The following is a 144,179-nucleotide window of genomic DNA, read 5'->3' as shown; positions in this document are numbered from 1 at the left end:
TAGTAAAATAAATGGTTCTTCTGTATCCAGATGAAAAATGATTTGATTCGTCTTCCACATTCTGAAACCGAGTGTCAATCATCATAATCATAACTTTATTGGGAAACTCCATGGCTTCAATGAAGAGAAATTTCCGTTTTTATTTGGATACAAGTATTAAGGTGCACCATGAAGCCCATTGCAGTCTCTCGTGAGCAGCATCACTACCTATCTCCTCCTACTCAACCTTGGCTGACAGTGCCCTGTTCCCTAAGATACTGGGCAGGAGAGGGTGCACTGGACTTTGTGGAAACTCCCAAAGTGCACCAAAATGCTAATTTGCTTTTAAATAGAAATAATAATGAAGAAACCTGATACCTCACTATCATTGATGACCCCTTAAAACAGGTACCTAACTGTATATGCTGCCCATTACCTTTGTGACCTTCCTCTCCTCCATGCACATATACACCGCTGGGTTACAGTGAATATAGATGGAGGCTGACGAAGTTAAAGGGTCTGTACCACATTTTATTGTTATCCTCTATCCACAAATAGGGGATCACATTCTGATCGTTGGGGGTTCCAGCAGGTGGGCCCCCACCGATCATGAGCAAAGACCCTGGCACTTCCCTTTCTCACTAAATTGGATTGCCGGAAACTGTAGGACATTGCGTCTGGACTCATTCACTTCCGGCACTTCCATAAACATTGAATGGAGCAGAAGGGAACATGCTTAACCTGCTTCTCCATCAATTAGTGAACGATTTTCATTATCGGTGGGGTTCCACCAGTTGACTCCCCCCCCCCCCCATGGTGCCTATCCTATGTGTCGGGGATAACAATGAAACTTGGGAAACTGTATAACTACTAATGGCATATCAATAGGTTTGGACTTACTGCTAGAGTCTATCGCCAAACCCGTGTTCTGCCATTGATATGAGACTTATCTCTACCTTAATTCGAACCTCTCATGGACTGCTCCAGGACTTCTCCCTAGCTGCACCAATCATCTGGAATGCCTTTCTCCAGACTAAGGCTGCATTCACACACACGTGTGCCTGCCATACCGTAGCACGGGGGGCACACCAGATATATACCAAGCTCCATGAGTGTTAGTGATATTTAGTCCAAGATGGTTTAGAGGTTAGTACAGGTTTGTAATAGGTTGTAAAAATGTTTTTTTATAACATCCCTAATGATCGGGGTCGATGGCAAAAATTCCATTTTGGTGGTAAAGGGGTTAACGGTAATAACATGTTAATTATGTTTTTTTTTCAAGAAATCTTGACATGCTGTGAATTTTCTATAAACTACCCCAATCTCTCAAAATCATTGATCTCAGGTTTCATCGATGATCACTCCGGTAATTAAAAAATATTGGATTGTTATTCAAAAATTCGTAAAAAAAAAAAATCTGGTGATGGGCATTGGGCTATTTGCAGTGATAAGAGGTATGTAGTGCTGGTGCATTAATAATAAATCATAGAGGCCTAGCTGGTGCCAATAGAAAATTAGACAAATTAAAATGATATATTACCGTCATAGACGCCAAAAGAACAGTGAAGTCCCAAAGCATCTGCAGCCCGGCATCCAGTTACCTCGCATTGCAGCTGTGTAGTCAGCTCCCTGCAATACCGGCAGCACGAGGAGACATCTGTCCTTCTATAGCGGGTAAATGATCGTACACATGATGTACACATGTCCTCCCTGGATGTTTTATTTATGACAGTAATGAACTGCAGTAATTAAACTTTTTATTAACCCAATCCTCGCCAATGTTACGGCCACTCAAATGATTTTCTTTACTTTTAATTACTGCAGTTCCATTATGTATTATTCTAATTATAAGTCAGGGAAATATTAGCTTCTTCCTTTGCAGTTGATTCCTTCCTGGTGAGCAAAAGGCTACGGAGCAGGATCTCTCTAAACATGGTGCTAGATTATAAGCACTGGGAGCATTGCTATGAAGTAAATAAACCCTAATCGGTGACCAATGTATTGAGGGTGGAGGGTGAAAAAGCTCCGTGATCCGTGTTCCATTGCAAAAAATTTTTTAAAGGCTGTCTATCTTCTGTCCGTTGAGTATGGCTGAGGATGCACTGATATGAACAGTAGTTTATGCTTGCTTAGATTACAAAGTTCTGCTCCAATGATTCCTGTGGCCGGGACTATGACGTCTGCTTGCCTTTAGTTCTTTACTCTTTATAGTCTCCTAGTAAGCTCCTACTACCCTGTTATTTTTGCACACTGTATTCTACTATTAACGGTTTTCAGACTATCCTTCTGCCTTGTGATTTTGTACTACTTTTATCCTTTTGGTTTTGCTTTGGAGTCTATTTCTTTTGTATTTGTATTGTCTAGTCTTTGTCTCCTTGTTTTGCACTTTGGCGCAGGAAGGGAACGTAAACTAGTATTCCCGTATTGCTTAGGGTAAATGAGGCAAGTGGGCAGGGACAGCTGGGAAGAGGATTCAGTCTTCTATCATGTTTCAGTTCATTCACGAAAATCGATCTGTGATGCCCCCTCACTAAGCTGCGCGTGCGCCCTAGGGAGCGGACACGCGGTCTAGCTGGGACGGGAGCATGATCGTGGAGAGGTAAGTACAGGCTGGGGGGCAAGAGGGCCCTGCTGTGGACATCTCATTAAATGGGAGGGGGGGTTGCAGACTTTTTTGTAAATTGGGGCCCTGCTGTAGACATGTAAAGGGGGGGCATTTCTTTAAAAGGGACATCTCCTCCTGTGGATATTTCTTTAAAGGGGGCATCTGCTTTGGACATTTCATTGAAGGGGGGCATCTGCTGTGGACATTTCATTAAATGGGTCATCAGCTGTTGACCTTTCTTTGAAGGGTAGTTCTACTGTGGACATTTCATTAAAGGGGTATTTACAATATATGGGGGAGCTCGGCTGCAGAGCGCACAGAGGCTGGACTAGTCAGGGGTAGCAGTCCACATTTCCTACATTGTCTGGGAGATCTGGTCTGGATGGTAGTCGGGGTGGAGGGTTTCATGCAGTTAGGGAATGTGATTGGCTTTTCTAAATAGATGGGTTATAAGAGCACTTTTAAAGTTCATAATTAAATTACATTTATGAACAGTACAAGATTAAGGATATAGAGTATATAAAGTAGTACTTAAGTCCTAACTTGTTTTTGGAAGCTGGGGAGGCCCTAGTCCTGTGAACAGCCCAGGGTCCATGGGACAGTTAATCCGCCACTGCTGACACACAGACATTACTCCCTCCCCACCTGACAACATTCAAGCTCCCCTGTTAATAATACACTCACTCCCCCTCCCTCACTATCAACACAGTTGCTTTTACTAAATATATACTAAAACTAATTGTTAATTAAAAAAATGTTTGTAATGGTAACATTAGCCGATTACTCTGTGGCAGTTAAACAGTTTCTGCAACAATCTGCATGGAATCTAATGGAAAAGGAGGGGATAGGGTTCCATCCTTGTAGATGTTCAGATGTGTTCCAGATTTATTCCCTTAGTACTTAGTAGGTCAATGTAAAAGGGATGGAATAGTGGAAGGTGTGAATGATATGAGGTTCAAATATAACTCCGGGGGATTGAGTATATTGACCCTGGGACCACAGTACCTGTCCCTAGTGCCGCCCTATCCAGAGTAGACAATAGAAATCTCTGGTAACCTCAACTTGGGGCCGCCATCCTAACTGACTGTCCCCCTGACAGGATCCTGTCCTAGAAGCCAACTAGCCCTTACTGGTGAAGGGTGGTCCCAGTCTGATTGTTATGGTAAATACTTGTGGTATGAGTGACAGTATAGATTCCCAACATGCCATGTTTTGTCCTTGTGAACTTGTCAGGGGAAAAGAAAGTGCACGGCTACCCTGTTCTGGGTGACGTAATGGGGAACCAAACCCACTGGCCACAGAGCAACCTTGACGGCCACCATGCTGTTATATCATTGAACCAGCATTACTGGTTATAGTGTACACAATGAATGTGATGTGATGTGCCTAAATGATGAGAGGGGTGCTGCCAGCACTTCACATCCAACATGTGCCCCCCCCCCCCTCAGCCAGAGCAATGGTGGTGTCCTAGGACAGTGGTGGCGAACCTATGGCACTGGTGCAAGAGGTGGCACTCAGAGCCCTCTCAGTGGGCACTCAGGCTGTTTCACCATGGGAGAGTTCGACAGACAGGGATCCTCCTGCAGTCTCAGGACTTGCCATGTTTAGCAATATTTTAATGTGGAGCATCCTGGTATACCTGCAGGAAGAGACAGGTGGCGTGGACAGGGTCAGGTTATCATTTGAGCCCCTACTGTTTCGGCGGCTGTCAAGGGAAGCTCCAGCGACAACCCAAATTTCCTCTCCTTCTGACAAAGATATTGATGCCCTCAGGCCCATTGAAAACTGTGGTACAGCACGGAGCAAGAAAATTGCAATAAGTTACTGCTTGAATTGCTGTGTTGGCATTTTGCAAAACATATGCAGGTTTTGGGTTGCAGTTTGGGCACTCGACCTCTGAAAGGTTCGCCATCGCTGTCCTAGGAGATCGCCTACCTCTGTCTACCCTTTGCATATGGCCCTGGTTGGGACACTTCAGGGCGCGTTCATAACGCGACGCTAGCGCACAGGGGGCGGAGTTTGGGGCGATCGCATATGCGTTTCCAGAGGAACGCATGCGATCAGGTTATTAATCGCATGCGTTTCCCGGGAAACGCATATTCGATCGGCCCGAGCCCCGTCCCCTGTGCGCTAGCATCGCGTTATGAACGCGACGCTAGCGGAACGTGTGAACGCTCCCTGAAGTCGCGAACCTATGGCACTGGTGCCAGAGGTGGCACTCAGAGCCCTCTCAGTGGGCACTCAGGCTGTTTCACCATGGGAGAGTTCGACAGACAGGGATCCTCCTGCGTTATGAACGGGCCGATAGCGGAACGTGTGAACGTGCCCTCAATGTTGTGTCTGGCGACTAAGTGATCCAAGATCTGTCATTGAAATAAAGTCTGCAGTGTCTTAAAAAGTATCTTAAAATGTCTTCAATATAAGAAACCACCATTGACAGTACAGTTTCTTACATGGTTTCTTACAGTTTTTGTAACCAGGATAACCAGGAGGTGATACGTTCTGATTGCAGAAGGACCCAACACTGCATTCCAAAGGTTGGATTATGCCCTGAGATCTGCAGCAAAAAGTGACAGTGGAAAGACTGATTTTTTCTGCAGTGTGTGTATGGGATTGTCATCAATGTCTTAAACCACTATACTACTATATTACGCTGCAGATGTGGCGCATAGCAATGTGGCGCACATAATAAGTTACGTGTGCCATTATCCTTACTAAACAGATTCACAGTTTTGGAACCTAGTAAATGGGTGACACCCCCTATCGAAGCTGTAATAGTGTCCATATCGGTTGTCACTCAGCTTTCCTAAAAACAGATAAATGACATTAAGGCGTGTTTGAAGTTTAAGAGACTTTTTTTAACCCCTGCCTTGCCACCATGTTGCGGTCAATATATGTTACATTATAGAGAGAAGCAGGAAGAGGGGACAGCTTTGTGTCCTTTCATGGTCTGCTTAGTTTTGAACATGTTCCAACTTGCCCAATGTGTTTGGAGGACAGTGCAGATAGAGCCCTGAGACTGCAGCCAGTGCATTGCAGATAGAGCCCTGAGACTGCAGCCAGTACATTGCAGAGAGAGCCCTGAGCCTCAGCTTACACAGTGCAGAGAGAGCCCTGAGCCTCAGCTTAGTGCAGGGCTGAGCCTAATTTGTGGAGGTACATCCCGAGCTCTCTGCAGCATGGCAGTGCAAGGGTAGCAGGACACAGCAGCAGCCACTCTAGTGCTCCTCTCAAGCTTCTACAGATGTGCAGACAAGTGCCCCCCAGAGTCCAGCAGGGACTGGAAAGAGAGGTAACTAAAGCTGTAATTGTATATTCTATACTGACAGATCTATAGGTAATGCATGCTCCTTACAAGCCTGTAGTCAGCAGTGCTGAAATGTTTCTGTCTAGTATACAGACATATAAGTAACAATGTTACAGTCTTGTTATATTATTATTCTAATATCATTTTGAAGGCACTTGTAACAATATTACAGGATGAGTATGTATTCTGCATGTGTTAGGTAAATAGATGTAGCAGAGGTGAAATCTTTTGCCTAACTCATCATATGTGCGTTGTGAGAACTGTTGCAGAGATACTGCAGTAGGTGAACCTGTGGATCTATGATAAACTAAGAGCCCATAATGATATCCCAGTGAGTTGTGCCAAGCAACAAACTCATCTGTACCCAATACTGCACGTGCATGGAAAAAGTATAGTAGATCCGGGTTCTGTGACCTCAACTGTCTCCAAATATGTATTTCTGTGTATTATGAAATGGTAATAACTAATAAGTGGACCTTAAAGGGACACTGAACATTGATGACTACTGAGAAAACCGAGTGGGAATTTTTATCTTGCACCCCAAACCATGGCAACTTCCAGTTCTTTGCCTATTGGCATGAATAAAGTGAAAATATCATGATGTATTATATCACTTTGCCCAGTGGGAGTTTCATAGCACTCTGTCCATTAGGACGCTTGCAATTCCAATACATCTTGAGTGTTCGATACATAGTTTGCTGAGTAAAGACTTCCGCTTAGAGATAGGGTGATTGCATGCATGGTATGGAAGCTCAGAATTCCCAATTTTATCTGGTAGTATCTGGCAGTATGAGATAACATTCCCAGATTTCCATCACATTGCTATATGATGAGGTCATCTGAAGGAGAACCTACCCCAGCAGACAATGCAATATCTTGGAATGGATATATAGCGCGGGTCAGTGCACACTGCTGGGCTGCACACAAGGGAGAAAGAAGGCTGCAATTTACACTCTGTTCTCATGATGTCTCTGCTCTTCTTTTTCAGCTTATATACAATGCTTTTCTGTATTGGGTCATTTCAGAGCAGAATCGGAGTTGGACTTGAGTGTCTGCCTCCCTAGTGATGTTCGGAGTTGGGGGGGGGGGGGGGAGATACTTGTACAGATTTAAGTGTCGTATTGCGAAATCTTTCTCCTTCAGGAGATCTGCAGAGCAGCAAAACCTGCCTGAGAATGAAGGATGGGGAGAGGGGGCTGGAGTGTCTGTAGCCTGCACACTGCATCCTGACATCCAATGTATGGGATTGTACTAACGTTACGTTATATGATTATACATGGACGCATACTGGGGTAGAAATAGTAAAAGAACATGTCCCAGTAAAAGCTTGATGAGAAACTATATGTGCTGTAGCCTAGGCTTATACAGACACTGAACAATATAATATTGCATCGTAATGGTAATGGTGCATCCACACATTCATCTCTCCAGATGCAGTTTTCGATGTCCATACCAGAAGTGGAGTGAAAAATTATCCACACCGGCTTTTGGCTTAAAAAATTACATACGAAAACCTGAACTTTTGGATGCACCCTACTGGTATTTTTATATTTTTTGGTGAATTGACCCTTTTCTCTCAAAAGCGCTATTGTTAGGGGAATCTGCATCTAGACATGGTTCCAACATTATATACCATCCATTCAAGTAAATGGCCACATATGTGAAATGTGGAATGGCCAGAAAAGCAGTCACTGGGTGCTTATTCATTTGGGTTAGATGGAGACAGTAAAGTGCATCAATATGTTGGAATAACAGATATGGACATATTTCATCTTTAAAGGGGGTTTCGCATCGACAACAAATAAACCCCATCCTGTGTAATATCAAAGGGACTCTGACCTCAAGTTCACCAAATCAACCCCATAGAGACTAGTACCTCGGAGATGTGTGATCTGGAAACCATCAGAGGGTCCCATATTAATCAGTGGTGCACAGGACATACTTGCTCCAAGCAGTGGCCCCCAACCTCTTTTTAAGCAGGGACTTGGAAACAGGGGGTAGGGTTGTGCCCCCCCCTTTACTGGCCCACACACTATATAATGCCATTGCCCTCCCTTAGTGGCGCCATACACAATGCCCCCTTCCTGTGACACCCTACCCTGTGTAATTCCCACTTTTCAGAATTCCCATCCTTATAATGCCCCTTTTTTTGTTTACCCCATTTAAAATGCCCATTTTCTCTAGTACCCGCACTTGTAATGCCCCCCCCCCTCTGTTATAGTCCACTCCTTTATGCCCCCTCTACTCCATTATCTAGAATGCTTATATAACTTTTATAATGCTATCCTTAATTTATGTAGTCCTCATGCTTATAATTCCCATGTTTACTGTCATATCCTAACAACCCGCCCTCCTTCAGATACAGTACTTTTCTTTTCCAGGTTTCCCCACAGAAGTCCTCTTCTCTGCCATGCAGATATGATGTGAAGCAGTGAGAATGTCACTGCACCCGGCGGCCTCTGCCACTTACTGTAGTGGCTCCATGGTGCAGCAGGGAAGTGATGGCACCTTGCTTGACCATTGTATTCAGTTCAAGGGATCAAGTGTGCTAAGTGCCCCATAGTTTGGAGGTTGGAGGACATGCTGCTTTAGAGGACATCAGATCCTTGATATCCTATTCAGACATACTGCCAATCAGTCGTGTCTATCTAGTAAATGTAATCATTTAATACATGTATTGGTATTTTTGGTAATTATTATAAATACACAGTAGGTGACACCACTTCAAATATATTAATACCTTCCCACCTATAATAATAATAATTTCTTTATTTATATAGCTCACACAGATTACGCAGCGCTGCACAGAGCTTGCCAAATCAGTCCCTGTCCCCAATGGGTCTCACAATCTAATCGTACCAGTATGTTTTGGAGTGTGGGAGGAAACCTGAGGACCTGGAGGAAACCCATGCAAACACGGAGAGAACATACAAACTCTTTGCAGATGTTATCTCTGGGACTAAAAGCTAGGTCCCCAGCGCTGCAAGGCCACCTTATAACATTATATTATATCATGGGCTAAAGGGCGTTAATATGAAACCATACTGCTTGACGATAAAGAAGGCTCAGGATAAGTTGCTGGGCTAGTGCCATCAGCAGAGAGTGTTTGCTTTAACATATTGCTGATACTTGCTGCCAAAAGCCACGATTGGTGATGACACAGATTGCAGCAGTTTAGCTCCATAAATGTCATGTTTAATATTGTCTGTGGCAACTCAGCAATTTTCTAGAGTCACATATCCGAATTGATCCATACTATTAAACTAATACATTATCAAGTCTTTTCCCTTTGGGAGAGACTCACTGGTTTGGCTATTATCCCAAGCCATGTCACTAGGCTTCCTTAAAGTCAAACATAGAGGTTTGCACAAGATGCATAGTTTTCCTCTATCCATTATGAAAAACTTATTTGCATATTCCTTAACTTAATAAAATTAAGCCTGCAAAAATCAAGCCCTCGCACAGCTACTTTAAAAGAATATTAAAAAAAATGGGTGAAACAAATACGAATGATATTTTAATGGGCTTTCATTGTGCAAAACTTAAAGGAAATCTACCATCAAAATCCATCATGATAAACCAGGGGCACTTACTCATAGATCCAGGCACTGTTACTGTGGTAATTTTCTTATATTTGCTATACATGGATTCCTTTCTTCTTAAATCAACTTTTAAAATTATGGTAATCAGTCAGAAGGGCTCGGGATGGGGGTTTCTAGAGCCCCTCAGTGCTGTAGCTTCTCAGGCTGTTACACTGCAGGAGCACTACTCCGCTCCCACTCTATGAAATTACTTCAAGCAGATGGAGGTGAGAAGTGTTGAGGTTGCAGGGGCTGAAAGTGTAACAGCCCATGAAGCTGCAACACAACAGACTTTTGATAGTACAAAATGACTAATGACTTGTTCCCTCAACAATCATTTGTAATCAAAAGGGAATTTCCCTGCAGCCCCATCACAACGGGAGGTTAAGCATTAAATCCAGGACAGGACTAGTTCTGCAGGGCACTGTTTTTAGCTATGTTCTGTACTCTGGCCATAAGATGAGGATACATGAAGTAGGATTGAAGTAGGCCTCACTGGTCTTATACAGCTCTGTAGAACCATAGTCACATACATAAATACAGAGCTTTATGTGGACAGACAAGGGGGATTACATCATCACTGTAGGAAGGGGTTCTTTACTGTAAGAGCAGCCAGGATTTAGACTGCTTAACCAGGTAGTAATGGCACAAAATCTTTATTTAGATACAATGGTAATGGGAATTATTAAAGAGGAAAATACACTTTATGCCGATTCAGGGTAATTTTTCCAATTATGTTTTAGAGGAAATCTACTGTCTGGAAATTACTTTTTTTCAGTAGTTCCAGAGGTAGGTAACCCATGTGTGGCTCATCTGTGGGGATCTTTAATAATTTCTTAGTTACAAAGCTTAATGTGTGATTATACAAATTACCTTCAGAGGCTACTTGGGGCGTGGAGTAACCTCTTTGAATTCTGTGGGCTAAGGCTACTCCACGCCCCGAGTAGCCTTTGCAATCCCCCTCCCTGCAAGCCCAATGTCTTCAGCCAGGATTGTGATCCAGAGGAGCTTCTGCGCATGCTCTAGGTCCCTGGCTTCTGCGCATGCTCCAGGTCTCTGGCTTCTGTGTATGCTCCAGGTCTCTGGCTTCTGCGCATGCTCAAGGTCCTGGCTTCTGCGCACGCTCCGGGTCCTGGCTTCTGCGCACGCTCCAGGTCCCTGGCTTCTGCGCATGTTCCATGTCCCTGGCTTCTGTGCATGCTCCAGGTCCCTGGCTTCTGCGCTTGCTCCAGGTCCCTGGCTTCTGGCGTGCTCCAGGTCCCTGGCTTCTGCGCGTGCTCCAGGTCCCTGGCTTCTGCGCATGCTCCAGGTCCCTGGCTTCTGCGCGTGCTCCAGGTCCCTGGCTTCTGTGTATGCTCCAGGTCTCTGGCTTCTGGCGTGCTTCAGGTCCCTGGCTTCTGCGCATGTTCCAGGTCCCTGGCTTCTGTGCATGCTCCAGGTCCCTGGCTTCTGCGCTTGCTCCAGGTCCCTGGCTTCTGGTGTGCTCCAGGTCCCTGGCTTCTGCCCGTGCTCCAGGTCCCTGGCTTCTGCGCGTGCTCCAGGTCCCTGGCTTCTGCGCGTGCTCCAGGTCCCTGGCTTCTGCGCGTGCTCCAGGTCCCTGGCTTCTGCGCACGTTCCATGTCCCTGGCTTCTGTGCATGCTCCATGTCCCTGGCTTCTGTGCATGCTCCAGGTCCCTGGTTTCTGTGCATGCTCCAGGTCCCTGGCTTCTGCGCTTGCTCCAGGTCCCTGGCTTCTGAGCGTGCTCCAGGTCCCTGGCTTCTGCGCTTGCTCCAGGTCCCTGGCTTCTGAGCGTGCTCCAGGTCCCTGGCTTCTGCGCGTGCTCCAGGTCCCTGGCTTCTGCGCGTGCTCCAGGTCCCTGGCCTCTGCGCATGCTCCAGGTTCCTGGCTTCTGTGCATGCTCCTGGTCTGCATTGCAGTGGCTACTTGGGGTTTGGAATAGCCTTAGCCCCAGATTTCAAAGAGGCAACTCCACACCCTGAGTCCCCTCTAAAGGTAATTTGCATAATCACACATTAAACTTTTATAACTTAATAAGCTGGTCTCTAAGAAATTATTAAAGATCCCTAGAGAGGATCCAAACCTGTATTGTCTACCTCTGGAACTACTGAAAAATGTAGTTTCAAGACAGATTTCCTTTAATGTCAAAACTAATATATGCAAAAATACTAGTGTCCAGGGTGGTAACTTTAAAGGGGTTAACCATGGGCTGAAAAACATGGCTTCTTTCAGACAAAAACAGCTCCACACCTGTTCATGGGTAGTACCTGGTATTACAACTAAGCTTCCCTCATTTCAATACAGCTGAGGTGCAATACCGACAAAAACCATGGACAGGAGTGGAGCTGGATTTGGAAGATGCAGCAATGTTTTTCAACCTTTGGACAACCCCTTTAAGCTGACAATGTCATAAGGTCTGAAGGTCTATACATAAGTTTTATTATTTATCTATTTATATTTTATTATTTATCTGTATATCTATATATCTATTTATATTTTATTATTTATCTATTTTTTTATCTATCTTATATCTATCTCTCCAGATTCTATCTATCACTACATCTTTTGACTTTCTGCAGTGCCCTTGGTTAGATTTTACACTACAGTACCTTCCAGCCAGGGATGGAGCTGAGACAGGAGGTTACATGCTGCTTGCTGCAATCTGGTCCTCAAATTTCCCGATATGGGAAACTGGCTGTGATATAGATACATTCAATAGAACAATCTATTAGCATTTGTAACTGTACATAACTATGTCAAAGAAACATCTAATTGCTTGCAGTAATGCAGCATTTTTACACGGGCAGAAAATGAAAGCCATTGGCAGGTTAACTCTTTGTTGTGTGATGGACCTTGGGTAGACATAAAGGATCGGCTGGCCATCGCATGGTGCCAAATACCAAAGGACACCTTCAGATATTTTGTGGAGTCCATGCCACCATTATTCTGAGTTGCTTTAGCTGCAGTCACACAATATTAATAAAAAGATACCTGTTCAGGTTTTCTGGAGTACATCATCATGTCTTGATGGGTTAAAGTACTTTTCAGCTTTGCTAAGGAGACCGTACACACTGCCAGGACAAGTGCTTTTGTATTCATGACTGATCAGTGCACATTCCTCCTGTGCAAGCAGTTGCAATAGTAATTACATTAGGCATGTATATTATATTATATTAGTGATTGTTAATTATGGAATTCTTGTATTACCTGGTCTTTGCCCTATTCTGCCCTTCTCTATGGAAATTACACAGAAGACTCTAGTAGTGCCATGCCTGTAGGGGCTGAGAAACATTCTGTGATTTTAAGATCAAAGTTACATGGTAACACTGTACATGTCATAAAATAAAGTAATAATGTTCCCCCCTGGTGCCGCCTGATATAAGCCTTTATTCTTCACTTTGACACAAAAGGTTACATGGAATGCAGTGTAAATCTCCAAATCTCCAAAGAGCATAGTCTTAAAATCAGCAGATTATTAGTCCCTAAACTAAAGGTCAAAATCTAACAAATCCAAAACTACTGTGTAAGCTCATACAGGGCTCATTGTAATAGATCGATACACACGCCATGAATGACCTGTTTATAATTGGGTGTAATTGAATGTTTATTAATAAACAATTTTGGTTAAAATGATTAATTTTTGCACAACTGATTTTTTTCATATGTATTTTATTTATCTGTATATTTAGGTCTTCAGGGTGATACATATACATTACACACCATGATTTGTGTTAGGCACATTACACACGAACATATTAAGACGGCGGTGTGCTATCCTTACCATTTTCGTACGGGTAGCATATGGCCACATTCAATACAATGGGCAATACGGTCATAGATTTAAATTGCCCACAGTACCGTACCATGCGGTGAGCAAGTAAAAAGTTGTCCTATTTTCTCCTGTATTTCCTTCCCTACAGATAATAGAAGCCCTTGAAATATGTGTTGCATACTTTTATGCACTGTATGCTTCCATATATAAACGTGTGGAATCGAGGGATTTTGGGGTTGAACAAGCTAGTAGTATAATTTGCCAACCTACCGTATTTTATGGATATGGAACATACAGTTAAAAAAAAATCATGGCCAAGTACGGCTCTGAAATATATGACTGCAAAATACAAACATACTTGTGAAGGGGCTTTAGATTAGAACTATTCAGCAATGTTGGGGGCAACAACTGATACGTAACTAAACACTATGGTTGGCATTCACCTACCACAGGTTGGGCATTGTTGGCAACATTACTATTCTGCAGTCTGGCTCTCACTAAAGGTTGCCAACACTTATCAATGCAAATAGTTTGTATGTTCTTTCGGTGTTTGCATGGGTTTCCTCCGGGTCCTCCTGTTTCTTCCTACACTCCAAAACATACTGGTAGGTTGATTTGATTGTGAGCCCCATTGGAGAAAGGAACTGATTTGGAAATCTATGTGTGTGCTATATAAATAAAGGAATTATTATTATTATTAACATTACTCTTATAATTTCCACCTGTCACTTGGTTTAACTGAGCATCCATGCTTTCCACAGAGGAGAAACTTGTTGTCAAAAACCTCTGGTGGAAACTTTTCTATCCGCAATAGATAATACATTCTTCAGTCCAAAACCTCCACTATCTATCTATCTATCTATCTATCTATCTATCTATCTATCTATCTATCTATCTATCTATCTATCTATCTATCTATCTATCTCTATCTTCTCTCTCTTAAAATCGGATAGATTTGAAACTCTAGTCATGTGCCACTGCTCCCTTCTTTGTGCCATTGATAGGTGGTTAGGGGGTTTCATGGCTTGTTAAAAATGAAGAATCTTTCAAGGTAGTTTTCCCCACAAATGGAAATTATCACCTAACCACAAGATATGTGATAAATCCATGATTACTGAGGATGCCATTGTTGAAACCCTAATCGAACAATAAAACTGGGATCCTGGGTTTCTGTTCTCATTTCATGACAATAGTGATTGAGAATTTTAGTGGAACTGCTGTAAACCTTAGAGGGTGAAACCTTTTTACGGCCACTTTTATGGGTTTTTTTGCACTTGCATGGATTAAACCCAGTCCCATAATTTTCCAGTGTGTTATAGTCGGATAGGCACTGGTCAAGTGCTGATGACAATAATAATAGACTTCCCAAGACGCAAACACGGGCAGGAATAGAAGCTGCTCTGTCAGTCGGCTCAGCCTTCTGCATGAGTCCATAGAAGTGAAAAGGGAGGTGTGCTAGCCGCTGAAATAATGGCTAGTACATCTCCAAAATTCACGTATATGAGTTCTAAATCTGCATCCTATGAAACATGGAAGGACCCGGTGTTATGTCCTTGATAAAAGCACAAAAAACACCCATTGTACAGATGTATGTAAGAACCTCTGCTGTAAACCTATGGCGAAGTATAAAACTATTCCAGAATTAAAGTTGAGCAATCACCATCCCATCTAGCCTTTGCATTAGTTTTTCTTTCCTGCACTAGTTTTAGCATATAGGACCCCCTAGTTAAAAAACGTTTCATTCATGGTTAAGCATTGGGTTTTGGATATGGAAAAAATTCTATTTGCTCTATCTTGGAATAGATATTACTGTCAGCTTCACAGATCCATCTCAGATACTTCTGTGACAGAACTGCTCAACAATATAATTACTACTTGTATATACCACGGCTGCTGATGAGACTAATATTATCCCTGGAGTCCAGAATGCAAAAATGTTTTTGTTTTTTTGTAATGTGATACATTTGCCAAAATGAAGTATCTAAAACAGTTTTAAATTAATTAAACTTTCTGCATATTTAGAGGGTCATTTCTGTTCCCCATTTCACCGCTGGCTCTTTAGAATAAGTTTCATTCATCCATGATGATCATTTAGTAATACAATCTTTTTCCACTAGGGGGTTCCACCAACACAAGAGAAGTATCCACATGTTGATAGACTCCGGGGTGAGCTGAGGACAAAGCTTTCTTAACCACAAGTAAGTGTTCCCGATTCTCTAATGTGAGTAATTGCAAATTTGGACCGTGTATCCATAACTTATTTATTGTACATAGTGATATATAGAATTCAGGATCCTTATTGAAAACAGTAAGCATTTATTTAAATGCAGTATTCTGTGGTCACTGCTCGGCAATTTACTTTACAAAACAGTATCCTGTTCTATAATGTCTGTTTCTGCCCTGCAAAAGACACAAGTTGCATACTAATGTATAGACAGAAAATACACATCTAAAAATGGCAGCTTGTATTCTGCTGACATATTATCAGGGTGAAGGCAGGCACTTGGATAATTCTCCATTGCTCTGTCCTATTGAATTGCACTTACTCATAAGAAGCAACATCATATCACATTACTGTATATGCAATTTCAATAATGTGTATGGTTACTGTGGCTAAACCAATACCATAATATATTGGTATGTAATTAATAAAGTAGAACATGAACTAGAAAATGTAAATATCCTAATACATTTCAGTTACACAGTCTTTAAATATGGCATTTATATCACAGTGGCTGATACAGAACAATAAATCTGACATATCTTTAGAATGTTTAATCTACATTTATGCTACCTATTAGATTACACCACTTGAACAAGCAGAAACAATGGGGCAGATTTACTTACCCGGTCCTGTCGCGATCCGGCCGTACGTTGTCCGGCGAGGATTCGGGTCTGTCGCGATTCACTAGGGTCATGCGTCCAATTTCCTGCATGTGTCGCTTCGGTGCTGAGATGGGCCGGAGTTCACCTTCTTCTTCCTGGTGCATGTGAGTGCTGATCTTGCGACACAATTTTGTTTTTAAATTCCAAATCTGTCGGGTTGTCCGACAAACCGCCCCCCCCCCCATTTCTGTCGCGTGCAAGCCGACACCGATGAAACACAATCTAATCGCGTGCGCCAAAAACTCGGGGCAATTCGGCGCAAAACGGAAATATTCGGAAAACCCGACGGAATCGCAGTCCACGGACCCTTAGTAAATGTGCCCCAATATATTTGGTTACATCTACCTCAGTTCTTGTACATTTAGCTTATTAAATTTCTCTCTAGTCTGTGGATGATTCAGATCAATGCAAAGGCAGACTCAGAGGTTACTCTTCAGGGTCATGTACAGTGGGTACGGAAAGTATTCAGGCCCCTTTAAATTTGTCACACTCTTATTTCATTGCAGCCAATTGGTAAGATCAGTTAGTTAGTTTTGTTTGCTCATTAATGTACACTCTGCACTGACAGTTTAAAAGAGAAATGTAAATATTTTTGATCACAAGTATTCGCCCCTTCGCTCAGTGTTGAGTAGAAGCAGCTTTGGAGTCTTCTTGAGAATGCAACAAGTTTTTCACACCTGAATTTGGGGATCAGACACTGCATAACACACTGCGTCGCCAGCACTAGTATGCTGACACAGCGAGGGAAGAGGAGGTCAGTGCACATGAGGGGAACGGGGGAAGGTGAGTACAATGTTATTACAACTGTGTATATATATATATATATATATATATATATAATATATTATATATATATATGTGTGTGTGTTACAGTTTGAGGGCCATACATATATGTGTTATTAGGTTGCGGGGGCTCTATACAGAACTGGATTTTGGTAATTTACTGTACTTTAGCCTTAGGCTACAATAAACAACCATAAGTGTTATCAAATGAAGATTTTTATGTTAATACTGGTTCTTATGACAACCCAACATTTTTAAAAAAACAATAGTCATAGAGACCAAAAAAATTTTGATTGGGGTTACAATTATAAAGAATACAGTTCTGACTTACACACAAATTCAACTTAAGAACAAACCTGCAGACCCTTTCTTGTACGTAACCCAGGGACTGACTGTATATGTGTTACTGGGAAGTGGGGGCACTGTATATATTGGTTACTAGGCGGTGACGGCGTTACTGGGCGGTGGGGGGCGTGTATACATGTGTTACTGGGCGGTGGCGGCCATTTATACATGTGTTACTGGGCGGTGGTACAGGGGGGCTGTATATATTTATTACTAGGGGGCTGAATATATTTATTACAGGGGGACAGTATATAGTTATTACTGGTGGACTGTATATAAATGTGTTACTAGGTGGGCTGTATATAGTTGTTACTAGGGGAGCTGTATAAAGTTATTACTGGGGAGCTGTAAATAAATGTATTACTAAGGGGGTTGTATATAGTTATTACTAGGGGCCTGAATATACTTATTACAGGAGATTGTATATAGTCATTGCTGGGAGGGGCTGTATAAATGTACTATAGGGGGATTGGATATATTTACTATGGGAGGTTGCATATATTTATTACTAGCAAAATATACTTTAAAAAAAAATTGTAGGGAGGGCCTCCACCCAGTCTGAGGTCCAGAGCAGTCTGGCAGAGGTTTTCATCCAGGATATCTTTTTACTTGGCCGTATTGATCTTTCCATCAATTGCAACCAATGGTTGGTGTCCCTGCCCTCATAGCATGATGCTGCCACCACCATGTGTCACTGATGGGATTGTATTTGGCAGGTGATGAGCATTTTCTGGTGTTCTCCACACATGCCGCTTAAAATTATCACCAAAATGTTCAACATTTGTCTCATCAGACCAGAGAATCTTCTTTCTCATAGTCTGGGAGACCTTCATGTGTTTTTTGGGAAACTGTATGCGGCTTTCACATCTCATGCACTGTGGAGAGGCTTCCATCAGCAGACTCTGCCATAAAGCCCCGACTGGTGCAGGCTGCAGTGATAGGTGACTTTGTGGAACTTTCTCCCATCTCCCTACTGCATCTCTGGAGCTCAGTCACAGTGATCTTGGATTCTTCTTTACCTCTCTCACCAAGGGTTCTCTCCCATTATTGCTTAGTTGGCTGCACGGCCAGGTCGAGGAAGAGTTGTCTCAAACTTCTTCCATTTAAGGATTATTGAGGCCACTGTGCTCTTGGGAACCTCAGGTGCTGTATACATGCTTTTGTAAATTGAGCCAGATCTTTGCCTTGCCACAATTCTGTCTCTGAGCTACTTTGGCAACTTATTAGACCTCATGATTCTCATGTGCCCTGACATGCACTGTGAGCTGTTATATAGACAGATGTGTTTCTTTCCTAAACAAGTCCGAACAGTTTAATAAAACTCAGCTGGACTCCATTGAAGGAGTAGAACCATCTCAAGGAGGATTAGAAGGAAATGGACAGCATGTGAGTTAAATATGAGTGTCACAGCAAGGGTCTGAATACTTATAACCATGTGATATTTCAGTTTTTCTTGATTTATAAATTAGCAAGAATATCTACATTTCAGGTTTTTTTTTTGTCACGATGGGGCACAGAGTGTTTATTAATGAGCAAACAAAATTAACTTTTTTGATTTTGATGTTGAACTACAAAATTAACTTTTTTGATTTTATCAATTGGATGCAATGAAACAAGGAGTGAAAAATTTAAAGAGGTCTGAATAATTTCCATACCCACTGTATATTCTGTGCACTGCCCTTCACAGTTGACCCTGCTTAGTGCTTCTAAGAGCAATTTTCATAGGATCCACTTTATTATTTCTGTCCTTTTTTGAAGTGTTTTGCTAATCTTTGTGACTTTTTTGACAATTGTGCATTCATTTTCTGTGTTTTGTGCCATTTTTCAATTTCATTCATTTCAATTTCTGTGCCATTTTGTGGACTTTTTAAGTCTCAAAAGTGCACACTTTACTTTTTCATGTGAACACTTTCAGCAGAACATTTCAAAAAGCTTATATATGGCACAATGTTCCAGTACAGCAGAGCCGGGCATGATGCGGCCGCAGGCCACATCCAACCTGCTGAGTATTTTGTACCAGCCCAAGTGACCACCTGCCAGATCACAGTCGCAACTTCTGTAACCGTAGTCGTGGCAGGCAGTCAACTTTATCTGCATCTGGAGGTAGGTCCCCGGACATACCCACCCACCTTCTCAACAGTGGAGATTGTCCACTGCAAGATTGGCCGTCAGATGCAGGAAAGTTGGGAGGTGTGTCATGGTCCACTGGGCAATAGCAGAAATCATATGACAGGTTTTCTTTACCGCAAATCTAGATAAGGTCTGAGTTATATGATCTATCAGCTAACTCATCTATTTATACTGTTTGTTATTGGTCATCTGATTGCAACTCCTCTGGCAGGTTGTAGAAACTATGTAATGACACATCTGGGACACATCTCTCTCTCCAAGATGTTCTTGGGGGAAGCATCCCAAGGTCTTAGATGCTGTGGTCACAATTGACTGTGCCATCTAAGAGGTTAACAGAACCACAATCAGTTCTGACAGCTCAGTTAATTAAAATCACCTTTACAATGGTCCCTCAAGTTACAACATGGGATAACCTTAGACCTTAAAATTTCATCCAAAAATGAGAAAAAATGATGATGAAAGATAAGTCCTTACATGTAATAGGAGAAGATCCAGGGGTGCACACCTGCATGTCAATGTGCTAGGTTTACAATCCTTCATCCTGGTGATTTAACTTTTTTATGCAACAAAAAGAAGCATTTATTAATACATTTTTTGTACATATTTTCATTAATGGATATTAATACCCTGGTCCAGACTGCAGGTGGCGTCATTGATTTAATAGAAGCTGCAAGCACTATCTGTCAGAGTTAGCACACTGTAGATGAGATCTTCCTTCACGACTTGGTGTATCTAGAAATACAAGAAAATCTTCACAATAAATAAATTATTCTCTTAACAGAATATGTGAACAATTCATTGTTCTAGATACATGCGGATTCTAGTTTCATTGACACCCTTTACAAAGGCCACAACCATCACCTAATCCTTTCGGCGGCTGGATCTACCTGACAGGTCACATAGGAATGTTCTCAAATTCTTTTACTGATTTTGGGCAATGTTCACATCTGCTCTGGAGCCTCTTACACATATCCTGTTGGGGAGGACTATTTTTTGCAGCAAAATAAAGGACACATTATCGGACTCTATTATAGTCACTGGGATGGTCTTAGGCCTCATGCACAGGGCCCAGACGAGGACCCAGCGAGCATCCTCACCTCTCCCCTCTCTATAGAAAGCCAGTGCCATTATATGGAAAAATTAAGGACATATCCTATATTGTTCTGTGCACAGATGGTTCGGTGAGACAACGTGTGCTCACCGCACCGTGACCGGGTGCCGTAGACGTCCATGGTGACAGTCTCCATTACGTTCGGGTGCATAAGGCCTAAGTTGGTGTCTGTTATGTTCCCTCATTTGTTCTTTCCATTGTTTTCTTGGAAAGAAAATGGCTATAAGAAACAGAGAAGTGAACACAGCTATAGAGAGGTTGTCTGAAAGATTACACTTATCCAAATTCCACAAGAGAGATAATAAGTGTCCAATGACTTGAGACTCCCTCTGGACACAACTGAGCACTACCTGTGAATTAAGTGATGCTGTGTATGTGTTACTACTGTGAAGCTATACTACAGAGAATGGATACAGAAGAACAGCTCTATTCTTTGTGTAGTGGTGGAGCAGTGTTATTGCAGGCTATCTCTTGCTTACTTGAAAGAGACCTGCCCTGCAATTAGCCATCCCCCCATAGAGTCCCGTTCTTCTAGCACTCTACTCTGTGATAATTCAGGCATCACAACCATCCAGAATTATCTCAACTGTGGGATCATGAGTACCAGACAGATCTGATATTGATAGCTTATCAGTATACTATATGTGAGTTGGAAAACCTTTGGTTTCACAAAGTAAATAGGAAAATTTTATTGTCATGATTTACTGAGGAAATGAGCTACATAGATGATGGCAAACAATACAAATATTGCTCATTGTGAAACGTAGCAAACATTTAAATTGTATGTATGGGTAATGATTCATGTGGTTGTATGGGTGTACAGATGAGTTTTACCAAAAGAAAAGTATCACTACGCAGCATTTCCTAATTTCCGGCTGCTTTGTGGAAATTTCTAGGAGAATTTTCGCTGTTGCATTGCCTATGGGGGAGTGAATTTATCAAAAGCTGGTATATTGTACCATCTTGATGTGCCCCTCTCCCAGCACTTCACAACAGATATACTAAGAGTGTTCAACCTCTCATAGTATTGCACTGTGACCTGCATCAGGAACTTTATCTGGGGTTCTATAGCCATGGTTCGAGTATCAGATTAAAGACAATTTTTATCATCAAGTTTCTGAGGTAAAATTGTTCTAGTTGCCCATGGAAACCAATCAGAGCTCAGCTATCATTTTGTAAACATCTGTGGAAATATGAAAGCTGAGCTCTGATTGGTTGCCATGGGCAACTAGAACAGTTTTGCTCTAAGAGGCCTATGATAAATCTCCAATGTGTTTCTGTGAGCTACATAATTGGAGAAACAGGCAGTTTAACAAAAAGACAGGAATTTGTTTCCATCTATGTACTTACCTGCCCATATTTCTGGTTCATTGAACGTAAAAAATCTTAAAGGTAATCTACCACCAGAATGAAGGATTGTAAACCAATTATACTTAAATACTGGTGTTTGCCCCCGTGACAGGATCCGTTCTTCTTGTAGCTTCTTGTGCCCCTGTTTTTAAGAGGGAAAAAAAAAATACCAGAACTCAAGATATACTAATCTATATTGACGCTCCCCGCTACACTGACTCGTCTTTGGCAGGACTTCATCTTCTGTTCATTTTCACATGACTTTGGAGGAGATTTTTAATGGGTAAAAGCGCAAGATTTCATATAAAAGAGGAAATTCTAGAAAGGAAACTTTTCCAACCCTAACTGATGGGGCAAGTAATTTAGTGGGGTGAAAGAAGGTGACAGGTTCCTTTTTAAGTTACTTTAAAAACATGTCAGACTTAATGCATGACTTATGCATAAATAGAGTATATACACTGCCCGAGTCACAATGTGACTGGTAGACTAAACCTATTGCAGAGCATGAGGTCCTGTGGACATAATCTATAATTATTACTAGCAGCTGCACCCAGCTGATCTGGGGAGTTCCTTGCTGGGGGTCTCCCTTTCAGAGACAGGGGACAGAATTTATGAATAGGGGTTTCCTATAAAAGACGTCCCTTTTACACCCCCAGGTCTATTTATTTTTGGAGTGTTTTCTTAGCATGTAACAGCTGATCATATAATAACTCCCATGACTCAGTTACTATGGCTAAATATAGAGATAAATATTAGTGGTTGTTACAGGATTTGTCTCCATTAATCATCACAATCTAATATTTATTGGGATTTTAAGCATTGCAAAAAACAAGACCCAATATTGTATTTGATACATTGATTTTGCTGCAGAATGTAGCTGCAGATTTCACTTAATGAGTGACATTTATCATATGTCGGCGCTTCAGGACTTGGAGATTGTTTCAGGACTTTATGCAGAACACTGTTGTATAAACCCTGATAAATCTCCCAAGATGAATGAATCTGTGGTGAAAGTACACTAGTTTCTGCTACAGAAAATCAAGGCCACTAGGAATTTTTGGCTCCCTGACAACATTTTTGCATGTCCCATCTTATACTATTATGCCACATCACATATAAGTGCTTCATAAATTCATTTTCCCATATATAGTTCCCTGGATTGAATTACAGTGAGTATGACAGTATATACTGTATGTAGCCCAGCACATGCCCCCAAGTAGATAGGTAGCCACAGAACATGCCCCCAACTATATGGATAGTCACAGCACATGCCCTCCAGTATATAGATAGTCACAGCACATGCCCCAGGTATATAGATAGTCACATCATATGCCGCTCAGTATATACATAGTCACAGAAAATGCCCCTCAGTATATAGTCACAACACATGCCCCCAGTATATAGATAATCACAGCACATGCCCATCAGTATGTAGATAGTCACAGCTAATGCCCCTCAGTATATAGTCACAACACATGCCCCAGTATATAGATAATCAAAGCACATGCCCTTCAGTATATAGATATTCACAGCACACGTCCCCTGTGTATATATAGATTGTCTTGGCCATGTCTACATGCCTAAATGCACTGAGTTGCCGCCATGTGATTGGCTGATTAGAAATTAAGTGTTAACGAGCAGTTGGACAGGTGTACCTAATAAAGTGGCCGGTGAGTGTATATTGCATATCTTGTGTATTTTTTCTATGAATTGGAGGGTCACTTTAAGTGTAGAGCTGTATATGTCATTTTGTACATTTTGCCAGATTATTTACATATATCTGAGAGCCAAATAATCTAGATAGAGGCTAGTCTAGTAGGGAACAAGTTTCTATTGTGAGTCACTTATATTTCTATTTACTATACACCATGTTAGCTATGTGGTAGTTATGACATTGTGAAACAGGGAATGCTGCAGATCCAGGCCAGCATCAAGAACTGGTTTGAGAAATATTATCTCATAAAACATCCGTGGACACTTGTAAATGGAGTCAGTGATTTAATAACTGTGACACTACGTGACACATGGTGCTGAGAACCGAAGCTAAGGCAAATGACAGCCGCCTATTTCTTAAAGAGAACCCGGCTGTGTATTTACTAAACTTTGCTACAGGGACACACCCCTTTGGACTTGGGGATTGATAATGCTCTGTTGCCAATAAATTCATATATTTCTAGTAGGGTTAACAGAGGATCTGTGCAACACAGTGTAGTAAAAAAAGTTCCAAGAGTTACTGTATGTATTATGGAAAATAAAAGTAATTTGCTAAAATACACATTTCAGGAAAGAGGACGGACCATCTTCAAGAATCACCAAGATAGGCAGCACGGTGGCTCAGTGGTTAGCACTACAGCTTTGCAGCACTGGGGACCTGGGTTCAAGTCCCAGGTCAACATCTGCAAAGAGTTTGTATGTTATCTCCCTGTTTCGTCGGTTTCTTACGTTTTCCTCCCACACTCTAAAACATATTGGTAGGTTGATTAGATTGTGAGCCCCATGGGGACTGGGACCGATTTGTCAAGCTCTGTGCAGCGCTGCGTAATCTGTGTGCGCTATAAAAATAAATTATATATAAATAATTATGGGTGGTATTTCTTGGTTTCTTATATTCCCTCACTACAAGCATCTGATGTGGTAAGACCCATTATTGTCAAGTTAGACCTTTTTTTGGTATAGCCCTGTATTGGATAGTTAATACTGTCCATTCTTCTATCCAGTTTGTTTTGCTGTAGTATTTATTTTTTAACTAAGATATTTAAAGTTAAGTTTTTCCCACCAATTTTGCATTATCTGATAAATTGATATCCATGAGCTGGGCTACTGTGGGGTTCAAGAAGAGAGTCAAAGACTGGTCATTGGCTGATGAGGGTAAGAAGTATAATCTCAACATTTACACAATGAAAAATCTGGGTCGTTGCTTTGAAGACAAATTTGTTGGATAATGTCAAAAGCTTATAATAAAATTTTGTACATATTATTTATCATACAGAATAATGTATTTTGTATAGTATGGAGCAATAAAAAAAACTATTCCATAACTATATGGTAAAGAAAACACTGTGTGTAGGAGCCGAGGGTAAATACAACCTTTGATCTAATGTCGTCACATATTGAAACTGAAAACATGCCGCTCCATCGCCAGGTGACGCCGTGCATTATGGCACATTTCTTAGTCAGTCATGTTTACGCAGTCGTGTTTGTCTTTTACTTTATCATTTTGAGTAATTATCATATTCTTGACTAGTTGATGACGTCAGGATTCTTTATTTTCAGTTTCGGAATTTAACCTTGGGAGGATAGTCTGGCTTTAAGGGGTTGTACCAAATTTGCATGTCATCCCCTTTCCACAGGATAGGGCAGTGATGGCGAACCTTTTAGGGGCAGAGTGCCGAAACTACAAGCAAAAGCCACATATTTTTAACACAGTGCCAAATGTGAATTTAAATTAACTCACAGGTTTCAAACGTATTGGCGTCCTGAGAACGCCAATACAGTAGAAAGAAGGAGAAATTCAGATTATTATTGTAGTTTCCCTCTAAGATCCCCTTAACAGGATGAATCACAGGTCAAGGAGAAGGGGCTACAATGATAATCGAGCACGGTCCTCATCTCCTTGATTCAGGTCTTGAGTCCTGAATGGAGACTTTTGTGCTGGGTGATGGCCTGGGTGCCCACAGAGAGGGCTCTGAGTGCCACTTCTGGCACCCGTCCCATAGGTTCGCCACCACTGGGATAGGGTATAACAATCTCATCTGACTACTAGGACCCCACTGATCATGAATTAATCTCATCAGACTACTAGGACCCCAATGATCATGAAACAATCTCAACAGACTACTAGGACCCCACTGATCATGAAATAATCTCATCAGACTACTAGGACCCCACTGATCATGAAATAATCTCAACAGACTACTAGGACCCCACTGATCATGAAACAATCTCATCTGATTACTAGGACCCCACTGATCATGAAAACAGAGGCCTAGCGTTCGGGAGAACACTGCACTACTGAAACTTAAATGTATTTGCACCTAAATTTTCAACTTTTTGCGACTTTTGACACTTCATAGATCAGTCTACTATTACTGGATTCACATGATAAATCTGAAAGTAGTTGTCCAAAGTGGAATGGGTTGCCAAAAAGTTGCAAATTTGACATAAATCGGCCAATGCAATAATTGTAAGGCGTTGAAGAGAGGAAACTGATGTATCTGTATTACAACACCCCCATTGGATTTGTGGTATGTTAGGGAATCAGCAATCAGATTGACAGATTGTTACAAATAGTGAGAAATGTAAGGACAGCTTTAGATTCAGGTACTAAAATCCAATCTTATTGGCCACTCACCCTTTCTCTCTATAATGGGTGCTATTTTATATTGATATTGGTTGAATCAGGGCTAACAGGTACTAGATACTAGGCTCCCGAGGACCAGTTGTTCAATGGACTACTGTGGAAAACCAATACTGATACCGACAACTATAAAGTTAAAGCAATTTCTAGTGATATGCCATCATTTTAGAGCAAGAGTTGAGCAAATGGCCACCCTAAATTAATGAACTATGAACCCAAGTAAAAACAAAAAAGAAAAAAGATTTTTCTCAGCTCACCCTTTAGCCACAAATTGTAGACGCCGGTGCATGGATATACTGAGCCGGATCAGGAATGGATGCAGCAAGGAGGGAACAATTGAATCCAGCAACCAGGCAGGCAAAGGTTTAGGCATAAGTAGAATAAAACTTCACGTTTATTTCATCTTGATAAAAGTTTAAAAAAGGTACCAAAATGGGAAAAACTGACGCGTTTCGAGCTATAACATGCTATTATTAAGAGCATGTTATAGCTCGAAACGCGTCAGTTTTTCCCATTTTGGTACCTTTTTTAAACTTTTATCAAGATGAAATAAACGTGAAGTTTTATTCTACTTATGCCTAAACCTTTGCCTGCCTGGTTGCTGGATTCAATTGTTCCCTCCTTGCTGTATGAACCCAAGTAGACTGTTCTCCTGAAGGTGGACCATGCACATACAGGCGGTCCCCTACTTAAGGATACCCGACTTACAGAAGACCCCTAGTTAAAGACATGCCCACTGTGACCTCTGGTGAAGCTTTCTGAATGCTTTACTTTAGTCCAAGACTGAAATGATCAGCTGTAAGGTGTCTGTAATGAAGCTTTATTGATAATCCTTGGTTCCATTACAGCAAAAAAATTTTAAACTCCAATTGTCACTGGGGGAAAAAAAAATTTGCCTGGATCTACAATTATAAAATATACAGTTTCGACTTACATACAAATTCAACTTAAGAACAAACCTATGGACCCTATCTTGTACGTAACCCGGGGACTGCCTGTATTATGCTTTATAGCATATCCTGTGAATGATAAAAACACATTTTAAAGTCTACATTTAACCAGTGACTTTACACTTGACACTCTGACATCTAGCACTCTGTTGTCATTATTACCACTATACCTCAAGAAGAACCATTTAGTGTTACAAGCTAGGGTCATGGTGCTGTTGTTTTAAAAAATAAATTGTCTAAATATCTTATTTTACATTCTTCTTGATAGTCCTAAACACAGAGGAAATTCTATTTGTTCTATGTCAGTCTCACATTGGGAAAGGTTGGGTATCCTGGAGATACTGCTCCTTGCCTATCTATTATCACAGCTTTAGTAACAGCAGATTAGGAAAGGTGTCTATTCTGCAATGCCTAACCTATACTTTATTTACTATTTCCGTCTCATTTGTCCTAAGGGGGACAGCTACATGCATATAGCTAGAATTAGGATTTACAGTGGAATTATAGCTGGTGCAATGTTTCAAGTAGAAAATCGAAATGTAATATAATGAATAATAATAATACATCTTTATTTATAAAGATCACAGAAGAACGTTTCCAAACTTAGGGTTCGGCATTCTGCATTCAGCAGCTTTGCCTAAACTGCAAAGGGCTGCAGAGCAGCCAATTGGGCAGTTTTATGCGCCTAGCAATTAGGCTTGGCTGTGACTGGCCAGGTGGTAACCCGCTGTTATATGTGCGGGTTGGGGTAGCTGCCGAATGGAGGGCCCCGAACCTAAAGTTTGGCTCAGCTTATCCTAAACAAAGATACTCTACAGTGATTTATAAATCATGGGGTACATATAGAAATGTAATAAAACATTACAGACTAAAACAATAGGATAGCTTGCAAGAGCTTACCATCTATGAGATGGCATCCAGATGACACAATTCTGTATAACTCCTCAGCATTTTGATGTGTGATTAGAAAATGATCATGTATTTAAATCTGGTTTTATTTATGTGCATGTTTATACTAAAAAGTGTTGGTTTTTGCATGGTAATTAACATTAATCTTGTTTTTCATAAATTCCACCAGGGCACAAAAGACTGATACTACTGCCTTTGCTCAATTGCCAGCTTTGCTGTATAGATTGGGACAATATCAGTAGAGTCATCTCATTACATTAGCCAGGTAGTGATAGGTACAGTATGTTGTACTGCTGCAGGCCTAGACAAGGCAAGATAGACACACATATTAGACTGAGTTGACCCCCTCTACCTATTTTTCTCAGTTGTGCCACAGCTATTGAATGGAGATGACTGTTCTCTCATAGCCAGCAGAAAACAGTAGTCTCTGCTCCCTAATAAATCTCAGTCAGACACCACATAATGGACATAACATTGAAGTTTAAATCAGTGACATAAAAACTTACTATTATCTGCAGCAGCTTCTGTTGATCTGCTTCTCTGCGACACACTTTAAAGGAGTATTCCCACAAAGACAAGTTTCTCTCATCACAACAAAATAACACATTCTCCAATCGCTGTTATTAACAAAAATACAGCATTTCACAGATATAAGTCTAACAGTCCTGGTGTACACAATTTCAGTTGCCCCTAGACACGTCCCTGTAACTTCTGACTTAGGGTCGGGCACCATCTTGGATTCCTGTGTGAGATCGCGCAGATGAGATTTCTGTGTATAATAATTTGATAATGGGGGATGAAAATGCTGGTACCTCTACTGATCACGAGATGGAGGTCATGTTCTAAATAATGAATGGAGCAGGTTGAGTTTATGTACTGCCACTCTATTCAATATTATGGTAAGCGGTATCTCCTGTGCACTCGGTATCTCCTGAACACTCCTACAGAATTGAATGGAGCAGAAGGATGCATGCAGTGCTCCATCAAATAGTGAGAATGAAACTCCATTCTTATGATTGATGGGGGTCTCAGCAGTAGATACCCACAGATCACATAGATCTCAACTATCTTGCAGATAACAATGTTACTTAGGACAATCCTTTTAACAATATATATTTATTTGTAGCAGCCTGTATTCTGTCAATGCTATACTAACACAGTAATAGTCCATACGAACATCCCCATGGCACTTTGCGTTTGACTGGGTGGGGAACTGTTCAGGCAGTGATGTCAGATTTACTATAGCCTCTGCTGGAAAACGGAGGGGGGGGGGGGAGTGACTATAGTGCAGTGATGGCTAACCTATGGCACTGGTGCCAGAGGTGGCACTCGGAGCCCTTTCTGTGGGCACTCAGGCCATCACCAGAGATGACTCCAGGTATCTTCCTGCAGTCCCAGAAAGCCCAGGACTTGCTGTGCGCAGAGCTATTTCTAAGTCACAGCTGTACCTGGGACTATTTTCTGCTTTATTGGTGTGCTCAGTTGCTGGTATCAATGAAAACTGTGGCAGAGAAGGGAGTATTAATCACAAATTACATTTCTGTGCTGGCACTTTGCGATAAATAAGCGGGTCTTTGTTGTAGTTTGGGCACTCGGTCTCTAAAAGGTTCGCCATCACTGCTATAGTGGATATCTCTGCCAGGTTGGCCCTATTTAGGTACACTTCATGAGAAACTTTCTCCAGCGCTATGGTAAAACCATCTTTTTATATTATAAATCCATTAATACTTCGCCCTTGCAAAAGGATACATTCAGCTGATGCGTTTCGGGCAAAACTTGCCCCTCCTCTTAGCTTAGTCTTAACATAGTGCTTGCAATAGGATACATTCAGCTGACTAATTTTGGGTGATACTCGCCCATGGTTGACTAAGGGCAAGTATCGCCTGAAACGCGTCAGCTGAATCCTGTTCCAAGCACAATTTTTTGATGGATTTATAATAACCAAAACATGATTTTACCAACGGGGTAGAGAAAGTTCTTCACATAGTGAACTTCTGCCATTGGGTCTCCTGTTGTCGAAACTGTTTTTTTTTTTCTCCAAGAGCATAATGGAGGCCACAACTGTTGTGTGACCATATAATGCTGTTATGGGTTAGGGGTGAGCTGTTACGTTTTTTCTCCCAATTTGGCATGCTTTGTGCAGCGCTGCGTAATCTGTAGGTGCTATATAAATGAAAAATTATTATTATTATTTTTTTGGACTTGCAGGTTTGACCCTGTTTAGACCAGGTCCGACCTGGTGGAAATTTCAACTATAGTCCACACCGGTTTTCCGCAGCTTCTTACTAGATATAGGACACAAGGGGACATTTTAAGGCTGGCATTTAAAATGTCAGTCTTAATAAATTCTCTCTATTGTTTTTTCTAACACATATGGGAATTTCTGTGAAGGGAGCTAATCTAGGAAAGAAATGACATTACAAAATTGGATATATGCAGATTGTACATTTTACTGTTGGATGATTTTTTACTACAATTGTGAGATCAACATTTTGATAATAGCCTACTCCTCAGCTAACTCCAAGAGTTAAATGCAGCCTGGCAGTATTGTAGGATCACATTCTGCTAGACACATCATTTTGGGAGAGTAAGCCTGGCCATAGATTGCTGGTGGCCTGACAATAGTCTTGATTTAGCGTTCATACATTCTGGTGGTTTACGTCTTTCGGGCTTCGCTCTCTGACTCGGAGCTTCTAGAGATCATTGATCGTTCTTTCAGGATGGAAGGTGCACGCATAGAGACTTTTAGCTGAATGGATGATGAACCATGAACGCATCTCTGCTTTTGGTTTGTCATCAGTTCTGTGAAAAGTCTGTGGAAATGCCCTGGTTGTTTCATATCATCTTAAAAGGGGTTTTCTGAGACCTGAAGATTCTCAATATATGAGTAGGGAAAGTCTGAGTCATGGCAACCGACCAGTCATATAAAGTCACTTTTTATTTATATTTTGGAGAAAAAACAGCAATTTGAATATTTAGGCATTTTTCTTTCCATCACGGCATTCACTGTATGATATAATTATTTAGATATTTTAATCAATTAGCTTTTTACAACACAGGGATGGTTTATGGGGCCAATGAGGTCGGGTTCAGGTTCAACGTAATACAGTGGAAACCCAACATATATGGCTCAGCGGATGAACTCACTCCAAACAAAAAAAGGGAACCTGTCACCAGGTATATCATTTTTAGCTGGTGACAGATTCGTATTGCCTATGCTATGCTGATTTCAAACATGCCCTTGTCAGCATTCTGAGTCATATATATATATATATATATATATATATATATATAAATACAATATTTTGTTTATAATAGTTTATTTTACATTACCTGGCTCCCTGCCAGCAGCATGTGGCAAGTCCCGAGGAGGTGGGGCAGTCGCAGCCTGTGTGTGCCTGTGTCAGTCGATTCTCCTCCACACTCATCCAGCTTCCTTACTCATCCCGACTTTCTGTTATGTGCATGGAGCAGGCAGCGGAGGGCTGGGGATGGAGATACAGGCACACAGGCTGAACAAACCAGAGGAAGTGCAGGGGGAGAGCCTTTGGGCATCATAGCAACAGCACTGCAATCATAATTCCAGTACAGAGTTCTTCCGTGGGGAAGAAGGGTTTCCTTGTCTCATATATTACCATAATGCCCGTCCACACTCATGGACCAACCACAGTTCTGTGTTTTTTAGCCTGAGTGTGCTATCTTAGAGTGCCTTCACACAATGCCATGCTATTAACATTTTTAAGACAATATTGATGACCTGTCCATTCCATAGGATCAAAAGGGTTCAGAGTCTCATGTGTCCTAAATAAGATTTGAGCTACACGCTCTTGTCCCCTATTGTTATTCTTTTGTCCAATTATTGGACATGTGGATGTCGGGAGTAAGGGACGCCTACTAATTTAAAACATCGATAGAAGGTACTTTGACTTAGGGCTTGTACTGATCTACAAACATCCATGCTCTAAGTATTTCTAAATGACCATCAGATAAAAACTAAAACCTTAGGGTCAAGATGACCCTAGATTAAAAATATTTCTTCTTTGAGACCCATCACTTTTATAATAAGCAGTTCCCTATTTGACTAGAATTTTCTTCTTATCAAGTGTAAGTGATTCAGGTGATAAGACAATGGGACTACCTTGGGGTATCTTAGGGTCACACATCCCTGAAATGTGATTCAGCAGCAAAGGGCAGATTGGCCGCATTAGTAGAGACTTGCTAAATAACTTACTTCTAAATAATTTTCCTGGCCTGTAGATAACTCTATCCTGATGCTGCATATTTGCAGGTTTTTCCAATTTTTTTTATACACCATTTATTTTCTCCATTCAAAAGAAAACTATAAAACATAAAAAGAAAAGTTCTAAACACTTGAAATATGATGCAATAGGCACCAATAATTCCACCACATCTCTGAAGCACTCGCTTTTACGTACAAAGTTTTCTTTAAAAATCTAAATTAGCATTAGACCGCGGTCATGTCTAAAAGTTGCTGCAGACCTTCTGTGGCCACAAGCCATTTCTTAATGTAAAATTTTAGCGTATATAGTGAGGTGACGTAAGGAGCAGAATTGTGCCAAATTGATGACGGCACTTGTCACAAGTAACTACATTTGATCCATTTTTCCTTATATCCGCTGAATTATACATGTGCCATATTCACTATGTATCAATATATAGGCGAACATTCTTCCAGTGTGTTACATTATTAGGATTTGTGACTGCAGTACAAGTGACCGGCATCCAAGCAGTTAATGTATCCTCTCTCTTCCCCGTCCTGCTGAGGTGACACATTCATCTTCTCCCTCCTGCATTGCTGCTGCACTGCATTTATCAGCAGAGAATACCGGCTGCAGTTAACCCCTTGGCTACTGCGGGGGACATTACCGGCATAAGCGCAGAGTTCAGTCACACTGTGCAGTTAGCCCCTTGCTAGAAACGGGAATGCAGCAGAATATTTTCTCTCCTCTCGTGCTCATGTTTTGTCATAGTTTTGCATATCTAGGTGATTTTGCCCACATCCTCCCGCTACCCTCCCCATCATTCTCACCCTTTGCCCTTCAACTGCGAAGTAAGATCCAGTACAAAGGCTTGTGCATCCTTCTGTTTCCCCCCTCTCCAACCCTCCCACTGGAGGTTGGCTTCCCCTTTAAAAGTCCCAACACATGCTAGCATGCGGATCTGATGCAGACTCCTGCCTGCGACAAGAGGAGAGGCTGCTGATCTGTGCAGTTTGAGCTGCCAGAGATCCCTTTTAACAATGTCATTCTGCTCTGACAAGGCACTGCAGCACTCAACTTTCACTGCCTGGAAAGGAAGTCACATTCTGTCTGCCTCACTAATGCCCATATCTCCGGCCTGTGCCCACTGACTGCAAGTAAGTGACTCTTCTATATAGACTGATCTCATGCATGTCTCATACCCCTCTATGCATTTCTTCCTAAACCCTTGTACCCCTTTGGGTTGCAGCAGTCCTACTGAACCTCCCTGTGTCATACTGCAGTGGCACTGTACATCCCCTCACATGGGCTTCTGTCTATTCCCAATGTCATACTTATATTCCCTGCTTATTTCTGCTAGTATTCCCTGCTTTTATAACATATTAAGTTCTTTTATTATACGTATCAGCAAAACTTTATTTGCAATTTAATTTATTAAATAACGAAACATATTAACATAAAATGAGTATAATATTTTGTAATATGTGATAATATATTTGTTTTTTTATTTCTTTTATTTTTGCCTTACCATTGCTGACTCCTATCATTCATTTTGATTGATATTTTATCCCTCGGTGCATTTTAAAGTGTTGTAAAAAAAAATTTTCTATGAAGCTTAAGCTTTGATGGTTTTAGTTTAGCACTTAATTGCATGTTAATGAATTTGTCTAGTGTAATAAGTTATCCGGGATGAACGCATGGAACATAATGCAGCAAGGGTATAGGCTATGCATTATATTAAGGAGTGTTATAAAAGTCCAGGGGAACTTAGCAGCTAGTGCCCTATAGAGGCCTGCCCATACCTAGTAACAGGACTGAAGGGTTAAAAGTACTCCGACTATGGAACATAATACAGAAATCATTGATAGGTATCTTAAAGTGGCCCATTGTAATTTATTGGAATAGAATTACAATTTAATTTGAGGTGATTGCGTCAACCATTTAACTAAGTGTTAAATATAAGTTCTAAATATATATATATATATCCGGGGAATGGGAATTTTATTAGCATTATTTTTTCTTTTAAAAAGTCCACCCCTACAATATTGCAGTCACCACCGATGTATTAAACATTGAACATATTATATTGCAATAAAAGTCTATGGAGTGTAATGAAATAGTGATGTAGTAGAGACGAGTAGGTCATGTTACTCTTTGGGCTGCACCACTATCTGCAGTGGTTTTATCTGCAGTCCCATGTAAAACCTTTCATGACACCGTGTACAATCAGGACAAATTGTGCCAAGTTATAACCACAGCGCAGTTACGTATCCTTGAAAATTGTTTGCCAATATATTCAAATATAGCAGTTGAAAACTATAATGTCATTGGCTAAGCACTGGCCAATCATCATTTCTCTTTTTATTGGATTATCTACATCCCTGGCCTGGAGCCAGTATTGGGGTACGGAGGTCACCCATCTCTGCATCATGCAAATAAAACTTTCTCTGCTGGACTATGATTAAATATCTATGATATTTGGTGTAGAATGTCTTCATGTGAAATAGTCTGATAACAGTTCTCATTATTATTTACAGTATATAGCGCCAACATGTTCCGCAGCGCTGTATCGTGTCACTGCTATGCAGTACTTTTTATGGCCTCTAGAAAAAAAAAAAAAGATTAAAAATCCCTCGTTCCTTTTACGTCTCAGGTTTAATTACTGTGTGTGTGACCTCTGCTTTTCTGATACCGGTAGTCACATTGCAGGATGGATGGATCAGTAGCATCTGCAATATCCTTACGAAGTTGCTGTGAGTATACAGCAGCTAGAACAAGGTGACTTTGTGTGCAGGGCAGCAGTCACATCTCTGTCCCATGCCCATGATCATTAGAAACGGGGATTTCCTTGATATGCCTGGGCTAGTCCAGGCTTGCCTAGCCCTGCCTGTCAAGGGGGAAGGGATACATCTGGAGCCCTATCCTTTAGGATTTCCCCCACGCTCACATATACTTCAGCATTGCTGTGGATGACTTGATGAGGAAGCTTTTCCCCTCTCACATTTGCCAATGCACCACAGGCTTGGACTGCAGCATGAAGCATTTGTGCTGCTCCTGCAATGACTCCTCCTCGCACTCATCTGCTGAAATGCAGCATTGATCGGCTCGCTATAGGGCCCTGTTATTTTTACCACTGACCCCTCCTTTAACAGCATCAGCATCAGGTCACTCAATGCACCACAATGCAGCTTTTTCTGCAAGATTGCAATGTGAGCATCTTTCACATGATTTCAAATAGAAACTAGTTGGAAGTTGCACTTTAGAGGAGACACTAGAAGCATAGGGTAAGGGGTGACATTGGGAAACCTTATAGGATGTGTAGTAGCCCTTGTATGACCTCTGCTTGCGCCATGCTGAAATTATAACCTTTTATTGCTCTCTGCAACATTTTCCATCTTGCATTTCACTTCTGCAGCGGTAGATAAAGATAAATCAATCTATATACATAGGTATCAATCCAGCATCTACTAGAAAGTAACTATATGCAATTGCGGATAGATACCAAAGGCTGCCACTAATTGATTTTCTATTTGTACCCCATGGAGTTATCATTAGAGAAGGACTTGAGACAGAGGAACGCAAAGGATCTGCTCAGATTGGGTGATGATATATATATATATATATATATATATATATACCCTATATTAGTATATACGTAGAGAAACAATATAGAGCATAAAAATGGTAAAAATTTTTTTAGTATATATGATATACACGTAGACATAGTATAGGGTATTTAAACTGAAATGTCTGTATACTGTGCAGTCACATGCCTTTATCATGAACCTGCCTGCTCATTATCTTAACTATTCAATTAACCCTTTGTATAAAACATCAGACATCCACCCACTGTACAACTATAAAGTGGAAGTAATTTCCTCAATTTTCTGAGTAGTTTGCTCAATACACCAATAGATTCATTTCAGAAAAATGCCCCAAAAATTCACAAAAACTATTTTTAAAAAATCTATAGTTTGCTTACCTTACAGCTGCATCCCTTTAAGAGCAAAGCAGGTGATATGAATATAGTCTAATGCTGCTTTACTTTGGGTCAGGCAAAATTACCTTCCAGGGTATATAAGAGATGCTACACATGATTTACCAAATACACTGAATGATTGTTGTATATTAACATGATATTAAATGTATGAACAGATTATTACTAAATGAACTACTAATGGTGTCACTAGTGGAGTTCCTCCGACGTCCACCAGGTGGCGTGGCTGCGCTGAAGAGCATCGGAATGCCCTGAAGTTCACCGGCCTATTCCTGGTGAAGGTAAACGCGAGTCCCGCAACACTTTTTCTTTTTTAAATGCGGCGGTTATTCCGAATCCGTCGGGTTTTCGTTCGGCTACGCCTCCGATTTCCGTCGCGTGCATGCCAGCGCCGATGCGCCACAATCTGATCGCGTGCGCCAAAATCCCGGGGCAATTCAGGGAAAATCGTCGCAAATCGGAAATATTCGGGTAACACGTCAGGAAAACGCGAATCAGGCCCTTAGTAAATGACCCCCATTGATTTAATTAAAAGGGTTCAAGGGGTAGTCTGCTTCACAAGGCTTTGCTAAAAAAAAAAAAATAAGGGGAATCTGAAAACATAGAGGGGAGTCATTGGCCCAGATTTATCAAAAGTAGTGCAAACGCTTTAATAAATGTGGGCCACTATCTTTCTTATAGGAGCACATCTATGAAGAGCTTTTTGATTTTAATGATCTATGTAATGCTTTATTTGTCCTTCAGGTGGTGCTATAGGGATCTTGAGCACTTACTGCAAGGTTCTGTCATAAATTTCCGTTTCATCAGTAGTGGATAATGGAAAATTTGAGCTTGGTGTCTAAAGTGTCACTATAGGATTTCAAAAGAGAGCATCAAAATTATAGGGGAACTGGAAACACTTATGACATTGACATTGTACTTAGCATTTCGCATAGTGTAAATTAGGCAATGATGAATTAGGGCTGCTCCAAAAATTGGTTGATCACTAAAGCTGCAGCCTTGTAGTCAGCACTAATCACCTGGGCCACTAATAACTGAACATGTAATACATAGTGGGATCAGGACTTACTAAGCAATGAATAATACTCAGAAAAGCAATGCCCATAGTGGCCTTAAAAGGCATGTCCACCTATATTTAAAGGAGATCTACCACCAGAATGAAGGATTGTAAACTAAGCACACTGATTCGTATGGCCTTGTTTTTTTAAAGAAAAAGGCTTTAAGAATTATGCAAATGAGACTGAGGTGCACTAGGTTTCGTTAACATCTATGGAGCCTGGAGGAATGTAATTTTTAGCTGGTAACAGGTTCCAATAGCCTGTGATAGGCTGGTTTTAAAAATGCCAGCATTCTGAATCATTACAGTAGTTTATATAAGTTTAATTCATATTTCCTGGCTCCATCCCAGACAGCATGTGGTGAGTCTTGGGTGTGGGCAGCTGCAGCCTGTGTGTGCCTATGTCTCCTCATGCATTCTCCTCCACACCAACACGCTCCCTCCCCATACCCCCTTTAATCCGGTTAGGGGCAGGCTTAAGTGAGCCATCAGCTCACTGACGGGAGCCGGCTCCCGTCGTTCGCAAACGACACATAACTAGGATGAGTGTGGAGTAGAGGAGACTGACACAGGCAAACACAGGCAGCGGAGCAGCTGCTTCCTCCCCGTGGACTTGTTGCATGCTGCTGGCAAGGAGCCAATTAATGTGAAATAAAGTTTTATAAAGTACTGAAATGATTAAGAATGCTGACAAAGGCATTTTTAAAATCGGCATATCATAGCTAAAAATGACATACCTGGTGACAGGTTCCCTTTAAAGGAACCTAATTTTCACTAATGACAGGTTGTATAATCCCATTACAGCTGCATTGCAAATATGCCTTTTTGCTTTCTCTAAGCACTTGCATTACAATATAATTGTGTGTTTTAACTTACCTTGCACCCTGACAGAACCCTCTGTTAAGTACCAGGAATTGGCTTTGTCTCAGCCACACCTTTGTGCTCCTGTACAACTTCTCCCTCCTGCTTCTTCACAGAGCTCATGGCCTGGTGAGCTGACATCAGTGGGGGAGGGAGGAGCTGTACAGGAGCACAAAGGTGGGGGCTGAGAGCTGAGCAGTGTGCACCACATACAAGTCATGTGTTGTTTTTTTAAATGCATCCAAACCAAAGTTCAACCCCTAGGACTACACAGAGGATTCTCTTGGGGCACAAGGTAAGTTAAAAACACATTTATATTGTAATTCAAATGCTTAGAAAAGGCAGAAAGACATATATATTTTCAATGCAGCTGTAATGGGCTCCTGCAACCTGTCTTTAGTGAAACACACAGAGACTTCCTGCGACAAAAAGCAGTGGGAAGAGAGTAAATCTACAATCTACAGACAGATAAGGTCTTTATCAATGGTAGGGAGGCACAGCAGAGCTGACAGTGTATGGCATGAGAGAGCAGAGCTGAGAATGTAATTGTGTGTTATATGCACATCATGGATCTTATCTCTCATCTCTGATCTGTTTTCTCTCTCTATATGTCAGATACTAGTGAATGTTCAGAAGCAAAATAAAAGTGTGTATAAACTTTATAGCATCTCATAGCACTAGAGGGATCGTTATGTGTCGGCTTAGAGAGTGCACATGTACAGGCAACTGCTATGTTTATTTTGGGGCTACAATAGACCTCTCGTGATCCAAAGGGGTATTACCACTTGCACCCCCATAATCATAATTCATTGAAAATGGATAGGGGAACACTTTATGTGGTGGGACAGCCCCTTTATAGGAAATCAATCAAATGGTTTTATTGGTTTTAACCCAAGCGCACTTGTGTGGTGTGTGCCCCCTGAAACAGGATCCATTCTTCATTTAGCTGTTAATGGCTTATTTTTTGTGAAAAAGGAATCTAAAAATATACAAATTAGCCACAGGGGCTCCTGTGTACATCACAGAGGCCCCTTCTAGCTCTGCTGGCCTCTAATTATTCACACCTTCCTTCAATGTTTGTCCTTACATCCACCCTTTCCCTGCTAGAAAGCCGGTAACTGCCGATGGAGCAAGAAGGGGCTTCTTTGACGTGCCCGGGAGCCCCTGAGGGCTGAGGGTTAAGATGTAAAAGTCACTTTTCATGAAAAATAAACCAGGAAGGAAGGATCCTATTTCAGGGGGTGCACACCAGAATATAAGTATGCTTGGTTAAAACAACTAAACAACTCAACATGGTTGATTCCCTTTTATTCTAATGTTTTATGCTGCTCCCTTACTTTAGTAAGTTTGTAACTTTTTAAGAAAATCATATTCAATAAATCTGACATACCTCACCTTGCCAGGCCGACTCTCCAACACACATTTCAAAGATTTTGTGGCGATCAGTTGCAAAATTTGTGTGTTTAAAGCTTTACATAAAATACAGTGAGAAAACATTTGCAGTTAATGTTGTGGATGTCATTAAATACAATAGGTAATGTGACCTGAAAAAGCCACAGGACATGATGTTAGCCAAAGGCGTTGTTTACTCTCCATTTTCATAAAAGATATTCATCTCATGTCAGGTGAGCTCCAGTTCACAGTGAGGAAATCCTAAGAGAATCAGAGATGTATCATAGACTGTAACAGGAAGACTACAGATTTAAAAAGTCTGTACTGTACTTTATAGTTTATATACTTCACCATATATAATCAGCTAAAAGCGGTTATAGCAAGAACCAGAGTCGTAACTTGAGGGGGTGCAGAGCGTGCGATTGCAACCGAGCGCTTGAGGTAAAGGGGCCACTTTCGAATATGAGAAGACTAGTACTATAAAACATACATTATAGTCGGGGGCCTGGCACAGACTTTGCACTGGGGCCCTGCAGATTCAAGTTACGCCACTGTCAAGAACCTTTATGTCATATCCATAGAACATGCCATCAGACTTGGACTGGTCCACAGGTGAGGAGGTTGATTCATCGTTGAGCCCCTAAAATAGATGGGTCCAGTCCCAGCATTACTACCGCCGCTGTAAATTATACATATATTTAGCACGCAGAATCTCAACAATGCTATGTATGACTATATGGGTAAAATAAGTAACTATACCTGTAGCTGTACAGTGGTAGTCCCCAAAATAAGATATTACTGGTGGGCCGAAAAAACAGGTGTGATGTTTTCAAAGCAAGGTTAAACCTGCAGGAGACAAAACGGAAAAAAAATGGAGACACAACGGAGACAAAACACAGCGGATGCACAACTGAAGCTGAGCACCAACACCAGTGTGTGTCCCTTACCCAGGTCTTGAGAAAGGAGGGCCCTTGATTATTCTTAGAACACATTCCTCTCAATTTACTGCTTTCCCAAGATGGGTGGTGGGGGCAGGGCCGGCGCCAGCACTGGGCATGCCCAGGCAAGTGTTGGGGCCCAGAGCTACAGGGGGCCCACATAAGGATTTGCATAAGGAATCCATGGGACAATCTCTGGGTCTACAAAACAGAGGTTTTGTAGGATATCTGAATTGTTATATTAGATGTACTGGAGTAAAAAATATATTGTTATGCAAAGGTGGACATGTCCTTCAAAGGGGTTTCCTGTAGGATAGGGGATGGGTGTTTGTTCACTGGGGTTGTGACTGGTGGGAACCCCAGTTCGATTCACTGGTAAAAGCCTATAGAAGTGAATAGAGCAGCGGGCATGTGTGGATGATAAATGTCATATGTGGAAGATAACTTTAAAGGAAATCTACCATCAAAATCAAGCACGATAAACCAGGGGCACTTATCATAGATCCAGGTATATTACTGTGGTAATATATTTGTTATCCATGGCCTCCTTCCTTTTCAAATCAACTTTTATTATTATGCTAATGAGTCTGATAGGCTCCAGGAGGGGTGTCTCCGGAGCCCCTCTGTGCTGTAGCTTCACAGGCCGTTACACTGTGCAGGAACACTTCCCACTCCATCTAGAGAAAAGGGGGAGGAAGTGCTGAGGGAGCAGTGTAACAGCCTGTAAAGCCTGGGAAGCTATAGCACGGAAGGGCATTGGTAAAACGCTTCAGAGCCCTTCCGACTCATTCGAATAATTTTAAATATTGATTTTTAGCTAGCTATGGTTAATAAATATAAGGAGATTACAAAAGTCACGGTGCTTGATTTTGATGGTAGATTTCCTTTAAGGTCATTGCAATCAATACCTTCCTTTCTTTTGTAGGAGTATTTCCTTCTCTGTATGCTATCTTGTACAAAATACCTTGAACCGTCATATCGCAATACTGATTGTCTTGTGTCATTATAAGGTCTTCTAGTCACCTGTTTTTGCAGGCTTAAGCGATTTGGGCTGTACCCTGTTACCTGCCGATGGTATCCACACACCCACGTCATGATAGGTCACTGTAAAACTTCCTCATACCTGTGTGTTTGTGACTCTTCGATGAGCTCAACGGCTGAGAATAGCTACAGGGAGGGGACACCATGTGACATCTGTGGAATCTGACCCTGATTATCCTTCCTTGAAAATAAAATCTGATGTATTTTCTCTTCCTCTCTGGTTTACGCTCCCATGATATACAATCCATTCTATCTGTGCTTGTCTCGCCTCTCTGACATGTATATAACCCTAACGTTACCCCATCTGACCGAATACCGACTCCTTGGCTCCGCGTCCCACCTGAGCTTGGAGCTTGTTATCTGGAGTCACTTATCCTCCTTGCACTGCCTTACAAACTGCAGTAGATATACAGGCAGTCCCCGGTTGACGTACAAGATAGATACTTTAGGTTTGTTTTTGAATTTGTATGTAAGTCAGAACTGTATATTTTATAATTGTAACGCCATAACTTCTAGCGGATAGTGGATATCTGTGGTATAGCATGGCTAAAACAGGAGGTATATGGAGATACAGTGGGGCTCCATAGTCTTCAATGGGAACAAGGATTATCAGTACAACGTTACATTACAGACACCTTACAGCTGACCATTGCAGCCTGGGAATAAAGTAATAGCATCCATAGAGCTTCACCAGAGGTCACAGCTGGTAGAGAGATCCGTGTGTGATTAGGTGTCATCTGTAAGTCGGGTGTCCTTAAATCGGTGACCACCTGTAGTATGAACGTATACAGGCAGGGCCGGCGCCAGCACTGGGCATACCTGGGAATGTGCCAGGGCCCAGAGCTGCAGGGGGGGGGGGCAACTAGAGGTTGCATGTAAGGAATCCATGGGGAAAAGGAGGGCTGTATCTAATGAATCTATAGCAGTGGTGGCGAACCTATGGCACGGGTGCCAGAGTTGGCACTCTGAGCCCTCTCAGTGGGCACTCGGGTTGTTGCCCCAGCACAGAATTCACCAGACAGAACCTCCTGCAGGCCCAGGTATCCCAAGGCGCGACACACTTGGCGTTATTTTAAAGTGGGTCTTCCTGAGACTGCAGGAAGAGAAGGTGTGGAAATGGGCGGATTATCATTGGCGCCATTGAAGCTCCTGCTCTTAGCTCCATAATTCTTCCTGGTCGTAAAGGGAATTCCAATGGCAATCTGAATTTTCCCTGCTTCTGTCAACGATATTGGTGTCCACAAGACCGTTGAAAGCTGCAGCACGGAGCAAGAAGATTTTAATAAGTTAATGCTAGAATTGCTGTGTTGGCACTTTGCAATAAATAAGTGGGTCTGGGTCTGCAGTTTGGGCACTTGGTCTCTAAAAGGTTTGCCATCACTGATCTATAGGATGTGAGGGGGATTATATGAGGGTGCTGTGTATAAAATAGCCATGAGGGGATTGTTTGGGATGATAAACTAAAGAATATTTTGGGGAACAGGGGACTGTTTTAGTTTCTGAATTTTTAATGCTGCCATGTGAGTTCACTGCAAAGCGGCCCACTGAGGGTCTGTCGCCTTCTGAAACCTGCACCCTGCCTACGCGGGTAGAGTAGATGGAGCTCTATGTCCTATCATGGCTTTGTTATCATCTGCTATGCGCGTGAGCCCTGGAGGCCATTTACATGGATTGTTTCTCCCTAAATCAATTAGTGATCGCAATTTTAGAGATATCATTAGGTTCACAATCTTTCTTTACACACTTAATGAGATACCGTACTGCTTCAGGCTATGGGCAGAATCAGATAGTTACGTTAATTGTTACGGTTCCTGCATTTGTACTCTAAGATGTGTCTTACTGCAGTTCAGGTAGATGAATATGGATTATCTTATTGTTATATCATGTAACTGACATCCAATGACTTTTGAGCCACCTGGAATAAGATCACACAATAGATTACATTGCTGAATATATTATCTATACCGGTCTCAGTAAAATGGCAAAGAATTGAAAGGCACTGTAGACAATCCTTTTGGTAGCTATATACACAGTTATATTACGTATTCAGGTATTCCTTATGTTCCCCTTAGACACATGCATGCCCAGCTCCATCAGTAGTGAATGTATTCTCAATAGGTAAATGAGATCATACCACTGTCAGACACCTCTGGTGGAGGTTACCTTCCCATGTGAACACATTTATGGCCATTCACTTGAATTGAATGTTTTTCCCTCCTACGTAACCTGTTTTATGGAAGAGATGGTTGTCTATTCCACCAAAATTAATTTGACATTCATATAATAATAATTCCTTTATTTATATAGTGCACACAGATTATGCAGTGCTGCACAGAGTTTGCCAAATCAGTCCCTGTGCCCAATGGGGCTCACAATCTAATCAACCTACCAGTATGTTTTGGAATGTGGGAGGAAATCGGAGGTTCCAGAGGAAACCCACAAAAACCTGTTTATATACATTTTTATAGACGTCTTTAATATCTCTTAAATACAATACTTCTAGTGGATAGTGGATATCTGTGGCTAGAACAGGAGGTATATGGCACCGGGGTATATAGTCTCCAATGGCTGCCATATTACTCGGAGATTGAACCGAGCCCAGCTCGGCAGCTTGCCCAGTGTTAGAGTATATATAGATAGTTGTCAGTCACTAAAAAGAAAGGACATTGAATAAGCAGAGGATTAAGAGTATAAATGACAAGTAACACTGAGTTTTCTCCAGCAATCTTTGTAATTTATCTATAGATAGAAATCTGCCATATTCTTTCTCTAACCCTTTATGACTTTGCATATAATACTTACATAGGAGAGCAGCCTAATATAAAAAGTATCATGGAAAGTAGGTGAGACGTAAATGAAACAAAGTCTGCGTGATAGTCTTGTCATAGGTCAGGGGTATGCATGTGGCGGTGCCCGCTTGGAGGGACTGGCGTCTCACTAGTTTTATTGAGCATCTATCTCTCTGCACCTGCAGATAAGCAGGTAGTGCTTTCTTTCGGGTTGCGCTGAGTCAGAAGCACAGATGACTTTACTATTCACCAAGGGGTGTCGAGCATTCGCTTAGGTGTGGTCTGCAGCGAGGTGACATGCCTGCCTGGATGTGTACAATTAGGTTATATATAGGTTCTCACTGTCGCCTTGACAAAACATTGTTTGCCCGGACGTGAAAGGTGACACAAGGAGCCGGTATCCCAGCAGGTGCTTCCCATATATGTCACTCCCTATGGTCCAGGTAAGGTTCATACTAATATATGTGATACTTAACATGTTACAAGTACAGGCAGTCCCTGGGTTACATACAAGATAGGTTCTGTAGGTTTGTTCTTAAGTTGAGTTTCTATGTAAGTCGGAACTGTATACTTTATTATTGTAACCCCAGTTAAAAATTTTTTTGGTCTCTGTGACAATTGGATTTTAAAAATGTTGGATTCTCATAAGAACCAGGATTAACAATAAAACTTCATTGCAGACACTATTGATAACTGTTATAGCTGTAGCCTAGGACTAAAGTACAGTAAATTACCAAAATCCAGAGGTCCGTTTGTAACTAGGGGTTGTATGTAAGTCAGCTGTTCTTAAGTAGGGGACCGCCTGTAGTTTTGTAAGACTATGAAGAACTAAATTATGATCGGCTTTGAAGTTATTTTCATAAAGGGGGTCCACCATTCTGGAGCCTCTTCTTTTATGGGGAGACCTGCTACAGAGAATGTATTTGCTTCTTTCCCCCTGTTGAAAACTTTCTATTGTATCACAAGTAATGATAAGATTGATATTAAGTAAAGAGGAAATTCCAAAACTTTCTCTAACTTTCCAATTGTTACAAAACTCTGACTTTTTGCAGAGCAACTTTAGAGAAATTTTATTTACCTGCCAATACAGGTGGCCCCCTACTTAAGAACACCCGACTTACAAACGACCCCTAGTTACAAACGGACCTCTGGATGTTGGTAAATTGCTCTACTAAAGTCCCAGGCTACAATGATCATCTGTAACAGTTATCAATGGTGTCTGCAATTAAGCTTTAGTGTTAATCCTGGTCCTTATGACAACCCAACATTTTTTAAATTACAATTGTCACAAAAAAAATTTGCCTGGGTTTACAATTATAAAGTATACAGTTACTGCCTGTACTTGATCAATTACCTTCAGTAATGGGGTTTTGCCATAATAGACACATATCCGCTATAGAATAGAAGTGTCTGAGCCGGATCACTAGAGGTCCCACCACTTGGAACCACTACAATAGGGAGAATGGTGGACTCAAGTTTCTTAAAGTACCCCAAACAGAATGGAAATGCTAAACTTGCACTTCCTACACTTCTAAGGGCCTTCCAGAATATAGCATGAAGGGAATGGACTGAAGGTCAAGCATGTACAAAACTCAATTCGGGATGGAGTACTTCTAAAAGGAACTTTAGACCTGCAATTTCCTAGTCCATGGGGGCACCAGTGGCCAGACCCACAATTTTCCCCTATATTGGCTCAACTTCTTTAAAGGAAATATACTACCAAGATGAAGGATTCTAAATCAAGCACACTTACATGCAGGTATGAGTCCTGGGAAAATTTTAGTTATTATGTAATATGGAGTAGAAAAAAATTGATGACGTCTATGAGGTTGCAGGCGATTGAAAATAGTATGCAAGCTGTAAAAGGGATAAAGGAAATAAGAAGATGGCTAAGACAATGATATAGTAAGTTTAAGTGGGGGATAAGAATTACCAGGCCTGGACTAAGTACAGTTATATATTCATGGTCCAATAATATCATTGATGCATAAAGCTGTATTACATAGTGACAGTTATGTAGGGTACAGTAACAGCGCCACACTTGTCCATTGGTTGTACTTGGTATTGCAGCTTAGTCCCATTGAAGCAAAGAAGGCTAAGCTTTAACTCCATACACAAACAATCAAAGCATATGCTCCTATTTTTGGACAATACAGTAACATTCACGTATCTAATCCTGGTGATGGCTTTAAAAGTGAGAAAACATCTCCTAGATATACCCATTAGTGGTAACAGTATAGATTATTAAAGGGGTATTCCCACGAAGACAAGTTTCTTATACGTGCTCAGCATAACAAAAGAACACATTCTCTAATTCACTGTTATTAACAAAAATGCAGCATTTCACAGATATAAGTCCAGCCTGTCTCTATCAGTCCTGCTGTACACAATTTCAGTTTCCCTTAGATACGACTCAGTAACTTCTCACTTAAGGTCGGGGGTGGCCATCTTGGATTTTTGTGTGAGATTGTGGAGCTGAGTTTCTGTCTGTCTCTGCTGTGTGGCTGTAGCCACACCCCCTGCACGGAGCTCAGACACTCTCTGATTACTTCCTGTCAGCACATCTTGAGCAGAGAGAGAGGCTGCAAACTACAAGGAGACAAGGCACATATCTGTGAGATGGAGCAGAGCTGTGTGTGCACTAGACATCTCATGCATCTCTGATCTGTCTCATCTCTATGTTTCAGAAACTAGTATAATGTCAGAAACCAGATGAAAGTGCATATAAACCTGTACCCTGATAATGTAACTACATTGTCACCCCACAAAACTAGATGGCTCATAATGGGAAGTGATAGTAGCTGAAACAGCAATAAAAATGAGTAACATTGTAAAGTAAGGGGTTAAAATGATCTTTATTGTGTTAGCATCACTAGGGGAATGAGATTTTCTTTTCAATTTTGGGATTGAATTTTCTTTCATGGGAAAACCCCTTTATGTTCAAAAATTGAACATGTAACACTATTCCTGACAATGAACTACTGAATATATAACTACTGTACTTCCTTCTGGAGCCCTTACCGAAAACAAGAGCCGCCCCCTGCCCATCTACAGGAGTCTGGAATCTGCACCTTGATTCCTGGAAGTCGCCACCTTTTCAGATCCTGTCTCGTCTTGACAGTTCTTGGAGATGATATCAATGTACATGTCAGAAGTACATATTTCAACTTTGAAAAGTAGTAGTCATCCTCCCTCTGACTGACATGAGCTCATGGAAATCTTCCCCTGTTCATGGGATCTCCCTAATTAAATGTTGAGGTTACAGTACAGGCCTGTGCTCTCCTCTCACTGTAACCCATTAGCTCACCAGTCTCCCGCCTGCTCTCTAGACCACTCTGTTGACATAGCATCTTAAGTAGTTTGCTTTAAAGAGTCACCTTTATTCCAAACAACGTTGTAAAGCGATAAGATTACTAGTTTATGTATACTTTCTAGTGTTGAAAGTATTGTGAGAATGGCGCTAACTGGGTATGACTTCTTATCATAAAAGGGCATTCCAGGTTTGGCAGATAGTTTATGCTTGACGTAATCTTCCAGCATGTTAATGATAAGTGGATCTGTATCGTTAGGCTACAGGTTCTTGTACAAAGAAAGTCCTACAAATACTGGAACAGTCTGCTCAACTGTGGGTCTCCAGCTTCTTGAAAAGAGGCCTGCGGAATTTCAATGCTGCAGTTCTACCAGAAGATAAGCCACCACAGAGGTATCTGGTGGTGGCATCTTCCACTCTACCCATTAACAAATGTGCAGTAAGTCCAGTAAGTGGACTCGCATTCTCAAGCAAGATAAGTACAGGTCCCAGAGCATATTCTAGGTGCAAAAAAAGGGCATACACCAAGCGATGAATGGTCAGAATATGCTAAATCAAAGGTTACTTTATTAATAGATAAAACCACATCGTATTTCAAGGTCAAATGTAGGGCCCAATTATCAAGTGGAAATTTTTCTTGCTCCTCGACTCTGTCCTGCTTGTAACCGCGTTTTTTCTTTGGATACAAGCAGGACAGGAGTCGAGAAGCCATAAAAATTTCCAATTGAAAAAGGGGCTCTTTGTTTGACCCTAATTTTACCTGTTTAATAAAATAATCTATGATTTAGCATAATCCGACCATTCATCACTTGGTGTGCGCACCTAGACTATCCACACTCACGGACTAACTGAAACACCTATACTAGAGCTGTACCTTGAGAAGCGTACAACCTTATCTGGTGAGCACCCTACATACATACATATTTTTCCCTGTTCTCAGATTTTTTCTTTCCTCTATGACATATTGTATGGATGTGTCATAAATACTTATCATGAGAATACCCTATTAAAGAGGGTGTCCAGGCTTATGTTTTATGAATAAGAGATGCTTCTGCAGTGAGACAGGATACCCACTAAATGCTGTCCGCTAATTGGAGGGGGGGGTAGATATCAAATCTCCTCTAATCTTCTATAAATGACCAAATTGTAAGTCCAGATACTATTGTTTCTGAAAACCTTTTTCAATGCCATTCTGATTCCCAAAATATGGAATCAGATTTATGACAAAGATTACAAACTGTACAGTATCCCCTGTAATTGCTGAGTTTAACTAAAGGTTGCTAGCAGTAGGAGTAAAAACGAGCTCAGCTTAGTAGAAAACCAAAGTAGGATGGGAAGAGCCAGAAACATGTCTCAAGCGTCATCCTGATAATCAATAGCTCCATAAATAGAATATGAGCGGTTCAGCTAAGTGAATTAAACATGGCTTGATCCTGATAGACTTGTCATTCAACAAAAGGAGACTACTCACAGAGTTTGGTCTGTGTGCACTGTGCTGGGAATATCGTATTTAATTAAATGTTCACTAAAATTGAATCAAAAAGTTGTCTATATTTATCTTACCAGATCAAAATTCTCATTTCTCTCAGATTACTTTGTCTCTTATTCGTTCTCCTTTCTTCCTAATTCGCTTTTTTTACTCTGCCAAATTCCATCTTGCTATAAACAAGACAGAAGCCTAGTGCGGAGTCAGATTACATAGAAGCATATGAAGGAAGGAGATGTGCATAGTCACTGAGCATATAGCAGAATAGATCATTGAAAGAAGCAATTAAGAATGAATGGATTTACTTTTCGAAAATGTTTCTTAAAAAAATATTATTGAATAAGATATAAATATATATCTAGTATACTGTATACCCTTTTTTATTGATACCCTTTTTTATTTTAACACTTACACTTAAAGGATAAGTGTAAACCAAGCACACTGATATACTGTCATGATCTGCTCTTCTTTTAGCTTCTTATAACCTGCTTTTTACTTAAAAAGGCTTTTAAAATTATGCAAATTATATCCATAGGTGTTAAAGGAGCATGGAGCCTCTCAGGCTCATTTGCATAATTTTTAAAGCTTTTTTTTTCTTAAAAACAAGGGCATAGGAAGCTTAAAGAAGAGCAGATCCTGCCAGGGGACACACACCAGTATGTCTGTGTGCTTGATCTACAATCCTTCATCCTGGTGGTAGATTTCCTCTAAGCTAATAGTTCTAAATACACAACAAAAATATCCAGTGATATAATTTGTTCTTTCTAGGAACTTTGAGATATTTATAGGATGTGACCAAAGGCTTCCTTTATAAGCACAGTGTTGTTTTGGGCTGCACACTTTACAAACATTCTTCACCACTCCTCACAGTAGCAGTCAGCCATAAAAATATTAGCTCAGTCTTTTTCATGGTAGATAGTAAGAACTTAATTTTACTGTGCATAGTGGACCCCCAAACTTATTGGGACCTCACCATGATAAATGTCTGATAATGTCTATACTACAAAAGAGGTGAACATGCAATTTTATTCATTCTCCATTGTCAGCCTCCAGAGGTAGTGGATCCTCTGTACCACCGTGGATGTTGACACAAGCTGACACCTGGGACTGGAGGCAAAGTGGTACCCAGTTTTCACCAGAGCCCGCCACAAAGCGGGTTGGATTTGCTGCAATGTGGTACCACCAGGTCATTCCACAGGTGCGACTTTGTCCGCGGGGGCAGCCAGGGCGAGGAGTTGGAAGGCAAGTTTGTGGTTGGGGGCAGGCAGGAGGTCAAGACAGGCAGCAGAGGTTCAGGGTCATAGGCAGAGCAAAAGGTCAGGGCTGGCAGCGGAGGAGCATAAACGGCACACGTGCGCCCTAGGAGACAGGGACTTGCACATGGAGCAGGGAAAGGTAAGAGAATGCCGCAGGGCACTGGGGCACACGGAGGGTCACGGGTGAGCCTGCAACCCGAGACGAGGGTCGCGGGACCACTCGTGACATCCTTTAGAGGATTAGTCGGTACCCAGCTATATGATGCCCCCGGCACACACACAAGCTTGTTTGTTTCTACAGTGGGTATGGAAAGTATTCCGACCCCTTTAAATTTTTCACTCTGTGTTTCATTGCAGCCAATTGCTCATTAATATATACTCTGCACCCCATGTATTGTATATTAGCAATTGTATATTGCTAATTTATTAAAGAAGAAAAAATGAAATGTCACATTGTCATAAGTATCCAGACCTTTTGTTGTGACATATTTAACGTTCATACTTTTCATATCCTTCTGATCCTGCTTGAGATGGTTCTACTCCTTCATTGGAGTCCAGCTGTGTGATTGGACTTGATTAGGAAAGGCACACACCTATATGTATAAGGCTATATTCACACTGCCATAGCCCGCCCGTACCGTACCGTAGCGGGCAACTTCCATAGGAAGTTATGGCGCACGGCGCCGTATTATGGGAAAAGATAGGACAGGTCCTATCTTTTTCCCGGGTACGGAGCGGTACGGTGCCGCACGTGTGCTGCACCGTACCGCACCGTACCGCTCCTGTAGGGCGCCGTGCGCCCATTGCCGTCTATGGAGGATGTATATCGGCCATATATACGTCCTCCATACGGTAGTGTGAATGTAGCCTAAGGCCCCTTCTCCACTGGCGTTTTTCACGCGCGAGTTCTGCGCGTGCATTTGACGCTCAGAACTCGCATTGCACTCTGTCCCATTGTATTCAATGGGTCTTTCTCCATTAGCGTGGTTTTGAACGCGCGTGCTTGCGTTGGTTTGCACGCGCGTCAAAATCGCAGCATGCTCTATTTTTGCGAGTCACGCGCAATTTTCACACCCCATTCAAGTCTATGGAGATGCATCAAGAACGCATTGCACTCGCAATCATTGCAAGTGCAATGCGAGTGCAATGCGTTTTAAACGTAAGGGTTGCTAGGTGACCAGAATAACATTATTTCCCCTGCTCGCGAACGATCATTTAATTAATAAAACACAGTGAAGAACAGTGAAGAATAGAATAAAAACAGTGAACACAGTGAACACAGGATCATTTAAGATAAAAACACAGTGCAGAACACAGTGCAGAATAGATTACAGATGTTCGGCACATCTGCTTACTTGTCGGGAGATACGCGCGGAACGGCGCGAACAAAATAGCATGTGAAGAACAATATATATGTGTGAAGAATACATTGCAGATGTATTTAAACATCTGCAATGTGTTCTTCACACACATATATATTGTTCTTCACATGCTATTTTGTTCGCGGCGTTCCGCGCGTATCTCCCGACAAGTAAGCAGATGTGCCGAACATCTGTAATCTATTCTGCACTGTGTTTTGCACTGTGTTTTTATCTTAAATGATCCTGTGTTCACTGTGTTCACTGTGTACAATGATTTTATTCTATTCTTCACTGTTCTTCACATCTGCTAAATTGTCGGGAGATAATATACGCGCGGAACAGTGAAGAATAGATCGCAGATGTTTGCAAATTATCAGAAGACATTATTTTTCAATTAAATAACACATTTTAATCCCAAACCATGGTCCCTTTGAAAACTGCTCGAGTCTCCCATTGAAACGCGCGTCAAAAATGCGCCGAAAACGCAAAAACAACGCTAACAACACGCGCGTGAAAAACGCAAAAACGCAAATTACTCCAAGGAAAAATGGAACAAAAACGCAGCCAAAACGTCAGTTTTTCACGCATTGCACCCGGACGTGAAACGCAACGCTAGTGTGCAAGAGGCCTAAGACCTCACAGCTCACAGTGCATGTCAGAGCTCTCTTCCTCTTCCTGGACCCCTCTGCCCCCTGTGACCTCTGTTGAAGCGCTCTGGATACTATTAATTTTGCCCCAGGCTGCAGTGATCAGCTGTCAGTTGTTTTTAATGAAGCTTTATTGATAATCTTTGTTCACACGACAGAACAAAATTTTGAAAATCCAATTGTCAGTGGGACAAAAAATTTTTTGTCTGGAGTTGCAATTATAAATTATACCAGTTGTGACTTGCATACAAATTCAACTTAAGTAAAAACCTATAGAACCAATGTTGTACATAACTCGGGGACTGCCGGTATTCATATACTACAAATGTTAGTTATGATAAAACTCCTACAGGTTTCTTCTTTCCATAGCATTGGAACTGTGCCACAAAATTTGTGCATCAAAAAAAAATGGAATAATCTATACCAGTAGTGGATTATAATATGGGTGTTGCAGGGCCTTTAAAGGTCCTCTAAAGATCCTTAAACTGTAGAACTGAAAGTTGACAAATTGGCCTCCCCTTCTTTTTTTAACCAAAGAAATTTTTGGTAAAAAAAATTGGATTTGTGGGGAAACAGAATTTTTATATAGCCCAGGGTTCATGGCCATCTCAATCTGCTCCTGCTCAGCTCTCAGCACTTTGCTTGCAATTTTAACAAGATTGAGGTACTACTTTTTTTGCTTAACTGACTTGTGACAGTAGCTGGGAATACACGATTAAATGTATCATGTCACTAAGACCTGACATGTAGTCATAAGCCGTGGCATTTCGATCCTGAAGAAAGCCACAACTAACGTCATGATAACGGACGGTCAGCTCCTTGGGATTTATCACGCAGTATATTTTACAGGGCAATGTCCTGGTGAAGTTCACAATGTTCCCTGCACCTTGCTGGCATGATAAGTCTCTAATGTGATTTCTAAGCTGACACGTCATTAGATTTTTATTAGTTTGGTTTCACATAGCAGTCACACTGTACCTCGTTTGTTAGTGTTTGTTCAAAATGTCTTTTTCTAGGTTAAATTTATTGTCCATTCTGCCTAAAAAAAGTGATGAATATAAACTATAATGTATTTTAAATAAATTGTTATATACAGTACATATTGGCCCACATTTATCAAAAAAAGTACAATCTGCACTATGTTCAGTTTGCCTGTACAGGGTGCAGTGCCCGATAGATTCATAAATTGAGACAACAGTTTTGCATGAATCTGGCGCTCCCTGCGCTGCTCCGACAAAGTGCACCAACTTTTTGTTTAGTGCGTCTTTAACATAGGGCGTGCGACACCATTCTGTCGGACACTGCTTGATAAATGTGGCACACAGTCCTACTGTGCACAGGAACGCCCCTTTCAGTGCAGAATAGTGCAGACGCGACACTTCTTACATACATGTACAAGCAGTTTGCACTGAAAAGAACGGGCAAAGACAGAAAACTGGTGCAGGATCTTTACTAAATCTGGACCATTAACTTCCTGGCCTGCATTTGCTTCACTAGACCATCGGGGGGCAGTGTTACCACCCACCCTAAATTATGTTGAGGAACAAGAGGAGGTCCAAGGTGCCACAATGTGGGCCTAACGTGGTCTATAGGCGCTGTATTACAGATTCTCAATACAGCAGGTACCCCAGACGTGACTCCAGCATTGCTAGTCCTATATATCCTACAATAACCACACATGATTCATGAATATTAAGCACATAAATAAAGGAAGGGAGGTAAACTCAGCCTAAGTTCTTAGTATAGAAACAATTAAGACTAAGATGCACACCCTGGGCGTGAAGGCTTCTCTTAAAATGTGTCATTGTCCTAGGTATGTTATTGACCCTGCAACATATCTTCCTACGGGTAAACATCCTGGAGCTGTTGTTATAGCATGATGAGGGTTGTGATTCTGATCTCTCGCTGTATCCACAGATCTGCACCGTCCACATCTACTCTTAATGAAGCTCGGAAGTGATGGATGATCAAGTGATCCGTAGAATTCAAACTAGACTTCCTGACAGACCACTCTCTGGTAAGCTTGTGTACATGATATATATAATTAGATATATAATATGAACCTCGTGTATCATCATTACTGATATAGAACATTGTATTCTTAGTATCATTATACTTTATACTTTGTATATTTTATTCTCACTGTCATTATACTTCATTATCAATATCATTACTCCCCCCCCCAATTTATAGGCTTTATCATTATACACTTTACTCTACACACTGTATTATTATATACCATAATCTGTTATCATCATACTATTTGGCATATATTGTTTACTCTATTTTCAGTATGATTATACTCAATACATTATATACAGTCTCCTGTAAATTCTTACATTAGGTAAGTGATAGAGTCAAGGTCCTGCAATATCTAAGGGACCTCTTGAGATATGGAGATATCCTCTAATCTATATGTCCCTCTGAATGAGATCTATAGCTCCATAGACTACTGCCTTATTAAAACTCCTATGAATTACTATTAGTATAAGGAGGTGGGCACATATAGTACAGAAGTAAAAAAAAAATAATCTCTGAACTACCATAAAATGTAAATTGTGAATGGAATGGTTAATTTGCTTAAAGGAAATCTACCATCAAAATCCAGCATGGTAAACCAGGGGCACTTACTCTCATAGATGACTGTGTTAGTCTTCTTATATTTGTAATCCATGGCCTACTTCCTTCTAGAATATGCTAATGAGCCAGAAGGGCTGAGGGACATTACCAGAGCCCCTCCGTGCTGTAGCTTCACAGGCTGTTGCACTGTCTTCCCCTTTCCCCAGCTTTCCCAGCTCTTCCCCTTCCTTTGCCTGATGTAATCTCTTTGCAGCAGAAGAAGTTTCAGAACACAGTGCTCCTGTGCAGTGTAACAGTCTGTGAAGCAACAACACAGAGGGGCTCTGGTAACACACCCAGGATACCTCCTGGCTTATTATCATAATTTAACAGTTTATTTTGGAAGGAAGGAGGCCCTGGATAGCAAATATAAGAAGGTTACCACATTCACAGTGCCTGGATCTATGAGTAAGTATCCCTAGTTTATTATTTTTGATTTTGATGATTTTCTTTAAATTGAGTGACATTGAAAATAAAGTCCCGACTGTAAGAAGGATAAGCATAAAAGAAGATATAGCATAAAAAAATCTGTTAGCTATTTCCTGATATAATTTATTTATAAACCCAATATATACAGTATATTGGATGTAGTTACTCAGATGTGGGAACATTATATTCCTTTATATTATACCCCGTCCATTTAAACATACTTATCTATATACATAACTTTATAAAACTTTATTTGCATTTTTACATTTCATCTCATTCTGGGCTTAGGAGTCCATTGGGTGGTTCTACCAAGTGACTCACAGATTTTGTGTATTTACAACTACTGCCAAATAAAGATTTACATGAATGCAGTTGTATTAGCTATATATCAATCTGATCAGTTTCCCCTGCTCTATAACAAGCTGAGCAAAATAAAGAGGTAGGACTCTGATCAGCTCACCCAAGACAGCCGATTTCCATGTTCACTTGCAGCTTGGATCCACGCGTGATCTATGTGTAACCGCAGAAGAAATAATCAGAAGACGCGATCCAGCTCTGTAAATGCTTCAATACATTTTATTTACTTCTGTAAAATATCCACACATACCGTATTAAGGCTTGTTGAACATGCACAAATTCTATAACAAAATACCTGAAGATCAGACACTGGTTATAGTTTGACCAACACCGCTGCTCTATAACATTCTATCTGCAGTTAGGACTCTAGTTATAATCTGCTCAGTTTTGCTACTCTGTATCATGCTCTCTGTGCCTGAATGTCCCCATATGTATAATCTGCTCAGCTCCCCCTGCTGTATACCATGCTCCCTGCACTTAGGACAATATGTAGAACTGCATGGTTCTCTGTAATGTCTTCACAAAAGGCACATTCATTATATTTTTTCACAATATGAACCATCTACATGTCTGACAATAAGGCAGTAGTCTGGAGCTATTAATTTCATTCAGAGGGACACATAGATTAGAGGATATGGCCATATTTCCAGAGGTCACTTATAGGATATCGCCATAGTATATGGGTGCCATATGGCAGAACAAGGTATTTCATGGAACATATACTCATACAAGCTCTTGAGACCCATTACTACATGTTAAATACTCATACACATAAAAACAAACCAACCCATTTGGTCAAGACTGGTTAATTACATATATAGTGGGTGCTGGTTGTCAGATCAGGTGCATGGATGATTGAGCATGATTAATTTCAACATGGCTGATCCTTTGTCCTCACGGTAGATACTGTAAGGTACTACTAGAGTAGTGAGGCAGTGTGTATGGCCAAACTCATTTATATAACTTTAAAACCCTTCTTGTGTAAATACTAGGGCACAATAAGCTAAAAGACAAGCAGATCCTGCCAGAGTGGGCACACACCAGTATGTCAGTGTGCTGGGTCTACAATACTTCATCCTGGTGGTAGATGTCCTTTAAATGTGTTATAAAGTGTTAAAGGAAACCTACCTCCATGTATCTACCTATTAAGGTAGATCTGCTGGTAGGTGCCTCTAATGTATGTAAGGATAGCCCTTTGAAGGGCTAATCCTTTAGTCCCCTTTATCTTTTTTCATCTTTAATTGTGGTAATATGCTAATTTACCAAAGAGGCTACTGGGGTGTGGAGTAGCCGAAGCTGAGGCTACATGGCACGTAGCCTCCTTGATCCTCCGACCCAGAAGCTGTGCGCCCTTATCTGTGAGGCCGGCGTTCTGCGCATGTCCAGAACACAGGCCACCGGCTGCGTGGTCTCGGGTCTAAAGCTGGAGCTACTGCGCATGCGCAGAACGCCGGCTTCGTGGACTAAGGTACGCAGCATTACGCAGGAGGATCAAGGAGGCTACTGGGGCATGGAGTAGCTGCGCCATGTAGCCTGAACTCCGACTACTCCACACCCCAATAGCCTCTTTGATAAATTAGCACATTACTACAATTAAAGATTAAAAAAGATAAAGGGGACTAAAGGATTAGCCAATAAAAGGGCTATTCTTACATACATTAGTGGCACCTACCACCAGATCTACCTTAATAGGTAGATCCGTGGTGGTAGGTTTCCTTTAAGCAATTGGGACACTTTAACCTCATTGCTGACACTGAATGTACAGAAACAGCAATAACATCCTCCTTTAGGTAACGACAGGGTGAGTATGTGGGTGGAGAGCTAAGCCATGAATAATCTGTAATGACAACTATTAAAAGAAACAACAATATTTCCAGTTACACCAAAACTGCAGGTATAGAAAATCAATCATTGCCATTGTCTCAGGGGAGCTTATAAAGGAATGTCAAAAATAGCGCTAATTGTTATTATTGAAATGACTCCCTTTCAGTACTTTGCCTTCTAGAGCATTAGAATACAAGCTGCAATTCACTGCAGTCTACGTTCCACTTGATGACTTGACACAGGTTGTAAAGCAGTCAATGCAGATCATATGTAACACATGAAGTATTGTTACTTGATTTACAGTGTAACTAAACTTTGGACAAAATTTTATAGATCTACATTTTATAGATCTGGATGATAATAGTACATTTTATAATATACTTTATTAAATAAATGTGTACTTGTGTCCTTCTTTTTCCTCTGCCTCTCCTCCTTATTTAAAGGAAATCTACCATTAAAATCAAACCAGGGACACTTAACTCATAGATCCAGACACTGTAACTGTGGTAATATTCATATATTTGTTGTCCATGGCCTCCTTCCTACTAAAATCAACTTCTAAAATTATGCAAACTGAACTGAAGTGCTCTTCTGGCTTATTAGCATAATTTTAACAGTTGATTTTAGAAGGAAGAAGGTCATGAATAACAAACATATGAAGATGACCACAGTCACAGTGCCTGGATCTATAAGTTAGTGTCACTGGTTTATCATAATGGATTTTATTGATTTCCTTTAATCATTTAGTCTGCTTTTTGTCCTGTATCCACGGACAGCTGAGAGATAAAGAATCCTATAAAGTGTCTAATGATTTGACTCTATACAGACAACCCCTGGATAGCCCAATCTTCTAAGAGAGATGAATCCTTAAGGGAAATAATGTATATGTATAGAAAGACTTAATTATAAGTCTCCTTATGTCTCTGAAGTGATACACTGCTCTCTGCCAGAGAAAGAATCAGAAAAAAGGCACAGAGAAGCTGCTTTACTTAAAGGGGTTTTCCCACAAAGAAAACTTAGGACCTATCAACGGGATAGGGCCTATCTTGCTGATCAGTGGAGGTCTCCCGTGGATAGGGCCTAACTTCTCTTCGTGGGAAAACCCCTTTAATGAATTATATTACAAAGTTTATTATTATCACCTGAACTATTCATTACTGAAATACAAAAAATAGCTTCAAAGGTTTAGTTACTCTTAAAGAGATTTTCTGAAAAAATATATGATAGGTCATCAATGCATGATCAATGTGGGTCTCAATTCTAGCAACGTGTCGTAAATGATGCTCCAAACACATGGAATCAAGCAAAATTCTTTCTGTATCTACTTTATAAACATATAGAACATGTTACAAATGGTACGATCGGTATCATCAGCCTTCCTTCTAACATCAACTTTTAAAATTCTGCTAATGAGCCTGAAGTGCTCTGGGGGTTTTATCAGAGCCCCTCTGACAGCAGGGGTAGAGGAGGACATACTATAGAAGTCCATTGAGTGGTCTAATTATGGACTTGTATGGGCTCTATTGTGTGTTGCATAATACATTGGGGCTGATTTACTTACCCGGTCCATTCGCGATCCAGCGGCGCGTTCTGTGTGGAGGATTCGGGTCTTCCGGCGATTCACTAAGGTAGTTCCCCTAGGTTCACTAGGTGTCGCTGCTGCGCTGAATTCGGTCGGAGTTCACTGAAGTTCACCAAGCCAGGCCGGGTGCAGGTAAGCGCGTGTCAAGTGACACATTTTTTTTTTAAAAATACGGTGGTTTCTCCGAATCCGACGGGGTTTCCGATGGCCACACCCCCGATTTCCGTCACGTGCATGCCGGCGCCGATGCGCCACAATCCGATCGCGTGCGCCAAAATCCCGGGGCAATTCAGGGAAAATCGGCGCAAATCGGTAAAATTCGTTTAACCCGCCGGAAAAACGCAATTCGGGGCCTTAGTAAATGACCCCCAGTATGTTCTAAATATCTACCTGTAAATTAGATAAAGAAAGAATATAGCATGATTCCGTGTGTTGTGGAGCATCATTTACTATGATAACACATAGGATGCTCTATTTATGATATAGTTTTACACTCAACACAGAAGTCAGTCTATCGTATGCTGGTTGTGATATGGTCGCACTTTTAGCACCAGCTGAATGAAGAGACCTTCAGTAATGTGCCATGCACGAGGTTGTGGCCTAGCTTGGTACTGCAGCTGTAATAACCAGATGGGTCATGACTTTCTGGTATTGGACCCCTGTTTTAGAGACGGGCCATCAACGTTATCCAAAAATAAGCCCTTTACTCTTGCTCTCCTGACCAATGTAGATGATGTTTTACATATTATAGTAGTTTTATTTTTCCCTCCAGACCCAAATTGTTGCCATAAGTTCCCAAGTCATTTGATATAACATACTTTCTCCATTATACGTTGTTTTTGTCTTTTTATGGTGCATTTTTTCACAATTATCAATCTTCAATTCTTTCATTGTAAACCGCAATGTGATGTGAATCACTTCTGGTTACTATGTGAAGGTCAAAAGCAATGGGTATTTCATTTTTCTATTTAAGGGTGACTCTGGAAAAGCATCGCAAAGGTTGGCCTACATCCAGATGTTTTTCTACTTTCTGTGAGTGTTTCTTTGGCAGTGTCTTAGCTGGTTGTTGTGACGTTGAATTAGCAATCAGCAAATATACCGCCCTAGAAGTTCTGCACATTTTAGACAGAGAGAAGTTCTGCAGAACCAAGACTTAAAATGTCAGCGGTAAACACAATTTCCATCTTTTTGTAGAGCAATGGATTTGGACCTACAGGTAATATTTAGAAAATGAATGCATATACCGGTATATATTGTCATCACCCATATGGGCAAAATACAAGTATTTGAAATATAACTTTAGTTTATTCGATTATAAGGTAACTTTTTGGGGTCTAAATACACCTGTACACCAGGGATCAATGTCTCTTGTATATTTGTGTGCCATGTTGTCATTACCCCAAATAAATTAACACTGATTTTTACAATGACATCAGTTTATGTAGACAACAATATCTTCCCTTTCCCTGGGTGGTGCTTAAGTCCAGTTTAGTGGATTATTATTGCTGCAACCATCTATTCAGTAGTCTGGGATAAGGTATATAGGGTATTCAGGTATAGCTTTCTATTTGTATTATGCCAAACCTAATATACAGGCAGTCCCCGGGTTACACACAAGGTTCTATAAGTTTGTGCTTAAGTGGAATTTATATGTAAGTTGGAATATATTTGTAATTGTATCTCCAGCCTGCAGCGTCCTCCCATTAAAGTAAATGGAACAGAGCTGTTAGTAATATCATGCTACTATAGTACAGACGACTCTGGGGCAGATTTACCTACCTGGTCCTATCGCGATCCAGTGTCGCGATCTCTGAAGAGGATTCGGGTCCTCCGGCGATACACTAAGGTCGTGCACCCGATGTCCACTAGGTGTCACTGCTGCGCCGAAGTCCGCCAGAGTTCACTTTTTTCTTCTCGATGCATGCGATTGCTTGATTTTGCGGCACACTTCGTTTTTTATATTCCGCTGGTTTTCTGAATCCGTCAGGTTTTCCATCGGCCACGCACCCCGACTTCTGTTGCATGAAAGCCGGCACGATTGTGCTGAAATCCGATCGCGTGCGCCAAAATCCCTGCGGAATTCGGAGCAAAACAGAAAAAGTCGGGAAACCCGACGAAAGTGCGGCCGCGGAGCCCTTAGTAAATGAGCCCCTCTATGTCTGGCAATGAAGAAGTTGTAGTGCTTGATCAATTGCCAACAGGGAACCTATATTTAGGGCTTCACATTTTCACCTAATGACAGGTTACAATTGTCTGTTTAATACTAATTCCCAATCTTCTTTTATAATAAACATTACTGCCTCCACTCACATTTAAAAACAGATAAAAACATACCTGGCTCCCTACAATCAAACTGCATCAAGTTATTGGGCGTCCGTATCCCTGTATAATCATCTCCTCTTCCTCCATCCTTGTGAGTGGAACCAATAATGTAAAATATAAAAGTCAATTGGGAATGAGTATTAAAAAGGCTATGAGAACCTGTCATTAAATGTGAAATCCAGATGACAGGTTCCCTTTAACAATTATAACATCCCAGGAATCTTTTTAAGTCTGCCCCAAGGCATACAGGCATGACATTTCCAAAGGATATGGTATAAGGGACTGCAATAAATTTACCAGAATTTTGTAATGACAAGATTAATTAAAAATGTGATTTATTTGGTAAAAATGGTCTCCAAAGGGTGAAGGCCACTGTGAAAACCTACAATTTTTTATACAGCATGTAGACACAATTTGCTGCTATAGTGTCCACTGCAGTCGATTAGCCAAAGGCAAGACTGTACCGCCAAAGTACAATTTGTGTGAACCTAGCCTTAGGTGAAAAAGTTATGCAACAGATATTCTGGGAAGTTGAAAATAAATTGATCTGTTTAAACTTTTTAAATATGTAAAACTTTCTGTTAAATAATTGATGTTTGCTGCTGCCTCAATAAAGTAATATACTAAAGGACTGACATGTTTGGATCATGTTTTATTGAACTCTTAGATGTAGCATAAACGTAAAATATGAGATAATGGAGTGTAAAATTGAAGAGGGCACTTATACTGTATGAAGGCAATCTAATGCAACACAATAATGGGAGATTTATGTGAAACATAAAGTGACTATATAAAAATACAGTACTGTTTACTCTGAATAGACTACACTACAATATATATATACATATAATACATTTTTGCTAATGTTTGCCCGGGTTTCTGCCTTGTGGATTCCAGTCTTTGATGTACATCACATTGTCACTGAAGTGCTCTTTTATTCATGGACCTACTTGACTTTGTCTTAGGCCTTTGAAAACGGGTCCATGAGATTTGAAAAAATAGAGTATCTTTTATCTTGTCACAGCTCTTGACATTGTTGGTTATATGAATGAGTCCTAAATCAGAGTTATATTTATCAGCCATTTTATAGAAATTGCTACTTTTAGAAGCTGCACCAACTTTTGCTGATCCCTTTCCACTTTTTAGGGGAAAACACTCTGATCAAGGGGGGTCCCAGCAATCCTTGTATAGGGGATAGCAATCGAAGTTGGTACAACCCCTTGAAAAGTTGGAGACACATTTGGTGCATCACTTTACAGACTATAACAGTGATGGCGAACCTTTTAGAGACCGAGTGCCCAAACTGCAACCCAAAACCTAATTACTTATCGCAAAGTGCCAGTACGGCAATTTAACCAGAAAACTGACGGTTTAGTTTAGAATCAATTTACACAGGACTGCCTGAGCTCGGATTCCAGCAGTCCTATACACACTGAAACGCCACATTTACACCATTTTACATCACATAAAAGAGTAATAAAAAGTTATCAAAAGGTCACACAGTCCTCAAAAGGGTAGCAATGAAAACAACGGCTCATGAAGCAAAAAAATCACACCTCCCCAGCTCCGTGCACTAAAGTTATCAGCGTCACAAGATGGCGAAACTATTTTCTTTTTCGTACACGGTTTTAATTATAGAAAAAGCATTAAAACACAATAAAACCTCCAAATCTGGTATCACTGTGAGTTTACCGAACCAAAGAATAAAGGAGACAAATGATTTGGAGCGCACAGCGAAAGTATTAAAATCTACAGCTTCCTAGTACACGACATGGAATAATAAATGAGAAGTAAAATATGTTACGCAAAAAATAAGCCCTCACACAGGTATATATAAATGCACATATAAATATATAATATGCATATACAGTACATAAATACATACATAGAAATACATATGTTACTTACTCTTTGGTTGTCCAAGGTGGCGGCCATGCTGGCGGGCAGAAGTTCAGGTGTTGTTCCCGGGGGGGTCAGTAGGGAAGATGGGCAGAGGGTGGGTGGCCAGAGTTAGGGCTGGGGGGGGGGGGGGGGGTAATGCAGCATCTGGAGTTCGTGGCAATGGGGTTATGAGGCATGAGTTCCAGGGGAGGGGGTGATGCGGGGCAGTGACCGGAGTTGAAGGGGGGGGGGGGTAGTGAGAGCGGCTGGAGTTCGGGCAGGCAAATTGCAGTAGTGGGCGGAGTTTGGGCGGGGGGGGTAGGGGTGCGATAGCGGCTGGGGTTCGGGCGCGGGGGCTTGTGGTAGCGGCGCAGTAAGTTTCGGGCCGGTTGCTTACAGGAGGGGAGGGGCGGGAGCGGGCAGGAAATCAGCCTCCTGCTGATCTATGCCCCGTGGAAGCGCTGAGTTAAAAAAAAAAAAAAACTCACCTCAGACTCGGCGTTCCTCCGGCTGATCACTGCAGCGCACACACAGTAAGGTGCCCAGCGCTGGCAGCGTAATGACATCATTTCGCTGCCAGCGCTGGGACGCTTACCGTCCTGTGCGCTGCTGTGATCGTAGTGACAGAGCAAGAAGTGTCAGCACCCTGCTCTGTCATGGCTGCTAGCAGTATCGGAGCGCAGCTCCGATACTGCTAGCAGCCATGACAACCAGGTGTGGACAGTGGTTGTCCGCACCTGGCAGTGGTTAGGAGGATGGAGCGCGTGCCAGCAGTGAGGGCTCTGCGTGCCCTCTCTGGCACGCGTGCCATAGGTTCGCCATCGCTGGACTATAAGGTTACATATACAACAAAATCAAACATTACACAGTGATAAAAGGGTCAAAGAAATTAATAGGAATGAGGGCCCTGCTACTTTGTGCTGTTTATTTCAGAGCAATATCCGAGAATGGATTAACAAGATAGCCTCCACCATCGGTTTACTCATACCACTAACTAAGGTTCTACGATACCCCTGGCAAGATATTAAAGGAGATCTACCATCAAAATCAAGCATGACAGACCATAGATCCAGGCTTATAGTTATCCATGGCCTCCTTCCTTCTAAAATCAACTTTTATATGTGTTCTGCAACTTCCTCTGCTGCAGTGAGACTACATATGGCAGGCGAGGTGGGGAAGTGATGCGGGAGCAAGGAGGAGCAAGTGCAGGGACTTTGGCAACACCCCCAGGTGCCATTCAGACTCATTAGCATAATTGTCAAAGTTGATGGAAGGAGACCTTGTATAACAAATATAAGGAGATTACGACAATCACAGGGCCTGGATCTATGAGTAAGTGTCCCTTATGACCTGCAAGAATTTATCATACTGCATTAAAAAGTATAATGCTGTCTTTTATATTTTCAAGTTTTTAGAGCATTTCTGGTTCCGGTCCAAAATATACAGCATGCTGCAAGACGTGACTTTTTGGTGGCAAATACATGCCTCGGAGTTGTGAGAGATCCCCTCCCTCCCCCCCCTCTCCAGTGTGTCTCTAGTCATAAAAGGCAGTTTTCAGTGATTTAAAGGGAACCTACCACCACGAATCTACCTATAAAGGTAGAACGGGTGGTAGGTGGATGAATGGGACGTGAGGATAGCCCTTTTTTGGGCTAATCCTCACGTCCCGGCTATCTTTTAGAAAACTTTAATCCGTGGATATGTAAAAAATTTTAAGCGGCTGCTGGGGCATGGAGTAGACGGACATGAGGCTCCACGCCCCAGTAGCCTCTTTTCTCCGCCTACCATTTCATCTTCGGCACGCAGTTCCTCGGAGCTGCGCACCCTCGTCCGAGTCCCCGGCATCTGCAGAGTTCTGCGCATGCGCAGTAGCTCCGGGTACTCGCACGAGGGCGCGCAGCTACGAGGAGCGGCGTGCCGAAGATGAAATGGTAGGCGGAGAAAAGAGGCTACTGGGGCGTGGAGCCTCATGTCCGTCTACTCCATGCCCCAGCAGCCGCTTAAAATTTTTTACATATCCACGGATTAAAGTTTTCTAAAAGATAGCCGGAACGTGAGGATTAGCCCAAAAAAGGGCTATCTTCAGATCCCATTCATCCACCTACCTTACGATCTGCATATTTTTTGTTTGCAATCTTTCATCTATGATTTATCCTTTGAAGAATTTTGGAAGATTTCTTTCCCTATGAATCCTAATTCTCTGAAATTGTTACATCTAGTTTCCGCATGGGCAGATAAAACTGTAACCCAAAAATGCCTTAGTGCATGTCTTACCTTGAACACCTGAATGCTGTTTTATCCCACACATAACAACCTGTCTTTACACACTTTATTCCATTATATGTTTGGAACTGAAATGCGTATGATTATTTTGTTTTTCTCTGTGATTTGTGTCTTGATCTCCCAGCGGTCTGCATTAGATTCTTCTTGCTGCTGAGCCTTATGTCATCTCCTATACATACTACACCATACTTATACCCAGGTTAGAAAGGTTACCCAACACTGTAATCTCCTATACAATGCTGATGGAGTAGTACTTCTAGATGTACATTCCAGAAACCGGACATCCTGAGGTGTGTCACAGAAACTCAGCCACAACCCTTGTTATTTGGAGCCACTAATAACTTGTCACCAACAGTGAAGTGATGGTAAGACAGGGTGACTGGCAGGTAAAATATAGGACCTTCATGTGCTTGGTATGTGCTCAGTTAACTCCCATATAACTGTAAGAGAAGAGAAAGAATACCAAACCTACTGTACTGCTGCTTTTGGTTTGGACATGTTTGGAAGAAAGCCTCCAATCTACCAAATGTGACACAGACTACAATTGTCAGACAGAGGCCCAAAAAGAGCCTCCATCTGGTCAGTATACATTGGAAAACGCTGTCCTATCCCCTGGGCTTCAAAGGTATCTGTTTAATGGAAGTCATAATAACCCACAGGCATTGGATGCCACTGACATTTGCCCCCAGCTTCCTTTGATAGACACCTTAGGGTTCTATGTGGATTTAACTGTATATATTTGGAAAGTTATCTGTGGGGCTTTCTCTTCTTACCCCTCCCTTCTCCACTGAAAGCTGAAATACAGCAAAATTTGGGACATATCTATCTGTGCAGTCGCCCGGCTCAGTCACCGTGACCGGGTGCCATAGATGTATATGGGGGCCGTGATCTGCCCGGGTCACAGTCCCCCTTATGTTCCTCTGTTTGAGGTCTTAAGATAAGACTGCCACTGATGTTTTCCCACATCCACTGGTATTTACTTAGAGAGCAAACTATTGTTCCGCCATAATAGTGGACATGGACTTTCAGTGGGTTACATTACAGCTTTTTATTGTAGATTTTATTGTAGGAATCCATCAGGAATACTTACAAAATAAGGCAAGGACAAATGTGAATAAATCCTTATTCCTGCATTTGAAAAAAATAAATATAATCCAATTCATTTATTATAGTATAAAACTACAATCGTACACCAGATTAGAAATTAGAATACGTCATATAAAAGCAAAAGTCAAATAAAATAAAACTATAATATGAAGCATGCCTACGGGGTGGGTCAGGCTGGCCTGAAGAAGGATTTTCCCTTGGGCTATGTTCAACTGCAGCTACAGGACCATTCCAATCTGAATTAAATTGCAATTGTGATGATTTATCACTAGGGCCATACTCCTGTTTAACCAAAACTTGCTGGAACAGTAATGCACGTCCTATCTTCCTAATAAATGAGATTAATGGGAACTGAAGTAAATGTTGAACAATGTATTACAGTAGACATTGAAAAAATTGGCATAGAAGCCCTGAAATAATCGCAGTGCCTTGCAAACCGTAAGGCATTGTGATTATTATCCCCTTTACACCACCTCTATGCCAAAGAGGATGTGAATAGGGCATGGCTGGCGGTGGTGCGGACCGGTGCAGGGCATTTCTAGTAGGCACTGGTGCTTTGCGGCCACATCAGGGGTCATAAGCTTCTTGTGATGGGGGGACAGGGATTTCATCATGTATGCTGTAAATTAAATTGTAAAGAGTGAAAACTTTAATAAAAATGTAATATGTAACCACCAATCAGATGTTGTTTGATACTACAGATGAAGCTGGAAGCAAACAGAGTTGTCTGCAGTGAGTCGGAGTGCTCCCTACACTACCAGCTCCTGTAGTGTGAACCAAGTGATAGGAGAAAGAAGGAGGTTGGCAGGTGTCACAACCTCAACCATCACCCATAAATGATTATTAATAGATATTGCTGATCATTATTAGATGTTATCCCACCAAAAAAACTAAAAAATCCAAATAAAATTTGATCAATAAGTTTTACAAACCCAAAATACATCCCATAAAAAATACTAATTACCGCACAAAAAGGACAGCCTCATACAGCACATTGATGGAAAATTATAAAAAGTTAATAATTAAAAAACCCTACAAAAAAATCACAGTGATGTTAACCAACAAACTTGCCTTTGACTTGCCAAATTCTACAGCGTCTCTGACTATCAATGTATTAAGGAATATAGCTCTGTGCAGCGCTGCGTAATCTGTGTGCACTATATAAATAAAGGAATTATTATTAATTATACAGTTTCTTCTTGTGTATTGTACGGTGTAAATAAAATAGAAAATACTTCACACTGTAAGTAAAAGTGGACACTATCCTCATATCTTTTTGTGGACATAAACCAACCACCTATGGTCTGCCCAGATTTTTCAGCCTCTAAATATATTCTTAAAAGATGACCGGAAAATGCTGTTCAGGATATATTTAAAAACAAGTCCAGACATGGTTTGGGTTAGGCAGGACTTGTCCAGCAGAAGCATTCATCTGTATATTTCATCACAATCTTATGATGGTTCTCTTGGCAGGAATCATGTAAGGTCCTGTTTAGAGACATGTTCAGACATGCTTTGGATTCAGTGGTTTGTGTCAACCTAAGAAGCATGCATTGCCCATTAAGGGTCTATAGAACTATTTAGGCAGGGGCGGAATAAGACTGTCATGTGCCCTGGGCTGTATGGATTGTAAAGCCCCTATAAGTCCGGAATTCAATTGCTACATATTGTATTATAATCATCTTCTTGGGGAACAGAGAATGTGACTCTTCTGCCTGCTTTCAATCTGCAGTTTCAGGACCTTTGAAGGACCCTCAAACAGGGTCGGCTCCAGGTTTCAGTAGACCCCTGGGCGATGGAGCCTCAGTTGGTCCCTTTGTAGTGAACTCATGTGGCAGCATTAAAAATTCAGAAACTGAAATGGTCTCCTGTTCCCTAAAATATTTTCTAGTTTATCGTACAAAACAGCCCCCTCATGTTTGTTTTATATAATCCTCCTCTAACACCCTATGGATTCATTAGATAAAGCACACTCACCCCCATGGATTCCTTATATACAGCCTTATGTAGCCCCCCAGCAGCTCTGGGCCCTGAAAATGGATCTTGTGTACATGTGTATTGAGAGCAGGAACAGATGTATGAGATGTCAAGATCCCCCTCCGGTCAGTTGATAGGGAATTAATCCTCACAAAGGAAACTCCTTTGCCATAAAATTTCCTGTGATGTTGTATGCTCTTTCCTATAGCTATCATCTGAAAACCGCAGAATAAGCATTGAATACATTCCAGATACATGAACTGGTCTTCCAGTAGATACCACCAACAAAGTCCCTGACATCATTCATCCAAACAGTGTGCGCTTCCAAATATTTCCTGCGTTTAATGAAGACCATCACTTTCTTTGCTGAAGGAATGAGGTGAGGTTTGGTGACTCACTCCACACTGGACATTACTTTCCGGCTTCTGGGGGCTGGAGGGGTGAGGAAGGCCTGAAGTGTTTGGTCATGCTCATATCACTAAGTAGTAGTATTGCAATAAAATACATTCGTTTGCAGCCATATCTTAACAACATGATCAAGAACAGACTTTCTTAGAAAAACAAGCAGAGAACTTACGATTACTCATCTACTAAATTGCTGAAGGCGGAAAAAACTTGTAAAGATACGAGTTATAGTTACATTGTAATTCACATTACTGTCTCACAGTGTTCTGTACTCCAATTCTGTAATATTCTAACTGTGTTGTTAGCCCTGGTTGGTTTTGTCCCTAAAGGGACTCACCAGATTTTACTCCTTTAAACTATCAACCCCCTCAGGTAGGGTATGAAATGTACTTTCTAGAATTCCCTCTTTTAGTTTAAATCTCACCCCCTTTTAAAATATCTCCTCCGAAATCCTATCCAAATAAGTTGAAAAGAATCATATTTAGAGGCTGATTTAGGGCAAGCAGGTTGTTGAGTATTCCCTTTTTTTCTGTGACTACCTATCTACTGGGGGCATTTATGGGGCTGCCTATCTACTGGAGGGGGCATGTGCTGTGGCTACAAATGTACTGGGGGGGGCATGTACCTATCTACTGGGGGCACCTACTGGTGCTACCTATTTACTAGCTGGCATGTGCAGTGGTTACCTATCTACTAGAGGGGAAGTGCTGTGACTACCTATCTACTGGGGATACCTATTTTCTGGGGGGACATGTGCTGTGGCTATCTATATACTGGGGGCCATGTGCTGTGGCTACCTATCTACTGGGGGCATGTACTGGGGCTACCTGTCTACTAGCTGGCATGTGCTATGGCTACCTATCTGCTAAAAGGGAAGTGTTGTGGTTACCTATATGCTGGGGAGCCATGTGCTGTGGCTACCTATCTACTGGGGGACATGTGCATATTGTATGGCTCTCACAGAATTACATTTTAAAATATGTGGTGCTCATGGCTCTCTCAGCCAAAAAAGTTCCGGGAACCCTGCTTTAGATACTCCTATCTTTGGTTCTATAGAAACATGTTTTGGTGTCTTATTAAAGATAAAGATCTCAGTTTTTAGATTCCATCCAACTTGTAGTCCTGTAAGCTACAGAACCAGAGATACAAACCGTTAAAGAAATAGGCAGGAGATTTTTATCTGTAGCTCACATTATTAGCTGTCTGTATCTCCAGTCCTGTAGATCATAGAACCACAAGCCTGATGTGATTTGAAAGATGATAGAGACATTGCTAGATATGACATTTGATCCCCTAACTGAGGGTGCTAGTAGTTTAATGGGGTAAAATCTGATGACAGGTTCCCATTAAGGCTCATACCACATTTACTAGGGGCCGTTCTGTCGGACTTTGCACAATCATTTAGGTGCAAGCTGCCTGCACAGGTATTTAAGAAGTGTCTGCGCCATATTTGTGTGCACGTGACCCTTTTGTGGTGCAGCTGCCCTAGGCATCATGCGACACAAATTAGGGGGCGTTCCGGTGCTCAGTCGGACCGTGCATCAGATTTTATAATGCAAAGTCTGACAGAAGGGTGACCCACACCCTATGTTAAAGTTGCTCCAAAAAACTGCATTTAGTTCAGTTTGCACTGTGCTTAGTAAATGTGCCCCATTGTCTTTGGGTTAACGGTGTAATTGGCATATCTTTGGCCAAAATTTATTTCTGCAGGGGAGCCTCCTATCAGGGGCATAATAAGGAGAGGCAGGGCCCCATATCAGACTTCTGACAAAGCCCCCCTTCCAACTTAAAAATATACATATTACACAAACATTTATATACTTATATACATAAACATAGAGTTCTTCACTTATACACACATATAGAGCATATACACATACGTATCATATACACACATATAGAGCATATACAAGTATCATATACACATACATACAGTGCCATATACAGACATGCGTCATATATACACATACAGTATATACACAACATACAGCATATACACATCACAGATACACACACATATACATCACATATATGTTATATACATATTATGCTGTACAAAGTGCAGCATAATATGTATATAATGGTGTGCATCCTCTATTCTTAGGCAGAATGATGGGGCCTTATAGCTGCTGCTATGGCTGCTACCACTGTAGTTACACCCCTGCCTCCTATGCAGCTCCACTCTGCATAGGAGGCAGGGGTGTAACTACAGTGGTAGCAGTGCATCTCCACTTGCAGACTATAGAATCTTTTGTTCTTGTTCTGTTATAGCTTTATAGTTTATTGGAGTCATTTAATTCCATTCAGATTAAGAAACTTAGTTTCATTATAATTTAGAAAAGCTTTCTTGTTTGTCCCCAGAGTTCATCATTGCCTCCATCCTACTGTCCTACCCTGTGTCAGGCTGAGTGACAACTGGCTGTGGCAGCAGCCTCCCATCTTTGTCTGTCCCACCATTTGTACTAAGACAAAAGATTGTAAAAGCTAACCTGTCACCAGGAATATAATTTTTAGCTGGTGACAGGTTTCAATAGCCTAAACTGATTTTAAAAATGCCTCGTTTCAGTACTTTCCAATAGTTTATTTCACATTAACTTGCTCCCTGCCAGCACCGTATGGTCAGTCCCAGGGATGAGGGCAGCTGCAGCAGTCTATGTTCCTGTGTGCCTATGTCTCCTCATGCATTCTTCCTCTACTTCCCACCATCCCCCTCCCTCCCCTGCCTGCTCAATGCATATGACAGGGAGGGTGGAGGGAGCTGGTTGAGCGTGGAGGAGATAAAGAATACATGTGAAGTTCCACCCATTTGTTCAACCCTGTATTTGTAACTGGCAACCAGACAATTGAACAACAGTAAATTAACACATTTTGTTCTGTAAAGTAAAAAATTGTTATAACGTTTTGAGATCCTTCCTCTGGTCTCCTGATGCCTTTAACTTCCTATAGTGGGAAAAGGGGACCAGCCTGCTGATGGAACAGAGCAGTGTGGGATCTGTGAGGAGTTTAAAGGAAAACGCTTTTAACTTGTTAAAATATTAATTTTAATGTAAATGTCAGGCACCAGGGGTAGTGGACCCACTGGACCACCGCGGACGATGACATAAGCTGACACCTGGGACCGGAATCTAAATGGTACCAGGTTTTCATCAGAGCCCGCCGCAAAGCAGCGTGGTACCAACAGGTCGTTCCACAGGTGTGCCTTTGTTCGCAGTGGCTGCCAAGGCGATGTACAGAGACGTTGAGCAAAATCGTAGTCGGGGACAGGCAGGAGGTCAGGACTGGCAGCACTGGATCAGAGTCAGGGATATAGCAATAGGTCAAGGCAGGCAGCAGAGGAGCATAGTCAGGAACAGAACAGGGGTCACAATAACAGCACTGGGCATGAGACAAAGCTTTCTCTAAGGCACAAAGCACGAAGATCCAGCAGGGAATGCAGGAAGGGGCTGGGAATTTAACGGAATTGGCAGCCGGCCAGCGTCAAGCATTGGATCGTGGAGAGGTGAGAGTCGTGGCGGGGGTCCAGGGGTACAGAGAGGAGCATGGGTGCGTCTGCAACCCGGGTCGTGGGTCGCAGTAGCACCCATGACAGTAAAAGTAATGTTAAAACGAAAACTGATGCGCAGTCACATTGTTACAGAGCACATTGCATAAATTCCTGTTGCTTTTGATAGGTCAAATAAAGTAACCTTCTTGAGATTGTGATACCTTTTCACTGCATAAATGCGTACAAAATATAATAGTATCAAGACCAATTTAGCTTAGCAGGGCTGGAAGGTTACTTTTTGGAACTATTGGTTCTCTAGAGATGAAGGTGCCATAACTCTATCAACAGATGAGCTTTAAATTATTGAGAAGCTTTGGGACCATCTGATTGATCTCTGTTATCATCTGGTGTCAGCAGTGAGGAATAAATGCAGCGCAGGTAAGAACCCGAGCCATGATCAGAGAGGACGTTATAAATTCATGACATACACATACACAGAAATATAGGAATACATGCTAGACATAGTAACATGGTTACAATGGGGGGCATTTACTTCCATTCAAGGCTTGAATCACAACTTTCTTTCCAAACTACGCCACCTTTACATAAAGTGGTCAAGACAGGACAGGGCATGGGGTGGTTCCTGGTGCAAGTTATAGTGCATTCTGTTCCAGCCTAGGTTGAAATAACATTTTCTATGTACGCTCAGCATATATATCGGTAGGCTCCCCGCGTATATGCTGAGTGTCTACATTGACATATAGTGGCAGATGGAGGAAAAGGTTTTTTAAAAACCTGCAAACTAACGTATGGACATATGAAAAACTACTCCAGGTCGGACCAGCTGACACCTCTTGCATCTGCATGTGCCATAAGGGGGGTAGATAAATCAATTCCTGAAGTGTTTAGAGTTAGCAGTTATCTGCTCTTACTTGACATTATATGACAGTGGTGGCGAACCTATGGCACGGGTGCCAGAGGTGGCACTCGGAGCCCTCTCTATGGGCACCCTCGCCATCACCCTAGCGCAGAGTTCACCAGACACGACTCAAGGGCTCTTGCAGTCCCAGGCAGCCCAGGACCCTAGAAGGAAGCTACAATGATAATCCAAACTTCTTCTCCTTCTTTCTACTGTATTGGTGTCCTAAGGTTCCTATACGATTTAAACATGTGACAGAGTACGGAGTAATAAATTACTGCTTAAATTGTTGCATCAGTACTTTGTGAAAAATACATGGGTTTTGGTTGTTGTTTGGGCACTCGGCATCTAAAAGGTTTGCCATCACTGTTATATGACATACAGAAAAGAGATCAGTGGGATTCAAACAAATGGAATCATATGACATAAAAGAGCAAATTTTATGGTTCAATTATTTTATTGAAAAATCACAACAAACTGATAAAAAAAGCTAAATTTAAAATAAGGCTAAGATAAGTCTAACTCTCGTTTCACAATTATTTTTCATATGTGATTCCCCCTTTCAAAATACATAGAACATCCACCATATGTTGATGCTTGTTTTTTTTTCTTTCCAGAGGCATTTTCTGATCTGCAGCTATTTTTCAGAATTTTTTTTCAGCAGCAGTGAAGTGGATCTAACCTCTTTCTGTCTTTTCCCTAAAGCTGAGCCAGTTATAAGATGCCCTCACTTTCCATAATGTTTTGTTTACTCTCATGAAGTCACTCAGTGAGAAATGACTCAGAATTGTGAAAACTAATTGTTGCAGAGGAGTACATGACACAGCTTGAAGTGCAGAGTGTACAGGGTATACATTCTACCTCACTATTCTTTGCAGGAGTCTTCTTCCACCAATCTGCACAGACACAGCTCTACTGCCATCTACACACATAGACCATTGCATGGCCACCTCCTTCCTGCAGAGTGATTCAGCAAATCCAATGAGAATCCTGAACACAGCATAGTGTATAGATAAAGGACTATTCAGTGACTAGCCTGGAAGTATTCATCACATGGAGGCGCATGCAACATGTAATAAGCAGTAGAAACCAGCAGTGCAACAGTTACATGATGTGTATAGTATGGGCTGTGTGAGCACTAAGGGTTAACACCTTCCATGCTGTGTATAAATTATCCTGAGAGTGAAAGGTGGGGGAAAGGGATTCAGAGAACAATATGACACAGCCTGAGGTGTAGAGAGAGAGAAGGTTATACAGAATCACAAACTAGGATTGATGCACTGATAGGGTACAGTGTATTCCTTATATAAAATCTCACTACTCTTTGCATGCATCATCTCTATCCATAAATCTGCACAGACACGGCTCTCATGCTATTTACAGCAAAGAGCATCATATGACCCCCTCCTCTCTCTGGAGTGACTAGGGAGCAGCATTCCCAACCCTACAGCAGTTAGTTTATGCTAATTTTCTAGGGTTCTAAGGACAGTTTCACAGAGATAAGTGACAGCTACTGCAGGGCTAGGCTAAACTGAGGAGGATACCAACGAAGCGGCTGGACATAGGCAATGAAAGTAATATGCAAAGTTATCCTACATCCCAAGAGTTGATTTGTAAAAAAAGAAATTGTCCTAGTAGCGCTTTAAGATTTTTCAAATGTAACAAATGCAATATGTCATTATCCAGAAACAGAACACCCCCTGAAAATAAGACCTAGTGCATTTTTAGGAGAAAAAATTTATATAAGACCCCGTTTTATTTTCGGGCAATTAGGGTAGAAAGCCAGCTGCTGGTGTCCTGTGATATTAATCATTGATAGTTGACTGAGAAGGGAACACAGGCTGACCACTGGCATCTGCTGCTCATATTTATGGGTCAGCCCAAAATAAACTCATTAATTTAGATACCATATCACAGTCATACATTGTACTGTAATGAACTTTGGCTCTATTAAATCTTGTTTAACAGCAATAAATAATGTAGAAAAGAGTTGCATTCAATTCCAATCATGACTTTATTGGAGTTTTGCCCACATTTCACAAGTGCGGGGTAGTCTGAATATAGAAGATCCTCACTACACCTTCTGTAAAAATTATTAACCCCATAACGATTGTTAACTATTCCGTCATGGCATTCTTAAAGGGGATATGGAAGGGCCTCACAAGATGAGGCTTCTCCATACATTGCGGGTGTTGGCTGCAACATGCAGCTGGCACTGATTATGGAATTTTGGATCATCACCCCCTGTGACGTCACTTCTGACTGATTTTTGGGTAATTATTTTTATTGCTTTAGACATTTGAGTAAAATATTAAAGGGGTTTTTCCACAAAACTTACTAATCGGTTGGGGTCATTATGAGAAACCCCCCACTGAGAACGAGGGCTCCAATATACCCCAGGTGGACGCTCCTCAAGATGAGCAGAGCAGTTGGCTGCGCATGTCTGGGCTGCCCCATTCATCTTTATGGAGCTGACAGAGATTACTATGGCGCTCGGCAACTTGCTCAACTCAGGGAGCAAAAAGGGGTCTGTCTGGGGTACATAGAACCCTATTGATCATGGAGACCCCCACCTATCAGCAAGTAAGGCCCTATCCTGTGTCTTGTGGGAAAACCCTTTAACCCCTTCCCAACTTGCGCCGTACTAGTACGGTGCAAGCCGGGTCCCTTTGCATGGAGAGGGCTCGTGGGCCGAGCCCTCTCCATATCCGGTAAGTCTCTGCTGCATATTACCGCAAAGGCTTACCGGTAACACCCGCAATCAGTGCTAGCCATCTTGTCGCGGATCGTCGCTCCCCGTGACGTCATGGGGGAGCGGCGATCCATCTTCATGGTAGCCTCGGGTCTTCCGAAGACCCAAGGCTACTTTGTTTTAACTCATTCATTACAATGCACAGCACATTGTAATGAATGAGGAGGAAAATCCCCATATACTGCCATATTGTAGTATGGCATTATATGATAGGATGAATCAGACAACCTAGGGTTAAAGTACCCTAGAGAGTCTGAAAAATAGTAAACGTAAAAAAAAAAAAAAAAGTAAAAAAAAAAAATTATAATTAAAAAATAAATTCAAATCACCCCCCTTTCCCTAGAACTGATATAAATATTAATAACAGTAAAAAATCATAAACACATTTGGTATCACTGCGTCCGAAAATGCCCGATCTATCAAAATATAAAAACGGGTTTTCACTGCGTTTTACCCCGTAGCAGAAAATAGCGCCCAAAGTCGAAAAATGGCACTTTTTTTGCCATTTTGAAAAAAAATCAACAAAAAGTGATCAAAAGATCGCACAGTCCTAAAAATTATAGCAATGAAAACGCCATCAAAAGTCGCATATGACACAAAGCACAGCTCCGTACACCAAAGTATGAAAAGTTATTGGTGCCAGAAGATGGCAAAATTAAAAAAAAAAAATTGTACAGGAGGTTTTCATTTTTGTAAATGTATGAAAACATTATAAAACCTATACAAATTTTTTATCCACATGAGAATAAAGCAGACAGGTCATTTGGGGCGCACAGTGAAAGCTGTAAAATTCAAGCCCACAAGAAAACGTCACAAATGTGTTTTTTCACCATTTTCACTGCATTTGGAATTTTTTTCCTGCTTCCCAGTACACGGCATGGAATATTAAATACCGTCACTTTGAAGTGCAATCTGTTACGCAAAAAATAAGCCTAAACACAGCTCTTTATTTTTAAAAATAAAAAAGTTATAGATTTTTGAATAATGGATGTGAAAAAACTAAAAAGGGCCAGGTGGTTAAGGGATTAATAGAATTCTTTTTAATAGTTCCCACTGTTGGCCACTAGAGGGAGCTTCAGCTCTGTTCTTCTATACTATGCTATAACACATAAAGAACACTGTTCCATTCATATATTAGTTGTTATCAATCTTTTATCTGCAAATCAGCATACACCATCAATTTTATGGACTTCAGGTTCTAAAAAAAAGGATGACGAGTTATATACGTAAACACACCCTAAGGAGTCACAGTGATGGAGAAGAGTCAGGCTGGCCTGAATATTGTCCTTTTGGTAGGGTTGCCATCTTTTCCAGCAAAAATTACCTGCCAAGATAGAGACGTAGTAATCTATGTGGTTTAATTGGGGGTCATTTACTTACCCGCTCCTGCCGCGAACCAGTGGCGTGTTCTCCGGCGAGGATTTGGGTCTTCCGGCGATTCACTAAGGTCGTGCGCCCGATGTCCACTAGGTGTCGCTGCTGCGCTGAAGTCCGCCAAGGTCCGCTGGAGTTTACCAACCTATTCCCGGGGCATGTGAGTGATAGATTTTGCAACACAATTCGTTTTTTTAAATTCCACGGTTTTTCCGAATCCGTTGGGTTTTCCGATGGCCACGCCCCCCATTTCTGTTGCGATAAAAGCCGGCGCCGATGCGCCACAATCCGATCATGTGCGCCAAAATCCCGGGGCAATTTGGCGCAAATCTGAAAGATTCGAGAAACCTGGTGGAAAAACGCGATTCAGACCCTTAGTAAATGTGCCCCAATGTGTTTTTAACGTTTGATCTGTTATTATAGAATAGTTCTTATTACAGCAGTCTGAATTATGGATGTACCTGCTGTTGATCGGAAGAAAGAAGTAAATGGGGAATTATATGCGAGGGGAAATAAAAACAGGGGGGGGGTATTAAAATTTGGAGGTGGCATAGTTTGTGTGGGTGCAATAGCAATATGTTGTACGTGTGGGTATTATATGTTGCTGGGTGGCATTAGGGGTTATTATATATAGGGTCCACATGGCAGACAGGAAATTATACAATTTGGTGGGTGGACATAGGAAGGGAACATAATACTACATGGAGGGGGGGATGCTTAGGGTGTGATAAGCAGCATGGTGCCGCACTTGTCCATCCCAAAAGTTGGGGGGTAAAATAACCTTAGCTTTTTTGCAAACAAACTTCCTTATCCTGGAATTTTCATTAGAGATGCAGCGGTGGAGGGGGAGCTTGAAACAATCCTTGATGAAAGAGGATTCGCACCCCAGGGGATGTTGTCCAAGTCTCTTACAACACAATGGCTGTGCATTTCACACAAAAGGGCGGCCTATGTCCAGTATCAATATGCGGCACCGCTCAACAGGGGTTGTCCATATGGCTTATCCACATTAAAGACAATGAAGGTCTTCTTATTGGTATTCAATAATTAACTTCTAATATTATAATATTTCCAGCAGAAGGTATGTATTATACAAGAGACAAAAATATACTGCCAAACCATTCCGCATCTATATTAAGAAATAAAATTACCAAACTGTAACTATAGAAAAACACTGTGCAAAAACAATGATGCCAATAATCTTACTGTAAGTATATTACCTCCACAAGGGTATTAATATTATATCTATGCTGTTATTAAATAAGTACCAAGGTGGAAAACACAATGTTACCAATAATACTGGCCAGAATGACTCCTAATGACTGAATTATACCCCAATACTGGTAATGAGATCAAACAATAGTGTGAAATAGCAGAAATACTATTATTTTCACCTTATTCCATTGATCTGTACGTTGTCCATCGCAGATATTTTGGATCCCTTGCCACAAAAATATATGTATGTAAATCTTTATTGGTTGTTAAATAAATAAAAACTGTTCTTTAAAAAAAAAAAAAAAAAACATGGACTATACCCAGACCATATCATATCACTAGGTCTACATGGACACTGATCTGATGACTTGGAGCTGACATCTAACTCTACTTTCTTGCACATGAACGTGTTCTTCACAGATTTCTGCCCATAGAAGTCTATGGGAACGTGAAAAATATGGACACGGATGTCCTCCCTATTTGTGGATCAGATGCCTGTTGATGTCTTAGATCCCATTCAGACAGAAGCGATTCCCTACATATAAATGCAGGATACCATGCAATCACAAATAGTACTACAACTCCCATCAGGTCGATCTACTTTATAATATAAAATGACAAGAGAAATATGAATGTCCTGAGCGGCGACATCCGAAACTCCTAACACAGCGCCCCCTGCTGGCTGATAGATAAAAGTGCACCTGGAAGTCAGGAGCTGGATGATTTATAATAGCTGGGAGCGCCCCCTGGCGGGCAGATAGCAGAGTGCTGCAGCGCAGATTACACCGGAGCTCTCCTGCAGCCGGTCCCGTCACTGCTCCCCGGCTGTACGGACGCTTCCTGCTCTGTCCGGATGTCCCGGGCCCAGGCTCCTCCCTGTACACTGCTGGCAGGGAGCCACTGAGAGTGCAGGATCCTGGAAGGAGATCCGGGAGAGGAGAGCTGTGCGGCCAGGTCAGTGCCCATACATTGCTGTGCTAACTACTCATTGTTATACTGTGTGTCCTCTTATTAGTAGACTTTATCATTCTTATACTTTGTGTCCTCTTATTATTAGACTGTATCCACTTTGTGTCCCTTTATTAGTATCCTATATCCACTTCTTGTTGCAATGTATACAAGCTGCAACCTCAGCAACTCACACGTTTCGGTGCATCCATGTATGTATCACTATGTATCTAAATATTTACACTATGGCTTATCAGCGCTTTGCCTATTTACATGGGATTTCCTTATTATTTGCATGGGAATGCCGTGCACTAGGCTCAGGTTAGTGATATACATTGGATGACTGTGACTGTGATATTACTTTATCTGACTTTTCACTAGAAGCCATGTGGACACAGCTAATGTTTACATGGTCACAGTGTGATGGTCTCTGCTGGTGACTCTTTTATATTGGATAGCAAAGATGGATAAAATAGTTCATGTTCGTCTTTTTTTTTTAATCTTTAACCCCTTCCAGCTGCAGCCCTTTTTCGATTTTTGCGTTTTCATTTTTCACTCCTCACCTTCAAAAATCTATAACTTTTTTTTTTATTTTCCCATGTACAGAGCTTTGTGACGGCTTGTTTTTTGTGTAACAAATTAAACTTCATAGTGACGGTATTTAATATTCCATCCCATGTACTGGGAAGCGGGAAAAATATTGCAGTGAAAATTGTAAAAAAATGCATTTGCACCGTTTTCTTGTGGGCTTGGATTTAACGGATTTCACTGTAGGCCCCACATGACATGTCTAATGTATGCTTTGGGTCAGTACGATTATGAGGATACCAAATTTATATAGGTTTTATAATGTTTTCATACATTTACAAAAATTAAAAAAATATATATTTTGCCATCTTCTGGTGCTAATAACTTTTTTATACTTCGGTGTACGGAGCTATGGGTGGTGTCATTTTTTGCAACTTTTGATGATGTTTTCAATGCTACCATTTTTAAGACTTTATGAATTTTTGATCACTTTTTATTGAATTGTTTATATTTTTCAAAATGGCAAAAGAGTGCCATTTTCAACTTTGGGTGCCATTTTCCTCTCCGGTATTCAACACAGTGAAAAAAAAAACGCTATTATATTTTGATATATATCGGGCATTTTCAGTTCTAGGGAAAGGGGGTGGGGGGGGTTATTTGAATTTTTAGGTTTCTTTTCATTTTTATTTTTACTATTCAACCCTAGGTTGTCTGATCGATCCTACCATATACTGCCACTGCTACTACAGTATGGCAGTATATGATCGCACATTGTAATGAAAGGGTTAAAACTAGACAGCCTCAGGTTTTTGGAAGACCTGAGGCTGTCATGGGGACGGAACGGCCTCCCCGATGATGTTGTGGCCCCATGGCCCTCATGCCGCCATTTTTTTTTAAGCCGGCGGCTGCTTTGCCGAAAGTGATTAGTGGTTGTTAACGGTAAACCTTTGCTACAATATGCCGCAAAGACTTACTGGCTATGGAGAGGAATCAGCCCGTGAGCCCTCTCCATGCACCTGTCATGTGATGTACTATTACGTCACATGTCGATAAGGGGTTAAAGAATTGTTTTTAGATCCGTTTGTTACACACCATGTGCGTGTATGTTGATCTGGCTGTAGCTGCTCAGCTACATGTCTGTGGAGTAGGTTGTAGGTCCACCCCCTGCACCCCTGCCCGTTGGTGGGTCCGCCTCCTGCCCAGTGGTGGATCTGCCCCCAGCTGGGTTAGCCATTAGCATGCCAAACAACTTGTAGGTTGTTACATTGCACAAGTGGAGAATTGTGCATTATTCAGGTCCCTTGGGTAGGCTGTAGGTTGCTTGGGTGGCTGCATGCTTGGCAGATTCTAGGCGGGTCATGTTTGTTATCTTTTATGTCAGGAAGCTCTATGCTCACTATAGTGTATTGTTACCAAGTAAATGAAGTAGTCAGCATACCAGCTCTTGGAGTCCACATGAGTAAGTGGTTACAACTGCCTAGTCTAGATATACCAGTTCTCACTTATCTGTCTTTTTTTATGTTTTGCTGGCTCAGCACTGGCCGGCTGCGGTAATAACACAGTGCTCAGCCAGGAGAACATGGGTCACTCACAATTTCCGCTGTAATACACATAGGACAGGATTTACATTATATCCGATTACCACATACTGATACATTCATTGATTGATCTGTACAAGAAGAATGTATGGAGGATCATAAATAAAGAATAAGTCGTGTAATGATGATACTATAATCATTATGATTGCTTTTGTTTCCTAGGGTTTGGAGATCCTCCCAATGGCTTGGTTTGACGTTCCCTCGGATAACCTGTACCTGTTTGAGCAGGTGATCGTCCTCTTGTCCTGTGGTCTCTCTTTCCTCGGATCCTTACTCATTATCTTTACCCATATTCGTTGGCCAGAGCTCCGGAGTCGCCCCCGTCAGCTTCTTTTCTTCCTATCAGTTGCGGACTTATTCTCAGCTGTCTCTTACTTCTATGGAGTCCTACGAGACTTCCAGACCTCAAGTTGGGACTGCGTTGCCCAGGGGGCGCTCTCCACCTTTTCCAATACCAGCTCCTTCTTTTGGACAGTGGCAGTGGCTCTGTACCTCTACATCACCATTGTACAGTCCCAGCAGAGCCTGGCAGAGCACATGGTTTACTGGTTCCATCTTATCAGGTTGGTTTGATACAGCACCAGATCTGACTGATCTTTATGTTGATTGAAATGCCAAAATATACAAATACCCTCTTTCTAGTTGTTATGAGATGTGCAACAAAAGACACTTATCCACTGACCCCAAACGTTCACCAGAACTTTGGGTAAGGAATAATTGTTTCTTTGTGGTATAACCTTTTTATAGTACTAATATAAGTTCACACTATAGATGGTCTATTCATATCGGATTAGTAGGAGTCTCACACACAAACCCTTGAAGCGATCAACCCTGCAGAACCCCGATATGTTACTGCAAGGTTCATGGAACTCGTATATTATTAACATAATTTACTTTCCTATTGAAGAAAGTTTTGATTACGTTTCTTCCTCTTTCTCTACGCAAATAATTTTACCAAAACCAGCTGCAGTTGCAGGGAAGGGTGTCACCTCTGAGAATACTTTTCTAGGTAATAAGGCATCCTGTATAGAGGCTAATCCTGCTGTCAGATATTAAGGTACAAATCCTATCAGATTATGCAGTGCACCTTTACCAAGCTGTGAACATCCCCTGGTCTATTCAGGTCCCTATTTGTGACCAATGTGGAAGTTTTTAGAGTAAATTACTGATTTAGTTAACAATATTTTGTTTTCTAATAGCTTTGTCTCAGGCTACATTCACATGACCGTATTCTCTGGCCGTGTGCTAGCTGTACCGCAACGTTTTTTATTGTTAGCACATATGATTGACTGTATTTCCGAATGTAATTTGGCCAAAGGGGAGGGGTGAGGAGCGCTAACTCCCTCTCCTTTCTCCACCCGACCATGTGCTGCGCTCTGCCTCCAACCACAGTGAGCACACAGTCACGTGCATGTATCCTTAAAGGACATCTACCACCAGGATTGTAAACTAAGCACACTGACATAGGGGTGTGTGCCCCCTCTGGCAGGATCCGCTCTTCTTTTAGCTTCTTGTGCCCTTGTTTTTAAGAAAAAAAAGACTTAGTTATGCAACTAAGCCAAGGCTTCATTAACACCCATGGAGCCCGGAGCCCTTCAGTCACAGTTGCATAACGTTAAAGTCTGTAAAAACAGGGAATAAGAAGCTAAAAAAATAGCGGATCCTACCAGAGGGGGTACACACCAGTATGTCAGTGTGCTTGGCTTAAAATCCTTGATCCTTTAACTATGTCACCATATTTTAGTCCTTTAAACTACTTGTCCCTTTGGGTAGGGTTTAATAAGGCCCTTTCCTGAATCATTTCTTTTGGGTGAAATCTCTTCCTTTTACCTATAAAAATTCTTTTCCAGAGTCATGTGAAATGAGCAGACAAGAGTTATATTTGCCTGAGATGAGTCAAGTGCAGAGGCTGCAGGAGGACTGTTCATATGCCCCTATCTTTGGTTCTATAGTACTTAGAAACCTGCTTTTGGTGTTTTATAGTACAAATAAGAATTTCATCTTTCAGATTGCATCAGGCTTGGAGCCCTGTGAGCTACAGAACTGGAGATACTGTCAGTTAAATACATAGTTGCATATGTGAGCTGCAAATAAAGATCCAGTTCCAAACAATGTCTTTAACTGCAGGTATATCCAGTTCTGTAGCTCACAGAGCCACAATCCTGATGCGGCCAATAGCGAGTTTTGTGATATTTTGGATCTGTAATACGCAAGTGATCGAGGTCTGGGGAAGGGGGGGGGGGATATTTAAGGTGTTGTTTCTGGAGGTTTCATAATACAGGCCATGCATCTTATATACCTGCCTGAAAATTTTTACTATTTATAAATCTGCTAATTTCCTTTTAGTATCAAACCAGAGTTTCCCTTCCTCTGTTATTTTAATACTAACTATAAAATTATGGAGCACCCTCTCAATTCCTCATAGTCGTTCTCCATAATGTGAAGTCCTATTTGCAGTTTGACGTGTTGTACAATACCCGCTTTGTCTTCCGCTGTGTATTTAGCCTTGTGTTGTATCATTTGCTCTGATTCTGTTGATGTTTCTAATATTTTGGATTAGTGATGGTGCGCTAGAGTTTAGTTGAGGAATGCTTGGAAAAAGCACAACTCGTCTTCTGTAATTGGAGTAAACAAGATTTCATGTGATGGCGGCTCTGTACATTTATAACTGTGAGAGCAGACAATTACTGACAAGTTATGGCTACTGAACCTTTCTCACTGCATTGTATACACTTCAGATGTGTTGTAAAACCACACAGAACCCCAAAAAAATCTTTTGGTGCATTATCTAATTTTTACAGGTAAAATTATTTAGTGAATTTAGTTTAAAAAAAAAAACATGTAGTATTTCACTGTCATTGTCTGACTGCACCCAAAGGTCCCTCGCAGACACAATGGCTGTGAAATCCATGTGAAGAATGTAAAGGGAGTCTACCAGTATTATTGGCCCTGGAGATCTGTGTATCCACAACTTTTATATGTGTTGTTAGTAGCATCTGGACTGTGAAAAAAATGCATTTATATTCCAGTATTGTAGCTGGACTCTGCACTTCTGTGCAAGCTCTCTCAGCAATGTCTCTCCCCTCTGCTTTGAGTAAGAACTGTAGCAGGATTCCAGTAGTTATTACTGTAGAAGAGAGGAACTGGGGCTGTGTAATGCAGAGTTCAAAGAACTCAAAAGTGTGAGGAGACTTCCCCAATGCTCCAAATCCAGATAGACTTCTGGAATATAAGTGCATTTTTCACAGTTCAGTTGGTAGAACACGCAAAGATATGGTTACACAGATCTCCAGGACCAATACTAAGCACTGTCTGCAGCTTTATATAATCAAAACCCCTGGTAGACTCCCTTTAATGTGAATTACTATTGCTTATAAATAAAACATGGAAGAGATGCAGATCTTCCCATTATACCTTTTTTATGCATGCGTCCTATTCCTGACTTTGGGTGATGCAACACATGGCGTTTTTGGACCGTTTTAAAGCATGTGTTTTTAGTCCGTTTAAAAACACATGCGTTTTTGAATGTTTACCATGTGTTTTTCATCCGATTTACCACTGCCTAGACTTCTAGAAATGAAGATAAACAGGTTCAAAGGAGCCAAAAGCATGGTAAACATTCGGACCAAGAACGCACCGTGTGGCATCACCCTTAATTTAATTCAGTTGATGCCAGTCTTAATATTCCCAATGAACTCTGCTACATCAAGCATAGGGTTAATAATAGCAACCCTTCATTTGACTAAGCTGCTTGGGTTCCTCAGCTGCCTGAGATCACATTGATATTAATTCTACAGTCCTTTATGAGCCGGATAGTTCAGCACAGACACCAAATTTCCTGGCTGATTTCTCGCCCTGTTCTTATGTGCTTTGAGACTTTACACGTGGGAGAAGCTGTTGCACAATTGCCCTGGTCATTCACTATCTTGTAGCGTAGTGCAGCTGCGTCTATCTGCTGACATTACAACACATGGCTTCATATTTATTGTGTAATGGGCTGCTGGCAGGATCCCTACACCGTGTGGCAACTCCATTCTCTGCCACCTAAGTGCCCGAGTTTGGATATACAATTTTTATTTTCTTTTTTTATATATCGATCCACAGAATATACTGTGGGCCCAGTAGATGCAAAAACATCCACATAATGAATAAATATTATATATACATAACACACAGTGCTTTGCAAATTTGTGGATAGACACAGAAAGGTCAAATATTTGATCGTTCATCGGGTCAGTCTGTAGGGCATTTAAGCAACTGGTGGACCTCAAAATACCCCCCCTTACTTATATTAACAACTGCTGCAGAACTATAATAAACTAATAAACACATCTTCTGCTGCAGAATGTGGTAATGCAAAGCTTACACTCACCGGCCACTTTATTAGGTACACCATGCTAGTAACGGGTTGGACCCCCTTTTGCCTTCAGAACTGCCTCAATTCTTCGTGGCATAGATTCAACAAGGTGCTGGAAGCATTCCTCAGAGATTTTGGTCCATATTGACATGATGGCATCACACAGTTGCCGCAGATTTGTCGGCTGCACATCCATGATGCGAATCTCCCGTCCCACCACATCCCAAAGATGCTCTATTGGATTGAGATCTGGTGACTGTGGAGGCCATTTGAGTACAGTGAACTCACTGTCATGTTCAAGAAACCAGTCTGAGATGATTCCAGCTTTATGACATGGCGCATTATCCTGCTGAAAGCAGCCATCAGATGTTACATGGTACATTGTGGTCATAAGGGGATGGACATGGTGCGCAACAATACTCAGGTAGGCTGTGGCATTGCAACGATGCTCAATTGGTACCAAGGGGCCCAAAGAGTGCCAAGAAAATATTCCCCACACCATGACACCACCACCACCAGCCTGAACCGTTGATACAAGGCAGGATGGATCCATGCTTTCATGTTGTTGACGCCAAATTCTGACCCTACCATCCTAATTTCACAGCAGAAATCGAGACTCATCAGACCAGGCAACATTTTTCCAATCTTCTACTGTCCAATTTCGATGACCTTCTGCAAATTGTAGCCTCAGTTTCCTGTTCTTAGCTGAAAGGAGTGGCACCCGGTGTGGTCTTCTGCTGCTGTAGCCCATCTGCCTCAAAGCTCGACGTACTGTGCGTTGAGAGAGATACTCTTCTGCCTACCTTGGTTGTAACGGGTGGCGAGTTGAGTCACTGTTGCCTTTCTATCAGCTCGAACCAGTCTGCCCATTCTCCTCTGACCTCTGGCATCAACAAGTCATTTCCGCCCACAGAACTGCCGCTTACTGGATGTTTTTTTATTTTTCGGACCATTCTCTGTAAACCCTAGAGATGGTTGTGCGTGAAAATCCCAGTAGATCAGCAGTTTCTGAAATACTCAGACCAGCCCTTCTGGCACCAACAACCATGCCACGTTCAAAGGCACCCAAATCACCTTTCTTCCCCATACTGATGCTCGGTTTGAACTGCAGGAGATTGTCTTGACCATGTCTACATTCCTAAATGCACTGAGTTGCCGCCATGTGATTGGCTGATTAGAAATTAAGTGTTAACGAGCAGTTGGACAGGTGTACCTAATAAAGTGGCCGGTGAGTGTAGTTGATGCAAAACATCACAATAAACACCACAGCTGCTGCAGAACTTCACAGTTCACACGTATTCTCACATATTTAGTCATGTGAAGTACAACATCTAGCCCCTTATTTACAGCCTTGCAGTGTTGGGGTCCTGGGTTCAAGTCCCATCCAGGTCAACATCTACAAAGAGTTTGTATGTTCTCTCCATGTTTGCGTGGGTTTCCTCCCGGGTCCTCCGGTCCCCCCCCCCCCCCCCACTCCAAAACATACTTTGGCAAGCTCTGTACAGCGCTGCATAATCTGTGTGCACTACATAAATGTAGTAATTATTATTTATTGATACAATTCTGTAGAGGGGGGGGGGTACAGTACAGGGTGGGGAGGACTTGCATAATACTTGTAAACCAAGTTAAATTTTTGGTAAAATACACGCTTGTCATGCTAAACCCCGAGGTTCCACTGTATATGTGTATTCCTTGATTCAGTGATATCTAGTGCAGACGCCTCTATCACTATTCATACCCTAGTGCTCTCTTATGACTTGAAGTACTCTGTATGACCCTTGTCTACTGTGTTCACCATATGCACTTAACAACAAGTGCATCTCACATTCAGGGTCAGTAGGAGAAATTGCGCTCTGAATGTTTAACATCTGAACGTTTAACTCAAGTTATTTCAATTTCTTAAGGGTCTGTACATATTTCCAGTGTTTCAATTATTCCCAAGACAACAATCAATCCCAAATTAGAACAAATTCTAAGTGTTTTGCTATAATGTGGGCAGATTTTGATGTGTTGTTTCTTTTATTTAAAAGTTCTGTATTCTTAGGTGTGACCTGCTTGTGGAGCTTTAAGTTTAGAGCTCAGTGGGACAGTACTGTAAAAATATTATTTTTCTCTCACTATCTTTTTCATGGTAATACAACAAGATATAATGGTTGTAATTCATATGTGTTGCTTTAAGTCCAGCAATATTTTCTGTCCTGTCTCTAATACAAAAGCTACTTACTAATATTAACATCCAGCAGCAGCTTTAATACTTAGTGTGAAATAGGTTGTGTGGGAGATTATCCAGGGAATTTGGCCCTATGTAGTTTGTGATCTTATTAGTATTGATTCTAGGACATCTATGAACATATTGGTGTAATGTATATTTTTATAATTCTGTATTTTAAGTAATGAGAAGATTGGTGCTGTAAGTAGAAGTTGGTGCTGTAGATTATATGTTCCAGTAATTGGCCAGAGCCTTTTCAATGGGTTTATGAGATGAAAGCTTGTTTTCTCCAGTTTTACAGTAGAACGAAAGCAAGTCATAAAACCCCATATACGGTATGTATGTCAGGCACTGCCCAATATAAACTTACAGAGGACCTGTCACCCATAATTTCGGCACTAGGACCTGCTTACTAAAGTAAGCAGCTCCTAGTGCTTGAACAAATGCGCAGTGTTAGAAGGATAGCGTTACTGGAAACCTCTGGTAACGCTATCTAACACTGCGGCAGAGTACAGTGTAATCGTCGGAACGCTTGCAAAGCTGTCCGATGTATTCATGAGGGGGCGTGGTTAGGGGCAGTGACTGCTGCATGACGCGCGGCAGTCACCGCCACCCTATGGAGCGAGCGGGGCGCCTCGGACCACCCCCTCATGAATACATTGGACCGCTTGCAAGCGGTGCGACGATTACACTGTACCCCGCCGCAGTGTTAGATGGCGTTACTGGAGGTTTTTCAGTAATGCTATCCTTCTAACACTGTGGCGTTTGTTCAAGCACCAGGAGCTGCTTACTTTAGTAGGTGACAGGTCCTCTTTAAAGGGGTTGTTCACTTTCGGCAAATAATTGATATTCTTTGTCTAAAGAAAAGTTATACAAATTTCTAATATTTCTATTTCCTGTATCAATTCTTCCCTGTTTTCTAGATCTCTGCTTGATGTTCTGCTTTGGAAAACTTCTATGTTTATATCCAGTGAATGGAAATCTGTCCATGGTCACACAGGTGCAGGAGGCGTTATTATCACTCAGCCCTGATTATGCTGTATGATAGCAGCTTTCACACCTGCTTATCCATCATAAGACCACTGACAGATTTCTATCCACTGGGGGTAAACATAGAAGCTCATAGAAGGACATCAAGCAGAGATCTAAAAAACCATTGGGAATTGATAAAGAAATAGGGCGGCAAGGTGGCTTAGTGGTTAATTCTACAGCCTTGCAGCACTGGAGACCTGGTTCAAGTCCCAGGGTCAACATCTGCAAAGAGATTGTATGTTCTCTCCGTGTTTGAAGAAAATTGTATAACTTTTCATTACACAAACAATACCAATTATTTGCTTCAAGTGGACAACCCCTTTAGTGCAGCAAGAGGATTGCATTTATAAAATCTCATCCACTGTGCTGCATATTGCCATAGTTTATTTAGCTCCTGGCATCACACCTTGTGTCCAAGGCCTTATATAGAATTAAGACAACTGTATCCCATTGACTTTCAAGCTGCTAGCTTTTACTTGACTGATACACTTTAACGAAACATTGGCTGTGAGAACCCATTTAAATGATTACATTGACTGAGCTGAAAACCCAATAGGTAAAGACAATCTAAACCTAAATGGTTCAAGGGTAAAAATCTTAGAATATATAGTAAATTATCATATAAATTGCATAGATGTTATTGTATATATTTTAATTTAATGCAAAAGTGTCATAAACATTAAAAAGGTTAGTGGTGCTTGTGGCAGAGGGCTGATCACATCCATTCCTGGCCTAAAACAACTCCTAAGAGACAAATGGAAACAAGAATGGCTGCAGGATCTGACTACACAGCTTTTGTTTGTTGTCTGTGGCCACGGTTCTACATAGATTTGCATAGGAGCTGCAGGCATAGAATAATAGGACATTGAGAATTTTTACAAGTTTGCTTCTTATTTCTTTATGCACAAATATTTTTTATTTGCTTTTTTTTTTTTGTTCAATTGTGCTTTAGATACAGTTTTCTTAATGCATTAAAAATGACAATGACATTTTTAGTGTGAATTTGTGTATTTATCCTCATTGTGACTAGAGCTTTGTATAGAAGAAGGTCAATCTTCTGCACATAAGATTTGGATCAGGAATAACACTGTGCTTCTCACATGAAGCCAGACGAGAAAGTACATGGCCTGTGTCATTGGTGTCACGAGCCGCAATCTGAGAGCTTCTGGCCAGCGAGCCGGGGAGTATTTATAGCATAGCAGCCCAGACACTTACCTTGGTTTCTCCTTGTTGTAGCATTTTTTTTGTTGTTGTTATACTTTGCACAAAATCTGTCCACAGACTTTATATTGTTTATATACATTTTTTTTAAATTTTTTTTTTATACAATAGTTCAGACATGTATATTGCTATTTTAAATGAACAAACCATATATAATTATTCACATGCAGTTAATATACTCTTGGGGGTTGTCCCAAAGTAGAAAGTTAGGCTCTATCCATAGGATAGGCCCTAACTTGCTGATTTGTGGGGTTCTCAGTAATGGGACCAATGTACCCCCATCGCACCCTGATATGAACGGAGCAGCCGGTCGTGCATGTGCGGGCTGCCCCATTCATCTCTCTGGAGCTGAGATAGCTGAGACCATGGGACAACCTCTTTAGTTTAGTGGAAAATGTGTCTACTGGTACCAGTGGCTTTCCATGTTGTATAACTTTTTGTTTTGCCCACAGCTGGGGCATCCCCCTGGTGATCACAGTGGCTGCTGTCTGCCTCCAGAAGATTGGATATGATGCTTCCTATGTATCTGTTGGTTGGTGCTGGATCAACATAGAGGCTGAAGACAAGCTGATATGGATGCTTCTTACTGGGAAGGCGTGGGAGATCCTGGCTTACCTGGTCTTACCTGTGCTGTACTTGCGTATTAAGAAGCACATTGGAAGAGCGGTAATGACTCATTCTTATTCCTAATTTTTCTTATATATGAATCGGTGTATAATTTATTGTCAGCTATACACATTCATCTTAGTCCTCAACTACATCGCATACTACTGCAGTCCTGAAAAAAAGAATAAACACCTTCTTTGTATTCTGTTTTTTTATTATATCAGGACAGAACATATAATAAAAAATGGGCAAATAGGTTAAAGGAAATCTACCATCAGAAGCCATCATGATAAACCAAGGACACTCTCTCTTACATCCAGGCACCGTAAATGTGGTAATCTTCTTGTATTTGATAGCAATGGTCTACATCCTTCTAGAATCAACTGTTACATTTATGCTAATGAGCCGGAAGAGTCCCTGCATCAAGCAGGGGTTCTGGTAACACTTCCCAGAGCCCTTTTGGCTCATAAGCAATGTATTAAACATTGATTTTTAGAAGGAAGGAGACAACAAATATTAGAAGATTACCACAGTCACAGTGCCTGAATCTACGAGTAAGTGCCCCTGGTTTATCCATTCTTGATTTTGATTGTAAATGTCCTTTAAAAAGGCTGCACACATATAGGAGTTTATAAGGGTTAGTACAAAACCCTTCTAAGGACCTGGTTTATTTTTTGTCCCAACTATGGAATTCTAAATTCTTTTTCTCATGACTATAACAATTCTAGAGCATCTTTTTTGTGTATTGATATGTACTGTTTCTACTAGGAATAGCTGAGTATGTTGACAGCTGTGTGTTACCGGTTGGGAATGTATCTTTATACAGTCGGACACTGGCCATTCAGTGCTATATTATCAGAACTAAATAGGGAGACACTCAATATACAAGGAGAATGATGGCTCCCCAGCTGCACTGGAGGAATAACAAGAGAATGGAACAAAGATGTTCTTTAAATTGTTACTTCATGGTAACTGTATACAAACAAATTAAGTCAGGAGACGTGAGGTCCCTGTTCCAGGGTAAAATATGTGACAGGTCCCAAAACTACAGATCTACTCTCGTGGTGCACGGCCATGGTTACATTTCTGTAGGTTAATGCACTTTTAACAGTGCTATAAAAATAGTCAGTCCTTGTTTTACCTGATGGTACCACTAGGAGGCACAATATGATTATATTTCTTCACATAGTCCTCTGACTTCATATGTCATTTTCAGATGTCGTCCTTAAGTACATATTATTTCATCACTTGATGAGATAACATGCAGAAGCCCCTCATCCTTTACCACTTACGGACATAATGCAATGAGACAGTGAGGCCATGATGAAACCTAAAACTGCCCTATATACTATTAATATAAATGTCAGGCACATAAACAAATCAATTAAATGGGATGCTTATTGATGGCGTCATATGTGAGGATGAAGAAACCTCAATAGTAAGTTCATGATAGGCGTTCCCAGACATCTACACTTCTTTGTAGGTGTTCACGTGGACAGCGGAGTGATGTGTATGTGTTGGTTGCTATGATATGACCTCTTCCTTCTTCCCCCAGCATAGGGCGTTGTCTGAATACCGTCCAATACTGGCAAGAGCTCCTGTATACCAGCCTAGAGCCACAGCAGACAAGAAGCTCATTTTCATCCCAATCATCTTCATCTTTCTCCGTATCTGGAGCACCATCCGCTTTATTTTGACTCTCTGTGACTCTCCAGCTGTGCACAACCCCATCCTTGTCATCTTGCATGTAAGTGGGAATGTACATCATACTTTATACCATTACCCCATCCACCATCAGCGTGCTACCATTAAACAATACAACTGAATGGGGAAAAAACATTGGTGCTCCTTCTCGTCAATGCTTGAGCAGTCTGAGGGCATCTGCCCACAGAATGTATTATGTCTGTATTTGGCACATGGTAATACTGTACCATTGTAGTGCAGGAGATTTATGGAAAAGTTTTATTCTTGAAACCTTATAGCCCAACCCCTCATACAAATGAGGTGGTAAGTAGATCCCTATGCTGAGGTTCCTCCTAAATTCGCGTCCATTCCCATTTACCTTCTGTTGACTCCAGCATTGGAAGTTGTTCAATTTTCCTAACAACCTATAAAGAATTAATTAACCATCTTTGTAGTGTAAGGGCTCTGGTTTAATTCAGTGAGAGGCTTTTCACTAGGGTCAGAAGAACTCGTACTTCCCAGCCCTAGTAAGTAGCCTCTCACTCGGCCAAACCAGTTCCCTACACTGTACTCAAGAGATGCAATCACATAGAAACAGCTCTGCCTACAGGAATGGAATGGATATACTGATTTGGCTTTAATCCCGCATCATGTCATTAGGCTTTCTTAAAAGACATGCTTGTAGCTAAGCTACCTTACAAGGTAGCTAAAAGGCAATATTTTCTTTATCCCATTGTGGAAAACTTATTTGCATATTTCCCAGAATCCCCTAGTGGAGCATCAATAGCTAGACGTTTCCACACACCTTAATTGGCAAAGTCCCTGTAAGGAGAGCTCTTATGTCCATACCCTATGTTGTATATAGTAATTTACTACTTTAAGTTGTCAGTGTCTTTGCTTAGCTTTTGGCTTTACTGTAAAACTTTTCATGAGTTGATCTATAATAATCGTTTCGTACTACTTTTTTTTTCAACAACAGGGCATCGGGAATAGTTTCCAGGGTGGAGCAAACTGCATCATGTTTGTCCTGTGCACTCGTGTTATCAGGACCCGTCTACTGACAATGCTAAGTTGCTGCTGCTGTAAGTCTGCTGGGCCGAGTGACTTCAGAGAAAGTGCTGTGTCTGACGGATATGCTTCTGGTTATGGCTCAATAGAAGAATCCAGAAGTGGAAGCAGCCAGAAGTGGTCTCCTCACCTCGCCAGCACTTGATCCTACTTCGCTGTTTACAATGTGTCCAGTCAGAGAGTCTGTGGAAATCCTATACATCTTCACTTTAGTGCAAATAGATTTCACCTCTTTAGCTGAATCGGGATTTGAGATGTCTGTGGAACTTCAGTGTCTCTGTGTGATCATACTGAGGGACCTTTAAATAGGTCTCTATACAGGACGTAATATATAGAATGACGCTATCATGTGCACTTTATAAATACAATTTTCTGAGTTTACAATTACTTTGTATAGGATTGAACAAATCCCCCAGAGCCAGGTAGTTATTGCACTAAGAAGTGGCATCTAACTTATTTACTATGCAGAAAAAAAGTCATATTGCATCCTAAAATGATGATTTTGATCCTACCCTTCTGTTTTCTCCTATGTTACGGACACTCCACTAGTTGACTTCAGAGCAATTTACCAAAATAGTGCCAAGTGCATTGGGAGCATCCAGATGCCAGCGTTAAGCAATCTTTTTCTTCATAAAACTAGTACTGTATATGATTGGTTTATATGGGTATGTTGAGTATTAACAAAAGCCATGAGGATCTTTACAATCTCCCACAAGTGACCTTTGAAATCTTCCATATTTCTTCTATACTCTACTTAGTAGTAACAACTTTTAATTAATGCTATAATGGCTTGGGTTTTTAGTGTTTTGGGGGAAATGCTATTTAGCATTTATCGCTGTGCTTCAAGGGAATCTGTCATTGAACAGGCATTTTAAATTTGACAGTAGCATGTTATAGAGCAGATGGAGCCGAGCAGCTTGTAAGGATCGAGCAAAGCTTGTCATTTGTAACTGTATATCTATACCCATTCTATGTGTCCAATCGGTGGCCTTATTCAATGAATGGACTACTGACTGGACTCCTAAGCCCAAAGCACGTAGACATTTTAATCAAAAATGACATGTTCTACTCAGTGGTTTCTGGCAAAGCTTCGATTTGCTTGGCTCCTCCTGCTGTAGAATATACCGCTGGCAGATTGAAGACCATGACCGACATGATAGGTTCACTTTAACTCAGACTGACGATTTATATTTATATAACGGTGAAGTCTTCTTTATTGTGATCAAATGACATATCTATGCAATATTTTTTTTAAAGAAATGTTTCTATCTATTTTCCAATACTCCTGAGACAGTGGGGCAGATTTATCAAGATGTCCAAAAGTAAGAATGTTCTTAGTTGCTAAAGGCAACCAATTACAGCTCCCCTTTAAAATATTCATGAGTACTGGTAAAATGAAAGATGAGCTGTAATTGGTTGCAATGAGAAACTAAGAACATTGTTGCTTTTAGACAGCTTGATAAATCTGCCCCAATGACACTAGTGTCCATGATGTGTTACTTGCATGCTGTTAGTACAGAATACCTCAACCTCGCTGTGCCTTCATAGTAATTTTATTACAAGACTCTTAGGTCCGTCCATGTTTGAGGAGTGATGGAACTGTAGTGCTCCACAATTGAAGATTAGCTCATGATCTGCTAGATCGCTGTTTATCTGAATGGTTGACTTTGGTTAGTGTCACAATATGTCTTTGGAGTACTGTATACCGAGTCCATGGCTTGAAACAAAAACTTAAGCGCTGTAATAGTACAAGATACAAGATTTGTACACCTGTACCACCAATCTGATCCATATTTATATTGATGACAAATTTCTCATGCCGTTATATATACTAGGTGATTTTTTTTTTTAAAGGCCAAGTCTAATTTCATGGTAACAGAATACACAAAAACCCCTGTAGTCAAAACCTTTATGTCCACTGTTAGGTAAATAAAAGGGTCTCTTGTTCCCTGAAATCTTCCCTATCATCTTAAACAGCCCCCTCATGGTTATTTTATATAAGCCCCCTCACACCCTATGGATTCATTAAATACAGCTCCCCTCATCCATATGAATTCCTTATGTACAGCTGTTTTAGTACACATGTTTTAGTTTAGGTTGGTGGGATAACATATTGAAAAGCATAGGCATATACCTTTTAGATGAACTTAATTCTTGCCAATTTTCTAGGTATCTTGTGAGAAGTTAAAAATGTAAAGTGTATGCTTGTGTTTGCAAGCAGTATATAAAGACTCTAAGAAATCCTAAAATGGCCATGAAAAGAAATTGTCAGAAAATTAAACAACTAATATGAACTTCCTGTGGGTGCTGAACAGAAAGAAGGAGCACCAAGAACCTGATCATGATTTTAAAATAATGAAAAAAGTAAACCTTCCTATAAACCTGTTTCAGGGTGATCTTATGTTATATGTACGATCGGCTCTTGGTTTGGCAATCTATGGAAACTCCATTTATTTGACCTTGTTACTTGAAGTTGTACATGTAAAATTGATATAAACTTTTTTTCATATTTGTAAATAAACCATGTGTGGTGTATTTATAGACAAACGTGTGGATTCTGTATGGAAATTCTACTATTATATTATATTAAATGGTGTCCAATAGCTATGGTATATGGTGTAAGAGGGCGGTTCAATAAGTACCTGTGTTAGAAATGAAGACACCATTTTTTCCAAACATTTTCTTTGGTGCAGATTCCCCAGGAGAAATCCATTGTTGCTTAGTTTGTGGTGTGTAATGATGAATCCAGGATTCATCAACGGTTACGACTCGACGTAAATGCTCCTTCGGATCTCGCTTAAATTGCTCCAAACACTGATTCGAAGTTAAAAGCCGCATCCACTTGTTGTCTACCGTGAGCAATCGCAGCACCCATCGGGTCAACAATTTTTTCGTCTCCAACTTATTATGTAAAATATTAATTGCTGTTCCGGTCGATACACCTACGGCCTCTGCTACTTTGCGCACTTTTGTTCGTTGATCAGCGAGTATCATGTTGTGGACTTTTTGAATGACTTCCTCGGTAACCACATCTGCCGGACGTCCTGGTCGCTTCTTCATCAAAAACAGATGTTCGCCCACGTTTAAACTCACTGAGCCAATATCTAACTGTGGTCATAGATGGCGATGTCCTCATAAACGGCATCCAACTTTGCTTTTATTTCCTCGTATTTTTTTCCCATCCAAAAACAAAAAGTGAATTACTGAACGGTATTGCTCTTTTACCATCTTGGCGAAAATCACAAAACACGCCTTACTCAAATGGCTGCCAAATCCAAACTAACCTATCAATTGGTCTGCAATTTGTTTTGCCGTCGTTTGATAGATGGCAGCACACAATGATAACACTAACGCCCACTGTCGTCAAACTGGGGTACTTATTGAACTGCCCTCGTATTATAAAAAATAACTCCCTAAAATTTGTTCAGAAAAACTTGTGATATATGACCTCATTACACCAACTATATGTCAAGTGGACATGGAGAGGCGTGAAGTGAAGCCATGCCCAGTAGCGGAGTTCCGGTGGCTGCGTACTACCAGGAACTGACGCCGCTTATAGCACAATTCTACATTGGGCAGGACTGGTCATAGGATTATGCAGCGTAGCCGGTGCCAGATATATCAGGAGCTGAAGCCTCCTCATCTGGCATTACAGGAGGAACAGGTATAAATCATATGCTGGTGCATGAGGCACCAGAATATAATAAATCCCCTCGTAGACTTCTATTGTGGCCAATGTATGCACTGGAGTGTTTGGTCCACTATTCACCAATAATGTAGCTCAAGCTGTAATACATGTCGCCATACCCAGGATCTCTAATATAGTTGAGTACACAGTGTGAATTTCTCATATCCACCACAACTGGAAATCCCAACAATCTCACTACAGCAGGGGGAGAGTAAATGGTAGGATCATTAAAGGAAACCTACCATTTCAAATGGTAGGTTTAAGCTGTAAACACCGAGCACCAGCTCAGGGTGAGCTGGTGCCGGTGCTTAGTTTCGTTAGTGTTAAAACCGCGGTATCGCGGTTTTAACACTTTTTAAACTTTATAGCATAAACTGCTTCGGCGCTGCGTGCGCCTACATAGGAAATGCCGCAGGCGTTGCGCGCGCACGGTCGCGCGCAGCGCCGAAGCGGCTTCTGCTATAAAGTTTAAAAAGTGTTAAAACCGCGATACCGCGCTTTTAACACTAACGAAACTAAGCACCGGCACCAGCTCACCCTGAGCTGGTGCTCGGTGTTTACAGCTTAAACCTACCATTTGAAATGGTAGGTTTCCTTTAAGGCCAGGTTCCTAAGTTTTGCTGCATAATTCTGATTGCTGAAGCAAAAATCTGAATTCATTATATAAATATTATTATTTGGATTTTGCGACAATAATGACATGTGATCCTAACCTATGCACAAAATATCGCTTTCTGATCTTGCAGACCAAATATGATTATTGTGGTCAGAAATATAAAGATTTATATAAAGTGAGGACAACCAGCCACAATGTCCTCAGTGCCCAAGAAGACTCCTAGATCTGCGCCAATCTGGTCTATCAGAACACTACTATGACACAAATTCTTAGTAAAAGTTAATGCTAGGTCTGAACAAAGGGTATTGTTACTTGTCACAGACCATGCAGACAACTACCATTTGTTGAAAGAGCCTACAATGTGCATGTGGTGTGAACAAGGAGCATACTATGTCTACAAATTGCAGCTGACCAAGGATACCCTTTTATGGTAACCATATTCATCAATAACAAAATTGAGCAGAATAACAAACCCTGCTTTTGGGATGTCCACCTATGTAAAAAAAGGCTGTCCTGTGTCCCTTATTTCATGATTGTGTTTAATGGACAAACCTATGTATATGCCATAAATAAGATGGAAACACTTTCTGAAGAAGATTTCTATTGAACAACTTCAGAAGTCTTCCACAGTTCATACCTTAAAGGGGTATTTCTACAAAGACAAGTTTCTTAAATATTCACAGGATAACAAAATAACACATTCTCTAATTCATTATTAACAAAAATACAGCATTTCACAGATATAATCCCAACCCTTCTCCATCAGTCCTGGTGTATATAATTTCAGTTGCACCTGGTTTCCAACCCTCTTTTTTTATATAATCAACTATTAAAATTATGATAATGAGCCTGGGGCTTTGGTGGGCATATTCAGAGATGCTCAGTGTTCTAGCTTCAAGGCTGTTGCAATGAGCAGAATATGTCTGGACCAACCCCCTGTTCTCTACCTCTTAATCTAATCTAGCAGCAGGAAGTACAGGTAGTGAAAAGACATCACTTAGAGTATTTGGAAATGCCCACCAGAGCCGCTTAAGCTCATAAGCATAATTTTAAATTCTAAAATTTTATTTTAGAAGGAAGGAGGCCGTGGATAACAAATATTTGAAGATTACCACAGTTCCAGTGTCTGGATCTATGAATAAGTGTCTCTGGTTTATCAGGATGGATTTTGGTGGTAGATTTTATTCTCTCCATTTGAATTTTTTTTCTCCTTTTTAATAGATTTGCAAAAATATCACAGGTTCTGCTCGTAGTTTCCCTCTAATTTCTGTGCTGTACATTGTAACTTGAAACAATTACAAGACTTTCTGTCTTTGAGGGGTTTGCATATACAATTTTATGTTTTAAAGGTCTCTCATTTCTAACCCTTTATATGTTTAATATATCTTCATTTATATGTTTAATAGCACATTTTACAATATGTTGGTTAAACTTTGCATATTGAGATGATCTGTAATGAGTCTCATCATCTTCCCATAGTAGTATAGTCATAGTTAGTACCTATTACAACATGACCTACTATGAGGCTTCTTCATGTTTAGTGATGTCTACTGCATATTCATGATACATCGGTAGGATAGGACTACAAGTGGTAGGTTTTGCATAAATAAGTATCCATAAAACCATTCCCTGCCTCTAATTATAGGACATGCAGAAGCCTCATGTACACGGCGTGCTCGGCCTGTTGCTCCTCAGAAGAAGGTTGATAATAATTCTACTCAAATAAGTTGCCCTAGTTCCTGGTTGTTGCCCCATGCAGTTAGGCACTCATTGGGGCTACTTTAAAGTGTGCTCCGACACATCACCCAGACCTTGTACTAGCAACATGGCTGACACCTTGAACCCCTATTGAGATAAGTAACCAGCAGCTTTCTCTCAGATCCCATTGATGTCCTACAACAAAGGCATAAGATATAGGAACATCAAAGCTCCTATATAATAGTAAACTTTGGGTGGCATCACAAATATAGAATACATTTATAGCAAAACTTTTGAAGCATAATCATATCGATGGGCCCATGGACTTCCATAACACTTCTTCTAACATGTTATAAAGGTAATGCAAGGTGTATATTAGCAGATCAATTACTCTTACAAAAGGATATCTATTTCTGACTACCTGTACACTGTATACGGCCACGTTACTGAAGAAACTTTTTTCTGCATTTTATTATTTTTTTCAGTAGGGAACACCAAACCTGCATCTACATAGGAATATTGAAAGCGCAAGCTCTATATGGACATTATATTTAGGTGTAATTAAACCCACGTACGCAATTTACTACTACTATACATATGGTACTATGCCAAGTCATGTGAAGCCGGCATGCAAGCCATTATCCTGCAATGGAGCCAAAAGGGGTGTGTGTGTATCCTGGCATTATAAGTAGGATACATTCACTTTATTTTCCCTGAGATATGTGAACGCAAGTAAGAAGGTGGCTGTGGGAGTAGTAGGTGAGTACATGAAGTCATATGCTGTGGTTGAATGTTCAGTATTTGTAATGTGGGATTATCTGTAGATATTGAGATGAGGACAAAAAACGCTATGCCAACATTTTACTCCAACCAGTACTATGGCATCACGACATGACATTTAAGCTGGCGTTTAGTTAATGAAATCTCCTGCGCCCCACCACCCCCACCCCAGGAGGTGTACTAGGATATTTCTCTGCTAGGCTCTCACTTTACACAATTTGGGAATAGTGTAAGGGTTAATCTGAGTATACAGAGACTAGTTCAGTGTGTACTTCCATGCGGTTTATCCTGTTTCTGTTTAGCATCTGCAAATGATTATGTGTATCATCATCTGAATGAGGCAGTGACCCGTTGAGCTCTTATCCATGTAATTGCTTATTAAGGCAAGAATAAAATATATACACCCTTATTTTCAGTGTCAGACTGAGGTTCCTTGGGACTACCAGGTAAAATTGTTTTGGTGAAATTCCCTCCAGAGTCTACTAGGAAATAGACCCCCAAGGGTCTCCAAATTCGGTTGCCTTTTGCTGTATTTCTGGGGACCTTTAATAAGGTCAAGCCTGGACCAGAGGATTCTCTGGTGGGCCTTTCTGACATTGAATTCTTTTATACAACATATCTTATAAGTACTTAATGGGGAAAAAATGATCAAAGAAGGTTCAAACTAGCCAAGCATACCAGATGAGCCTCCTCATGGGCACCATAAAATAATTCCATTTAGAGATGACTTTGGAGACGATCACTTAGGACAGACTGATGATTCATAACTGCCTATTGCTGGACTACACTTTTCTTTGAGATTAGTTTATAATATATAGTGCTTATCAGGTGTGTAACTAGAAGAGGCAAGACCCCGTAGCAGGCTTCTGAATGGACGCCCACAACCCCCTCAGAAAATATACATGTTTGTATACACAAAGTTTTATACACTATTACACACACACAAACATTTATACACACAGATCTGCACACAGCAGGAATTAGAGACAAGAGATCATTCTACTACCCCCTCCATCTCCCCTGACATTTGTTATCTGAGCTGCCAATTCATGCTGTGTACTGTGGAAGATATGCACTGTCATATACATGTGATTCTGTACAATGTGCAGTATAATATGTATATACTGGTGCACATCCTCCATTCTTTTGTGTTTTAGGTTAGATTCCGTAGCCCCTTGACACTACAGGCCCCTTAGAAACTGCTATGATTGCTACCACTGTAGTTATGCCCCTGTTGCATGTTGTTATAAAATCCCAGCAAAAAAAATCAGTTTTATTCATAAAATACTATTTCATTACAAAACTTTCAAATTATCTATACAAGATAGGGGATAGTAATCTGATCAGTGAAAGTCCAACAGCTGGGCATGGGCAATTTGACTTTATTTCTTTATATTCTTTATGTGGATGGTGGGACAACTGGTATAAAGAAAGGGGATGTTGTCCCAGATGTCAACAGAAACTTAACAACTATTCCACTAAAAAGATCACGGGTTGAATTGGCATTTCTGGGCCCCCATAAAAGTCTTTTCTGGGACCCTTGAATGCACAGCTCCACTATAACATGGCTGAAAACTGTATTGGGGTCCTGCCGATGCAGTGAAAAATCCCACTTCTTCCTGTTTCCTAGCTGTTTTTCATCAACAGGTCTGCAAGAATCAACTGGATACCATAACTGTGTGGGGCCAAGTAATTGAAGGGGTTGCATTATGTGCTGTTGTCTTCCTTTAAGGCCTTATGCAGAGGGTTGTCTGTCGAAAAGGGGACACGAAAGAGGGAACATTTTGGGCTTGTTTTGGGCAGGTGGAGATGGGAGTTTCTCTATCTTTTGCGATTTGGAAATCTGGCTTGTTCGTGGTGGGGTGGGACATGCTCACGGCACAGTGCCCATGCACCATAGACCTGTATGGGGCCCATGAGCGGGCCAGTTTGTACGGCACATGAGGACAAACAACTTCTCAGAGAAAGTACAGAAAATCCACTCGTTGTCACCTTTCTATCCTGTGTTAGCTATTACCCTCTATGATGCAATATTAGTTGTTATTTTAGCCCGGACAATTCTGTAATTGATACTTAATAACCTATTATTCGTTATGCAATGTCTTATTTCTCCTGCTGATATAATATTATCACCCATGTATTTTTAGAGACCAGTTCTACATTCATTACATGCCACATGTAGGAGGAACATCTTGATCTTAGATGAACTACCTGGCGTATAACTAACTTTCTATATAACATATAACATTAACCGGACTATATGAACAAGTTAACCTCAAATGAACTACGTGCTCAATGAAACGTGGACTTTGATGGCACATAGTGTCCAGACGTTTATCTTATGTGTAAAATATTGGACATTTTCTCAAATAGAAATAAAAAATTGTATCAGGACTTTTGTATCAGGACAAATAACTTTGTTGGCCAAATAACTGAGGAACGGTGACTATGTCATGGCCATATATGCTTTTTAGCTATTATAAAAATATGTACGTACCATGGTATACGTTGAACAACAAGAAATGGCACACAGTGAGATATGGTCGAAACCGAGGCCTTGTCCTTTCCCAATAGAAATACCTTACTATGTAACTACTACACTACCTTATTGCACCTTCATTAGGCATGTAAATGTACTAGAGGTGGATCCACTGATTTTAGAATTACCATATTTTTCGGACTATAAGGCGCACAAAAAATCCTTTGATTTTCTCAGAAATCAAAGGTGCGCCTTATAGTCCAGTGTGCCTTATATATGAACCGTACTTACAGACAACAGCTGCCTTGAGCTGTGCACAGGTCTGCCACCTGCTGGTCATTCATCCTTATAATCAGGTGTGCCTTATATATGAACCTAGACGTTTTAGCAGGCATGCACCTCCTCATTGTTTGTTCACTTGCAGAAAGTGTAAAGACCCCTTTCCCAAAATGTGTGAGGAGCTGTGTATAAATATTATTTGTCATAGGCACAACCACAGAAAAGTTCAACAATTGCATCTCTTAGTTTTTCTCTGACCTTTTTTTTGTTCCATATTGCAAATAACACTTAATAATAATCTTTATTTATATAGCGCCGTCAAATTCTGTAGCACTTTATAGATTCTGGGGAACATATACAAATAAAATAAGACATTACAGAGTAACAAGTCATATGAAGCAATAGCAGTGAGGGCCCTGCTCGCAAGAGCTTACAGTCTATGAGAATGAGGGGTCACACAGAAGCTATAAGAGCTTGTATAATGGTCCAGTCATTCTTTATAAAATATAAATAAATATTTAAGTGTCTCATATGATTAATTAAGTCTCCCCTCCTCATTGGCTTTTGTTGTAACTTAAAAGAAACCTACGATTTGATTTCATGCATTATGAAGCAAACATACTTTGAGAATGGTGTTGCTACACTGATGGAGAAACATATCTTGGTTAATCCCTGAGTTGAGTGGTTTTGCTGAAAAAACAATTATAAAATTCAGGACCTTGGGAAAGCTGGGTCAGCCTGGCTGTCTACATAAACACATTGGGGGTCATTTACTAAGGGCCCGATTCGCGTTTTCCCGACATGTTACCCGAATATTTCCGATTTGCGCCGATTGTACCTGAATTGGCCCGGGTTTTTGGCGCACGCGATCGAATTGTGGCGCATCGGCGCCGGCATGCGCGCGACAGAAATCGGGGGGCGTGGCCGAACGAAAACCCGACGTATTCGGAAAAACCGCCGCATTTAAAAAAAAATTGTGTCGCGAAAATTTCACTCACCTTCATCCTGGATAGGCCGGTGTATTTCGAGGCATTCCAGCGGACTTCAGCGCAGCAGCGCCACCTGGTGGACGGCGGAGGAACTGCTTTGATGAATCCCGGCCGGACCCGAATCCAGTGCAGAGAACGCGCCGCTGGATCGCGAACGGACCGGGTAAGTAAATCTGCCCCATTATGCATGGAGTTTGTCTTTACACATGGAGCTTAGTCAATACATGACTAATCAACTTGAGCTGCATCACTCATACACAGCCGCTGGGAGATGGTGCAGTAATTGATTATTCTGCCTTCCGGCGCAACCCAGAGATTACATCATCTTTCGGTTCAGTGAAAAAATAATGTGCTAGGAGAAGCACTTAGACAGCCACAGAAGCAAGACAGCTTCATTATCATAATTTTTATAGTTGTTTTATCAGCAAAACCACTCAGAACAGGGATTAACCAAGATATGATCCTGCATCGGTGTAGCTACAGCATTCTCAAGGTATGTTTGTTTCATAACGCATCAAATCAAATGGTAGAGTCCCTTTAAGACAACTGGCTGGAGCAGGATCCTCCCTGTTGTATTCCCAACCATTAGGTTCTAGCTGAAGAGGTAAATCTTCTGCTGATTTGTACTAATAACAAAGAGCATATGCTCACCCTCTCTGGTGCTCTGGTTCAGCCTATGGTTGCCTGACATCTGTGGCATCTGTTTGTAACTGCCTGAAACTGCTGCTGAAGTGGGTGAGCGACTGTTGATGCATCATCACAATTGAGCCTCTGAACCCCCGCTAACTGGTGCACCAAAGTAGATGAGCGCGTTATTTTTCTGCCTCCCCATAGGGACCTATGTATAATTGCTCCTAATCCTATACAACACATTTAATACAAGGCACAGCTAGTTTTGATCTTCATGATGCAGAAACTATTTCCTGGTTTTCAGTCTGAATTAGCTTATTTTTCTATGTATGTCCAGTGGCGTAACTAGGAGAGGCAGGGCCCCATAGCAGACATCTGAATGGGGCCCTCCTTCCCTCTTATATACATATTTATATACTCACAAATGTGAGTTACAGTTACACAGTATACACAGTACATATAGAGCATAATGCAGTATATATACACATCATACATTCTGTACACATACAGCATATATACATCACAGATACAGCATATATATCCCATATATGTCATACGCATATTATGTTGTACAATGTGCAGCATTATATGTATATAATGAGGTACATCATCCATCGTTTAGTTTGTCAGGTCAGGTGGCAGGGCCCCTGACGCTGTGGGCCTTATAGCAGCTGCTATGGCTGCTACCACTGTAGTTACCCCCCCTGTGTATGTCGCTGGTTGAGACAAGTTGTAATTTTTGTCTGTCCTATTATAAATCTTTTTCCCCCTACGGTATAAATAAAAGGTTATCTTTATTCTTTGGTTTTGGAATCACCATCTTTCTAAAGTCATAACTATCAAAATTTTTTCCTCTGATGGAGCTAGGTTAAGATTTTTTTTTTGCTCATAAGCTATCATTTTTCCTGTTACCATTCTAGGGTAAGTAGAATCGCTTCATACAATGCTCTGGATAAAGGGTATAAAAAACACTGCATTTTTACACAATTAGATTTTTTAAATGGCACTCACAAACAGGAAAAATACAGAATTGTATTTATTGGTTGGGGCGTTACAAATGCAGGAATATGAAATTTGAGAGGTTCAATCCTAGAATACCACTGAGGCAGAACTAATTTAGGGTTAACGTTGGCAGGCCTGGGACTTTATTGGGTCCCAAGCTGCCATAGCAGTGCATCAGTGCTCCCAGTTCACGCGACGAGGGTGATGCGACGGAGATTGTTACCTCAAACGATGCCAGAACTGAACAGATGTCCAGAACTATATACAGACACACATATTACTATGTAATGTGTGTGCCTAAAGGTTAGGTCACATACTAAAATTCTGATAGAACATATCCATTTTGGTAAACAATAATGTTCTCAGGGATGGTGTCAGCACTAGGCATACCGGGCAAGTGCCAGGGCCCAGGGCTGCTGGGGGGCCCACATAAGGCTCTACATAAGGAATCCATAAGGAGTGAAGAGGGCTTTAAATAAAATAACCATGAAGGGGCTGTTTGGGATGTTAAACTAGGGAGTATTTTAGGGAACATGAGACTGTTTTAGTTTCTGAATTTTAATGTTGCTATGTGAGTTCACTGCAAAGGGGCCCACTGAGGCTCTGTCACCCAGGGGCCTACTGAAATCTGGCGCCGACCCTGAATGTTCCTTATAACCTTCTTCAGTGTCCTCCCTTTACTCATAAAGCACTGTGTTCCTTAACATTACATTATTATGTATATATTAATACACAGTTTTACTGTAATATTTTAAATGATTCCCCAAGCCTCCAGATTTACGGAATTATGGCAAGGGTATCACTTCTTTCATGAGGTAGTTCCCAGGATTTTGCCAGAAGAATCAGGAGTGCTTGTAAAATTTACCATAGAGGGTATAGGTAATTTCAGTCCTGCCTTCACAATACACCATGCATATACTTGTGCAAAAAGGAGAAGTTCTACTTCATCATATGTGTTATTGTAATGGGGTCTTGCACTGGATTTTCATACTGCACAAGATGTATAACCGTATACTTTATTTTCAGTAATGAGCCTTAGATACTGATTAGTCTTTGCTATACAGCAATATACTGTAACATAACATATAATAAATACCCTTGTTACTCCACGCCTCAGATTTGGCATTGACCATTGATCTGCCTCATTATCTAGAACTGATTAGTGTTTCTTGTGATTGGAAAAATGATTGTATAAAAAACATTCACTTTTTATTTCTTAAAAAAAAAGGCAGCAGCATAGAGACGTTCACATGATCACTTCCAAAATATTTGTTGTCTGTATTTGACAAGGGTGACTTTGCTCTTTACTTTACAAGACATTTGCATCAAGGTTATGTTAATGAATTGAATTATTAAAGTCATTGACCTTTTAACACTTTAACTAGTTCATTCGACAAAAACTATAAAAGTTATTACCGTACTCTTAGAATATCGCACAGTTAAAAAAAAAAATTACAAAACAGTTTCTAAACACCAAAATAAAAAAAAAGAAAACAAATGTTAAACAAATTCTGGATTTTTTTTAAATACTATTCATACCCTAAGAAAGTTTAGAGTTTAGAAAAAAAAGTAATAGTAAGTAAACCTGATGCAGAGACCTGATAACCATGTTGTTTAAAAAATACTCAGATTGCAAAAAAGCAAACCCTCATACAACTACATTAATACCTTTGCATACCACAACACACTATAACTTTGTGGTGCTGGTATGGAGAGAGCTCGTGGGTGTCAACTGACACCTCTAACTGCTGCGTTTGTTGCTGGCAACGATCTTGGTAGTTAACCTGATAAGTGCCATGCTTAAACCTGACCAAAAGCGCTGTCAGTGGGTGCAACCAACTTGGATGGCCAATCGGAGGGTGCCGATCAGTTACAATGGCAGCCTACAGTCTCATGGGCTTGCCATGGATACTGATCTCGAATAGCCTGGCGATTAGCAGTAAGTGACTATATTCTGCAATACAGTATTATTGCAGTATACAGTATAAGTGATGAAACCACCTAGGGTTAAAGTACCCTAGGGGGTCTGATATAATAATTAAAAAATGTAAAAAATATTTTTTTAAAGTAAAAGTTTAAGTCACCCCCTTTCTTTAGAACAAGTATAATACAAAACACAAAAGAAAGCCATGAAAACAGAGCCCACAAGTAAAAACACAGCAAATGTATTTTTTTGTCAATTTCACTGCACTTGGAAATTTTTTCCAGCTTTCCAGTACATTGCATGGAATATTAAATGGTGCTACTAAAAAGTTATATTAGTCCCACAGACAACAAGCCCCCATACATCTCTGTAAATGGAAAAATAAAAAAGTTACTGCTTTTTTAATGGGGGGATTAAAAAACAAAAAGACAAACATAAAAAAGGGCTGGGTCCTGAAGGGGTTAAAGGACATCTTCCATCAAATTTACTGATGGTAGACTGCCATAAAATACCTGCTCCTCCTGTTTGTCAGGGGATAGCATGATTTTTTTCATCATCAGGAACATCTGAATTCTTCTAAAAATAACTTTTAAAAAATCTGTAAATGTGCCGGAGGAGCTGCGGTTTATGTCACCGCTCTGCCATCTTAATATATGTACCCCCCTTAATGTAGCCTGGTACAGCCCGTCCCACTTGCAGACTGCTGTTGACAGCAGCCAGATGGGCAGTACCAAGCTAAATTCAGTAAATCTGATGGTAGATCTTACAGTTTCAAATTGCATCAATAAAAATTTCCTATCTTTTGCTCTACGAACACTCTGGCGCATCCACATCCTGGTCTTCATCTTGTTAGACAACTCATTATTGACAATTAATCAGCTGCAGAATGTTATGTCTTCTCGCAGTCTCTGGCTTTTACAGGACATCTCCACGCTGCATCCCTGATAATTCCACAGTCAATTACAAGAAACCGTCCTGTGGATAGCAACAATGTCCCACACTGTATTCCTAAATAACATATACCCCTTCCAACTGATAGGAAAGTCCATTGGCTTTTTTGATTGGTTCTATACCACTGTGCTATGTGGCCTGTTTTTGTTGTTGGTGTTTCTGCCTTACCTGCTGGTGTTTCTATGTCTCAGCTGTATTCATTTTATTATTATTTATTGTATTATTAATGGCCGGGCTCCCACTAAAACAAGTTTACTCAGGATAACAAAATAACACATTCTCTAATTCACTGTTATTAACAAAAATACAGCATTTCACAGATATAAGTCTAACCTGTCTCTATCAGTCCTGGTGTATAGAATTTCAGTTGCCCCTAGACACGACCCTGTAACTTCTGACTTGTGGTGGCTGCCATCTTGGATTTCTGTGTGATGGCCGGAAGCTGAGTTTCCATGTCTCTCTCTGCTCTGTGCCTGTAGCTCAACCTCCCTGCAGTCTAGCACTGAGCTCACACTGACATATACACGGATTCCCTTTCTGTCAGCACCACATGTTGAGCAGAGAGAAGAGGGAGGCAGGAACATATCTGTAAGAACAGAGGCATACATCTCTGATCTGTCTCATCTCTCTATGTGTCAGTGTGTTAGTACAATGTCAGAAGCCAGATGAAAGTGTATATACACCTGTACCCTGATAATGTAGCCACACTGTCACCCCACAGAACTAGAGGGATCATAATGTTCTGCTTAGAAAGGCCCCAACCACACCCTGAAATTTTGGTGCAGGTGCAATTACCCTTTCAACCCTTGGTTACTCTATAATCCTTTCAAAACAGAGAAATGACCTCAAATAAAATGATAGAAGTAATTATTACATTCTAATTACAATCAAATAATTGTAGTTTTTATCTTTGATTTACTGTATATTGTAGCTGTCGCTGTTTACTATAGTGAGTTTTGGCACCATCCCCAGTATACAAAAGCCTACAAAACAGAAAGGTTAATTTCCCTTGACTTGATTGCATGGCCAAAGGTTCAGAACAAAGTCTCTCTTCACTTTCTCTATTTTCACAGTGTTGAAAAAGAAGACCGCAAGGTAAGTTCGTGGACGCAGCACTGATGGCACAGGACGCGGAACATGTTGAAACTACGGAACCTGTGGAGAGGAAAGGGGTGAGTGATTACCTGGGCAACAGTTGTCACTACCTTCAATGAAGACCGTTCCCTCTATGAATCACTGTAGGCAATATCTTTTGATGCTGCAACATCAAATACATCTTCTTGGTTTATTCCTACCTTTCATGTAGCTACATTGTACATGCGAAGCATCCCAGATTGTTCACATTTTAATGATGACTTGAAGCATTAGTCTTGCCTAGTAGAGAAGGATGTGGAAGTTATAGCCTATTTTCAGGCCTTAAAAGGTTTTCCTTAGTCGCCACTTAAAAAAAGTTTTAAACTGACATTCCCGATGCTCTATCATAACTGTTCAGGATATTTCTGAAAAAACAAACAATATATATATATATATTTGATTCTAGCATACCCTCTCATTTCCTGAAATGTTTTTTTGCATGCTGAGATTACAATTCCCATCACACTTTGCACAGCAGGCTATGTGTAAAAAGCTCCTCCTCCCAGTAAGTGCCTTTAGCTCAAGCCCAGTCGATATAGAAACTACAGCGACTTTCCTCTCTACATCACATCATCCTCTTTGTGGTTCCCTCCCTGACAGTACAGTATCACTACAGCTCTCCACTTTGCTAGCAAGACCTTTTTGTCCTGCTACAAGCCCCTTTCTGCAGTTCAAGCACATACTGCCGATGCTATCTCTCAGCACATTGGTGACAACTTAGTCCTGGATATGGTGGGGCATAAAAAATTTGCTTGTGGCTCGCCCCACTCTTTTGTCCCTCTCAAAAGTTAGGAGGTAAATTGCACTTGTCAGTTTCAAGCCAGGAATCTGGCTATGGTTGTGACATCACATGAAGTGTCAAAATCAAGATCTGGTGAGGACACATGACCAGAAAGAATCTGCACAGAATTGACACAGCACACAAATTACTAATGGAAAGGGTCTTTCACCTTATGCACATACATTTTAATAATTTTTTTTTGCCTGGGAAACCTCTTCAATCCACCTACCGTATATACTTGAGTATAAGCCGACCCGAGTATAAGCCGAGACCCCTAATTTTACCACCAAAAACTGGGAAAACCTATTGACTTGAGTATAAGCCGAGGGTGGGAAATGCTTGGTCACAGCCCCCCCAGTATATAGCCAGCAAGCCCCCAGTAGTATAAAGCCTTTCAGCCCCCCTGTAGTATACAGCCAGCCCAGCCTCCCCCCTGTAGTATACAGCCAGCCCTTTCTGCCCCCTGTAGTATACAGCCAGCCCACTCTTCTCCCTGTAGTATACAGCCAGCCCATTCTGTCCCCTGTAGTATACAGCCAGCCCATTCTGCCCCCTGTAGTATACAGCCAGCCCATTCTGCCCCCTGTAGTATACAGCCAGCCCACTTTGCTCCCTGTAGTATACAGCCAGCCCATTCTGCCCCCTGTAGTATACAGCCAGCCCATTCTGCCCCCTGAAGTAGGTTTCTGGGAATTACATACTGTATTTGTTTATGTTATGTATTATGTTATTGTATCTCTCTACACACTGACCCACATTTAGTAAAGTGTTTGCGCCAGTTTTCTGTCTGTTTATTAGTGCTCGGATATGAAGCACTTTGTACTGACTAAATTGTGTCCTGCTGCGTAACTGGTCCAGGTTTTTTTTTGGTAAACAACATTTATCACTGCGACTTGACAGAATTGTGTCACATGCTCTATGTTAAAGGTGCACCAAAAATAAAAGTTGGTGCAGTTTGCGCTAGCTTTGATAAATGTGGCCCAATGTGTGATCGGTGACTGCTCTATATTATAATATTTTGTTTTTTTATCTGGCTCACAGAAGCTGACATCAACACTTATTCTTGTGACCCTGGTGTCCACCATTGGATCATCCTTCCAGTATGGATACAATGTGGCTGCAATAAATTCTCCGGCTCCTGTAAGTACCATAGTTTCATTCTTCAAGGAGTATGATGCTAGGGAAAGCCATGAATGCCCCTTCAAATATACTAGCGTAAATATAGGTAGGGCATTGAAAGTCATAGGAAACTTTGCCATTGACCTAAAATGCTACATTTATGTATATGGGACAGGCGTGGAGACAATTACACAACTGTAGCCACTGTAATAATTATGGGATGTATATCTCAATATATTAGTAAATTGTAAAAGGTATATGGTCATCTAGCTGTAGGTCCATCAAGTCCAGCCTAAAGCTCTACAGTGTTAATCCAAAGAAAGGGGAAAATATTAATGAGGCAGATGCCAATTGTCCTAACAATTTCAATAAATCCCTGGTTAAACATCCCAGTTAAAAAATATACTTCCCATAACTTGGGAAGTTTTTCTTTCAAGACATCCAGGCCCATTTTGAACTTGTCCTGTGTATCAAGCATCACATCATGCTATGGCAGAGAGGTCCATAGTATCACTTCTCTTACAATAAAAAATCCCTGTCTATGATGATAAACTGTAGTAGCTCTCTAGCTATTGTAGTGGGGACCAAAAGCTTAAAGGATTGCAAATTTCAATGACCTTTGAGCCCCATTACAAATCTGAAAACGGAAGAGACCTGTGTCAAAAAAGCTGTGGCATAAATTAATCTTTAGCTACAAAATTCTGTCCTGAATCAACCATTTTTTTTACCAACAATTAACTTTATTAAAGGGATTATTAACAGATAGAACACGCTGCAAGAGAGGCACATACAGGTTGTTCACACAGGACCCAGCAGAGCAAATGAGTACAAAAGGGTGAGGTCATGGTCCAAATATGGTTTGTGTAAGTAATTATCCAATGATGTAGCTGTATTGTTAGCTGGAGTGTGATTGGAGAGGTGCTACTACCTGACCAGGGGAGTATAAAACTCCTGCTGGGTGAAAGCATATGGTCAGACTGCAGAGTCAGAGTGAATAGAGAGACAGTGGGGCTCATTTACTAAGGGTCCCAGCTGCATCTCAACTATCCCAGGCTGCATCTACTATCAGGCTTTATGCACTATTTCTGCAGACCACTCTCCACGACCACTCTAGCAACCAGAATCCTACGTTAATTGTTTTGGGCTGTTGTCTGCGGTTCAATAAAGAACTGTCAGTTGATTTGCACAACGTTACCTCCGCCTGATCCCTGGAAACGGCTGTCTACCACCATGGGATCCCCTACACTTTTTAAACTTTATGGCCGAAGCTGCTTTGGCGCAGGGAGGTACGCGCTCGGCGCACCATGCGCGCGACCGTGCGCACGGCTCTCCTTCACTTCCTATATAGCCGCGTGCACGGTCGCGCGCATGTTGTGCTGAGCGCGTACCTCCGTGCGACGAAGCAGCTCCGGCCATAAAGTTTTAAAAGTGTTTTAAACCGCGATACTGCAGTTTAAAACACTAACAAAAATAAGCTCCGGCACCAGCTCACCCTGAGCTGGTGCTCGGTAGTTCCCTCTTATACCTGCCACTTCAAGTGGTAGGTTTCCTTTAATGTCAGGACAGGACCACAGTATATTGGGGGTTATTTACTAAGGGCAGGGCCGGATTAAGGGTGGTGGGGGCCCCTGGGCGCAAATTGGTGGGGGCCCTTCCAATAATGTTTTTGGAAGTATATAGCCACTGTAAACAGTGCATCGGCGATCTCCTCCAGTGATAGCAGCTGTGTCTCACTGACATAGCTGACATCCTAGACCCCTATGTCTGATGCTGCGCATCACACAGAGACAGTCAGCGACTCAGCTGACTGTGGGAAACTGGTGGGGGCCCCTTTAAAAGTGAAAGTGGTGGGGGCCCCGGGGCTCGAGCCCCGGGAGCCCCTCCTTTAATCCGGCCCTGACTAAGGGTATATTGGGGGTTATTTACTAAGGGTCCCGTGGCCGCATTTCCATCAGGTTTTCCAATGTTTTTGGGGACCGTGCCGTTGGGACAGGGATTTATAAGGGGATTGTGTCACATGCGATCGGATGGCGCTTTGGGGCTGGCTTTCATGCGTCAGAAATCGGGGGATGTGCTGTCGGACATTCCGACGGATTCGGACAGAGCGCGGGATTTAACTTTAAAATTGTGTCGCAAGCAATGCACTTACATGCACCAGGAAGAAGAAAGTGAACTCTGTCGAACCTGAGCAGGGAAGCGACACATGCAGGATATTGGGCGCACAATGTATGTGAATCGTGGGAAACAGTGCATTCTCGTCGGACATTCCGGATCGGGGAGCGTGCAGAATCGGGTAAGTAAATGTGCCCCATTGTCTCCTGCACAATTGAATATATTTAGTGACATTTTTCCTTTCTTGTGCTCTCAATACTTTATCAGGAGATTGTTGTATTATGTTGCCACCTAGTGGTGATGATGTGACTTACAGCTTTACAAAATATGGATTTGTGCTATGAAAATTTGTGGACACATCTGTACATCAATGGTAACGGCCTTATTTTACAATGTTAGCGATTAGTTATGGTGTACGTAACAAATATAACACTTTCACCACTTTCACTCTACTGCTAAAACTCCCTGATTTTGTATGATGTGCCCTCAATACCATTCACCTAGTAAATGATGGGTAGAATCACATTCAATATTGCCAGTCTTTAGTGGATTGTTACACAAATATGCTACTGACAAGTTGACATAATTGACCCAATTTACATGTGTACAGACTATTAGCACCCTCTAGTGGGTATTGAAAATGTGTGTATATGTGTGTATTGAAACTTTTCTTGTTTTTTGTTCTATTATTTTAGTTTATGCAAAGCTTTTATAATGAAACATATCTTGTGCGTTATGACTCCCCAATGACCACAAGCTTAGAGACTATACTCTGGTCACTTACCGTCTCTTTATATCCACTGGGTGGATTCTTTGGGTCTTTACTGGTGGGGCCTTTGGTCTACAAAATTGGCAGGTGAGTGTTCCTGTACACTAGAATACACTAATGTATCAACCATAATAATGTAATATTTATCCTGTCTTTTTACAAACGCTACCTTTCATATCTATTTCTTACCGTTTCTGGTTCAAATCTATCTATTGATAGTAGGGACACCATAAAATGAAAATGTAAAATTGTAGCAAAAGATAATTATGATTCTTCTTATAATTATTATTAAGAAAGCACCATTTATTCCATGGTGATGTACATTTAAAAAGGAGTTCAAATACATTAAGAAGAGAACTAAAGGAAGTAATGGGACCCTAATGTGGGGGCTCACAATCTATCTATATGGGAGGGTAGATGGGGCACAGCAGTTTGGTTATTGCATGCTGCTGGCAAATTTTAACAGATGAGTTTTCAAGTTACTTTTAAATATTTGGAAGTTTGGAAGACAGCATAACATATATTACCAGCAGGAGAGTTCCAGAGTATGGGGAATGGATAGGAGAAGGACAGATTGGGAGATGTAAGAGAGTTACACAGCTGGCGGACCACAGACAAGAAAATTGCAGTAGTTCAAGCAGGAGATGAAGAGAGCATGGACCGGTGGAGGCGGCAGGTTGTAGTGTTGGCTTGGATGTGGGCTCATAGGTTACCCTAAGGCAGCAGACTTTTCATACAAGGGGAGAGTGTGATGACATTAATTGTTATTGATAGGTCTGGTGGGAGAGATGAGTAACTTGGTGGAGGAACGATTGTTCTGTTTTGCCCATGTTGTACAATTAGGGAGAAGGAGAATATATTTGATAGGCCTCATTCACACGCCCGTCTGCAAATTTGCAGCTGCATATACGTCCGCATAGACGGCAATGGCGGCACCGTCTCGCGCAGTACACCGGGAAAAGATAGAGCATGCTGGGCATACCACCGTGTGAATGTACCCTTAGGGAGAGGTGATGTCATCAACATTGGAGTGACTTGAAAGCTTTGAGACTTATTGCGCTGTCTTGAGTTTGTAAAAGATGAGGGAGCAGTGCCAATGGTTAGCGAAAGACTGAAAAGCTGGGTTAGGGCAGGGAGAAGCAGAGTAGTGATACTACAGATTGTAAGAGCCAAGTTTGTACAAATAGGTACAAAGGACATTAAAGTAGACTAAAGTAGAATGAGGTATTTAGTTATATAGAGGTATAGATATCAAACCATTGAAGAGGCAGCACTCCAAGGTCAAGGTGTAGCAAAGGATTATGTATGTAATCCTTATATATGTAGTGTAAATCTGTTATGTTGGACTGTTTTGTGTGAACATAACCTCTGTCTTCTTCAGAAAAGGCACTTTACTTGTGAACAACATCTTTTCCATTGTTCCGGCTATTTTAATGGGAACCAGTGTCCTGTCCAAGTCTTTTGAAGTCATCATTGCTAGTCGCTTGGTAATCGGCATCTGTGCTGGTAAGATTTGTATGACAAATAAACACATAAGATATAATAAAACTGAACTTGTCACAACAAGGCCTTTGTATACAAATTTAGTTAACCTTTTATTACCAGGGTTAGTGTCTGCTGATTTCTGGCAGCTAGGAAAGTCTGCTATATTATTCAAGCGCGATCATACGGTACATGGATGGGCTAATTTCTTTACATGTTTAAATTACATACAGTGTCGTTTCAATACTAATGTCTGTTTCAGGTCTGTCCTCCAATGTTGTCCCAATGTACGTTGGTGAGATGTCCCCCAAAAATCTTCGAGGAGCTATTGGTGTGATGCCCCAGCTGTTGATCACTATTGGTATCCTTATGGCACAGATATTTGGAATCCGCATTATCCTTGGAAATCATGATGGTAAGACATGCTACCATAATTATTGAGGGAAATCTGCAAAAGTCTCTTATCATGTTTTAACTTCACCTTTTTTAGACTGATTATTTCATTGAAACCCTACATTGGTATACAATCGCCTATTTAATGTCTGACCATGGGCTCTAAGTCAATCCAGAGATGGATTATAATAGGAGATTTAGCTTGCAATTTGGATGGTGGTCATCTCCAATATGGCTAACCTTTAGATGAAAGAGTGATGACTAGACATAGTGATCTGTACAGCGCTGTGGTATACGATGGCACTATATATATGAAACTTTATTTACAGTGGTGATGTTGATTCTCATTATTCTTATATTGTTGTACGGCAGGTTGGCCCATACTGCTGGCACTGACAGGGATCCCTGCTGTGATGCAACTGATGATACTGCCCTTCTTCCCTGAAAGCCCAAGATACACATTGCTGCATAAGGGCAAAGAGGATAAAGCCAGGAAGGGTGAGTGTTACATAATGCAATGAAAATAGCAGTGAATTTGTACCCAGAACCATTCCATTGGCGACAGGTAACCAATTTTTGCTGATTTCTGGATCCAGTATTCTCCTTAAATTGTTTGAGTTTACAGTAAATTCAGTTTTTGGCAATTGCCAAGAGGACACATATATTTTCAGGAGAGGGTCTCTCTGTACGTATGATTTTTCTTTGCTTGTTTTTGTGAGTTGTATTAGGCAAAAACATCATTTTGTAGTGATTTCACTATTTTATGTTTTGAATTGAAGAAAAATATATAAATTCAAAAAATAAAAATAATTCAGTTGTTCCTTAAATGAAGTTCTACTTCAACAGATGGTGGAAAGTTTTTATTATATTTATTAACTATTTATATATCCTCCAAGCACTACAGCGTTTGAGAGGCTGGAATGACGTGGACGATGAAATAAAGGAAATGTATCAAGAGGACCAATCGGAGAAAGCAGAGGGACGCCTCTCAGTTTCAAACCTGTGCACTTTCCGTCCACTTCGCTGGCAGCTCATCTCGATTATTGTCTTGAACATGGGACAACAACTATCAGGGATAAATGCGGTAAGATGGAATCTATTTTGATTTAAAGGAAATCTACCATTTCAAAATGGTCATTCTGACCGAAACATACCTGTACTTAGGGGTTGATTAGCTGATGCTGGAGGTGGTCTTGATATGGCACAAAAATCCTTAGTTTTGTGCAAAAATCGATTTATACACTAGCCAAATGAACTCAATTGGGAGCTAGTGTATAAATCGATTTTTGGACGAAACTAAGGATTTCTGTGCCATGTCAAGACCACCTCCAGCATCAGCTAATCAACCCCTAAGTACAGGTATGTTTGGGTCATAATGACCATTTTGAAATGGCAGCTTTCCTTTAAAGGGAACCTATCAGTAAGTTTAACGCTCCTGAGGGTTAGAGTTATGGCGTAATCCGGGCTGAAGCACACGGCCCGGTGGAGATGGGTCAGGTGAGCGTTCCTCACCTCTCACATCTATATAGAGAGCCATGTGGCAACGCCACAAAATGGGAAGGAATAGGACCTGCTCTATCTTTTGTGCTCACCGCACAATGACCGGGTGTAATAGACCTCGAAGAGAGCTGTGATTTGGCTGCAATTTAGCCGTAAAAGATCACGGCTTTTAATATGGTCTCTTGCATGGAGCCTTAACATTGCGTTTATAAAACACAATGTTAATGAGATGTTAACATAAGACTTTTACATTGCATTTACATACAAGTGTGAACGCACTCTAAACCATCAGCATGGCTTCATGTATATGGGATTTAGGGTCCAAATCCTTTTTAAGTTACCTATGTCAGTTGCACTGTACCCAAAATACTGGAGGGGAAGGAGTGCTGGGACCCCTACCGCATGCATAGTGCATATGTCGTGCACCACATGCACTCCCTAAAATCATGGTATGTACACTGAAGTGAGGTGCTCTAACCCCAGCTTTTCTTTTCTGAAGTAGATACAAGTCACCAGACCCTGACCCCCCTTTCCAATACGGAATCTCGAAAATGCAGCAACCAACACCATTGTATTGGCTGTGTTAACTTCGAGAGTCCAAACCTCTCAGCACAGGCCACAGCTCTCCACTATAGAACTTATAACCATGTGTGACGTTTTGGGACCCCTGAAGGGTACACAAGGTCAATTATATATTGTTTTTATAGACACTCCCTGAATGCAGGGGTTCTGAGAGGTGCAGGAAGTGAGTTACAGTTGTCCACACAACCTCTGATATGGCACAACACTAGCTCACAACCAGTACAGCAGACTGCCACCAGTTCTTATTTGATATAAGCCCAGTCCATAACGGGATTATATTGGATTAAAGGGCAACCCGGTAACATGTATATAACCGAAACATGAGAATTTGAGGATCGGAATAAAAAAAAATGCAGGTTAAATTTAATATTTCATTGCCAATTGCGTTACCTTGGGCAGAACAAATGGTGAAAGGATAGTGCACACTTGACGACTCTTCCTGTCTGATCTTGTGATGGCAATATCCCCCAGGAAAATAACAATTGCTGTATATTGCTATATATTTCATCACACCATGTTGTACAGTTTCTCATTACCATCAGCATACAGAACTGTCAGACTAAATACCACCATACAGTTCTTAAATAATGTTAGCTTATCCTTGGCATCATCCTGAAGAAATCACATCACACCACCCAAATCACCACAAAGCCCAGAGCAGCTATAGGGATCACCTTAAATGCTTTATATGTTTTATCTAATAGTGTCTTCTATGTTACACAGGTTTATTACTATGCAGATACTATATACGCACAAGCTGGAGTTCCAGGTGACACAGTTCAGTACGTAACAGTGGCAACTGGATCTGTCAATGTCCTGATGACGGTGGCTGCGGTGAGTCTGAACTGAAGTTACTGATCAGAATAAAGGTTTCCTACTTGATAGAAAATCTACTCTGACTGGTAAATCACCTGGCTTGTCTCTTTTCATACAATACCTATTCCTTATTAAGTTAAAATAAATCTACCACCAGGATGAAGGATTGTAAACCAAGCACACTGACATGGTGGTCTGTGTCCCCTCTGGCAGGACCCACCATTCTTTTAGCTCCTTAAGCCCTTGATTTTAAAGAAAGGCTTTACAAATTATGCAAATGAGCCTAAGGGGTTCCAAGCTCTATTAATTGACCCTGGAGTTCCTCGGGGCTTATTTGTATAATTTTAAAGCATTTTTGGGGGAAAAAACAAGGTCATAAAAAGCTACAAGAAGAGCAGATCCTGTCAGAGAGGAAACATACCAACATCTGGTGGTAGACTTAGACAAAAAAGGAACATGAAGTCTCAGGACAGGCTTTTATGTCCAAAATGATCAAAGAAAGTTATCAACACAGAAAGTTGCTACTACAACAACCAGGAATGTTCCCAGTGATACACAGCTGTTTGATGTGTTTTCTGTGATACAGAACACAGAGCTGGAGTTGCTGGATCTAATCGTTATGGACCTGCATTAACTGCAATCGATTTCTGAGACAATTCTGGTGTTTGATATGCTATATAACCATTTCCCATTGGAAAAACTTATTTTTTAACCCAATATGGCGGCTTTTAAGATGCTGGTCATATTCCAGATACAGGGAGGAATTTATCATATTCCGGCACTTGTTGAACCTCCTGATGTATCCTCTGGGTGTCTGGGCCACCATGCAAATCTCTGTCAGGCAAACATTCACAGGCTTTAGCAATCATGCAGGCACGGGGTAGGAACGGTGGTGATATGTGGAAAATAATCGCAATTACTGACGTTTCACTAGTAATTTTGATTATTGGCGCATGAATAAAATTGGCGTACAAGTCCTGATAAATCTCCTCCACACTCTAAGGCTGCATTCAGACAGACGTGTGCCCGCTGTACAGTAACACGGCGGGCACACGTCGGCGCCGGAGAGAGGAGGAGGAGGTGAGCGTTGCTCACCCCCGCCCCTCTCCATAGGGATATATGGTGCACGGCGCTGTATGCCAAGAAAAGATAGGACATGTCCTATCTTTTCATGGCTACAGAACGGTACGGTGCCGCACATGTCCTAAACCATACTGCTCCATATGATGCAGCTCGCCCATTGCTGGCCTATGGGGGATATATATACGGCGACCGTATATACGTCCCCCAACGGTCGTGTGAATTCGCCCTAACAGATAGGTCTGCTTCACCCATTACTTGCTGTGGTATCAGATTGTAATTTTCCTGAGTTTTCTGAAATAAAAGGATGTCCAGGGACCTTTAACCCTGTATAATTCCATATGAAGATGTTCCATCCTAATAATGCTATTGTTATAAGTAATTCCATATGTTTAATGTTATCTGCTTCTTTCTATAGATCTTCATTGTGGACTCGTGGGGGAGAAGATTACTCCTGCTGCTAGGCTTTGGCACTTGCTGCACTGCTTGTGTTGTGCTGACTATTGCCCTTGTTTACCAGGTGGGAAAGCTATACCGTTATATGGGAGCTGTTTCATATTTGTGAAATATACATATATTGGGGGATATTTGCCATAGCTTGTTTCCTGGCGTCAAAGCCATAAAAAAGTCTCACCTCCTGGCGCATGGCCATGACTTGTGACTTTCTTTTCTTCAACGCCACTCTCACACCAAGTGGAAGGGCATTTTCTATAGCTTACACCAAGAGCACAGAATATAGCAGAGTTTTATGGCAGGCTGGACCCGGCATAGAATTCACTCGGGCAATATACCAAGAGGACGGAACTCTTTAAGTACAGTATGTGTTCTACATATTCAATTTACAGAAAAGATGGGACAATTGTTGAAAAAGATATATTAATGTTATTATTTTGCTTAATGAGATCTCATTTTTTCCAGACATCTGTGTCCTGGTTGCCCTACCTTAGCATTGCCTGTGTCATCATCTATGTTATAGGTCATGCCATTGGACCAAGTAAGTACATGGTATTTTAGCGTAAAATGGTCCAAACGTTTTAAAAGTTTTCAAATATGGTCTACAATTAAAAAATATGTGGCTTCAGTTTACTGGAGGATGAATTGTAAACATTTATTTATAATTTTGTGGGAAGGGATTCAGAATAACTTGGAATTTGTTCAAATTCCTTGTAGTTTTTGTGCTTAGTAGGCCAATGAGGAGTCCAATTTATTGACTGGCACCCTTTGGTATTGGATCTTGCATAAAGAAATGATTGAGTGGAGCACCGACCGGACCCCTAAATTCAACTTGTTCGAACTTGTTTTTTCCATAGAAAACTATGTTAACAGTGTGTTACGCTCCTCTGTGTTCTGTACCATGCTGTTGACAAATCTAACTAAATATCTAACATGACAAGTTCCCATCAGTAATGGCAAAATGTCTAGTTATAAAACTGAAAGTGAAAAAATGTAAAAAACATTTACCGGTAATAAAAATATTTTTCCCTTCAGGTCCTGTCCCTTATGTTATTACCACTGAGATGTTTCGGCAAGCCTCCCGCCCTGCAGCCTTTATGGTGGCTGGAAGTGTACATTGGTTATGCAATTTCATTGTTGGACTCATCTTTGAGTTCTTAAGGGTAAGAGTTCTGTTAAGCATCTAAAAACGCTTTTGGTAGAATTTGTTTTTCTTATTAACAACTTATCTGCTATGTTATGTTTCTTTACAGAAAGGATTAGGATCCTACTGTTTTATCTTATTCGCTGCCATCTGTCTTGCAACTTTTCTCTTCATATTTTTTGTGGTTCCGGAAACTAAAGGTAAAACATTCTTGGAGATCAGTCAGATAATGGCCAAGAAAAATGGACTTGATGAGATGACAGACTCCAAGGAATTCCTGGATCTTTACCCACCTGTGAAGTTCTCCATACCTGAGAAATCAGATAATGTCACTATTACAGCATTGTAATTGTCTGCTCATTGGATGTCCATTGGTTTGCAGGGTTTCCACCAGCTCCCAAATCACCCAAAAGGATTTCCTGTGTTCCAGCTGTCAATTTAGAGAAAAGTTATATTTGTGCCATCCATGGTTCATGGCCCCAGCCACATTATGCCAAGAAGCTAATTTGCAGATTATTGAGAAACAGGATAGGTACAAGTGGATAGATTTCTATGGTTTTACGTGTAGGTTGACATTGGAGCTAATAGACTTCCTTTAGAACCTCAACATCAAAAACTGTAACATGTCTATTATATTTTTATAGATTGTTTAAAACACAATACAATTTTTTATGTTTTATTGTCACCTGGACACTTTTTGGTAAAATTAAATAAGCCGTGTGTTGTTTTTTTAAGTTGTTTGTGTTTAGTTTTCATCCCAACCAAGGACAGATGGGTAAAAAATCCAAGCCACAAAATTTTACAAAAAGAATTTCTTTATTACATTTGTTGATTTTTACAGTGGCCTTACTGTAGCATGCAAAGTTAGGTGATAATGACGCCTATTTAAAAGACCCTCATAGACCAGTATTATAGATAGTTGGGGAGGCCACTACTTGATATTGACTTTTTATTGGGGTCTATGCATTTTAACAGCTGCTATAGAATAATAAATTATTTTTATGTTAAGAATTGAACATTAGCTATATTATTCAAAGTGAGAGTTGAGAGGAGTCAATCAACGTTAACCCGTAAGATATACAATGTATTATCCATATTGATAAGAGCAGCGGAGCAAATACATGGAAGGATGCATCTTTGTATCAGATTAGGAGGCAGACAACTCTGTGTAAACCTGGCCTAACCCCATGGAAATAAGTAACAATCTTCTGACGACACAGCAAGAAATGGCAAATGGTTTTGAAATTACTCAGCAGCTATTATCTGGCTCAAGAATAACTCCTCCAGTTACAGTCATGGTGGTCTCTCCCCAAGATATTACATCCCCTTTCAGTCCTGTCATTTGACATTTGCTCAGTGATGATATCTCCGGGCCACTGAGCAGACGACTCCAGAGATGAAGCTGGCTTAATCTTCCAAAGAAGCTGTTATTAAATAGTCCCAAAAGATCAAATCGGTCTTTAGCAAGAAGAACTACACCTCCGGGTTTAATGGCATACCCTTTCCGAAGAATTTTCTCTTTTCCATGCAGCCCACTGACCCAGAGTTCACTGCGTCCAGAGGATGACTCCCATCGTACACAGTAATGAACCCAGTCCTCTGACGTGTGATGTATGTTGAAGTCAACAGATTCCCCACCAATCCATAGATATATGCTAGTTCCTATACTCAAGACAAGTTCATTGTCACTGTTCATGGTGGAGTAAGAAAAGACTTTGTGATTGCCTTCATGTTTGGTTCTCACCCACACACAGAGGGTAAACTCCGTCAACTCTAGTGGTTTAGAAAGACTAACTTCCACGTGTGCAGCAGGGTGATTCTTGGAGAAATAGAACAAAGGATAGTGTGGAACTGTAGAAGAACCTATTTAAAGAAGAACATATGAAGATATAAATGGTTTGAAATGCAAAAGAAAGTGACAGATTTCTTTAGGAGATCAAAAGATAGATGGCAAGAGTGCTGCCCCTTTGCCCCAACGCTTTCCATTCTTTGATGAGTATCCTACCACTTATCCAACACAGTTTAAATTTTTGTTGTCTATCCCAGACTTGGCATCCCAAGATCAATCAGTCCCTATTAGTGGAATAGGCTCTTAACTGTCAAGTGGGTGGTCATGGCCTGCTGCAGACACTAGGAGGGTGAAACTAAAAGCCCTGATTTCTTGGGACCGTAGATGTCTAGAGAAAGTAGAAATGGTCTACTGAATAGAATAGTGATGTAAATAAGTTGGTAACTCACTTTCAATCCTGAGGACAGGAGATTATGGTATGATGGTTCCCCACTTCAGAGGCAAAAACCAAAAATTCGTGGAGTGGCACTGTGGTAATCTGGATTATAATCCGATGTGGGTGCAGGCTTCAGGGGATCTGGCTCAAAATTCCATCGATCAAGAATCCAAGACAGGGAAGCAACACTCCGTAGTAAATAGTGATATTTATTTCACCAGTGGAAGAAATACAATTTCTTCCACTGGTGAAATAAATATCACTATTTACTACGGAGTGCTGCTTCCTTGTCTTGGGTTTCCCACTTCAGTTATTTGCCAAGGCCTGCTAATTCTCAGCCAAAATAGCAGTTACATACAGACTACAGTAAGAGTTATATCATCACTAACAAGCTTTTCATTCATCAAAAACCATGGGCAGCTTCTCTACAGGCCCTTTCTCTAACGCTCTATTGTCTTAGGGCTGGGAGAGGGAGACTAGCTGCCATGATGACCTCAATACACTATACATGCAGATTTTGATTTTGAGTGAACCTATATTAGTAACTGCAGTGTAATTAATATTTTTAACTTATTATAATAGTGGTAACTAAGAAGTGACAACTGCAGTTCAACAACTCAACATAAAGTCTAAAAAAGTCTAAAGAATGTCAATGCAATTGTAAGAACAATTTTTGGGATAAAGACATATTGGGGGTCATTTACTAAGGGCCCGAATTGCGTTTTTCCGTCGGGTTACGCAAATTTTTCCTTTTTGCGCCGATTTTCCCTGTATTGCCCCAGGATTTTGGTGCATGCGATCGGATTGTGGTGCACCGGCGCCGGCATGCACGCGATGGAAATTGGGGGGGCGTGGCCGCATTTAAAAAAAAAAGTGTCGCTGGACACGGGCTTGCCTGCACTCGGCTCGGCTTTGTGAAGTTCAGTGCATTTCGAGGAACTTCAGCGCAGCAGCAACACCTGGTGGACGTTGGGGGAACTGCCTTAGTGAATCGCCGGAAGACCCGAATCCTCCACAGAGAACCCGCCGCTGGATCATGAATGGACCGGGTAAGTAAATCTGCCCCATTAAGTTGATACAGTTTGATACAAACCTGGCTTTTAAAAACTGCACAAATAAAACCTGAACATGTGGCCCAGTTTATACCACTTATTAAGCCATATTTGAATACCCCAAAGTAACGCACAAATGATAAAATATTATATTTGCTACTCACCTAAACGACCTTTTGAGGGTTCAGTCACCACCTTCCTTTTCACGTCTAGAAGTTCAGTCTCTATCAGGGTCAGCTTAGTCGTGATTTCTTGCTGGCAGGTTTCTGGGAAGCAACACAATGGCCCACATTTACTAAAAACAGTGGAGTCTGTACTATGTGCAGTTTGCCTGTGTAGTGTGCAGGGAGCGCCAGATTCAGGATTTCTGGCGCGTGTTCTTCGTGAATCTGGCGCCCTCTACACAAATACATTGGCCAGGTTCCCAACTTTGTCAAGCACTTGCTACAGGAAAAATATACACAGTGCCCAATATATAGATATACAGATATAAATACATAGAGGGATATTTATCATACACCGGCGCTCCTGCGGTAGTCGCTACGCCCCCATCCCTTGTCGCGCTAAATACAACAAGATGCTGGTAAAGCTATGCCAGGTGCAACTTGTGTAGTTTTGCATAAAAACCAGCAAACAAAATTCAGCTGGTTTTTTAAAAGTATGCAGGCACATTGTGGCCTCTCCGCTCCACTCCACCCCTCCATGGCATAGAGGTGGCGTATTCACTATTTTAATTGTAAATTTTTGCACAAGAATTGGCAAAAATTGCTTCTATAGCAGAAAACTGGCATAGAAACATTTATAAATCTCCCCCATAAAGTATATGCACACAAAACACCGTATACACATACATCATGTTCATATCACATATACAATAACTACATATTATGGTGTACAATGTGCAGCATAATTAGTATATGATGCTGCACATTCTCCATTCTTTAGTGTCAGGTCAGATTATGAGGCCCCCTAACACTGCGTGCCCCATAGCAGCTGCTGTGCCTGCTACCACCGTAGTTATGTCCCTGCTAAACATGAGACACAGATGGAGTATGATCTGCATGGTTTACTTACCTTTTGACAATTTTACTTTAAAAGAAGATTCTACAACACGATCATTCAGGGGCTGAGCATGGCGGTAATCATTACGCAGAGTATTATTGTGCCAGTCCAGCAATGTCCCCTCCAGTAATTTGATCTGCAGAGGTTATAAGGGATCAAAGTTATTATCTTCACAGTATAAATATCCAGATATTAAATGTAGAACCTCTTAATAAAGGCAACTACAGTACAATTTGGAGCCAGATGGCCATATCGATCATATAACCTAGCCTAAATGTTATGCATTTTAATGGGTTAATACACATTGATGTCTTTTGACGAGCCATGTGGCCATTTGGCCAGTTTCATAACTGTCTTAAGTCTACATCTGACAGAACTCATGAAACCCGCCCAATAGCAGTGCGAAAAAAAAAAGTGACTGCACTTGGATGCATTCGTAGTGCAGTCAGTTTTTCACATCCATGTGAAGAAGATACCTCAGAGCTGTTAAATTGGATGTGAAAAAAATGACACATCTTGAATGACATTAGGACTACAAAAAACAGACACTCTTATAACACTAGTATAGCAATAGGACTGAAATCTGACCAGGCTCTGATCAAAATCATATCATATATCACTTGCTTAATGTGCAACTGGCCTTTGAGCATAGTCTCACCCAATTTTCAGTGATCACTTATAGACTATAAAGCGTGAGGACCAATGAAAAACAGACACTGTAAGGATGTAACTTGGCTGTGAAAAACTGAAGAAAACACCAGTTTTTCACAGCTGAGAAGCGGCAATTTTCATTAGCTCATACTGAGTATTTCATGACCATGTGCATCCATGTGGCATCTGTTTTTCACTGATACCCATTTGAGGGGCATTTATTTACAAAGACTACAGCTTAGAAACCACTAGTGTGCATATTTTTCTATTCAATTTGAGCAAAAGAGTCATGAGCAAATGGAGTTTTTCATTCATGAATCGGAGGGGTACTGTCATCCATTGTCTGGTCTAAGGTGCAAGAGGGACTTGGGGAGGGGATTGTGGATGTCAGCCATAGTCTGATCTAGGGGTGACAGGGATCATAGATGTCAGCCATATTAGGACCTGGATGAATTGGTGCTGTTAGCCATAGACTGGTCTGTTGGTGGAAAGTTGGCAGAATCAACCACAGTTTGGGAGGGGTTGGGCTGAAAGTGTTAGTGGCATCAGCCATAGTCTGGTCTGGGTGGGTTAAGCCATAGTATGGTCTGGGGGGGGGGGGGGGGGGGGCATCATCAGTCAAATTCTTGGAGGGTTATTGGCATCAGCCTTATTCTGGTCTGGTGGGCTGAGCGGCGTCAGCCATAATCTTGTCTGGGGGAGGGGGACGTGCACCAAACTCAAGTGGGTCAGGGGGAGTTGTGCAACGGCGACAGCCATAATCCAGTTCTGTAGGTTGTAGTTTACGGGAAGGTGTAAAAAAGTTTGTGCACCTTTTGCTTAATGCCTGACGCAACAGTACTAGATTTGCCTCAATTGATTATTTAGGAACAGAACAGACGCCATTTTGGCATCCGCTCTTCACAGATCCTCATGAACTATACTCCATAAGTGATCTGTGAAAAATGGATATGACTTGCTCAAGCTATACTTTATTGCCGCAGTGTAATACAGTAGCATTGTAGTGTATGGGATTTATTACAACCCCATACACACATTGCATAAAGAATCTGCAGGGTAAACAGCGTATCACTCGTCACAAGTAATTTATTGCTGATCAAAGCGCCATGCAAAGGTTGAGCCCCATCCCAGGCTGCGGCAAAATCCCTGAATCATACACCAGCCCATATTGCTTTGTTTCTGATGCTTGTGTAGTGGCAGCGGGATTATCACTGGGGTGATCCGCATCATGTGCAGATACCCTGAAACCTTGTAGGGACACACCCCGTCGACAAGGGGACTGGTAATAACCAGTTATAAACGTATTTATTAATTTTCAGAAGGAATAACAAAGGATTAACACAATGCCGAATTATATGACAAGATGATCCGTAATTATTTTTATGAACAATTCATGTTTTTACAAAATCAGACAAGTCAGGCTGTCATTACACCTCCCGCTGCTTTCACCCATAATACAACCGACTTGTCATGACAGGTTCTTATTGTACTCCGTGACAGACAGATGTTTATTTCACCTCAAAGTGTGGCAGAGGAAGGGCATCCCATGATATTTCCCATCTGTCACCTGCATAGTGATAGCCAGATAATACCAGTAATATTTTATTGTATTACCAGTAAAACAATAGCACTGTGTATATAATAGGGAACACCTTAGACTTTATGTAACCAATATTTGCTTATGAAATGATGGTCTGGACTGAAGACTAGAAAGATGTGCCAAAAAACTAAAAATTTGCAGAGATTGCAACCTTGTTCAGCAGAAATGCTGCAGACTTACTGTTCCTTGGTAAGATACATGTAACATACCTGCATGTCAGCAATATGCTCTCAGTCATGTGTAGTCCGTGTGATGTAATTTTCCTATGATCCCATATAGTGCACATGTGAAATTGCATGGATAATATGACAAAATGGACATATTGTTTACGGACTGTATGTCATCATCCATGAGCTCACCCATGCTAGAGTATAGAAGTAGCAAAATGACAGGACTACGTGGTCAGTATGGGATGAAGCATGTGATACCTTGTGCCCAAGTGAGATGTTTTACCTGATTATGAGAGAGGATGATATGAGTGTCGTATACAGTCCACAGCACATTCTCCGTACAGGGAGGAGTGGTGAGGGAGCCCTGGTAGCGATAATACCGGTCCAGGTCTTCAGGCAACATAGCCAAAGGGTCAACTGTCTTTAATATAGTTTCCTGACCTGAAATGAGAAAAGCAGGTTGTTTTTTTTCAGGACATTTTTGTACATATAAAAACGGCTATAGGCCATATATTCAGCAAAAGTGCTATTGATATGTACAACAGACAACATGGGCAACAATACATTAGTTTATGTTGTGGTTGGCATGAACTGGGTCGGGAGACATACAACATATGTACAAACCATATGTATTTCTAGCTGAATAAATCATAATGTTTTGCTTTTTCTTTGCTTTCTAAATTATCATACTGACTGTTTGACTACGGAAAGAAGGCAAAGCAGAAGCTATACATGGATATTGTATATATGTTTATTGTATTAGATATGTATTTACACAACCTGTAACCAGGGCCGGTGCCAGCACTTTGCATACCTGGTGCCAGGGCCCAGAGATTCTGGGGGAACCCACAGAAGGCTTTACATAAGGAATCCATGAGGGAGAGGGAGGACTGTATCTAATCATTCCATAGGATGTGAGGGGGGGTTATTTAATATAACCATGAGGGGGCTGTTTGTTATGATAAACTAGGGAACAGGTGACTATTTTAGTTTTTGAATTTTTAATGCCGCCACGTGAGTTCATTGCAAAGGGTGAGGGTCTGTCGCCCAGGGGCCTACTAAAACCTGGGGCCGACCCTGCCAGTGAGGGCATACGTACCTGCATAGCGGATCTTAGCTAGCCTAGAAATCACTTCACTGTAATAGGTGTTTTCAAAATTGCCATCCTAAAATAAAGAAACACAAAGTGAACATTAATCATGATATCATATGAGGGGCTGTTTACAAATTCCATGTACAAGGAGACATTAGCAGATGCAGAATAATATCAGTGGTTTATGATGACACTATTCTCAGGCACTAAGGAACCTGTCTCCGAGATATGTGGAGGTCTTGGCAGAAGAAGTGGTCCACACTTCAAATCCTTCTGTAAAACTGCATATTATTTTTTTCTTTATCACAATAAAGACCATAAAACCAGTATAACATACAGAGCAATTCACAAGTAATAATAGTAATCTTTATTTATATAGCGCCATCAAATTCCGGAGCGCTTTACAAATCATAGGGGACATATACAAGTAAAATATTACATTACACAGGACAAACAGTCATATCTGACATCTGACAAGTTTCTTATCCTAGTGGATTGTTAGTGATAGATGATAATGCTGACAAATTTCTACACCTGATAAAGAAGCGAGAGCTCTTCATACCACATGAGCGACGGGAAAAAAGCATTTCTACAGGAAATATAAAATCAACAACAAAAGCATTACATAAAGGAAAGCGAGGGTAGGTACTGTAAGATTGATATATGGCTATAATATCATTTCTTGAATTAGGACCATTTAGTGTAGTAGTATCTAGAGTAAGGATCCAGTAGCCTTCCATGTTAAGAAGTTTCCTTCTTGGATTCCCGCACCTTGGATTCTTATTTATCCATGCAGTACAAAATATTGGAAATGGGAAATATCTCCTCCAGGGTCTTAAAAAAAAAGGACGTTTTTGCCAAGCTTTTTTTAAAGTTGCACTAGTGACACCATTAAGGTGTTCTCTAATACTATCTTTTAGACTGCAATATGTACATCCTTCATACAACATATGGGATATTCTGCACAAAATACCGTAGGTAACATTTTTTTGTGCTACAATTTTGTAACTATTCAATTTATACACAGTTCCTGTTATAGAAAGTATCATTTCCATTTTAGTGACTATGGGGCTCATTTATTAAGGGTCCGCAGACTACACAAACGTCGGATATTCTGACGATTACCATTTTGTGGCGCATTTAAAAGGGTTTTGTGGCGCACGCGATCGGATTTTCATGCTACACAAATCGGGGAGCAGGCAGTCGGATGATCCGACGGATTCGGACTTAGCGCAGGATTTAACATTTGAATTTGTGTCGCAAGCCATGCACTTATATGCACCGGGAAGAAGATGGTGAACTCCGGCAGACCTGAGCGGGGAAGCGACACAAGCCGGAAATCGGGCGCACGATCTTAGTGAATGGAGCTGAAGTCCATGATCGTCGGACAACGCACAGCGTGGATCGCGCATGAGACGGGTAAGTAAAAATGGGAAAAGACAACTTACAGACTACTCCTAGTTACAGACGAACTTCGCCCCCCACTGTGACCAACTGGGAAGCTCTCTGACGTTTTATTAATAATCCTTGTTCCCATGACAGCAAAAAGTTTGAAAATCCAATTGTCACAGGGACTAAAGAAATTCTGTCTGGAGCTTCAATTATAAAATATACAGTTCCGACTTACATACAAATTCAACTTAAGTACAAACCTAAAGAACTTATCTTGTAACCCATGGACTGCCTGTATTACGGTAATATTATTCTTTCTGTTCTCTAAACTTGGCTAAAGTCACTTACCAGCAGATGGATCCACGATGAGATGGCTCTTCTACAGGGGAATGGGAGGGAGGAGAAGGGAAGAAGCGAATGCAGAGAGGTGCTTTTTCCCTCCTGCTCCCTCACGTTCCTGTGAAGAAGAGCCATCTCGTGCACACAAGAGGCGTGCATTATTATGTAATGAAGGAGCGCCAGAGCTCTTCTTCAGTGCTCCAGGGTATGATTAAAGCTTGTTTAAAATAGTGTTTATCTCTGCCACAGGAATCTCCTGGGACTTATAAACATAAGATTTGTCCTCATCGGGTACCCACCTGCTGGTAAGTGGTCTCAGCTAAAAAAAAACAATTTTTTCAAGTGGTTGATTTCCTTTAAAGGTAGGAGGTCTACATCCTATTCTCAAAATGCATTTCATATGACTTGATTAGAAACTTCATTCTTTTCTCTGGTTTTCTTAAGTCATTCCTTACGTGTTCTCAAACGTCTTTAAAAATTATCTCTAGTAAATTTGGGGTATCCCCATTTTTCTTGTCGATTTGAAATGAAAACAAGTTCTTGCTCAAATGTTAAATTCTCTGTTGACCATTTTCACACTATCTATTTTGTCACAGCTTTCCATTCTCGTTGTCGGTATCTTTTGTGGTGTCAGTGGCACGCCTTCCTGGTTCGTTTTTCTATTTTTATGGTTTGGGTTGTTGAAAATAAGGAAGAGATTCTAAACAACCAGTGTGGGGAGGTTGGAGTGCTCTCTCTTCTTGCCGGCATTATCATCTATCCCTAACGATCCAGTAGGGATCAGATGTAGGATCAGATGTCTTTGTGACTTGCTCTGTGTGATCTGCTGGTTTTATAGACTTTATTGTAAAAAAGAAATAAGGAATATACAGGTGTACAGAAGGATGGAAATGCCAACCACTTTATTGCCTCTCACAGTAAAAAAGTGTGCAGCCTAAGATTTTTGTAAAATGATGATTATAAAACCTATGATATTTCAGCTTTAATATTACTTACCACGTACAAAAATGCAAGTACTGCTAGACCATTGGGCTTGTCTTTCGCTTCATCAAAGGTCTTATATAATTCTGAGTTATAATGCACAATGTGCAGCTGGAAACGCAAGTATAGAAATATTAGCTTGATGAACACAGAATGTACACAGAATGTAGGCGGTCCCCTACTTAAGAACACTCAACTTACATACGACCCCTAGTTACAAACGGACCTCTGGTAATTGGTAATTTACTGAACTTTAGCCTTGGGTTACAATAAACAGCTATAACAGTTATCACAGATGTCTGTAATGAAGATTTATTGTTAATCCTGATTCTTATGACAATGCAACATTTTTAAAATCCAATTGTCACAGAGACCAAAAAAGTTCTGGCTAGGATTACAATGATAAAATATACAGTTCCGACTTACATACAAATTCAACTTAAGAACAAACCTACAGACCCTATCTTGTATGTAACCCGGGGACTGCCTGTATAAGTTAAACAACAATACTGCACCTAAAAACTTGCGCCACATTGTCCAACATGACACAGATGCATCATCTTTTGAATTAGCAAATCTGCCCCACTTATTTTTATTAAAGGCATACACAAAACACTCACCTCAGCCATGTATCTCATACCATCAACGGTGTGCTCGGAGCCACTTGTTTCCAAATCAAGTCCACCCCAGTGCAGGTGCATTTGTACCGCCGTGTAGACGTGAGGAAGTCCTCTTGTTATTTTCATGGTGGAAGGAAGTTCTATTTGAACTGTGACATAAGAGACAAAGAAATATGGGTTAACGTGCCTAATTAATAAAACCACAAATTGTCAAAATCTTTCCACCCATCTATAAGAGAGTGGCATTCTGCCCCCTCTGGGTGCCCAGGCTCTCCATTATAATGGGCACGTGACAGTAGGTTGATGCACTATAATTATTTTACCGTGCCACATCTTACCCGAGTAGCAAAATATTACTTTCATTGCTTGTTGTTCACTGTTTTGGATTTAGATTTGATTTGTTTCCGGACTCTGCCTTTTGATCGGTACCTGCCCTTTCTTATCATGTTGTATAAACTCTGACAGCCCTGACCTTAAGTTTGGACAAAACACACTTCTATTTATTGATTTAGGTAGTGCATTTTGACAACGATTGCAATTCGGAACTATTCCAGAAACATTACCTAGGCATTTCCAGGCCAAAATCCTACCCCCATAGAGGATATTTTAAGATGAAATTTGCTAAATTTCTTATATACCACTTCTTTTGTAGCCTTAAAGGAAACCTACCACTTGAAGTGGCAGGTTTCTGATGGAAATACCCGGCACCAGCTCAGGGTGAGCTGGTGCCGGAGCTTATTTTCGTTAGTGTTTTAAACCGCGGTATCGCGGTTTAAAACACTTTTTAAACTTTATAGCCGGTGCAGGGAGGTACGCGCTCGGCGCTTACCATGCGCGCGGCTCTCCTTCACTTCCTATGTAGCCGCGCGCATGGTAAGCGCCGAGCGCGTACCTGCCTGCGCCGGCCATAAAGGTTAAAAAGTGTTTTAAACCGCGATACCGCGGTTTAAAACACTAACAAAAATAAGCTCCGGCACCAGCTCACCCTGAGCTGGTGCCCGGTATTTCCATCAGAAACCTGCCACTACAAGTGGTAGGTTTCCTTTAAATCTAATATCGGCTCGGTGCATTTACTCTTCTGTCCAAAGGCCTTTCTTTGTTATAATACTGTCGGCAACTAGATCTAAAAAGAAACTTCAAATTGCTAACAGCTCCATGTAGGGGCTTTTATTTGACCATAATATGTGAATGGCCACATACTGAATAAGGTAGGTAGAAGCTAGGGGTTGTAAATTAAGGGATTGTACATGGGTCCAAAGGGATTCATACTTTTTTCCTATAGAAGGCTACTAGTATTATAAATATTGCATTATGATAAGGAACTCTGGTGCAAATTTTGCATGTATAATTTAAGTTTGATCTCTGGTAGAAGGAGAGAAAATCACCTTTTTATCTGTATTCAAATTAGTGAAAAGTGCACCCTGGGCATTGTTACAGCTCAAACACATGCCCTCTGACAGAGTGAACCTTTGCTCATCTAAGGGCTCATTCACACGCCCATCTGTGGGGATGTATATGGGGATGTATATGCGGCGGCAAATTTGCGGCTACATATATGTCCCCATAGACGGGAATGGAGGGCCGGCGGCGGTACGGTGCCACACATGCGTGGCACCGCTCAGTGCCGTACATGGGAAAAAGATAGAGCATGCTCTATTTTTTCCCGTATGTGCGGCCGTGTGCCACTGTTTTCTATGGAGGGATCACCTCCTCCTCCTCTCTGGTGGGCCCGGCGGGCATACCGCTGTGTGAATGTACCCTAATAGTGTTAATAGATCCAAGATTCTTTCCATAAGTTTGTTGTTATAATGGTATAAGGTATGAGGATAATCTGTTTGTTTTGGAGTGATTTTAGAGTAAATCCATTGTGACCCTTGCAATCGCTAAAACAAACTAAAACAGGAAAGCACATGAACACTATGTACTAGTGATATGAGAGGGGGGGGTAACTCTATCAGCTGTATTGCCCCATTCCTGAGACAGCATGGATATATGAAAAAGGGACCCCTTACCACAAAGACAGGGAATAAATGATTTCACAGCAATAATAAAGATTGGTCAGGGTAGTAATACTAGGAAAATGAATCAACCGGTTGAAGGTGAAGGTTCTTTTTCCTTTATTGTCAAACATCTTATTTAAAAAATCTAATATAGTGAAATCTATAAATCGTTAATTGTACATTATTAGATTTTTGACACAAATGTTATTTTGTATGTTTGTGTAAAGTATTTAGTATTCCCTTAGAAATCTCAAGTGTTCAGGGTGAAGCAGGTGATGGATAACAGTAGAAATTCAGGCCAATACTTGGACACAGGGGCATAACTTGAGGGGGTGCAAAGGGTGCGGTCACAACTGGGCCCTAGAGGCCAAGAGGGCCCGTATGATCTATCTTTTTTATATGAGAAGACTAGTACTATAAACAATACATTATAATTGGGGCGTGACACACATTTGCACTGGGGCCCGCCAGCTTCAAGTTCTGTTTATTCAAGGCCAGGAGCAGAGCACTGTGTAAGTATTTTTCTTATTCAGCTTGGGTTTATCCTGGGTTTTACTGTACAGATATTTTAACTTTTATAGACACATAGGGATATTTATCAGGGCTTCTGAACCACCCATTGCTTATTGATAGCATTTGCGTTAATTTCCACCTTTCCACCATCTCCATGCTGGGGGGACATATAGGGTCGTGAATGGGAGTGCAGGTGTCCGGTGGGTGGGTGCAGCTGGTGGGGGTTGGGCAGGTGTGGGAGGCTTTTCTGTCCACGCACCTGTGCAGTCGGTGCAGCCAGCAAATTTTCCTTCATGAAAATTTGTCAGCTGCGTTTATTTCTACACCAGATATGCAGGCCCCCGCCGGATACATCGAGAGGCCAGAGACTCTTGTTAAAAAAAACGTCACAGAAAACCAGCAAAGTAAAATACCAAATATATCACCCTCTAAAATAAATTAAATAAGCTCAAAACCCAAACATTATCTCAATGTTTGTACTTTGGGGCAGGAAGGGAATGTAAACCAGTTGTCACCTATGGGTTAGGGTAGGCAGGGCAATTAGGAAGGGACAGCTGAAAAGATGGTTTTAGCCTTCAGGCTCTCTGTCTTTGTCTTTCCTTCTAGGCCAGTGGTTCTCAACCTGTGGGTCGGGACCCCAGCGGGGGTCGAACGACCAAAACCGGGGGTCACCTAAAGCCATCAGAGCTGCAATTTTACTGTGTTTTTACTGCGAGTTGCATGGTTTGGGGTCACCACAGCATGATGAACTGTATTGCGGGGTCACAGCATTAGAAAGGTTGAGAACCACTGTTCTAGGCTGTTCCCTTAGGGCAGCATAGCACTCTGCATGTATAAAAAGAATTTCGGTTCCAATGAAACATATTTAGACATGGAAGATCCTTTCAGTTTTTCTCATTTTCTTTCAAATCCCAAAAATTTAAACCACAAAATCAGTAATTTTTGTAAACTTATCTTTGCAGTTATGGTCACCATTAGGTATAACCCCCAAAAGTTATTGCACCTCACAAAGTTAAGACTTGAAAACACATCAAATGAAAAGTGTACTGATGCCTACTTAAGGGGTCCAGATGGGGTATGATTATGAATGCAATACCCAATGGTAAATTGTATGGATTCACAAACTCTTCTATTACTAAAACCAGATAGTATGATAACATCAATACTTATTTTTATACTTGATCCCATGGTGCATTGCCTGTGTTTAACTCTCCATACACCAGTTGTATCTCCAATACAAACTATTGTACAGTAGGTAATTCTAGACATCTCTGTACTGAATGGGACTCACATCTGTACTGAAGAGGGTCAACAACCATGATATAGCTGCCCACATATGGGTGTCTCAAATAGACAGAAGAACTATAAAAAGTGTATTGATGTAGTCAAGATTATGACGATTTATCACATGAAATAGACAAACATCCAAGAAAAATTATGAAAGCCTGTACAAGCTATGACAAAAGCCACCAAACATACAGACACAGGGATGCACATTCCAGAGACATAGCCTTAATTCTAAGTCCTCTGTATTGATTATACAAAGTTTGGGAAAATTGGGTATCCACACTGGTACTGCTTTGAGAATATCGGAAATACATCTCCTTCAATTAACCTTCAATTAATAAGTCATCAAAGATGAGAAGAAAATGAAATATTCTAGCTCTGTACCCCAAGTAGTGTCTGGGCTGGGTAACTGTAGATCAGCTCCCATGCAACTGTAGCAACACTGCGCAGCCACTATCCAGAGAATGGAGCTGTTCAAGGTCCAAAGGCAACCAGAATCAGCTGATTGGTGGGGTTCTTCAGTATCAGGACACCACAAATCTGATATGGATGATTTATTCTATGGTGGCTGGAATAATTATAGTCTTCATTAAGTTTTAGTAATAACCAGAGTAATGAATGCTGCATAGATGTTTCTGAACAGGGGCGTAACAAGGAGAGGCAGGGCCCCATAGCAGACTTCTGAACAGTGCCCCTCCTTCCTCATTCTGCTTAAAAATATACATATTACACGCATGTATAAACACACATTTATATACCTATATACATAAACATATAGCTGTGTAATCTGTGTGCGCTATATACCGTATTTTTCGGACTATAAGGCGCACAAAAAATCCTTTGATTTTCTCAGAAATCAAAGGTGCGTCTTATAGTCAAGTGCGCTTATATTTGAATTGTACTTACAGACAACAGCTGCCTTGAACTGTACACAGGCCTGCCACCTGTCATTCATCCTTATAATCAGGTGTGCCTTATAATCCGGTGAGCCTTATATATGAACCGTATTGACAGACAACAGCTGCCTTGAACAGTGCACAGATCTGACCACTGCTGGTCATTCATCCTTATAATCAGGTGCGCCTTATAATCCGGTGCGTCTTATAAATGAACCTAGACGTTTTAGCAGCCATTTTTTGATGGTGTGCCTTATAATCTGGTGCGCTTTATAGTCCGAAAAATATGGTAAATAAAGTAATTATAATTTACTTATATATTTACTTACACTCATAAGCACACATGTAGAGCATATATACATCACATACCGTATATAAACACCATACACCATATACACAACACAGATACACACACATATACAGCATATGTTTATCACATATATATTATATACATATTATGATGTACAATGGGCAATGCGCAGCATAATATGTATATATAATGGTGCATGTCCTCCATTCTTTAGTGTCGGGTCAGATGCCGGGCCCCCTGAAACTGCAGGACCCAGAGCAGCTGCTATGGCTGCTACCGCTGTAGTTATGCTCCTGTTTCTGAACAATTCATAATTAGAGATGAGTGGACCCGACGTTCGTGTTCAGGTTTCGGGCTTTGTTGCACAACTTGGACATAATGCTGGTTTGGCAGTTCGGCCACAAGTCTAGCAATATTTCTGCATTGCACAGCTGAACACGAACTCATCTTCATTCATAATGCAAAACCATTAGTAATATTCAACCTGGGTCGAGATACTAGAGTTGTGATGGTGTCACATAAGTTAGAACATGATGATGTCTTGAGCATGAAGTCCATACTGAAACTGCAAATAATCCTAAAATACATTAACAAACACGATCCGATTACCTGAATGGCCATTGTTGGAAAAGCGGAAGTGTCCATGTAATGGTCCTTCATAGCCTTCTAAATTCAGGGGGCCAAGTTCTGGGTTATAGACAACTTTCTTCTTTTGAATATCAATGGGAGATTGGTGTGTGGCTGCACATAGAGGGTATTTCTTACCCCAATTTGCTTCATCAACCTCTCCCTCTGTAAAAAAAAAACATTACTTCCATTCAAGCAGATTGCCTTTTATTTAAACATTTCTGCAATTTTGATGACTGTGTATTCCAGGCTTATTTGACTTATTAAAGGTAATGTACCAGCACCCACATCATTTACCTGTTCCCCACTGATGTAAAAAACAGGTGCACCAGGAGGTACCGGCCTACCCTAATTCACAAAGATTTGCATAAAGATATAGATTTTTTTTACTAAAAAAAAACAAATGGATGGTAGACAAGAAGGGTTACGTCTGGTGAGCTTATGCTGTGTGATGAGTTATTCATTATAGGTTTTTTTCCATCCTCCGGATCAAAGTTGCATCAGGGCATTACAACACATCGGTGACAGGAAACACCATACAAAAACAAACCGAAAAGAGCCATAATTATACCCCAAGCGTACTTGCTACAGGAACCCCACAAGTCATATTAGCTTCTTGGCTGGAGAGGACCACTTTACAGAACGCAAACCCATAGAAACAAATTTTGGCCTGTTGTTAAAGGGGATGAATAACCATTAAAATGCTATATAATCTACCAGCTTATTGTTGAGTCTGGAAGATTGGTATATGTTTTTTATTGGGAAAGGTTTCATTATAATCTGTTACTTATGAAGTGAAATCCCTGCTATTTTAATACTTAGTATTCCAGTGCGAAGTCCTCCCTAATAATTGCAATAGAGACAGCTGTCACTCAATTATTAGGACCATCCACTGGGCTCATAGAAACATAGTGAAAAAAGGGCTCAATCAAAAGGTTAAAGATGACCTGTCACCAGATTTTACCCCCATCAAACTACCAGCCCCCTCAGGGGGGGGGTATGAAATGTATTTTCTAGAATTCCCTCTTTTATGTGAACCTGTTAACCTATAGAATCAAAGTCAAATTTGGAGGATTAATTAACCTTCTATAGTACATGAAAACATGGTTCTGGAAAATTTCAAAGATAAGAATCACATCTTTCAAACTGGTGATTTTATGACAAATTAAAAAAGGCAGAAATTGGATTTTTATCCACAGTTTGCATTTCCAACTATGTCTTTATCTGCCAGTAACTCTAGTTCTGTAGCTCACAGAACCACAAGCCTGATACATGTTTCTAGGTACTATAGAAGCAAAGCTGTTTGAAGTGACCCTGCAGCCTCTAAACTTGACTCGTCTCGGGAAAATAGGCCTCTTCTCTGCAAATTTTCACATGACTTTTTTTTATAGGTAAATGGGTGAGGTTTTACGTAAAAGAGGGAATTCTAGAAAGGACAATTCATCCCCTACCTGATTTAGTAGTGATTAAATATGGAAACATGTAGTGACAGGTGCCCTTTAAAATTCTAATAAATCCCTCCTAAAAGAAAATATAATTTCTATTCTGGTTTTTGATTGCACTGAATGGTCAATATGACAATTTATCTTAAAGAAACCTTGTAGCTCCGGATTAATAAGCTGAATGGGTAAACCTCGAATATTTCCAACCATATGTTTGTAACTTGTAATCAGCACTTTTCCCTTTTCTCATCTTTCTCCAATTTAATGTTTTATTCCAGTAGACAATGAGGTAAAAATTAAGCTTCGCCTTGCTTTACTTACAGAAATCTTTTTTTTTATTCTTTTGAATTTCATTGGTGGGGAGAGAATATGTGGGTTTGTTAAGGGATGTCAAAGGTTAGATCATGGATATTTAACCTCTTAATGGTTTTTTTCATTCATTTTTCGCTTTCCACCTTCAAAAATCCATAACTTTTTCATTTTTCCGTGTACAGAGCTATGTGAGGGTTTATTTTCTGCTTAACAAATTTGACTTACTTTTTTATTATTTTGAGACTTTTTTTACTATTTTTTTTAGACCATATAGGGTTCTTTAACCCTAGATGGTCTGATTGTTCCTACCTTATACTGCAATATGCAACAAAGCCCAACTATGTGTAAGAGGGCTCAGTCCTTAGGCCCACTTCATATACCCTCCACACCTCTGCGCCCTACATGTACGTTAAAAAAGTTTTTATTTAATTTTTTAAAAATCTGTGAACCAAAACTTACTACCAAATGTATCAAAATAAATTAAACTATATTTTTTAACGTAATGTATATAAAGCCTTAGATGTTCAGAATATAAACGCTGATACATAACATTCTGTTCACATCCTAAGTAATTATGTTAGATCAAGAATAAGCACCACGTTTATAAGCAGTAAAATATTGTTTGGTATAAAATATAATGAAAAAGTAAAAAAATCACTGATAAATCTGGTACTTGTCTTACCTTGGTAAGTCCACTCCACCACATGTGCACTACATATTACAACACATACAGAGAGGATCACATACAGAGTCCGGAGTGATGTCTTCTCCATGGCTGCTGCTATATGTGTGTGTCTGAGAGGATTTGCAGTCTGCTTTATAACCTTCAGTAAATAATAATTAAAAAAAAAAATTCTCTGAAATGTGTTTCTCCCTCCCACTCCACAAACACAATCATCCCCCCTCCCACTTGGCTTTTATCTTTCACTAGAGGAGACTGGGTTCAGATAAACTACAGAGCTGCCCTAAGAGGTCTTTATTGATTGACACACACACAAGCTTGTCAGGTTTTATCAGCTGGGAATGTGTCATCATCCTGTATCTACCCAGTATATACTGGTTTATATCCCAGTTACTAATAGGGTCCCAACACAATACTACAGCATGTAACGCCAGTGCTATATATAGGAAACTCATGCCCTTTGGTCAGTTTTTTTAATAGATATTAGAATCTAATATTTAATGTAACATTTATGCAAATGTATGCAATTCATGTCAAGCTCCTGAGTGACCCAGGTTTTGGGATTTCAATGGATAAAGAGCGTGTAATTAATGTCATTTTATACGCAGGAGAAGTCATAAAAAGTTAATGCATGTTGATCCTAGAAATTACATTACCAAGGTTTTTTTGGAGAGACACAAACATTACATTGTAGAAAGTTTAATTACTCACCTGTCACGTGGAGTCTTGATTTCTGGATTTTTCACTGAAGATAACATCATCAACCACCACAAGTGGCAAAACACTGGTCTCTGCTTCCGTATGAGTTGGACCCAGTACCTAATCTCTGTTAGGTCTCCAGTTATTTCCTTCAGTTATTTTGAGCCAAAAGCAGATGTGGTCATGCATACAGAATAGGTGGAAGTCTCTCCAGTAATTATAATGAGGTATAATGGAAAGACTTGCACCTGTTCTAAGTGTTCTACAGCTCCTGCTTTTGGCTCAAAATAACTGAAGCTAATGGAGATGTGAAATATCCCTTAAATGTATAAGTTATCCCTGCACAGAAGCTAGCATGGCTCTTAACTACTCAAGTGACTGCTGAAGGCGGAGCTCCAAAGGCAGCCAAAAAACTGCCCCAAGTAACCTGCCCAATGATAAATGACCCCCTGTCCAGTCCCGTTTGACAGCTAGTTATGAATGCGCCCCCATAGAGAAAAAGCTACAGAGCTAGAACTGCCAATTGGATCTTCAAGCTTACAAATCACAGACTAAACACTCCACATAACTATTTCACTGCTGGTTCTTCTACTTTTTCCATGCTCCATAAGGGAAGGGAGCAAAATAGGGACAAAGAAACTTTTTTTTTTACTTTTTATAAAGTCTATTACATAGTTTACTAGTTTACCATTACCCTCTCCACTATTTATTTCCGCAATTTGATTAAAAGTTAAGTTAAACTTAAAATAAAACCATTATTAGGTATTATCAGTGCCAGAAGAATACAAATGGCAAAGGATTCCATAGCACTCTCATATGCCTCATAAAAAGGTCCTGGTGCTCCCACTTTGCAGTACTTTTGGAAACTTGATAACAGTGCAAGTTTTTTCGTCCAAGAGGAACCTAGAATAGGGCACTTGAATGGCACAATATATACATGGGGATGTCTAGGGCTATGCATTTAATTACTATATACAACACTGAAAACCATTAGAAATGTGATAGAGGTTTAAAACAGAAATCAACAGAATTGACCACTCCACTGCCTTTAGGACTCATAGGGGGGGGGACTTTTCAGCAAAATGTTTGGTTACTTTTACTACTTTTTAAGACTTATTTGTCCCAGTTGAAACATATTTATTCCAGTTGAGACTTATTTGTCCCATGTTTGTCTCAGTTCATTTTTATTTGTCCCAGTCTTAAATGAGAAAAATAAGTCTCAAAAGTCTTAAAATTATAATTAAATAGAGATTGACCCCTTCTCCCCAGTGCGTTTCGGGGAAGGGTTTTGGAGTTAACTTACAAATGAATATGAGAGGTGGCGCCACAAGAAGAAAGGTTGGGTCATTCTTATATTACCTTTGACTTGCCTCTACCTCCTACCTCTTTGCATGTCTATACACTGAATAATACATCATAACTGGAATTTCAAAGAAATTGGTGCTAGAAATCTATATTCGGAATGCAAATAAGAAACCACTGTAGTATGTGCAGAGATTATAACAAAATTGATATGTCAATATCTTAATAATGAATTATACATCTAAAATGTATATAATGAAAATGAAATATGCTTAAAAAGGCAAAAAAAAATCAATATGGTCAACATATTACATGAGTCAGCAT

The 144,179-nt window shown here is 40.9% G+C and overlaps 3 protein-coding genes and 1 long non-coding RNA gene across 4 annotated transcripts; 3 read left to right on the top strand and 1 right to left on the bottom strand.

The window, feature by feature from the left end:
* Positions 1-44,687: 44,687 nt before the first annotated feature.
* Positions 44,688-62,175, top strand: LOC140065676 (uncharacterized). Its single transcript, XR_011848017.1, has 3 exons — positions 44,688-44,802; positions 54,337-54,436; positions 60,204-62,175. It is a non-coding gene; the product is annotated as an uncharacterized lncRNA (long non-coding RNA).
* A 17,524-nt stretch (positions 62,176-79,699) lies between these two features.
* Positions 79,700-96,730, top strand: GPR157 (G protein-coupled receptor 157). Its single transcript, XM_072155936.1, has 5 exons — positions 79,700-79,903; positions 82,186-82,586; positions 91,295-91,508; positions 93,004-93,195; positions 94,111-96,730. Exons 2-5 carry the CDS (start codon positions 82,204-82,206, stop codon positions 94,342-94,344), a joined length of 1,023 nt encoding a protein of 340 aa, XP_072012037.1. The 5' UTR covers positions 79,700-79,903; positions 82,186-82,203; the 3' UTR covers positions 94,345-96,730.
* Positions 96,731-100,878: 4,148 nt separating this feature from the next.
* LOC140135011 (solute carrier family 2, facilitated glucose transporter member 5-like) lies at positions 100,879-123,334 on the top strand. The gene is made up of 13 exons (XM_072155935.1): positions 100,879-100,960; positions 110,309-110,407; positions 112,192-112,290; positions 115,077-115,237; positions 116,532-116,656; positions 116,895-117,047; positions 117,398-117,523; positions 117,922-118,109; positions 119,831-119,941; positions 121,422-121,523; positions 121,922-121,997; positions 122,492-122,619; positions 122,710-123,334. Exons 2-13 carry the CDS (start codon positions 110,354-110,356, stop codon positions 122,947-122,949), a joined length of 1,563 nt encoding a protein of 520 aa, XP_072012036.1. The 5' UTR covers positions 100,879-100,960; positions 110,309-110,353; the 3' UTR covers positions 122,950-123,334.
* A 63-nt stretch (positions 123,335-123,397) lies between these two features.
* CA6 (carbonic anhydrase 6) lies at positions 123,398-142,013 on the bottom strand. The gene is made up of 9 exons (XM_072155934.1): positions 141,855-142,013; positions 139,401-139,583; positions 133,786-133,934; positions 133,181-133,276; positions 130,460-130,526; positions 129,644-129,801; positions 126,952-127,075; positions 126,042-126,143; positions 123,398-124,463 (listed from the first exon to the last, which is right to left on the bottom strand). The coding sequence occupies exons 1-9, from the start codon at positions 141,943-141,945 to the stop codon at positions 123,850-123,852; spliced, it is 1,584 nt and encodes a 527-aa protein (XP_072012035.1). The 5' UTR covers positions 141,946-142,013; the 3' UTR covers positions 123,398-123,849.
* Between the last annotated feature and the right edge of the window lie 2,166 nt (positions 142,014-144,179).

Source organism: Engystomops pustulosus, chromosome 6 (assembly GCF_040894005.1).
Source record: "Engystomops pustulosus chromosome 6, aEngPut4.maternal, whole genome shotgun sequence".
In the NCBI taxonomy this organism is placed as follows: domain Eukaryota; kingdom Metazoa; phylum Chordata; class Amphibia; order Anura; family Leptodactylidae; genus Engystomops; species Engystomops pustulosus.
The sequence above is the reverse complement of the archived record's forward strand: the minus strand, read 5'-3'. Positions and strand labels throughout refer to the sequence as shown.

What these genes read in the sequence shown, in the direction of transcription:
- GPR157 (XM_072155936.1), top strand. Translation starts at nt 82,204, where the DNA reads ATGGCTTGGTTTGACGTTCCCTCGGATAACCTGTACCTGTTTGAGCAG. An exon ending in TACTGGTTCCATCTTATCAG is followed by an intron (nt 82,587 to 91,294) that starts GTTGGTTTGATA and finishes TTTTGCCCACAG; the next exon opens with CTGGGGCATCCCCCTGGTGA. An exon ending in AGAAGCACATTGGAAGAGCG is followed by an intron (nt 91,509 to 93,003) that starts GTAATGACTCAT and finishes TTCTTCCCCCAG; the next exon opens with CATAGGGCGTTGTCTGAATA.
- LOC140135011 (XM_072155935.1), top strand. Translation starts at nt 110,354, where the DNA reads ATGGCACAGGACGCGGAACATGTTGAAACTACGGAACCTGTGGAGAGG. An exon ending in TCCTGATGACGGTGGCTGCG is followed by an intron (nt 119,942 to 121,421) that starts GTGAGTCTGAAC and finishes TTCTTTCTATAG; the next exon opens with ATCTTCATTGTGGACTCGTG. An exon ending in TCATCTTTGAGTTCTTAAGG is followed by an intron (nt 122,620 to 122,709) that starts GTAAGAGTTCTG and finishes GTTTCTTTACAG; the next exon opens with AAAGGATTAGGATCCTACTG.
- CA6 (XM_072155934.1), bottom strand. Translation starts at nt 141,945, where the DNA reads ATGGAGAAGACATCACTCCGGACTCTGTATGTGATCCTCTCTGTATGT. An exon ending in TTCCAACAATGGCCATTCAG is followed by an intron (nt 133,935 to 139,400) that starts GTAATCGGATCG and finishes CTTATGTCACAG; the next exon opens with TTCAAATAGAACTTCCTTCC. An exon ending in ACCCTCAAAAGGTCGTTTAG is followed by an intron (nt 124,464 to 126,041) that starts GTGAGTAGCAAA and finishes TTCTTTAAATAG; the next exon opens with GTTCTTCTACAGTTCCACAC.